Here is a 143,745-nt window from a genome sequence, read left to right on the forward strand (position 1 = left end):
TTGTCGAGGAGTGGTTAAGGGAGAATGGACATGGATCCCAGGGTATAATGTTAGGCCTGATGGGGCAAGACAATCTGAGTTCCAGTTATATGAATTTAATGCACAATCAAGACCAGAGTCAGAGCCATGGTTAAAGCAGTTTCTGTCATGTAGACAGCAGGCCGCTTTCTCTTCCTTCAAGGTCGGGCTGTTTTCAGCTAACGAGTTAACAGCCGAAGGTGGAAAACAACTACGGGGGAAATACAAGATGGGAAAATGTGAGGGAGCTTGCTTATCGCAGAAACCGCAAGTAGGATGAGCATAAGAATGTAATCTATTAGCTGCTGTTGCTGAGCTAGCTTTGAAGCTGCTGTGTATATAAGTTAGAGCCTGCTCTCAATGAAGAAGAAGATTTCTGCTATCACTCACATTGAGTAGGACTGATTTCTTCCCACCCAGCTGAGAATCGGACCCCGGGTTGATCGCCGCATGAAGTAGGCGTCATGCCTGGGTTTTTCAGGCTTTTGTGCCTGGGTTTCAGGCCTTCGTGCCTGGGTTTTTCAGGCCTTTGTGCCTGGGGTTTTTCAGGCTTTTGTGCCTGGGTTTCCGGCCTTCATGCCTGGGTTTCAGGGCTTCGTGCCTGGGTTTCAGGCTTCGTGCCTGGGTTTCAGGGCTTTGTGCCTCCGTTTCAGGCCTTCGTGCCTGGGTTTCAGGCTTCGTGCCTGGGTTTCAGGCCTTCGTGCCTGGGTTTCAGGCTTCAAGCCTGGGTTTTTCAGGCCAAGAGCCGAAATCTTCGCGGCAGGGTCTGCCTTCCTGCTTTCTTGTAGCTCCCATATTCAGTGCTATACCTTAACAGACAAAATGTATTTCATTCAATGGGAGCTGAACAGAAAAAGTGTGGTATTGAAGATAGCTCCCACAGGAAAGCAGCTGCAAATGTGACACCGTGCTGGCTGATAGACTGCATGGGGACCTACTTACTACTGTAGCTGGGGTCTGCCTTCCTGCTTTCTTGTAGCTCCCATACTCAGTAGCATAACTTAACATACACATGTATTTTTTCAAAGGGAGCTGAGGATAAAAACTGTGGTATTGAAGATAGCTCCCACAGGAAAGCAGCTGCAAATGTGACACCGTGCTGGCTGATAGACTGCATGGGGACCTACTTACTACTGTAGCTGGGGTCTGCCTTCCTGCTTTCTTGTAGCTCCCATATTCACTGGTATACCTTAACAGACACATGTATTTTTTCAATGGGAGCTGAACAGAAAAAGTGTGGTATTGAAGATAGCTCCCACAGGAAAGCAGCTGCAAATGTGACACCGTGCTGCCTGATAGACTTCATGGGGACCTACTTACTACTGTAGCTGGGGTCTGCCTTCCTGCTTTCTTGTAGCTCCCATATTCAGTGGCATAACTTAACAGACACATGTATTATTTCACTGGGAGCTGAGGACAAAAAGTGTGGTATTGAAGATAGCTCCCAGAGGAAAGGAGCTGCAAATGTGACACCGTGTTGGCTGATAGACTTCATGGGGACCTACTTACTACTGTAGCCGGCATCTGCCTTCCTGCTTTCTTGTAGCTCCCATATTCAGTGGTATACCTCAACAGACAAAATCTATTTCATTCAATGGGCGCTGAACAGAAAAAGTGTGGTATTGAAGATAGCTCCCACAGGAAAGCAGCTGCAAATGTGACACCGTGCTGGCTGATAGACTGCATGGGGACCTACTTACTACTGTAGCTGGGGTCTGCCTTCCTGCTTTCTTGTAGCTCCCATACTCAGTGGCATAACTTCACAGACAAAATGTATTTTTTCAAAGGGAGCTGAGGATAAAAAGTGTGGTATTGAAGATAGCTCCCACAGGAAAGCAGCTGCAAATGTGACACCGTGCTGGCCGATAGACTGCATGGAGACCTACTTACTACTGTAGCTGGGGTCTGCCTTCCTGCTTTCTTGTAGCTCCCATACTCAGTGGCATAACTTAACAGACAAAATGTATTTTTTTCAATGGGAGCTGAGGAGAAAAAGTGTGGTATTGAAGATAGCTCCCACAGGAAAGCAGCTGCAAATGTGACACCGTGCTGGCTGATAGACTGCATGGGGACCTACTTACTACTGTATCTGGGGTCTGCCTTCCTGCTTTCTTGTAGCTCCCATACTCAGTGGCATAACTTAACATACACATGTATTTTTTCAAAGGGAGCTGAGGAGAAAAACTGTGGTATTGAAGATAGCTCCCACAGGAAAGCAGCTGCAAATGTGACACCGTGCTGGCTGATAGACTGCATGGGGACCTACTTACTACTGTAGCTGGGGTCTTCCTTCCTGCTTTCTTGTAGCTCCCATACTCAGTGGTATACCTTAACAGACACACGTATTCTTTCAATGGGAGCTGAACAGAAAAAGTGTGGTATTGAAGATAGCTCCCACAGGAAAGCAGCTGCAAATGTGACACCGTGCTGGCTGATAGACTGTATGGAGACCTACTTACTACTGTATCTGGGGTCTGCCTTCCTGCTTTCTTGTAGCTCCCATACTCAGTGGCATAACTTAACAGACAAAATGTATTATTTTCAATGGGAGCTGAGGAGAAAAAGTGTGGTATTGAAGATAGCTCCCACAGGAAAGCAGCTGCAAATGTGACACCGTGCTGGCTGATAGACTGCATGGGGACCTACTTACTACTGTAGCTGGGGTCTGCCTTCCTGCTTTCTTGTAGCTCCCATACTCAGTGTTATACCTTAACAGACAAAATGTATTTCATTCAATGGGAGCTGAGGAGAAAAAGTGTGGTATTGAAGATAGCTCCCACAGGAAAGCAGCTGCAAATGTGACACTGTGCTGGCTGATATAATGCATGGGGACCTACTTACTACTGTAGCTGGGCTCTGCCTTCCTGCTTTCTTGTAGCTCCCATACTCAGTGGCATAACTTAACAGACAAAATGTATTTTATTCAATGGGAGCTGAGGATAAAAAGTGTGGTATTGAAGATAGCTCCCACAGGAAAGCAGCTGCAAATGTGACACCGTGCTGGCTGATAGACTGCATGGGGACCTACTTTCTACAGTAGCTGGGGTCTGCCTTCCTGCTTTCTTGTAGCTCCCATATTCAGCGGTATACCTGAACAGACAAAATCTATTTCATTCAATGGGAGCTGAACAGAAAAAGTGTGGTATTGAAGATAGCTCCCACAGGAAAGCAGCTGCAAATGTGACACCGTGCTGGCTGATAGAATGCATGGGGACCTACTTACTACTGTAGCTGGGGTCTGCCTTCCTGCTTTCTTGTAGCTCCCATACTCAGTGGTATACCTTAACAGACAAAATGTATTTCATTCAATGGGAGCTGAGGAGAAAAAGTGTGGTATTGAAGATAGCTCCCACAGGAAAGCAGCTGCAAATGTGACACTGTGCTGGTTGATAGAATGCATGGGGACCTACTTACTACTGTAGCTGGGGTCTGCCTTCCTGCTTTCTTGTAGCTCCCATACTCAGTGGCATAACTTAACATACACATGTATTTTTTCAAAGGGAGCTGAGGATAAAAACTGTGGTATTGAAGATAGCTGCCACAGGAAAGCAGCTGCAAATGTGACACCGTGCTGGCTGATAGACTGCATGGAGACCTACTGACTACTGTAGCTGGGGTCTGCCTTCCTGCTTTCTTGTAGCTCCCATACTCAGTGGTATACCTTAACAAACACACGTATTTTTTCAATGGGAGCTGAACAGAAAAAGTGTGGTATTGAAGATAGCTCCCACAGGAAAGCAGCTGCAAATGTGACACCGTGCTGGCTGATAGACTGCATGGGGACCTACTTACTACTGTAGCTGGGGTCTGCCTTCCTGCTTTCTTGTAGCTCCCATGCTCAGTGGCATAACTTAACAGACAAAATGTATTTTTTCAATGGGAGCTGAGGAGAAAAAGTGTGGTATTGAAGATAGCTCCCACAGGAAAGCAGCTGCAAATGTGACACCGTGCTGGCTGATAGACTGCATGGGGACCTACTTACTACTGTAGCTGGGGTCTGCCGTCCTGCTTTCTTGTAGGTCCCATTCTCAGTGGTATACCTTAATAGACACATGTATTTTTTCAATGGGAGCTGAGGAGAACAAGTGTGGTATTGAAGATAGCTCCCACAGGAAAGCAGCTGCAAATGTGACACCGTGCTGGCTGATAGACTGCATGGAGACCTACTTACTAATGTAGCTGGGGTCTGCCTTCCTGCTTTCTTGTAGCTCCCATACTCAGTGGCATAACTTAACATACACATGTATTTTTTTAAAGGGAGCTGAGGATAAAAACTGTGGTATTGAAGATAGCTCCCACAGGAAAGCAGCTGCAAATGTGACACCGTGCTGGCTGATAGACTGCATGGGGACCTACTTACTACTGTAGCTGGGGTCTGCCTTCCTGCTTTCTTGTAGCTCCCATACTCAGTGGTATACCTTAACAGACACATGTATTCTTTCAATGGGAGCTGAACAGAAAAAGTGTGGTATTGAAGATAGCTCCCACAGGAAAGCAGCTGCAAATGTGACACCGTGCTGGCTGATAGACTGCATGGGGACCTACTTACTACTGTAGCTGGGGTCTGCCTTCCTACTTTCTTGTACCTCCCATACTTAGTGGTATACCTTAACAAACAAAATGTATTTCATTCAATGGGAGCTGAACAGAAAAAGTGTGGTATTGAAGATAGCTCCCACAGGAAAGCAGCTGCAAATGTGACACCGTGCTGGCTGATGGACTGCATGGGGACCTACTTACTACTGTAGTGTAGGTTATGTAAAGATAGGAGTTATTTGAGTTTATGGAATGTTAGTAATTATATAGATATATATTGTAAGTAATAAAGTTAGTTTTGGCCTTTAGGTTTGTTGTGTCAGTATGGAAAAGCACTGAGGACAGTGGAAAATTACAACATGCAGAAGTAAGCACAAAAGTACAGGAATTTGTGGTTACAGATAAGAACATTCTGTTTAGTAACAGGATCTTAGGACCCTGTTAGGTAAACTTTGAAACTTATCTAGTCTTGAGACACAACAATCTCTTGGCAGAATCATATGTTTTTTATTAGCCTATTAGGAGCTCAGCTTTTGCAATTGTACCAATTAGCAAGTGACATGTTGGCCTTAAGAATATATAAATATGTTGCCTGTATTCAATAAAGTGGACACTTTGCTTGTATCAAGTTGCGTCTCCGTCTCTCCATCGCGGCACTGTAGCTGGGGTCTGCCTTCCTGCTTTCTTGTAGCTCCCATACTCAGTAGCATAACTTAACATACACATGTATTTTTTCAAAGGGAATTGAGGATAAAAACTGTGGTATTGAAGATAGCTCCCACAGGAAAGCAGCTGCAAATGTGACACCGTGCTGGCTGATAGACTTCATGGGGACCTACTTGCTACTGTAGCTGGGGTCTGCCTTCCTCCTTTCTTGTAGCTCCCATACTGAGTGGCATAACTTAACATACACATGTATTTTGTCAAAGGGAGCTGAGGATAAAAACTGTGCTATTGAAGATAGCTCCCACAGGAAAGCAGCTGCAAATGTGACACCGTGCTGGCTGATAGAATGCATGGGGACCTACTTACTACTGTAGCTGGGATCTGCCTTCCTGCTTTCTTGTAGCTCCCATATTCAGTGGTATACCTGAACAGACAAAATGTATTTCATTCAATGGGAGCTGAGGAGAAAAAGTGTGGTATTGAAGATAGCTCCCACAGGAAAGCAGCTGCAAATGTGACACCGTGCTGGCTGATAGACTGCATGGAGACCTACTTACTACTGTAGCTGGGGTCTGCCTTCCTGCTTTCTTGTAGCTCCCATATTCAGTGGCATAACTTAACAGACAAAATGTATTTTTTTCAATGCGAGCTGAACAGAAAAAGTGTGGTATTGAAGATAGCTCCCACAGGAAAGCAGCTGCAAATGTGACACCGTGCTGGCTAATAGACTGCATGGGGACCTACTTACTACTGTAGCTGGGGTCTTGTCGAGGAGTGGTTAAGGGAGAATGGACATGGATCCCAGGGTATAATATTAGGTCTGATGGGGCAAGGCAATCTGAGTTCCAGTTATATGAATTTAATGCACAATCAAGACCAGAGCCAGAGCCATGGTTAAAGCAGTTTCTGTCATGTAGACAGCAGACCGCTTTCTCTTCCTTCAAGGTCGGGCTGTTTTCAGCTAACGAGGTAACAGCCCAAGGTGGAAAACAACTACGGGGGAAAAACAAGATAGGAAAATGTGAGGGAGCTTGCTTATCGCAGAAACCGCAAGTAGGATGAGCATAAGAATGTAATCTATTAACTGCTGTTGCTAAGCTAGCTTTGAAGCTGCTGTGTATATATATGTTAGAGCCTGCTCTCAATGAAGAAGAAGATTTCTGCTATCACTCACATTGAGTAGGACTGATTTCTTCCCACCCAGCTGAGAATCGGACCCTGGGTTGATCGCCGCATGAAGTAGGCTTCGTGCCTGGGTTTTTCAGGCTTCTGTGCCTGGGTTTCAGGCCTTCGTGCCTGGGTTTTTCAGGCCTTTGTGCCTGGGTTTTCAGGCTTCGTGCCTGGGTTTCAGGCTTCGTGCCTGGGTTTCAGGCCTTCGGGCCTGGGTTTCAGACTTCGTGCCTGGGTTTCAGGCCTTTGTGCCTGGGTTTCAGGGCTTCGTGCCTGGGTTTCAGGCTTCGTGCCTGGGTTTCAGGCCTTTGTGCCTGGGTTTCAGGCTTCGTGCCTGGGTTTCAGGCCTTCGTGCCTGGGTTTCAGGCTTCGTGCCTGGGTTTCAGGCTTTGTGCCTGGGTTTCAGGCCTTCGTGCCTGGGTTTCAGGCTTCAAGCCTGGGTTTTTCAGGCCAAGAGCCGAAAACTTCGCGGCAGGGTCTGCCTTCCTGCTTTCTTGTAGCTCCCATACTCAGTGGCATAACTTAACAGACACATGTATTTTTCCAATGGGAGCTGAGGATAAAAAATGTGGTATCGAAGGTAGCTCTCACAGGAAAGCAGCTGCAAATGTGACACTGTGCTGGCTGATAGACTACATGGAGACCTACTTACTACTGTAGCTGGGGTCTGCCTACCTGCTTTCTTGTAGCTCCCATATTCAGTGGTATACCTTAACAGACACATGTATTTTTTCAATGGGAGCTGAGGAGAAAAAGTGTGGTATTGAAGATAGCTCCCACAGGAAAGGAGCTGCAAATGTGACACCGTGCTGGCTGATAGACTGCATGGGGAACTACTTACTACTGTAGCTGGGGTCTGCCGTCCTGCTTTCTTGTAGCTCCCATACTCAATGGTATACCTTAACAGACACATGTATTTTTTCAAAGGGAGCTGAGGATAAAAACTGTGGTATTAAAGATAGCTCCCACAGGAAAGCACCTGCAAATGTGACACCGTGCTGGCTGATAGACTGCATGGGGACCTACTTACTACTGTAGCTGGGGTCTGCCTTCCTGCTTTCTTGTAGCTCCCATACTCAGTGGTATAATTTAACAGACAAAATGTGTTTTATTCATTGGGAGCTGAGAAGAAAAAGTCTGGTATTGAAGATAGCTCCCACAGGAAAGGAGCTGCAAATGTGACACCGTGCTGGCTGATAGAATGCATGGGGACCTACTTACTACTGTAGCTGGGGTCTGCCTTCCTGCTTTCTTGTACCTCCCATACTCAGTGGTATACCTTAACAGACACATGTATTTTTTCAATGGGAGCTGAGCAGAAAAAGTGTGGTATTGAAGATAGCTCCCACAGGAAAGCAGCTGCAAATGTGACACCGTGCTGACTGATAGACTGCATGGGGACCTACTTACTACTGTAGCTGGGGTCTTGTCGAGGAGTGGTTAAGGGAAAATGGACATGGATCCCAGGGTATAATGTTAGGCCCGATGGGGCAAGGCATTCTGAGTTCCAGTTATATGAATTTAATGCACAATCAAGACCAGAGTCAGAGCCATGGTTAAAGCAGTTTCTGTCATGTAGACAGCAGGCCGCTTTCTCTTCCTTCAAGGTCGGGCTGTTTTCAGCTAACGAGGTAACAGCCCAAGGTGGAAAACAACTACGGGGGAAAAACAAGATGGGAAAATGTGAGGGAGCTTGCTTATCGCAGAAACCGCAAGTAGGATGAGCATAAGAATGTAATCTATTAGCTGCTGTTGCTGAGCTAGCTTTGAAGCTGCTGTGTATATAAGTTAGAGCCTGCTCTCAATGAAGAAGAAGATTTCTGCTATCACTCACATTGAGTAGGACTGATTTCTTCCCACCCAGCTGAGAATCGGACCCTGGGTTGATCGCCGCATGAAGTAGGCGTCGTGCCTGGGTTTTTCAGGCTTTTGTGCCTGGGTTTCAGGCCTTCATGCCTGGGTTTTTCAGGCCTTTGTGCCTGGGTTTTTCAGGCCTTTGTGCCTGGGTTTTTCAGGCCTTTGTGCCTGGGTTTCAGGCTTCGTGCCTGGGTTTTCAGGATTCGTGCCTGGGTTTTCAGGCTTCGTGCCTGGGTTTCAGGGCTTCGTGCCTGAGTTTCAGGTCTTCGGGCCTGGGTTTTAGACTTCGTGCCTGGGTTTCAGGCTTCGTGCCTGGGTTTCAGGGGTTTGTGCCTGGGTTTCAGGCTTCGTGCCTGGGTTTCAGGCTTCGTGCCTGGGTTTCAGACCTTCGTGCCTGGGTTTCAGGCTTTGTGCCTGGGTTTCAGGCCTTCGTGCCTGGGTTTCAGGCTTTAAGCCTGGGTTTTTCAGGCCAAGAGCCGAAAACTTCGTGGCAGGGTCTGCCTTCCTGCTTTCTTGTAGCTCCCATACTCAGTGGCATAACTTAACAGACACATGTATTTTTTCAAAGGGAGCTGAGGATAAAAACTGTGGTATTGAAGATAGCTCCCACAGGAAAGCAGCTGCAAATGTGACACTGTGCTGGCTGATAGACTGCATGGGGACCTCGTTAATACTGTAGCTGGGGTCTACCTTCCTGCATTCTTGTAGCTCCCATATTCAGTGGTATACCTTAACAGACACATGTATTTTTTCAATGGGAGCTGAACAGAAAAAGTGTGGTATTGAAGATAGCTCCCACAGGAAAGCAGCTGCAAATGTGACACCGTGCTGACTGACAGACTGCATGGGGACCTACTTAGTACTGTAGCTGGGGTCTGCCTTCCTGCTTTCTTGTAGCTGCCATACTCAGCGGTATAATTTAACAGACAAAATGTATTTTATTCAATGGAAGCTAGGGAGAAAAAGTGTGGTATTGAAGATAGCTCCCACAGGAAAGCAGCTGCAAATGTGACACCGTGCTGGCTGATAGACTGCATGGGGACCTACTTACTACTGTAGCTGGGGTCTGCCTTCCTGCTTTCTTGTAGCTCCCATACTCAGTGGTATACTTTAACAGACACATGTATTTTTTCAATGGGAGCTGAGGAGAAAAAGTGTGGTATTGAAGATAGCTCCCACAGGAAAGCAGCTGCAAATGTGACACCGTGCTGGCTGATAGACTGCATGGGGACCTACTTACTACTATAGCTGGGGTCTGCCTTCCTGCTTTCTTGTAGCTCCCATGCTCAGTGGCATAACTTAACAGACAAAATGTATTTTTTCAATGGGAGCTGAGGAGAAAAAGTGTGGTATTGAAGATAGCTCCCACAGGAAAGGAGCTGCAAATGTGACACCGTGCTGGCTGATAGACTGCATGGGGACCTACTTACTACTGTAGCTGGGGTCTGCCTTCCTGCTTTCTTGTAGCTCCCATACTCAGTGGTATACCTTAACAGACCCATGTATTTTTTCAATGGGAGCTGAGGAGAAAAGGTGTGGTATTGAAGATAGCTCCCACAGGAAAGCAGCTACAAATGTGACACCTTGCTGGCTGATAGACTGCATGGGGACCTACTGACTACTGTAGCTCGGGTCTGCCTTCCTGCTTTCTTGTACCTCCCATACTCAGTGGTATACCTTAACAGACACATGTATTTTTTCAATGGGAGCTGAGCAGAAAAAGTGTGGTATTGAAGATAGCTCCCACAGGAAAGCAGCTGCAAATGTGACACCGTGCTGACTGATAGACTGCATGGGGACCTACTTACTACTGTAGCTGGGGTCTTGTCGAGGAGTGGTTAAGGGAAAATGGACATGGATCCCAGGGTATAATGTTAGGCCCGATGGGGCAAGGCATTCTGAGTTCCAGTTATATGAATTTAATGCACAATCAAGACCAGAGTCAGAGCCATGGTTAAAGCAGTTTCTGTCATGTAGACAGCAGGCCGCTTTCTCTTCCTTCAAGGTCGGGCTGTTTTCAGCTAACGAGGTAACAGCCCAAGGTGGAAAACAACTACGGGGGAAAAACAAGATGGGAAAATGTGAGGGAGCTTGCTTATCGCAGAAACCGCAAGTAGGATGAGCATAAGAATGTAATCTATTAGCTGCTGTTGCTGAGCTAGCTTTGAAGCTGCTGTGTATATAAGTTAGAGCCTGCTCTCAATGAAGAAGAAGATTTCTGCTATCACTCACATTGAGTAGGACTGATTTCTTCCCACCCAGCTGAGAATCGGACCCTGGGTTGATCGCCGCATGAAGTAGGCGTCGTGCCTGGGTTTTTCAGGCTTTTGTGCCTGGGTTTCAGGCCTTCATGCCTGGGTTTTTCAGGCCTTTGTGCCTGGGTTTTTCAGGCCTTTGTGCCTGGGTTTCAGGCTTCGTGCCTGGGTTTTCAGGATTCGTGCCTGGGTTTTCAGGCTTCGTGCCTGGGTTTCAGGGCTTCGTGCCTGAGTTTCAGGTCTTCGGGCCTGGGTTTCAGACTTCGTGCCTGGGTTTCAGGCTTCGTGCCTGGGTTTCAGGGGTTTGTGCCTGGGTTTCAGGCTTCGTGCCTGGGTTTCAGGCTTCGTGCCTGGGTTTCAGACCTTCGTGCCTGGGTTTCAGGCTTTGTGCCTGGGTTTCAGGCCTTCGTGCCTGGGTTTCAGGCTTTAAGCCTGGGTTTTTCAGGCCAAGAGCCGAAAACTTCGTGGCAGGGTCTGCCTTCCTGCTTTCTTGTAGCTCCCATACTCAGTGGCATAACTTAACAGACACATGTATTTTTTCAAAGGGAGCTGAGGATAAAAACTGTGGTATTGAAGATAGCTCCCACAGGAAAGCAGCTGCAAATGTGACACTGTGCTGGCTGATAGACTGCATGGGGACCTCGTTAATACTGTAGCTGGGGTCTACCTTCCTGCATTCTTGTAGCTCCCATATTCAGTGGTATACCTTAACAGACACATGTATTTTTTCAATGGGAGCTGAACAGAAAAAGTGTGGTATTGAAGATAGCTCCCACAGGAAAGCAGCTGCAAATGTGACACCGTGCTGACTGACAGACTGCATGGGGACCTACTTAGTACTGTAGCTGGGGTCTGCCTTCCTGCTTTCTTGTAGCTGCCATACTCAGCGGTATAATTTAACAGACAAAATGTATTTTATTCAATGGAAGCTAGGGAGAAAAAGTGTGGTATTGAAGATAGCTCCCACAGGAAAGCAGCTGCAAATGTGACACCGTGCTGGCTGATAGACTGCATGGGGACCTACTTACTACTGTAGCTGGGGTCTGCCTTCCTGCTTTCTTGTAGCTCCCATACTCAGTGGTATACTTTAACAGACACATGTATTTTTTCAATGGGAGCTGAGGAGAAAAAGTGTGGTATTGAAGATAGCTCCCACAGGAAAGCAGCTGCAAATGTGACACCGTGCTGGCTGATAGACTGCATGGGGACCTACTTACTACTATAGCTGGGGTCTGCCTTCCTGCTTTCTTGTAGCTCCCATGCTCAGTGGCATAACTTAACAGACAAAATGTATTTTTTCAATGGGAGCTGAGGAGAAAAAGTGTGGTATTGAAGATAGCTCCCACAGGAAAGGAGCTGCAAATGTGACACCGTGCTGGCTGATAGACTGCATGGGGACCTACTTACTACTGTAGCTGGGGTCTGCCTTCCTGCTTTCTTGTAGCTCCCATACTCAGTGGCATAACTTAACATACACATGTATTTTTTCAATGGGAGCTGAGGAGAAAATGTGTGGTATTGAAGATAGCTCCCACAGGAAAGCAGCTACAAATGTGACACCTTGCTGGCTGATAGACTGCATGGGGACCTACTGACTACTGTAGCTCGGGTCTGCCTTCCTGCTTTCTTGTAGCCTCCATACTCAGTGCTATAACTGAACCCACAACATATATTTTTTCAATGGGAGCTGAGGAGAAAAAGTGTGGTATTGTTAGCATTACTGTATATGGTAAGTTAGAAGTAGTTAGGCTAAGGTCTGTATGGAGGTCTAGTCAGCAGTGTGGGGTGTTGATGTAAGCTAGCAGTCTAGGGAACTAGTGGGGCATGCTGAGCTTGTGCATTCTTGCTTAAACAAAGCAAAGAGATTAGTGAAGAATACTGAATGCTGAATCTTGTTTTTCTCAAGGAAATCGTTATCTCGAATGTTTACCTGTTTGTTATCTATGGAAATTCCTGGCTGTGGATTCAGATAAGCATAGTCTCAAGTAACTGCATGAAAGAGCACGACATAATCCTAAAGTCTAAGAAAACTGGTAAACATCACGGGGACCTGATGAAGTTATCATTTGTGGAAAGTATATAAACTCTGTGAAATTTTCTGTTAGTGGGGGCTCTGACTTTGGACACTAGTCCTCAGGTCCCTAGGGCCCTCAATAAAGCACCGCATGAAACGACCTCGGTTGTTTTGTGTTTTCCGTCGGGAACGGGCAGCAGTTTTCTGGCGACCGCGGCAGGACTCCGAGGGTGGCTGGGGCGGTTCGCGTGCTGATTTACTCCACGCCGGCACCGAGAGTTTCTCGGGGAGTCATCGGTTCGTGCCCGACCCCCGCACCTGGCGGACGACTGCTATAAGGTAAGCCCATAGGTGCTTTATTTTCTGGTATGGGTGCCTGCTCATAAGACGAGGCGGCGATCCTCGCTGAGTTGGGCTAAGACGTCTTGGTGGATGCCCAGGCGCCGGCTGTAAGACGCGGCGAAAGCTGCGCAGGTCCGGCACTTGCCCCTCGCGTCGTCGAGAAGTGGCAAGTTGGTTTGGTACTGGGTATTGGTTTTGTGGTTTTTGTTTGTATCGTTACAGTGTCTGTGTTTGCTGTTATTTTGTCTGCTGTTATTTTGTTTCGTGAATACTTGAAATGATGCCGCTTAAAACTTTTAAGGCGTTAGTTCAGTCTAATAGTAAAATCCCAGGAAACACCCCATTAGGATGTTTGCTGGGAAGATGGAGGAGTGCTGGATTTTTATCAGGATTTGAATAAGGGCAAAATGATAAACTATTGTAATCATTGGTGGCCTTTATATGAGTCAGAAAGGGGACCTGCGTGGCCCCTAAACGGTACTGTCGATCCGGGTATTATATCGCCTTTGATGCAGTATTTACGGGACAATGAGAAATGGGATGAGATCCCGTATTTGGATTTGTTTTATTATTTAGGGCGAAAACTGGATTGGCAGAAGGAATGTGGTATTTTAGTTTTGGAAACAAAGGAATTAGGGTGTAGTGAATGTAAGAAGAGATCTATGTGTGTTAAGTGTTTAGCTGCCTCCTCTGGTCCAGAGGAAGATTTATCGTTATTAGTTGCTCATAGTGGACAGGGTCCCTCTGCTCCACCCTATGTTCCACCTCAGATGGAACAGGATAGTGAGGACGATGGTAATGAGGAGGAAGAAGAGGAGAACGAGGACAACGGAATAGTAAAATTTCCCAGCCCTCCTAGAACTCCTCAGGTTTCAGTTACTCTTTGCCCTCAGACTCCCTCTCCGGCGAGTCACTGAAATATACAGAGAACCCCCCTTGCAGAACGTACCAGACAAGGTAGAAGGAATCAGGGAGAGCCTCAGCTAATAGCTCCCTTACGGGAAGCAATGGGACCCCAAGGAGGGAAGGTATTAATAAAGGTTCCATTCTCTCCTAGCGACCTGGTGATTTGGAAACAGTCAGCTGGTAGTTATCGGGAGGACCCTGAGCGAGTAGCACGAGTGGTTAAGATGGTAATGAAAACTCAGAATCCTGATTGGAATGACTTGCAAGTTTTATTGGATACGATTATGGATACTACAGAAAAGGAAATGGTTATGGTCAGGGAAGAGGGGGGGTTTCGAATGGGAAACCCTAACCAAGGAAAGCTAGGTTCTAATCAGTGTGCTTTTTGTCGGCAGATAGGACATTGGAAGAATGAATGTCCTGTGAAAAATGGAATGGGGGGTGGCGCCGGGACAATGGGTAGTTATCCTATGCCTCTGGCAGATGTCGCCCAGGCCCTGGTTTTGGGGAACTACCAAAATCAGAGCTGACTAGAGCAAGGGTTAAAGGTAAGGTTAGAAATAAATGGTAAAGAACAGGAATTCACAGTTGATACAGGAGCTACTTATTCAGTTCTCAACAAAAGACTGGGACCAATAAGTGATACCACCGTACAGGTGGTAGGGGCTATGGGTCAGCTGGAAGAAAGACCATTTTTGCAGCCTCTAAATTTGAAATTTGAGGGAAAGGAATTGGATCATCAATTTTTTTATATGCCCAATTGTCCCAAGTCCCTGTTTGGAAGGGATTTATTGTCTTTGTTAAACGTGAAAATAATATTTGAAAATGGGAGAGTAAAATTGGAGATTCCAAATGAAGAAATTGGGAAAATTTTTGTAATAAAGGAAATAGAACCTACTCCCATTCCAGAAGAAATAGATCAGGCAGTTGTACTCTGGGTATGAGAAACAGGGACCCCAGGAAAGTCAAAAGCTGCCCAACCTGTTGTTGTAGAACTGAAAGAAGGAGCCCAGCCGGTTAGGGTTAGACAATATCCAATTAAGTTGGAGGCTAGGAAAGGAGTGGCTCCACTGATAACCCAATTTGTGATTCAAGGAATTTTACAGGAGTGTGAATCCGAGTATAACACTCCTATTTTTCCTTTAAGAAAGCCTAATGGTAAATATAGGCTAGTGCAAGATTTAAGGGCCATAAATAAAATAGTAAAGGACATTCACCCTGTGGTTGCTAACCCTTATACTCTGTTAACATCTGTGTCGGAAAGGTTTAAATGGTTTACAGTAATTGATTTGAAAGATGCCGCCTTCTGCATCCCGCTGGCATTACCAAGTAGGAAGTATTTTGCATTTGAATGGGAAGATCCAAATTCGGGAAGGAAGAAACAACTGACATGGACACGGCTTCCGCAGGGTTTCAAAAACAGCCCCACTATTTTCGGAAATCAATTAGCCAAAGAGTTGGAGGAATGGAAGACTGAACAGGTAAGAGAATCTCCATTCTCTTATGTGATTTTGCAGTATGTGGATGATATTCTGTTGGCAACTGAGGAAAAGGAAGTTTGCCTGAAGCTTACAATTGCCTTACTGAATATGCTGGGACAAGCAGGATATCGAGTATCTAAGGAAAAGGCCCAGCTCCTCAAAGAGAGTGTTCTTTATTTGGGATGTGAATTAATGCAAGGTCAGAGACGATTGGGCACAAACAGAATTGAGGCAATATGTGCCATACCCATTCCAAGGAATCATCAGGAACTGAGATCATTTTTAGGAATGATTGGTTGGTGTAGACTGTGGATTCTAAATTTTGGATTGTTAGCCAAACCCTTGTATGAGGCTTTGAAGGAGCCCCAATTGGAATGGAGTCCACAAAGGAAAAGAGCCTTTCAGGAGCTAAAACAAGCTCTGAAAGAAGCACCTGCCTTAAGGTTGCCGGACTTAAATAAGGATTTTCAGCTTTATGTAAATGAAAGGCAGAATCTGGCTCTGGGAGTGTTGACCCAGAAAATAGGGTCATGGAAACGCCCAGTGGGATATTTTTCAAAACAACTGGACAATGTTAGTGCTGGTTGGCCGTCATGCTTGAGGGCAGTTACGGCCACAGTGATCCTCATACAGGAAGCCCGAAAACTGACTTTGGGAAGGAAAATGGAGGTCTTTGTGCCCCATATGGTCTTGGCTGTCCTGGAACAAAAGGGGGGTCACTGGTTATCATCCAGCAGAATGTTACAATATCAAGCTATATTAAGAGAACAAGATGATGTGGAACTTAAGATAACTAACCATATCAACCCAGCAGAATTTCTTCACAGCAAACAGGAAGAAGGGGAGCTGGTTCATGATTGTGTAGAAACAATTGAACAGGTGTATGCGAGCCGAGCAGACCTAAAGGACACACCGTTAGAAGATTCAGATTGGGATCTCTTTACCGATGGATCCAGCTTTGTGGAAAATGGAACCAGGTATGCGGGATATGCGGTGGTCACAGCTGCACAAGTGATTGAAGCAAAGGCTTTAGCCCCTGGGACATCTGCTCAAAAGGCAGAGATAATTGGACTTACCAGGGCATTAATTTTGAGTACTGGAAAAAAGGTAAATGTATGGACTGACTCGAAATATGCCTTTGGAGTTGTACATGTTCATGGTGCCTTATGGAAAGAACGGGGACTGTTAAACTCACAAGGGACTATGATAAAACATAGATTGGAAGTTCTCGCCCTGTTGGATGCGGTACATAAACCAGAAACGGTAGCAGTAATGCACATCAGGGGACATCGTAAAGAAGAAGGAAAGATATATCGAGGGAATGAACTAGCAGACATCACTGCTAAAGAAGCTGCTCGACAGGTTTGGACTCAGATGGCTTTAATACCAACCAAGGTGAGCCCTGTTTCTCGTCATATGATTCGGAAACCGAGCTATTCTGCCGATGATGAGAAATTGGTGACATATCTGAAGGCCCAAAAGAATGCAATTGGATGGTATGTAACGACAACGGGACAAGTGGTGGTGCCCAAAAATGTTATGAAGTCCATATTAGAGACTGAACACAATAAATGCCATTGGGGAGCAGAGGTGTTGGTAAAATTTTTGAAAAAGGAAATAATTTCCAACCAAATGTTAACGCTGGCGAAAAGGGTGAATGCCATGTGCCCAGTTTGTTTAAAGAATAATCCTATTGTAAGGAAACAGGTGCAGTTGGGAAAATTACAAATAGGACCAGAGCCTGAAGATTATTGGCAGGTCGACTTTTCAGAACTTCCAAGGGCTCAGGGACTTAAATACCTGTTGGTGTATGTGTGCACCTTTTTGGGGTGGCCAGAAGCCTTCCCTTGTAGAACAAACCAAGCAAAGGAAGTGGTGAAAACTTTGTTGAAAGAAATAATACCTAGATTTGGAGTACCACTGGGATTATTATCAGATAGAGGCCCACATTTTGTGGCAGGGATAGTTCAGGAGGTGGCTAGGACGTTAGACATTACCTGGAATTTACACACTCCATGGAGACCCCAGTCTAGTGGTCAAGTAGAAAGGATGAACCAAACATTGAAAAATCAGATCAAAAGGATATGTCAGGAGGCCAAACTTCAGTGGCCCCAAGCTTTGCCGTTAGCGTTACTTAGGATTAGGATAAAACCTAGGGAAAGGATAGGAGTAAGTTCGTATGAGATACCGTACGGCAAGCCTTATCATGCCACCGTGTTAAAAGGAGACCCACATGTATTGGGAGACCAGGTGATTTTTAACTATGTTATGTCGCTCAATAGAGTTCTCAACGCCTTACGGGGTGCCCTTCAATGGAATCGGCCGCTCCCGCTGGAAAATCCAGTGCATGATATTCAACCGGGAGATCAGGTCTATGTGACGAATTGGTTCACAGACTCACTGAGAGAGACATGGGACGGTCCCCACCAAGTGATCTTGACAACTTTCACAGCCATAAAGGTAGCGGGAATCGACGCTTGGATCCACTACACTCGAGTCAAGAAGGTTCCAACCGAATGGGAAACCCAAGTGGTATCCCCCACTCGAATGATATTTCGAGCCAAACAGCATTCTTAACTGTTGTACTGTTGATATTATTGAAAATGGTATTGTTCAATGGATTTGTATTTGTCACTGTTACAGAGCCCGTGGTTACTGTCATGGAAGGGATGGATGTCAATTTAACCTGTGACAATTTAACCTGTGACATTGCTGATGACCAAGGAGCTGGAGCCAAGGAAATAATTGCGATTTGGAAACAAGGACAAACCAGATTGACTGCAAGTATTGTTACTGTTTGGAATAAGGATACCCAAAAAAGGAAGTGTTACCTTGCAATTGACTAATTTAACGTTAGGAGAAGCAGGAGTATACATGTGTTTGGTGTTAATTCGGGAAAATTTTGATTATAAGCGAATAGATTTGAGAGTAGTACCTTGGTCCCCGATTCAGGAGGGAGTAGAAGTAATACCAAAAATAGCTTTAGTGGATATGTGGGATGGCCCACCCTTGAGGATAAACTGCGCATTTACTTCACAAAGAGAATGTGAAGCCCCGGTTCAAGTTAAATGGTGGAAAATGGGACCTCAAGGATTGTGGGACAGGATCGAGGAAGGAATCAGTTGGTGGAATGTGGGGAACAGAGGGATAGGATGGCTGAATTATACTCAACCTCTGTTGGGTAAGGTGGATGGACAATATCTATGTGTAGTTGTATGTGGACCCTACTCTAATTATGGAAAAAGAAATGTGCAAGGCCGACCTCATTTGAATCAAGGAATTAGGGCCACACAAGGGGTGTATCAGGCCAACGAAGGGAAAATAGTTATTTTAACATGTAAAGTGAATCCCAGAATGAGTTTTTCAGATTTTGGGTGGTGGTTTGGAGATAGCAGTATATAGCCTGGAAGGAAATATCGGATAGAGAAGAGGTTAGGCGGCACCATAGTATTAATAATAAATGACGTGCAGTCAGATGATGAAGGGATGTATTGGTGTTGGATAGCCAAAGATGCGTGGTGGGCCCACTCTAGGATGTTAGTATCATTAATTAGAGGCAAATATAGCCGAAGGAGAATACGGGATGTAGGAAATGGGACAATAAACTTCCATCGAGATGAAGGACGGGAAAACTTAGTGGTTGGGTTGATTAGAGATTTTGGAATGATTCAGAATGTATCTAAGATTACAGCATGTTTGCCACTACCTCAGGCTGCAGGTGAACCTATACCCTGGGGAATTATTCCAATAACAACCATGCCAGAAACCTCTGTTAATTTTACTTGGAACTGCAGGCAAGTATCAATAAAGTATGAAGAGTGGACAAATGGGTGTTTAATAAAGGGGGATTTAACGGAAAAGGAGTGTAGATCATTGCCGGGGTATTATAGATGGGTTAGAACAGGTCCTTATGGGAGAGGTGGCAATATTAAAGGTCGCTGTACAGTAGATAGTACTATTCCAATAATTGGATATTGGTGTAGTAGCACAAGAATAAAAGTTGAAAAGATTAGGAATGAAGAGATCTGCCTGAATGTTACACAACAACAAACTTTGGAAGATGAATGGGACACAGTATGGGGACCTGGTTTGTTGGAATCATATAGTTACCTAGGTCCAGTACAATGGTGTATACAATGGACAGGGGAGAAAGATCAGACTCACGATAGTGTGATGGCTACATACACTTCCTTGAGACCATCCAGAGATCAGAAAGAAATATGGAACTGTACGAAAGTTTTTATTTATGACTCCCCAGAGAGTCAGATAGGTTTAGTCCCTGTTAGAGTTCTGCTGAAATGGGGGTGTGAATGTCGGGGATACAATCATACGATTAAAGACAAAATAAAGGGAGATGTACATGAGAAAGGGATGTATGGAAAAAGGGTCATTAACTGTAAATCCACCACAATCAGAAGTCCAGGAAACTTAGTTTGGGTTATGGGTCATGGGCAATGGACCACCCATTTACCATTTGATGGTCCAGTAACTCAAATAACCTTGGGAGTTCCCACATGATGCCCATTTTGGAGACAATCTAAATTAGAAACAAGGATAGCTCGGAAGAAAAGGGAAATAGGTGATGATATCAAGGTAGAAGATGAGTGGCATGAACCAAGTGATGGAGTAAACTTTGGCTGGGCTTTAGAGTCTTTGTTTGCACAGGTTGCATCCTACCGTAATAGGGAAATGTTGTATAAGCTACTGGGCCAAACTAAAAGATTAGCAGCAGCCACCAAGAAAGGGTTTAGGGATATGAATTTGCAGCTACAGGCAACTAGCAGAATGACTTTGCAGAATAGAATGGCCTTAGATATGTTGCTGCTGCGGGAACATGGGGTCTGTGGTTACCTGAGCAAAAGAATTGATCACTGCTGTATCCATATTCCAAACATGACAATCGAAGTAGAAAAAGATATTTTACAATTGGAGAAGGTTGAAACCAAAGCCAAAGAAATTGAAGAAGAAGCTCAACATAATTGGATAGGAGCAATATTTGATTCATTGGGGCTCCAGGTCTCTGGGTGGATTTCCTCAGTCATCCAATATGTAACTATGTTTGTTATACTATTGATGATAATTTATATAGTTTACAAGTGTATTTTAGGAACCATTACCAGAGAAAAGCTCAACACCCGCAGATTAATGAATGCGATGACCAGAAATGGAACTGGAAATGGGTCTCCTCCTCCATCATATAAGGAAACCACTACTTGGGACACGGACAATAGAGACAGATGATGTTGAGCATCCTTGCAAGATAGAAGAATGCTCAAAAGGGGGGACTTGTTAGCATTACTGTATATGGCAAGTTAGAAGTAGTTAGGCTAAGGTCTGTATCGAGGCCTAGTGACCAGTGTGGGATATTGATGTAACCTAGCAGTCTAGGGAACTAGTGGGGCATGCTGAGCTTGTGCATTCTTGCTTAAACAAAGCAAAGAGATTAGTGAAGAATGCTGAACCTGAATCTTGTTTTTCTCAAAGAAATCATTATCTCGAATGTTTACTTGTTTGTTATCTATGGAAATTTCTGGTTGTGGATTCAGATAAGCGTTGTCTCAAGTAACTACATGAAAGAGCACGACATAATTCTAAAGTCTAAGAAAACTGGTAAACATCACGGGGACCTGATGAAGTAATCATTTGTGGAAAGTATACAAACTCTGTGAAATTTTCTGTTAGTGGGGGCTCTGACTTTGGACACTAGTCCTCAGGTCCCTAGGGCCCTCAATAAAGCACCGCATGAAACGACCTCGGTTGTTTTGTGTTTTCCTTTGGGAACGGGCAGCACAGTTCTGGGCTCCTTAGTTCCAGAAGGACAGGGAGCTCCTGGAGACAGTTCAGCACAGGGCCACAGAGATGATGGAGTGGAGCATCTCCCTTGTGATGAAAGGCTGAGGGAGCTGGGGCTCTTGAGCTTGGAGGAGACTGAGCAGTGACCTCATTCATGTTGACAAAGCCATAAAGGCTGTGTGTGAGGAGGATAGAGCCAGGCTGTGCTCTAGGACAAGGGGCAATGGGTACAAGCTGGAACGTAAGAGCTTCCAAAGAAACACACCTCTTCAGTGTTCAGGTGAGGCCGCACTGGCAGGGGCTGCCCAGATGGGCTGTGGACTCTCCTCTGGAAACATTCCAAACCCATCTGGATCAGTTCCTGTGTGACCTACTCTAGGTGGTCCTGCTCTGGCAGGGGGGTTGCACTGGATGAGCTTTCCAGGTCCCTTCCAACCCTTAAAATGACGTGACTTACCTAGATCTTGTGAAATGTATTAATAGCCTTGTAAAAACTTGAAGCAAGGTACGTACAAAGAGTGTGATGGGGTAGCCAATGAACTGAGAGTGCTTCTTCACAATCTCCTTGATTCGCCGCTCTTCCAGGTATTCAGTCTGATCTTCCTTCAGATGCAGGATGACTTTTGTTCCAGGGCCCAAAGGTTCACCTAGAACGGTGTTGACGGCTTTAATTTGTGCAGCAGAAGCCTACACTTTGACTTTGGAATGAATATTAAAGCAGATTTTCTTTGACTACGTCCTGCAGTATCTTTACTGGGAGAAGGGAAACTTCTGGGCACAGGAACAGCCTCACAGACACTTCCTCGGGCTGACCGTACCTAGAAGGTACTTCAGGCAAGTCTAAGAGATTTGAAACTCATTCATCTACTCACATGGTCTCTTTCAAGTTTCTGTAGATAAACTGTAGGAACCTACAGAAATATTGATATCTACAAGCTTTGAAAGCTTACTGTTCATTATGAAGCATTCCCTTTGGTACCAACAGCTACTCAAACAGGAATGGTATGAGAACAACTGGGCCTGGGCTTCACCTGACACATGACTAGTCCCAATTCCTTTCATTTTCAATGAATACATTAGGTATCCGAGTACCAAAAACCTTCTAGAAAGCATACTTGAGCAGAGACATTTCATACTCACCATTATCAAGTCTGACAGTGAAAGATCCTCCAGCTGACCACTCCCAAGCATCCTGCTCATCATCATTGTGCTTGGTGATCACTGGCACTTTTTCTGCAACCAAGTAGGCCGAGTAGAAAGCAACACCAAACCGCCCAATCATGGACATATCAGCTCCTGCCTGCAGTGCTTCCATGAAAGCCTTAGTACCACATTTGGCAATAGTACCAAGGTTGTTGACCAGGTCAGCTTTGGTCATCCCTATGCCTGTATCCACAGTGGGCGATCGTGCTTGTTTGGAACCAAGTCAATTTTCAGGTCTTTTCCAGAATCCCGCTTGCTTGGGTCTGTCAAGCTCTCGTACCTTATCTTGTCCAGAGCCTTTAAAAGAAGATGCAGGCTTTAGCATTGCCTGGTTTTTAACATTATAGCAGCTTTATTGACATGAATGAGGGCAGACCTTAAAGGACTTACCTCTGATCAGTTGGAAATCAGCTCCCTCAGAAAGATTTCCTTATTGGAATAGAAAGTGTTGATCATCAGAGACATCAACTGAGCAATCTCTGCCTGGAAGGCAAAGGTCTCCACCTCCTCCTCCATTGGTTGATCTTGAGTCTGCACAGCTTCCGCCATCTGCAACAAGAGAAGGAGTTCAAATCCCACCTCCAGCAGCTCTGGGCACATTATCTTCTTGCAGGCAGCAACAATGGCCTTACCAGATAAAGGTATTTAATATGTGCTTGACTACACACAGGATCCTCTTTCTCCAGATGAGAGGACACAAGGATATCTTTGCTTTAGAATTAAAGCAAAACGAGGATTGATTTTTAGATACCAACCCACTCCTCTCCACCCTTCAGATGCTTCATGCAGAGCAACGTTGGAGACGTGAAGCGAGATCAGGAAGCAACAGGTTTTGCTGCCTTCCAAAGACACCTTGCAACTGTTTGCGCATGACGGGCACCTTATGCCTTGGCAATAAACGTGAAAGCCTTTGCTGGACAGAAAGACGTAGCCTTCCTTGGCAGCAGCAGCTTGCCTGTTCTTCCCAGTCACTCTCTGCGGGGGACTCTTTTCAGTCTTGCTACAGCACAAACACTGATGCTTTCTGATAGTGCCAGAGGATCAGAACTACCTTGCTCCTGCCTGAAAAATGCCAGCCTGCTCCCAGTCTGCAGAGCCAACAGGATGCAGCCAATGGAAGGCAGGAGCCTTGAACTCACAACATCCTGATGCTGACAGACAAGCAGCCAAAGCTCCCTGCACTAAGTGCCAAAGGAGAGAAGGCAACGAACGGCACGGCTTCACATCCATGAGATCCAGTGCAGCTTAGAAGGCACTTCTGGGGCTTGACAAGCCCACTCGGAAGGGCTCTGGCCCAAAGTCAGGAAAGTAGGGCTGCAAAGCACCACTTGGACAAGAAGCATCAGCCCACTGGCACTTCTCAGCAGCCAAGAAAGGCATATTTTGGAGCACCGTGGAGGCCACCCACTCGGCAATCCCATCCAAGCCCTCTCTACAAGATCAAGGTGCCTAAGTCACAAATCGAGTTCAAGGGTAGCTTTGAAAGCCGCAGCAGCCTTGCCTTGTGACGTGCTGTGCTTCTCCTACTTAACACCCAGAAACCACAGGTCAGACCCAATCCCTGCTACGGCCCTCCTTTAGCAATGGACACAGAGGGGACACTCCCAGGAAGGGGCCCTCTGCCCCTCCACAGCCCTCCTCTTCCTCCCACACCACGCTACCTTTCATCAAATCATAGCATTAGTTTGCTTGGAAAAGGCCTTGACCATCATCTAGTCCTAAGCTCACGCTGCCAAGCCAACACACACAGGAGCCAATCACAGTTGTCCGTGTGGACATTTGCATTCACCCCAGCGTGTGCTGCTGACATCACGCTGTCTCCTGCCATGTCCGTTAACCCCATTAGCATACCAACCGACACACGGCACTTGACTCTCAGCTGCAGAGCTCCTGGCGTCGTGACCTCCACACACTTGGACGGGGATCCTTAGCACCAAAGACAGCAGTTGCTCATCTCTGCCTGGCCAAGAAGGGAAGAAGTTCAGGAGGGCGAAGATGTGGCTTCAGAGACTTCTCAAGATCAACAAAGCAGCAGCAACACCTGCCTTTCCTCCTCCAGCAGCACCTGCCTTTCCGCCAGCTTTTCCCCCTGCACCAATGGCTTTTCCTGTACCACCAACCTTCACCTTTCCTCCTCCAGCACCTCCTGCCTTTCCTCCAGCAATGCCTGCAACAACGACTTGCCCCCCTGCACCGATGGCTGCCTTTCCCCTCCCCTTTCCTCCTACTGCACCATTTTTTCCTCCTCCCGCACCATTTTTTCCTCCTCCCGCAACTCTTCTTGCTCCTGCTGCAATGGCTTTTCCTCCAGCAGCTGACAGGGTGGAGCCAATGGAAGTGGATCCACCAAAGGATCAGGAGGAGCCCATGGAGGTGGATCCACCTCAGGATCGGGAAGAGCCCATGGAGGTCGATCCACCACAGTATGGGTCCCGGCACTACAAACGAATGCCAAGGCTCCTCTTTGCAACACCACGGAAATATTGATGTCAGAGTGCCACTCTAGTGTCAGAATCCATTGCAGCACAAGACCTTGGACCCTCCGCTTCGTGACCCTCTCTGCTTTACGACCCTCCCCACTTCCCGACTCCCCACTTCATGACTCTAAGGTAAACGACCCTCCCCACTTCCCCACTCCCCACTTTGGGACTCTAAGGTACGTGACTCTCTCCACCACTCTCCGCTTCGCGACCCTCTTCACTATCTCAGCTTCATGACTGTCTCCACGACTCTCTCCACCACTCTCCGCTTCGCGTCCCTCTCCACTTCACCACTCTGTGCTTCCCACCACCTGCACTTCACGACTCTCCAAGACTCTCTACACTTCACAAACTTCTCAACTTCACAACTCTCCACTTCACGACCCTCTCCACTTCCAAGACTCGATGCTTCCGACCCTCTCCACGACCCTCCACCACTCACCACTTCAGGACCTTCTCCACGATCCTTTCAGTTTCACGACCCTCTCTACTTCACGACTCTCTGCTTCTCGACACTCTATAGTTCACAAACATCTCAAGGTCACGACTCTCTGCTTCATGACCCTTTCCACTTCAAGACTCTGCACTTCGGGCACCCTCCACAACTCTGCGCTTCATGACTCACCACTTCAAGACCCTCTCCAAGAGCCTTGCAGCTTTACAACTTTCTCCACTTCAAGACTGTCTCCACGACTCACGCTTAACGACCCTCTCCACTTCAAGACCCTCCAGTTCACGACCCCCTCCACGACCCTCTACACTTCACGACTCTCTCTACTATGTGACCCTCTCCACTTCAAGACTCCCCGCTTCAGGACTCCAGCTTCAGGACTCACCGCTTCAGGACTCCAGCTTCAGGACTCCCCGCTTCAGGACTCACCGCTTCAGGACTCACCGCTTCAGGACTCCAGCTTCAGGACTCCCCGCTTCACAAGGCTCTCTATGTTCATGACACTCTCCACGTCCCTCTCCACTTCAAGACTCTCTCCGCATCGCGACCCTCTCCCCTCTCCGCTTTGCCACTCTCTGGTACACGACCCTCTCCCCTTCGTGACCCTCCCTCCCGTGTTCCAATAAATTATACCTTTGTAGCTCTAATAAATGTGGTCATGAATGAACATGGTCTGGGTGGGGAAATCTCAACAACCAATACACCACCAACTGTGCCCCTGGCAACAGGCCCTGTAAAAAGCAAGGGCTGCTCCTTGGGGGTGACTCACTGTGAAAAGGCATCGAGACACCCATCCGTAGATGGGACAAGGAGTGGGGAAAGGTGTGGCCTGCCAGGGGCCAGGGAAACCCATCTGCTGGAGGGAGCCCCTGTGTTGCCTGTACACCAACGCACACAGCCTGGGGAGTGTGCCCATTTCCTTCGGGAATGGGCAGCAACAGGGACCCCTCAACATCCCCCACTCACCCCGTGGCGATGGGAGGGATCCAGCTGACCCCTCCATGCACCCCCATGATGGGACCCCAAGTGCCTCACTAAGAAGGTCACGCATAGCCCCCCACCCCCCCATCTCAGGACCCCTTTGGGGGGCGTTTTTATCCCCCCAGCACCAATCCCCCTCCCAGCACCCAGAGCCCACCCCCAGCACTCAAACCCCCTCCCCAGCACCCAAACCCCCTCCCCAACCCCCTCCATAGCACCCTGAACCCACCCCCAGCACCCAAACCCCCTCCCCAACCCCCTCCATAGCACCCAGAGCCCTCCCCCAGCACCCAAACCCCCTCCCCAGCACCCTGTCCCCCCCAACCCCCTCCCAGCACCCAGACCCCCTGAGTCCACCCCCAGCACCCAAACCCCCAACACATAACCCTCTTCCCCGGCATCCCAAGCCCTCCCAACCCCCTCCCCAGCACCCTGAGCCCACCTCCAACACCTAAACCCCCTCCCCAGCACCCAAACTCCCTCCCCAATCCCCTCCACAGCACCCAGAGTCCTCCCCCAGCACCCAAACCCCCTCCCCAGCACCCTGAGCCCACCTCCAGCACCCAAACTCCCTCCCCAGCATCCAAACCCCCACCCCAACCCCCTCCCCAGCCCCCCAACCCCCTCCCATTCCCATTTACTGTGTGTGGGGGTCCCCCATAACCCCCCTCTCTCCTCTCTCTCTCCTCCCTCCTCCCCAGACGACTTCGAGTTCCTGTGCAACGTTCTGCGCCCCCCGGGCTACGCCGCGCCCCCCTTCGAGCACCCCCCCCTTACGCCCCCCCCACCCCCACCTTACAGTCCCGACTATTTCGGGGGGTCCCACCTCGCCCCCCCCACTCTGCCCCCCCGTTCCGAATACGACCCTTACTACTTCAGGGCGGGGCTTGGCGGCATCGGTGCTCACGATCCTCTTTACACCCCCCCCCCGGTACGAGGGGGATGATTTTGAGGCCCCCCCTTTACCTTTCATCCCTCACCGACCTCGGGGACCCCGTTATGAACCCCTCGACCCCCACCCTGACCCCCACCCCGACCCCCACGCCTGGTCCTACCAAGCCCACGGAGCCTTGGTGGAGGACGAAGAGGAGAAGGAAGAGGAGGAGGGTGAGTTTGGGGAGGGGGTGGGGTGGAGGGGAGGTGGATTTTGGGGTGCTGACCCCCAGCCTGACCCCCCCAGTCCCAGGGGAGGAGTGTGGGGTGCTCACTGGGTGCCACCACGGGCGCTGCGTCCGGCTCCCCGACGGCTTCACCTGCAGCTGCGACCCTGGCTACTGGCTGGACCCAGAGCAGCTCGACTGTGTCAGTGAGACACCCCCACACCAGCCTGAGCGCCCCAAAACACAGACACCCCCACACCAGCCTGAGCCCCCCAAAACACACTGTCCCCCAAAACCAGCCTGAGCCCCCCAAAACACAGACACTCCCACACCAGCCTGAGCGCCCCAAAACACAGACACCCCCACACCAGCCTGAGCCCCTCAAAACACAGACACCCCCACACCACTCTGAGCCCCCCAAAACACACTGTCCCCCAAACCAGCCTGAGCCCTCCAAAACACAGACACCCCCAAACCAGCCTGAGGGGGTGGATTTTGGGGTGCTGACCCCCAGCCTGACCCCCTCAGCCCCAGGGGAGGAGTGTGGGGTGCTCACTGGGTGCCGCCACGGGCGCTGCGTCCGGCTCCCCGACGGCTTCACCTGCAGCTGCGACCCCGGCTACTGGCTGGACCCGGTGCAGTTCGACTGTGTCGGTGAGACACCCCCACACCAGCCTGAGCCCCCCAAAACACAGACACCCCCACACCAGCCCGAGCCCCCCAAAACACAGACACTCCCACACCAGCCTGAGCCCCCCAAAACACACTATCCCCCAAAACCAGCCTGAGCCCCCCAAAACACAGACACCCCCACACCAGCCTGAGCCCCCCAAACAAGCCTGAGCCCCCCAAAACACAGACACCCCCACACCAGCCTGAGGCCCCCAAAACCAGCCTGAGCCCCCCAAACCACAAACACCCCCACACCAGCCTGAGTCCCCCAAAACACTCTGAGCCCCCCAGACCAGACTGAGCCCCCCAAAACCAACCTGAGCCCCCAAACCAGACTGAGCCCCCCAAAACACACTGACACCCCCAAATCAGACTGAGTCCTCAAACCAGCCTGAGCCCCCAAACTAGCCTGAGCCCCCCAAAACACACTGAGCCCCCAAACCAGACTGAGCCCCTCAAAACACACTGAGCCCCCAAACCAGCCTGAGCCCCCCAAAACAGACACCCCCACACCAGATTGAGCCCCCAAAACATAGACACCCCCACACCAGCCTGAGCCCCCCAAAACTAGCCTGAGCCCTCCAAAACACAGACACCCCCAAACCAGCCTGAACCCCGCAAACCAGCCTGAGCCCCCCAAAACACAGACACCCCCACACCAGATTGAGCCCCCCAAAACAGACAGCTCCACACCAGCCTGAGCCCCCAAACCAGCCTGACTCCCTCAAATCAGCCTGAGCCCCCTTTCAGTCTGACCCCCCCCACCCAGACTGACCCCTCCCCCAGCACCCTGACCACCCCCCAACACCAGGAGCCCCCTTTCAAGACTGAGCCCGCCCCAGCACCCAACCCCCTCCCAAATTTCCTCCTCGGCACCCAAATTCCCTCCCTATCCCCCTCCCCAGCACCCTGAGCCCTCCCCCAGCACCCAAACCCCTTCCCCAAGCACCCAAACCCCCTCCCTCAGCACCCAGAGCCCTCCCCAGCACCCAGCCCCTCTCCAAAACTCCTTCCCCAGCACCCAAACCCCCTCCCGAACTCCTTCCCCAGCACCCAAACCCCCTCCCTATCCCCCTCCCCAGCACCCTGAGCCCAACCCAGCACCCAAACCCCCTCATTCAGCACCCAAACCCCCTCCCCAGCACCCTGATCCCCTCCCCAGCACCCGGGTCCCCTTCCCCAGCACCCAGAGTCCTCACCAGCACCCAAACCCCCTCCCTCAGCACCCAGGCCCCCTCCCAAACCCCCTCCCTCAGCATCCAAACCCCCTCCCTATCCCCCTCCCCAGCACCCAAATCCCCTCCCCAGCACCCAAATCCCCTCCCTAGCTCCCAGGGCCCTCCTCAGCACCCAAAACCCCTCCCTCAGCACCCAAACCCCCTCCAAAACTCCTTCCCCAGCACCCAAACCCCCTCATTCAGCACCCAAACCCCCTCCCCAGCACCCTGATCCCCTCCCCAGCACCCGGGTCCCCTTCCCCAGCACCCAGAGTCCTCACCAGCACCCAAACCCCCTCCCTCAGCACCCAGGCCCCCTCCCAAACCCCCTCCCTCAGCATCCAAACCCCCTCCCAAACCCCCTCCCTCAGCATCCAAACCCCCTCCCTATCCCCCTCCCCAGCACCCAAATCCCCTCCCCAGCACCCAAATCCCCTCCCTAGCACCCAAATCCCCTCCCTAGCTCCCAGGGCCCTCCTCAGCACCCAAAACCCCTCCCTCAGCACCCAAACCCCCTCCAAAACTCCTTCCCCAGCACCCAAACCCCCTCCCCCAGCACCTAAACCCCCTCCCCAGCACCTAAACCCCCTCCCCAGCACCCGGGTCCCCTCCAAAACTCCTTCCTCAGCACCCAAACCCCCTCCCCAGCACCCTGAGCCCCCCCCATCCCCACCCCCCATCCCATCCCCCCCCCAATACCCCATTAACCCCTTCTGTGCCGCCGCCCTCCCCAGACGTGGACGAGTGTTCGGGCCCCCCCCGCTGCCAGCCCGGCCGCTGCCTCAACACCGCGGGCTCGTTCCGCTGCCTGTGTCCCCCCCGGCCTGGCCCCGCCGCTGCCTCCCCCGCGCCTGAGCCGCCCCCCGCCGTATTTATTGTGTAGATCAAGAGATTTAAGGCGGGGGGGGGGGGCGGCATTGTGGCCCTCGGGATGATGGCGGGGGGGGGGCACCTATGTGTTCCCCCCCCTTGGCACCCGCTGTGCTCCCCCCTCTCAGTGTTGGGGGGTCGCGGGGGGGAGGTTTGGGGGACCCCCCCACCCCAACACACAGTGTTACAGAATAAAGGTTTTGTATAAAATGAGGGGGGTTTGTTTCGCACTCCCCCCCCGTGAGAAATGGACGGGCCGAGGGGAGGGGCGGGGCCTGGCGCTGAGGGGAAAAGGGGCGGCTTTGGGTCTAAAGGCGGGAAAAAGGGGGTTTTGAGGGGAAAAAGGGGTTTTGGGGTCTTAAGGGATAAAAGAGGGGTTTTGAGAGGAAAAGGGGGGGGTTGAGGGGAAAAATGGAGGCTTTATGGGGAAAATGGGAGGTTTTGGGGTCTAAAGGGATAAAAGAGGGGTTTTGAGGGGAAAAAGGGGGGTTTTGGGGTCTTAAGGGATAAAAGGGGGGGTTGAGTCGAAAAGGGGGGTTTTGAGGTGATAAAGGGGGTTTTGAGGAGAAAATGGAGAGGTTTTGGGGTCTTAAGGGATAAGAGAGGTTTTGAGGGGGGAAAAGGGAGGTTTTGGGGGAGTTTTGAGGAGATAAATGGGGTGTTTGAGGGTCTTGAGGGGCAAAAGTGGGGTATTGAGGGGAAAAAGGGGGGTTTGGGGGGAGTTTTGAGCCAAAACGTGAGGTTTGGTGAAGTTTTGAGGCAAAAGTGGGAGTTTAGAGGAGTTTTGAGGGGAAAAGGGGAGTTTTGGTGGAGTTTTGAGGGAAAAAGTTGAGTTTGAGGGAAAAAGGGCTGGGGTGAGGGGAAAAATGAAGGATTTGAGGGGAAAAAGGGTTTTGAGGGGAAAAAGGGGAGATTTTGTGGTCTTAAGGGATAAAAGGAGACTTTTTGGGGAAAAAGGGAGAGTTGTGGAGTCTTAAAGGATAAAAGGGGGGTTTTGAGGGGAAAGGGGGGGAGATTGGGGATCTTAAGGGATAAAAGGTGGTTTTGAGGGGAAAAAGGAAGGTTTGGGGTCTTAGGGGATAAAAGGCAAGATTTGAGGGCAAAAAAGGGGGAGTTTTAGATCTTAAGGGATAAAAAGTGGTTTTGAGGTGAAAAAAGGGAGGTTTGGGGGTCTTAAGGGATAAAAGAGAGGTTTTGAGGGGAAAAAGGGGGCATTGAGGGGAAAAACGGAGATTTTGAGGGGATAAAGGGGGGTTTGGGGGTCTTAAGGAATAAAAGGGGGGTTTAGAGGGGAAAAGGGGGAAGTTTTGGGGTCTTAAGGGTTAAAAGAGGAGTTTTTGAGAGGAAAAAGGGGGTTTTAGGAGGAAAAAGGGAGGTTTTGAGGAGAAAAAGGAGAGATTTGGGGATCTTAAGGGATGAAAGGGGTCCTTCGAGGGCAAAAAGGGGGTTTTGAGGAGAAAATGGGGAGTTTTTGTGGTCTTAAGGGATAAAAGAGGGGTTTTGAGGGGAAAATGGGGGTTTGAGGGGAAAAAATGCGGTTTTGAGGGGAAAATGGGAGGTTTTGGGGTCTTAAGGGTTAAAAGAGGGGTTTTTGAGGGGAAAGGGGGGGTTGAGGGGAAAAACGGAGGTTTTGAGGGGAAAGAGGGGAGGTTTTGGGGTCTTAAGGGATAAAAGGGGGGTTTTGAGGGGAGAAGGTGGAGTTCAGTGGACCTTTGAGGGGAAAAGGTGTGTTTTGGTGGGAAAAAATTGGGTTTTGAAGGGGCTTTGAGGGAAAAAGTGGTAGTAGAGATTTGAGGGGAAAAGGGGGTTTTTGATGGAGTTGTGGTGCAATTTTGAAGGCAAATTGAGATTCTGTCAGAGTTTGGAGGGAAAAACTGGGGGTTTGGGGGGCTTTCAGAGTAAAAAAGTGGGATTTTGATGGAGTTTTTAGGAAAAAAGGGGTTTCAGTGGAGTTTTGAGGAAAAAGTGGGGTTTTTGTGGTGTTTTGGAGGGAAAAAGTCATATCTTGAAGGAGTTTTGAGGGAAAAAGTAGGATTTTGGTGGAGTATTGTGGGGAATTTAGAGGAAAAAGTGTTTGTTAGAGTTTTGAGGGGAAAAGTGGGGCTTTGGGGGTTTTGTGGGGAAAAAGCAGGGTTTTTAAGAAGTTTTGAGGAGAAAGTGGGAGTTTAGTGGAGATTTGAGGGGAAAAGTGGGGTTTTCAAGGAGTTTTGAGGAGAAAGTGGGAGTTTAGTGGAGAATTGAGGGGAAAAGGGGGTTTTGAAGGAGTTTTGAGGAGAAAGTGGGAGTTTAGTGGAGAATTGAGGGGAAAAAGTGGGTTTTTGGTGGAGTTTTGAGGGAGAAAGTGGGAGTTTAGTGGAGATTTGAGGGGGAAAGTGGGGTTTTTAAGGAGTTTTGAGGGAGAAAGTGGGAGTTTAGTAGAGATTTGAGGGCAAAGTGGAGTTATTGGTGGAGTTTTGAGGGGAATAAGTGCAGTTTGGGTGGGAGTTGAGGCTGGAGCTGAGGCAGAACCGTTTCCCTGAGAGGGGTGTGAGCCCCTGTGCCAGGCTGCCCAGGGAGCTGGGGTAGTGCCCAGCCCTGGAGGGACCCCAAAGCCGTGGGGCTGAGGTGCTGAGGCTGTGGGTCAGTGCTGGGCTGGGCAGGGTGTGGGGAGCACTGGGACTGCAGCAGCTTCAGGGGCTTTAACCACCAAACAATTCCTGATTCTGAGGGGAAAAGTGGCGTTTGGGTGAGGTTTTGAGGGGAAAAGTGGGGTTCAGGTGGGTTTTTGAGGGGAAAGGTGTCTTTTGCTGGAGTGTTGTGGGACAAGATGTGGAGTCTGGCTGGCTGTGAGGGACTTTGCTCGTCCCTTTGGCTGCGGGAGGGGTGTCAGTCGCATGCAGGACGGCTGCTCTGCCAGAAGGAGGGGCTCGGAGACAAGAAATCAGCGGCAGAGCCGGAGCGGCAGAGGAGCGCCGGCAGTCGCAGCTTTCCTTCCCCTCCAGAGAGATGCCGGGGGACCCTTTCAGCCAGCCAAGCTCTGCCTCACTTCCCTCTTTTGCGGTGTGAGGTGTCCCTCATGGTGCACAGCGAGTCTGCTCAGCCCACCCTGCAAACGCCAGGACGCTGAGGGATAGAAGGAAGCCCTCAGCCCCGGGTGTCCTACCCTTGTAGAGAGGTCCTAGGATCCATGTCAGCCAGCCAAGTTCCACCCTCCCAGCCCTTGCTGCCTGACAGGCTGCTCTGAGACCTTCCTGAAGGGCTGGGGGCTTTCTCTTGTCCCTCCGTGTCCATTGCGTCTTTGTTACAGCCTGGCTCGGGCAGCGCCGAGCCCAGAGGCAGAGCTGGTGTCCTGGCAGCGGCTGCCCACAGGGGAGCCAGAGCCCCGCACAGCCAATGGCAGCCCAGGACGCGGGCACAGCCGTGATTGACGTGTGCGCCGCGGCCAATCGGAGGCGGCGACGCCTCAGGGAGGGCGGGCCCAGCCACAGCTGTGGCAGCCCCGCAGCCAATCAGAGACATCATCGCCTCAGGGAGGGCGGGCCGAGCCCAGGAGAGAGTGACAGCTCCTCAGCCAATCAGAGAAAACGCTGCCTCAGGGAGGGCGGGCCCAGCCAGGGCAGTGACAGCCCCGCAGCCAATCAGAGGCGGGCTCGCCTCAGGGCACAGAGGGAAGGTGAGGCCAGGGAGCCCAACATGGCAACAGGGGAAGGAAGGAGAGGAAGGAGGAGAGGTCACTGGTGAGGGATCAAACTGAGGCCTCCTGCAGAGCCGGCCTCTGCAGCACCCTCCCCGCTGCTCTCCCCACTGTTCTGTAACAGCCAGTGTGTGTCTGTGGGAAATGATTTGTGCCCAGTGTGTGAACATAAAAGGTTTGAAGCCCCTCTGGTGTGATGTGTGTGAGGGAATCAGTGTCCAGGGTATTTGAAGCCCCTCTGGTGTGATGTGTGTGAGGAAATCAGTGTTCAGGGTCAGGAAAAATGTAGATAATGTGTGTCAGTATTCTCCAATATTTGTTCAAGGTCAAAGCTTGAGTTGATGGTGACATGCCATTGAGAGCTGTTCAGTCCAGAGAGAAGAAGAGATTTGGCAGGAACGTGCCATAAACCCTATAGCCTGAAAAAATCAGCCTGGCCTCAAGTTAGCTTGAATTGGGGTGATCCTAAAGAGACAGACAGAATTGGTCAAAGGATGGTTAGAAACTGATAGAAGAGATGGAAGTTGTCAAAGAGATAAGAGCCAATGGAACTAGAGTACAGAAATGTAGGCAGGGGCAGGAGGAACAGCCCAGCAGCTGCAGGGGAAGATTGCAACAGGCCTTGTGAATGCGTGGGGAACAAATCTCCAGGGTTTTCATCATGAACTGGCAGCAAGTGTGTATGTGGGGGCCTCAGACTCTCTCATCTCCATTGAGTGAGGTTGTTGCAAATGTGCTGGGGCAGAAAAACTTCTCTACACCAAGTCAGATCAGCAGAGACATCCTTTATATGACGATGCGCCGGGGACACGGGATGGTTCCCAAAGAGGCTGGAAGCTCCTCGCTTCTGCTGCCATCGGTGCAGGGAGGGACGGCCCGTGCAGGAAAAAGCCCCCGTGATCCCTTGTGCCCTGCAGCGCTGCTCCCGAGGGCCACCCCCAGCGACTCCTGGAGGGCCGCCGGCCCGGCGCTGTGGTAGTTTGAGCCTGGCTGGATGCCAGGTGCCCACCACACCGCTTTATCCCCCACCTCCTCAGCAAGCCAGGGAAGGGGAGGAAATAAGATGGGAGTCTCGTGGGTTGAGATAAAAGCAGTTTAATAAAGAAGCAGCAAAGCCGCGCGCGGGAAGCAAAGCAGAAGCAGATAAAGCTGTTCCTCTCCACTTCCCATCAGCAGCGATGTCCGGCCACCTCCCGAGAAGCAAGGCTGCGGTACGCGTAGCGGTTGCTTTGGGAAGGCCAGAAATGAATCTCACCTCCCCTTCCTGCTCCTCTCCCCCAGTTTATATTACTGAGCTGACGTCATATGGTATGGAATATCTCCTTGGTCAGCCTGGGTCAACTGTCCTGGCCATAGTCCCTCCCAAAATCATGCCCCCCCACAGCTATTGGTGAAGGTGGGGGAAGGAGTGCTGGAGGGACAGCCCTGATGCTGTGCGAGCGTTAGTCATAACATTGATATCAACAGTAAGCACAGCACTGCAGGAGCTGCTGTGGAAAGTCACTACCATCCCAGACCCACTACACATGGCAATTGCAACAACTTTCTCTTTACCCACCTCAGCTTTAGGGTTGGCACAGGCCAAGGAGCAACAGCAGTGTATAGGATCGTTTAAGCACTGTGCCTCGATCCCTGCAGGCAGGGGATGGGAGCGGGGCCAGGGCGGGCTGGGGGTGCGGGGCACGGGGAGACACCCGCGAGTTGCCGCTGCCTGCTGACAGCCCGTCCCTTGCGCAGGGCTGTTGGTGGCGCGCAGGCGGGGAGGAGAGGGAGGAGTAGAGAGAGGAGAAGCCCATGATGCCGCTGGCTGCCCTTGCCGCCAGGGCACGTTGCTGGCTCACGGAAACTTTGGTGTCCACCACAACCCCGAGGTGTTTCTCTGCAGAGCTATTTCCAGCTGGGTGAGCATGGACTGTCCTGGTGCTTAGGGCTGTTCTGCTCCCGGTGCAGCAATGTGTCCTAAGTGCTTGTTGAGCTCTGTGAGGCTGCTGGCAGCCCGCTGCTGCAGCCGGCTGAGGTGCCTCAGGCTATCAGCAGCACAACCCTGCGCTGGATCAGCCGCTCGTTGCAGAGCGCTGTCACCCGCACATGTGCTGAAGGCAAATGCTGTCCGTTCCCGCACGTCTCCCCCCGCCACATCTCTGCCGCGGCTCTTAGCGCCGATCGAACGGAGCAGCCTTTTGATGCCGTCGGGTCATCTGCGGCACCGTCCCCTCGTTTCCTGCAGCTCTGAAGCTCGCCAGCACCGTTCGGCAGGGGCTGAGCGTGTGCGCAGGAGCGCTGGGGCCGAGCAGGGGGCCAGCCCGCGCCGGTGCTGTGGCGCCGCCCCTTCTCCTGCGCGGAGGGGCCCTGTCGCCGGGGGGCCGGGCCGGGGCGGCCGTGCGGGCTTCGGGCAGAGGCGCGGGCGCTGTGGCGGCGAGGGGCCGAGGCGACGGGGCGGGCAGCGGCGGGCCCGAGCTCGGCTCCGCTCGGCTCGTGTGCGGCCCCGCCGGGCCCTTGTTCCGCCGATGGCGGCCGGGCTGGGGCCGTGGCTGCTGGGCTCGGGCTTGGCCTTGGGGCCGGCAGGTGAGAGGCGGCGGGCGGGGAGGGCGGCGAGCCCGGGGCGGGGGCAGCGGCAGCGGGAGGGAGGGGGACAGGGAGGGGGAGAACAGGGAGAAGGACTGGTGGAGAGAGAAGGAGAAGCCGGGAGAGGGCGAGGGAAAGTGAGAAGGAGAGAGGGAAGAGCAGGGTTCGGGAGGGTTCGGGTGCGGGGCTTGCCCCGCTGTTGCGGCTGTGTCCGGGCCGGGCGGGGGGCGCTGGGGCGGCGGGTGCCCGTCCTCGGGCCGTGGGCGCGCCGTGCCCGGTGCCCGCGCTCTCCGTCCGTCCGTCCGTCCGCAGGCGTGTGGGCGCAGCTGAGGCTGGTGGAGGCCGGCGGAGGGCAGCGAGCGCCCGGGGACTCCGTGCTCCTCTTCTGCCGCGGACACGGCTTCGACTTCGGGACATACGCAATAAGATGGTACCGTCAGGCACCCGGAGGCAGGCTGGAGTGGGTGTCCTTTATCTCCCCTAGTTCATCACAGATTCAACGTGCACCGGCAGTGAATGGTCGAACCTCTGTGTCCCGGGACAATTCCCGGTTTAGGACAGCTCTAAGTGCCCTGAGCCCACAGGACTCTGCCCGCTACTTCTGTGCTGTTCGCACACACAGGGACGGGAAATGTAAATGAGTTTCATCAGAAACCTCCTGGCACTGCCCCAACTCTGGGCCTCAAAACTGGGGACTATTCCCACACTTTTTCAGTGCTGCTCCCCGGAGAGTTGTGTAGTTACAGCATCAGTTTTCCAGTGTTGATTCTGAAAGGGTCATTTCAGTTGGTTTTGTCCCTTTCTGTCCTGACCCTTCTGATTGCCATCTCCCCATGTCTCAGGCTGATCCTTACCCCTGTCACACTCCATAACCTTTTTGCCTTTGTAAACAGTTTTTGCTGTTAGCTTTGGTTCCCACCCAGCCATGGCCCAGCTAGTGGGGTCTGTAAATAGCCTTGCTGTGGTTTTGGGCATGGCTCAGGCTCACTCAGTCTAGCCCACAACTTAGCTGCTTGAGGACTGGGTAGAGAAAATGAGGGAAATACAGTGTCATTTGGAAGCTTTGGAGCAGAATAGGGAATTTGTGCTTTTTTTTCCCAGATCTGAGACTGTAACAGGAGCAAGGGACAACTTGAGAGCTGTGGGGCCATCTTCAGAATCCCAGCAGCAACGGCGTGCAGTGCTGCTCCAGAGGAAACTTGGGGTGGCCCTACAGCACATCTCTTTTTGCCCAGAGAGGTTTTGCTGCCAGGTGAGTTGTGGTAGTTTAGACCAGTGTCCACCAAGTCATTAAATCACTCCCCCTCCTAAATGGGACAGGAAAGAGAGAGAAATATAACAAACCATTTGTGAGTTAAGGACAGAGAGCTCACTCAGCAATGAGCGTCACGGGCAAAACAGACTCAACTTGGGGAGAAAAGGTTTGATTATTACAAAAGAGGAGCAAGGAGATGAGAAATAAAACCGTCTGAAAAACACCTTCCCCCACCCCTCCTCTGCCCAGGACTCCCCTTCCTTCCCCCCAGCAGCGCAGACCATGGGGGTTGTGCTCAGTTCATCACAGATGGACTTTGCCGCTGCTGCTGCTCAGGGGGACGCCTCCTCACGCTTCCCACTGCTGCACTGTGGGGTCCCTCCCACGGGAGACAGTCCCTCCCCAACTGCTCCAGCGTGGCTCCTTCCCACGGGCTGCAGCTCCTCGCCAACTGCTCCAGCCTGGGGCCTGCCATGGGGGCAGCTCCTCACACCCTGCCCCAGCGGGGGTCACCCACCGCCACAACAGTCCCACGGGGACACACTGCTCCAGCCCGGGGCCCTCCCAGGCTCACAAGCCCTGACACAAACCTGCTCTGCACGGGCACCTCCCCACAGGCTCCCAGCTGCTGCCAGGAGCTCGCTCCACGATGAGCTTCCAGCACAGCCACAGCCTCCTGCAGGCATCCACCCGCTGCGGCCTGGGCTCCTCCATGGGCTGCCAGTGGGTCTCTGCTCCCTGAGGACCTCATGGACTGCAGGGGCACAGCTGCCTCACCATGGTCCTCACCACATATCACAGAGGAGTCTTTCTTCCAGTGCCTAAGCACCCTCCTCCCCCTCCTTCTCCACTGACCTTGGGGTCTGCCCAGATGTTTTCACATTCTCCCTCCCTGTGGCTGCTGCAGTTTTGCAACTGACCAACAACATCCCTTCTCAAATCTGTTCTTCACAGAGGCGTTACCTCCATCACTGGTTCTGCTGGCCACACTATTTCTGACCCAAGCCTGGAATCTATTGGCGTTTTTGGGCACCTGGGCACACTGCTGGCTCATGTTCAGCTGCTGCCAATTAACACTCATGTCTTTTCCCTCTGAGCAGCTTTCCAGCCTCTCTGTCCCAGCCTGTAGCACTGCCTGGGGTGAGTACAGTGACCAAAGCTGAGGCAGGGAAGATGTGGGCAGAGCTGATCTGCGGGCAGAGAGGCAAGAGCGAGCGGCTCTGGCCACGTGTGCTGCCGTGTGTGTGGTGATGTTCCCCATCACAGGTAAGTGAAAGGGTTGATGTTTCCTGGGAACTGAGCTTGCCCCTGTGCTCTGCAGGGCTCTGTGGAGCTGTGCTGGCTGCTGCAGCCTGACCTGCCCCTGGCTCCCTTCCTGCCATCCCTGCAGGGCACAGCAGTGTTGGACATCTGACCAGCCTCTGCAGAGGTGGGATGGGGATGCACCAACCTGCTGCTCACTCATCCTGTGGGCTGGTGGTGTAACTGGGGCTGGAAACTGCTCATGGGGCACTGCAGCCCATCTTAAAAAAAAACAGGTTTCAGGAGGGCAGTGTAGTTGTTCCCTACTTGCCTGTGAGAGGTCCTTGTCCCTGCTGTGCTCATTCAGAGCCATTCCAGGGGCAGGAGAGTGGATTCCTCACCATCCCAGTTTGGGAAAGAAAGGGCTTTGTCCTTCAGATGCACTTAGTGTTTTGAATGGGAAAATCAGAAAAAGCTCCTGTCTGACACAGAAGAGGGGAAGGTGTTGCCTCCTTCCTGGTGCCAGCTCTATTTCTCTGCTAAACTTTTTCTGCTGAGTTCACAGAGAACCATTTAGTTCTCCTACCAGTCCAGTGTCTGATGCTACACCAGCATCACTCCAGTCTTTGCTCCTTGGAGTGATCACAGTTTGTTGCTCCTCACTGAAGCAGACAGACACTGGCCAGGTGGCCTCTGAGCAAGATGAAGGAACTGATTGTGTGGGAGGCTGATGGAGTCATCAGCAAACAGCATCTTGGGGAAAGAGACACCATGGTTTCTGGTGCCCCTTGGAAACAGGGTGTCACTTCACTACCCTGTTTCTGCAGCAGCAGAGGGCTGAAAAGGGCACAGTGCTTGCAACACAGGCAGGGCCAGAGCAGACCTGGAAAGAGGGGGGTTAAATCCATCATGGATGGTTGTTGCTGGCCTCAAGGCAAGGCACTTGCTACACCTCTCTGAGCTGACTTTCCTGGCAAGGGGCATAGAGGTACTGCAACAACTTGTGGGAGGCTGTGATGGCAAGTGTGTTTCTGTGGCCACCCAAAGGGAAAAGGCTGTTCATTTACATCTGAGAGCCCAGTGACAAACTGTGTGTGTTCTCACTGCTCTGGGAAGACTTGGCAGCAGGCAAAGGCTGTGAGAGAGGCACCTGGATGTACCCAGGTCTGTTACAGGAGGCATTTAGAGCTTGTTCTCTTTCTTCTGCCAACATTTCAAGAGACTGAAAGTATCACATCAGACATCTCAACATTTTCCTGGGAGGAATGAGGGAATAAGGAGGAGAAAACACTTAAACACAATAAAGAGTAATTACAAGAGTAATGCAAATAAACACGGAGTAATACAGTGGGGAACCACTGTATCAGTGGGGAGTCACTGATTTGTGAATAGGATGAAGTAATGCTGTTTCGTTTTGTGTCTTAGAACTGGGTGTGAAGATGCAGAGACTGCTCCATGATCCAATTAAAAAGCCAGCTTTGATCAGTCATAACTAGATATTTCCCCCTTCAAGCTCAGCCAAGGGCTTAGGTAAATAAATAATAGCGCACAGAATAGCCAACACTGTGGTCAAATAATCTAGCTCACAAGAGCAAAGAAACTGAGAAACAAAAAAAGGTGCTGGAGTAATTGGGAAAATCCTTCCAAAACCCTTATAAAAATAACTCAAGAGATAGTAAAAATCAGATACCTGAGTGCATAAGCAGCTTTAGCACATCAAGGCAGATTCCATCAAACCACTGTCAGCTAATCCAAAGGAATGTTTTAACAATTCATAAATGTGATGTTTGTTATTTCCCATGAAAACAGGTTTTGAGACCATAAATACTGGAAAGTCCAGAAAGAGTTAGGAAATTTAGAATGAAAGTAGTTAGAAATTGGTAAGATTGGGGCAACTGGTCCACAGATGTTCTTGAAAGTTTCTTCATTTGCTGCATCGTCAAGATGAAACATTCTTGAACTTGGAGGAGTTAATCTCTGAGAATCAAGCAGTTCCAGGGCCCTCTTCTTTCCAAGGCCATAACCTATGGGATTTTTCTAAGCAGGAGAGCCCAGATTCTGCTCTCCTGAAGTCCAGGGCTCCAGTCCTGCTTTTCTGCATTGTCTTCTCCTCTCTGGATCCTGAGCTCAAACAGTGCACAATAAGTCTGCGTTTATGAACAATCATTTTGCCTGCTTCCTTGTCTTAAACCAGCATAAAGACTTTCTAAGGCACTAAATGACCCTCAGACACCAACTTTTAGAGCCCAGATAAGAGCTCAGATAAACTCCTGAGAACTGAAACCAGGTTCAAGGTGAAGCAGATTGTCATAAATGCTTTGAGATAGCACTAAAAGTGCTGGATTTTCATGTTTCTTCACTATTTACTGATATCACATTTCTTTATGTGGTGTATTGCATCAGAAACCACTCAAGAAGTCACATGACTAGAATCCAAATTCTGAGTAGTAAAGAAGCAGGAAGTGACAGTTTTTTGCAATGAAATCTATCACTGTGGTGGCTGGGTTACCACAATGATATAAACAGCATAGGGTCCTGTACAAAAACCTAGAGGAGGAAAAAAGGCAACATATTTTGGGGAAAAAAGCAGCTGAGTGACTGAAATGATTAAGGAGGCAAATGCAACATTCTTTTAATATTTCTATTTATCCTGGGAATAGAGCTCAAAGGGTTTCTAAAAGGTGGACGAAAGGTAGAAGCTGGAAATTCTGTCCTCACTTTGAAATCATTGAACTATTTCATTATTGTTTTTCCCTTTCCAGTTTTGGAAGAAAATGTGGATCTGGAAATCCTCATGGGATTGCACATGTGGATGATTAGGACAAATATCTGGCTTTTCAACCCCTGTTCTTACAACATTTTTGAATACCACAAGGAAAGAGTGATTGACTGCAGTAAGGATCAGCAGTGTGAGGACAGATAAGCTTATTTTTGGAAGTGGGACGACTCTCACAGTTGAGCCAAGTAAGTGTCATTATGTTATTTGTAAAATGTTGTTAATGTGGAGGAGGATGAAGGAATCTAACAGTTTGGGTTCATTGTAAGAACTTTCTGCTGCAATAATCACTCTGTCCAGGGTTTCCAGGTGAATCCTCAGCTTGAGCCTGCTAAGGAAGGCTGCCTCTATATATTGCTATTGCTCCATCATCCCCAAGCACTGGGTGTGCATTACTTCATAGAATCACAGAATCACAGAATGGTGGGGTTGGAAGGGACCTTTAGAGATCATCCAGTCCAAAACCCCTGCAGAAGCAGGTCCCACCTAGATCAGGTCACACAGGAACATGTCCAGTCTCCAAGGAAGGAGCCTCCACACCCTCCCTGGGCAGCCTGGGCCAGGGCTCCCTCCCCTCACAGGAAAAGAGATTTTTCTTATATTTAAGTGGAACTGTTTGTGTTCCAGCTTCATCCTCTCACCCCTTGTCCTGTTGCTACTTACTATAGAAAAAAGGGATGTCCTAACCTCCTGATACCCACCATTGAGATGTTTGTAACTATTGAGATCCACCCTCAGTCTCCTCTGCTCCAGACTAAACAGCCCCAGGTCCCACAGCCTTTTCTCGTATGAAAGATGCTGCAGTCCCCTGATCATCTTGGTGGCCCTGCACTGGCCTCTCTCCAGCACTTCCCTGTCCCTCGTGAACTGAGGAGCCCAGAACTGGACACAGGACTCCAGATGAGGCCTCACCAGGGCAGAGTAGACAGGGAGAAGAACCTCCCTTGACCTGCTGCCCACACTCTTCTTGATGCATCCCAAGATGCCATTGCCTTCTTGGCCACGAGGGCACATTGCTGGCTCACATTACTTAACGTGTTAACTGGATAGCAATTTGGCCCAAATTTCCTGTGAAGTGTCTTACCCTCCAGTGGATTTTCACTGAATCATTTTGAGCAGGAATGAACAACTTAGTCATGAGTTGACAGTGGAGAGATGTTTTCAGATGGATCTTTAGCTCTCTGGTATAAGAAGTTAGTTTTTGACACTACAGATTCTTAAGGGTTGGAAAGGACCTCGAGAGATCATCCAGTCCAACTGCCCTGCCAGAGCAGGACTACCTAGAGTAGAAACACAGGAACTCATCCAGGTGGGTTTTGAATGTCCCCAGACTCTACAACCCACCTAGGCAGCCTGTTCCAGTGCTCCCTCACCCTCACAGTGAAGAAATTATTCCTTCTGTTTCTTTGGAACCTCTTATGTTCAAGCTTATACCCATTGTCCTATCATTGGACATTACTGAGAAGAGCCTGACTCCATCTTCCTGACACCCAGCCTTTATGGATTTGTAAAGATTAATGAGGTCACCCCTCAGGCTCCTCTGAAGAGGAGATGAATGGAGCATGGCAGTTATTTTTTTATTTCTCTTCATGTTTAGCTTTAACATAAGTGACACTAACACCACATTCATAGTTTCACCAGGTAAATAATTCCACTGGCATGGAAACAGAGGAGAAAGGAGCTTCAATATCCTTGGGCTTAAATTTTCACAGCTGCCTCATGTCTAAGACTGCTTAGAATGAAAGAAAATTGGCTATGAAGTTGCCTAGGCTCTGAAAATGCAAATGTGATGAGCAGGGATTATAACAAGCCTTAGTTCTTCCCAGCTCTATTTGGAATTTTATGATGTAAAGAATAGGTGGATGTCACCCCAAGGTTTTTTGTGGAAGTATGAATAATGGGGCAGGAGGTGAATTTGTTAAGTAGATCTTCGTTATCCTGAACGTCCAGGTGCATACCTTAAGACTTGTTACGATGCTTTTAGAGGTCTGCGTGTCCTTCAAGTGCTGCAAAAATGTCCCATGTAATTTTACGTATCTAAAACATCCTGCTCTCCTTCCAGAAAGCCATGGGACTCCCTTAGGTGCTGCCTAATATCTGTCCAGGTCTGTTGGGTGTCTTGCATGGGAATAAATGTCTGCTTTGGAACAATTTAAGTCCATTTCAAATTCCAAAGGGCTAAAGGAATACAAAGTTATCATTCTGGAGAAAGATTTGTTCCTCCCAACCAGCAAATCCTCAGTTGCAAGTGTAGGGCCAGACAAAACTGCCAGATTCCATTATTTTAACATCACTCTACGTTGATTGGAAGATGATATTTGCTTGTTTGTTTGTTGAAAGAAGCAAAATATGCCATAGAGAATAGTAGAATGTGGCAAGAAGAAAACAAAAGACAGGGAGAGGGAAGACTGAGCAGTGGTATTGCCATTTCAGACATTCACAGAAATGCTGGAATGATGCTCTTGTTTCTCACATCAAGAGTCCTGTATGTACATAAATCCCTCCCAAAAGCAAGCAGTTGTAGGGATTTGTGTATGTGTTTTCAGATAATGCAAAATAGTGGGGCTCAGTTGATGCTTTTGGAAATAATTCTCTTTATCAACCACAGTTGCACTGTGTACATTTGCTCCTGCTGAAAGTCTTACCCAGTGCATCATGCCAGAGAAGCAGCTTGCTAGTATATTGACTGTTTAGAAATGCTGGAGATGAGAAAAAATGAAAAGCCTCTTCTCAGATAACAAAGAAACCACAGGACTGGCAGACTCTGGCAGAACCATGTTACAGCACCTGGAAAGGAAATGCATGTGGGAGGAATAGCAAAATGAGCCTTTTTTGATTGACATGTTTAAACTGTTACAGCTGCGCTTGTTTTTGGGAACAGCACTCAACTGACTGTGGAGCCAAGTAGATGTGCTTTATGTACTAACCTTGTCTGAGTTGTAACTCAGACTCCCTAATGCCTTAAAGTAGCTACTTAGACTGTAGGCTTTCTATCTATTACATTCTCATATGCAGTTAGATGATTTAAGTATTAAAGTCATGCTTTGACAGTTTAAAGGGAAATAAAGTTTCTGTGCAGGCTGACATTTAAGTCCTTAAGAATTTCTATTATGTCAGAATTAGAAACACAGCACTGAGACGAGAGAAGGATGATATACAAAAGCATTGAATGGAACCTTATGAACATTTCTGTACTAGTTTAATCATAGAATCACAGAAGGTGGGGGTTAGAAGGGACCTTTAGAGATCATCCAGTCCAACCCTCCTGTTGAAGCAGGTTCACCTAGATCAGGTCACATAGGAACATGTCCAGGTGGGTCTTGAAGAGCTCTAAGGAAGGAGCCTCCACACCCTCCCTGGGCAGCCTGGGCCAGGGCTCCCTCCCCTCACAGGAAAATAGATTTTTCTTATACTCAAGTGGAAGTTTTTGTGTTCCAGCTTCATCCCATCACCCCTTGTCCTGTTGCTACTTACTATAGAAAAAAGGGACGTCCCAACCTCCTGACACTAAATTATTCAGAGTTGGGGTTAAACTGAATAGGTCAACTGAATTCAGTGAATGTTTGATTCCTGTTTGGTATCTGTTTGCTGTAGGTGAAGCTATGTCAGAGTACTACTTGGCTTTCACCTCAGTTGTTCAGTATTGGGGTACCGGTGGCAAAGAGAGTAAAATCAGAGCCCCTTGATCCAACCTTAAAAAAGTGTCCTGTATTGAGAAAAATGTTACACCTGAAAGATCTTTTGACCACCCAGGTTACAGGAGGTGATAACCGTCCTAGGAATTTGCCTAAATTCATCCACATACCCTGCCACCCAGGGACTGGCCGCTTCAGGGGGCATTTTAACATGTTTCCATCACAAATTTGTACTCTCTGATACCCAGATGACTCCAGATTCCACAAGATATATAATATACCAACCATGTTAATTAGTAATATTAAAACTCTCGTATAAGGGTGACTAAGGACCTGGGAAGTCTGTGTAACAGAATTGTCTAGATCAGTCCGAGCTGAGGAGAAAGAGGTGCTTTGCCCCATGGCCTCCACAAGATAGCTCCCACAGCACACTAAATTCATCAGTAACAGAATGAGACTTGCTATTATTATTTGGGCCATCATGTTCCCAGGCCCTTTCATCCTTTTCACAAAATTATATAGCCAGCTTAGCAAAGCTATTAAGGTTAAAGCACAGCCGAGAGTCAATGTTAGGAGCATCATGTTCCCAAACATTAGAAAGTGTAAGATAAGCTGCATAACAGCAAGGCTCCGTGACCAGCACAGGAACTTTGCTCTCATTGGTTTACTGTAATTGCAATGCAGTTAATGTAAATCTGCTATTATCTCGCCCCACGTTGGGCGCCAAAAGGGCTGTGGTAGTTTGAGCCTGGCTGGATGCCAGGTGCCCACCACACCACTCTGTCCCCCACCTCCTCAGCAAGCCAGGGAAGGGGAGAAAATAAGATGGGAATCTCGTGGGTTGAGATAAAAGCAGTTTAATAAATAAGCAGCAAAGCCGCGCGCGCGGGAAGCAAAGCAGAAGCAGATAAAGCTGTTACTCTCTACTTCCCATCAGCAGCGATGTCCGGCCACCTCCCGAGAAGCAGGGCTGCGGTACGCGTAGCGGTTGCTTTGGGAAGGCCAGAAATGAATCTCGCCTCCCCTTCCTGCTCCTTTCCCCCAGTTTATATTACTGAGCTGACGTCATATGGTATGGAATATCTCCTTGGTCAGCCTGGGTCAGCTGTCCTGGCCATAGTCCCTCCCAAGATCATGCCCACTCACAGCTATTGGTGAAGGTGGGGGAAGGAATGCTGGAGGGACAGCCCCGATGTTGTGCAAGCGGTAGTCATAATATTGATATCAACAGTAAGCACAGCACTGCAGGAGCGGCTGTGGAAAATCACTACCGTCCCAGACCCACTACAATCCTAAAACGGGGAGTTTAGACACCAAAAACATAGATTTAGACCCTAATACTCGGGAATTAGATCCTTATAACAAGGATTTAGACGCAAAATCAGGTGGCATAGACCTCAAAAGAAGCATATAGACCCTAAAACTGGGGGTTTAAACCCTGAACTGAGGATTTAGACCCTAAAATTGGGGGATTGGACCCCCAAAACAAGGATTTAGATCCTAAATCCACGGGTTTAATCCTAAAACCAAGGACCCTAAAACTGGGAGTTTAGGCACCAAAAAAAGGGGATTTAGATCCTAAAACTGGTTGTTTAGACCCCCAAAACATGGATTTAGACCAAAAAACAGGGGTTTAGTCCTTAAAAGCGAGGATCTAGACCCTAAAACGGGGAGTTTAGACACCAAAAAAAGGGGATTTAGACCGTAAAACTGAGGGTTTAGACCACAAACCCGAGGATTTAGACCAATAAAACAGGTGTTATAGACCTAAAACAAGGATTTAGACCCTAAAAACTAGACTTTAGGCCCAAAACATGAGGATTAAGACCCTAAAACTTTGGGGTTAGACCCAAAAATGGACATTTAGATCCTAAAACAGGGAGTTAAGACCTAAAGTGAGGATTTAGGCCCTAAAAATGAGTGTTTAGATCCCCAAAACAAGGATTTAGGCCCTAAAACGAGGGGTTTAGTACTAAAATCAAAGATTTAGACCCTAAAACAGGGGGTTTAGACATCAAAAAGGGGGATTTAGACCCTAAAACTGAGGCTTTAGACCCAAAAATGGGGATTTGGACCCTAATAGAGGGGATATAGACTGACAACTACGATTAAGACCCTAAAACTGGTTGTTTAGACCCCCAAAACAAGGATTTAGACCCTAAACCCAGGGGGTTAGTCCTAAAAACAAGGGTCCAGACGCTAAAACTGGGAGTTGAAACACCAAAAAATGGGGATTTAGGCCCTAAAACTGATGGGTTAGACTCAAAAAGACGAGGATTTAGACCCAACACCTGACGGTATACACCTCAAAACAAGGTTTTAGACGCTAAAAAGTAGATTTTAGGCCAAAAAAATGAGGATTTAGACCCTAAAACTGTGGGGTTAGACCAAAACACAAGGATTTAGACCCTTAAACTGGGTGTTCAGACCCGAAATACAAGGATTTAGACCCTAAAACCATGAGTTTAGTATTAAAATCAAGGATCTAGACCCTAAAAATGGGGGTTTAGACACCAAAACCGAGGATTTAGAGCCTAAGACTGGGTGTTTAGACCCCAAACCCAAGGATTTAGAGCCTAAAAGCAGGGGTTGAATCTTAAAAACTAGGCTGCAGCCCCTAAAAGCGGGAGGTGCGGAGGCTCGTTGGCGCCCCGCAGCCTCCATTTCCCATGACCCCCAGCGCGTCGCTACCGCCCAAAGCCGCGGGCGGCAGCCGCGGTGCGTGCCGGGAGCTGTAGTTGTGCGGCGGCGCACGGCAGGAGGCGGCGTGCGGCTGAGGGGGCGGGGCCTCGGCTTCCCAGCGTGCCCCGCGCGGAGCCCTTGCTCGTGCCCCGCTGGCGTGGGCTGCAGGAGGCTGTGACTGTGCTGGAAGCTCATCGTGGAGCGAGCTCCTGGCAGCAGCTGGGAGCCTGTGGGGAGGTGGCCGTGCAGAGCAGGTTTGTGTCAGCGCTTGTGAGCCTGGGAGGGCCCCGGGCTGGAGCAGTGTGTCCCCGTGGGACTGTTGTGGCGGTGGGTGACCCCCGCTGGGGCAGGGTGTGAGGAGCTGCCCCCGTGGCAGGCCCCAGGCTGGAGCAGTCGGTGAGGAGCTGCAGCCCGTGGGAAGGAGCCACGCTGGAGCAGTTGGTGAGGAGCTGTTTGCGACTTCTGAGGGGTGAACTGTGTGGCTACTGGGAGGCACTGGGAAGTACTGGGAGTTACTGGGTGTGAACTGGGAGCTACTGGGTATTACTGGGCGGCTCATTGAGGCACAAGGGGCTGCAGTGAGGAGAACTGGGAGTCACTGGGAGCTACTGGGGGCCTCTAGGGGTAAACTGGGGGTTCCTGGGATTTGGGACTTCTGGGAGCTACTGAGAAGAGGCTACTGAGGGATAAACTGGGAGGATGTGGGAGCCTTTGGAGAGGGGAGTTGGGGCATTTTTAGGCCTTTTGGGTTGTTTTGAGTCCTTGAAGAGTCTTGGGGGGTGTCGAAGATTTTTGGGGTGTTTTGGGGTTCCCTCCTCATCCTGAGCCCCCTCCCCAGCGTGGTGTGCCAGAGCAAATGCTGCGTTCCTTGAACTGGCCCAGTGACCCGAGTGGCATTTCTGTGAGCCATGGTTACAGCATTGATCTCAGGCAGATGGGGTTTCATTTCTTGAGGACGGTTCCCTTTCTCTCTGTGTATGAGCAGGTGGATCAGCACAGATCAGCAGGTCACCACCAAGGCTGCCATTCCTGTAGCCTGCCGTGTGTCCTGGCATCTCTGTGTCACATTTCTGGGGAGGATCTTGCCATAAGCTAATGCAGCTGTTTCTTGCTGCCAAACTGGAGTCCTGTCTCTGGTGCCCAGATGTAATAGCAGGGGTGCACCGACTGGCTGAAGCTGTCTTCCTCTGCTGATGGCTGATGGTTCAAGGAAGGAGTGTAGTCCAGGCTTTGTCTTTGTGGTACTTGTGCAGCAGAGACCAAACAGCTGAGGAGTTGCTCCTGCCCTGCTCTGTTCTCTCGCTGCATCTCTGAGAGGAAGCGGCGACAGAGCAGAAACGGGACGTTGAGGGGGGTTCAGTTGCACTGAGTGTAGCAGGAGAGAGCAGTGTCTGTGCAGGGATGGATTTGCACAGGAACCCTCAGCGTTTCTGCTGCCCTCAGGGAGAACTGAGCGAGGGCTGCGAGGCCAGAGGACGGGCTGTGGGTGAGAGCAGAGCCAGGGCAGCCGGGCTGTGCCCCTGCCTGGTGCCCAGCGCCCTGTTGCTGCCCCTTTGTGCCCGTCCCCTGTGAGCCTGCACAGCCCCAGCCCCTGCTGAGAGCAGAGAGATCCCCCTCACACCACTCCGTGTCTTGCCCTTGCTCAAGCTCTCAGCCCCCCACGGCCAGCCAAGGGCACTGAGGGCTCATTTCCCCCGCCCAGCAGCACTGTCTGTGCCTCAGTGTGTCTGTGCTCTCTGTGGGGCACTGACACAGCACAGAGATCCCAGCCAGAGCTGCTGTGGCCCTGCAGAGGAGAAGGCTGAGCTCAGGGCCCCTTCTCAGCGCTGAGGGCTCCCTGCAGGGCGGGGGGTGAGAGGCTGGGGCCGGTGTGTGCTGTGTGGTGGGCAGGGACGGGACACGGGGTGCCGGGCACACGCTGACACAGGGACGGCCACCCAAGGCCCTCCCTGGGTACCCCCAGGCACTGCCCATGTGCAGCCTGGGGTGTGAGGGGACGCAGCACGCAGCGGCCGCACGGGCACAGAGACACACAAGGGCAGCATCTGCCCAGCTCCTGCTTGTGCCCTCCAAGGGGAGGCCTTGGCAGCTCAAAAGGAGGGGGTTTGACCCAATGGGATGCTTTGGAAAGCTAAAAACGAGGCCTTCAATGCTAAAACCAGAAGTTTGGAGCTAGATACAAGGCTTTGGAAGACAAAAAAAGAAACCTGGGCCCTAGCATGAGGGTTTGGAAGCTAAAAAGGAGCAGGTCTTTTTGAACCTAAAAACCACCCAGTTGTATACCCATTTTTGGGTCTAACCCCAAACATTTAGGATCTAAATCCTCATTTTTTGGGTCTAAACCCACAGTTTTAGGGTCTAAATCCTCATTTTTTGGGCCTAAAGTCTTGTTTTTAAGGTCTAAATCCTTATTTTCAGCCTAAACCCCCTCTTTTAGGGTCTCAATCCCCATTTTTTAGTCTAAACCCACAGTTTTAGCGTCTAAATCCCTTTTTTTGGTGTGTAAAGTCCCAGATTTAGGGTCTAGATCCTTGGTTTTAGGACTAAACCCTGTTGTTAGGGTGTAAATCCTTGTTTTCCGGGTCTAAACTCCCAGTTTTAGGGTCTGTATCCTTATTTTTAGGACTAAATCCCTGGTTTCAGGATCTAAATATGCATTTTTGGTATCTAAACTCCTAGTTTTAGGGTCTAGACCCTCTTTTTTATTGCTAAAACCCTAGTTTTGGGGTCTAAACCCTCATTTTTTTGATCTAAAGTCTAGCTTTTAGAGTCTAAAGCCTTGTTTTTGAGATCTAAACCCCCAGTTGTAGACTCATTTTTGGGTCTAACCCCAAGCTTTTAGGGTCTAAATCATCTTTTTTGGGTCTAAGCTCCTGGTTTAAGGGTCTTAATCCTGACTTTTTGGGCCTAAAGCCTAGTTTTTAGGGTCTAAATCCTTCTTTTAGGTGTATAACACCTGGGTTTGGGTCTAAATCTACCCAATAGGATGCTTTGGAAAAACGAGGCCTTGGATGCTAAAAACTGAGATTGAGACCCGAGAATGAGGGATTGAAAGCTGAAAAGGAACAGTTTAAACCCAAAATAAGAACTTGGGCCACAAAGTGAGACTTTGGAATCAAAACCTTGAGGGCTGGGATCCAAGCAATAAGGTTGAAAAAGGCAAAAAAGAGGCTTTGGAAGCTAAAAATGAGCATCTGGGCCACAAAACGAGCATTTGGAAGCTAAAATTGAGTGTTTGGAAGCTAAGACATGAGGGTTAGGAAGCATAAAATGGGGGGTTTAACACAAAAATGAGACTTTGGAAAGTAAAGATGATGGTTTGGATGTAGAAAAGGACGATTTGAAATCTAAACCCAAGGTCTGGAAGCTGAAAATCGGGCTTTGGGAGCAAAAAGTAGGGTTTGGGTCACCAAGTGAGGTTTGAAAGCTTAAGATGGAGGCTTAGGCCTCCAAAGAAGGCAATGGAAGCTAAAAAGGAGGGTATGGGCCCCCAAATGAGGGTTTGGAAGAGAAAACTCTCACTTTGGATGGTGAAAATGAGGCTTTCTTCCAAAAGGTACCACTTTGCAAGCTAAAAATGAGAAGAGCTCGACCCCCAGGTCACTACAACCCCCTTCAGGCAGCTGTAGAGAGTGATCCTGTGTCCTCTCAGCCTCCTCTCCTCTAGGCTCAGCATCCCCAGCTCCTTGAGCCTCTCCTCATCACACCGGTTCTCGTGACCCTTCCCCAGCTGCGTTGAGACTCTGACACCCAGCTGAAGCCACGGTGCAGTTGCTGGCAGCAACAGGTTCCCCAGGTGCTGGTGGGCTGCTGGGGGTGGACACAGCGTGTGCCAAAGCACAGGCAGAAGCTGAGACTGCGAATGGTGCAGCAGGAGATGAGAGAAGCGACTGTGCAGAGGGATTTCTGAGCTTCCCCAGCCAGCCCTCGGCACAACCAGCTCTGAGCCAGAGGCGTCCCTGTGGGGGGAGGGAGCTGCAGCCGTCGGCTGCTCCCAGGAGTCAGAGGCAGCCTGAGATGGAACCTTCCCTGACGGATTCACGATGGTGCCTTCCCCAACAGCCCCTTTCTTAAGCCATTTTATAGTCTTTTCTTCCCTTTGAGGTGGGGCTGGAGTGACTCTGGGCACACAGACCTTCATCGGGATTGCTGGGAAATGCTCTCGCTTTGCTTTTAAAGGTGTGGGGTGAGGAGAATGCAGAGCACATGCTCAGTGAGGGCTGGTGGCAGCTTGGAGCTGGGTGGGCTTTGGGATGGAGCTGTGTTTGGGTATTAGAATCATAGAATCACAGAATGGTGGGGTTTGGAAGGGACCTTTAGAGATCATCCAGTGCGACGCCCCTTCCAGAGCAGGTCAACCTAGGGCAGGTCACACAGGAACATGCCCAGGCGGGTCTTGACCTGCAAGGAAGGAGCCTCCACAGCCTCCCTGGGCAACCTGGGCCAGGGCTCCCTCCCCTCACACTGAAAGAGTCTTTGCTTCTATTTAAGTGGAACTTGTTGTGTTCCAGCTTCATCCCATCACCCCTTGTCCTGTTGCTAGACACAACAAAGTGTTGCCCCAGCCTCCTGACACCCAGCATTGAGATATTTGTCACTATTCATCAGATCCCCCCTCAGTCTCCTCTTTTGCAGACTAAACAGCCCCATGATAATGAGAGTCTGATGAGCAAGGTGCACCCAAAGCCCAGCGCTTGCTAGAAAAGTGACAGACTCTTGGCCCAGGGTGTCCAATGAATTGCAGATGTTACAGAAGCAGCATTTGGCCAGAAAACTGCAAGCACACATCTGTAACCGTTTGAAATATTGCCATTAGGAACTTGTTACCCTTGTGGCAGTGCAAGCTTCAGGGCATGGCTGATCTCTTAGAGTCACAAGAAGCTGTCACTGCAGCACATCTCACTCCTGTTGTGATCTGGCAAGAGCAGAACTTATCTTGGACCCATCAGAGTGAAACAAATGAATCAGCACCCGCTCAAGCCTGTTCTGTGGTTTGGACAAACACCAGGAAGCCAAAGGTGAGAAATACACTGTGAGGAAGACTCAGATCTTCATCCTCAGAGGCCCCTGTGGCTCAGCGAAGGAGGTGTGAGGGAGCTGTGACCTGGGCGGGCTGAGGCAGGGCCATGGGGGGAACTCATGAAAAGGTGCAATGAACATGCAGATCTAGTCTGGGACATGTGGAAAGTTTTGCTCTAAGCAGGGCACACACTTGGTGGAGCCATCCCCTGTGTGCCCAGCGCTGCCAGAAAGGCCTGCCTGACAGTAACATTGGCTACTGAGTCCTGATTGGCACTTTCCTGGCATCACAAACGTGCAGCTTGTGAGTTCCACAGTACCCTGCAGCTCCCTTCTTCTGCAAGAGCTCACAGGGCTGCCCACGCAGTCTCCACTCTGTCCCAGCCTGCGTGCTGCTGTCCCAGGGAGCCACTGTGGAGTGGGTTTCTTGCACCCCAGCTGCCTCCTCCCTGCAGCCCTGCTCAGTGTTAGACTTTTGCTGACAGTGTGAACAGTGCTGTGCCTTTAGTAGAAGCTGAAGTTCTAAATGATTGCCAGGAATGATTGCAGAGGCCATCCCAGGGGAGGGGGAGCACTGTGGGTCACTCTCCTGGTTTAGGCGCATCAGGGAACAAAAGGCCACCATTAGCCTCAAGTACTGAAGAGGCTGAGAACTGCCAAAGGGCAGGGAGAGCTTAATTGCAACTTAAGGTTCAGGACAAAACAGAGCAGGCTACTGGGCTTGGGGAAGGAAACAGAAAATAATGTAATGCAACATCAACTGAAACATAACCTCAAAACCCAAAACATAGCCAAAATAAAACAACTCAGATTAATACAACAATGAAGAGTCCAACCAGCCCTTTTAAGAACACCTTCTTGCCACACCTCCCCTCCTCCCTGGTTCAGAGCCCTGATCCCAGTGTCTTTACCCCCTCCACACCCCGAATGGCTTGGGGGGGTTGGGGGCCAGTGAGTGGGGGTTTCAGCCAGTCTGTTCACCATAGCTTCTGCCCTTTGTCCCTCCTCAGGGCAGGTGGGCTCTGCACCCGTCCTCCCTGCAAGCCCCTGGGGTCCCTCACACACAGGGCAGCCCTGCACTGGCTGCTCCGACGCTCGTTTGCTCCAAATGCTGCAGCTCCTCTCTGCCTCTCGTGTGGGGCTGCTCTGCTTACAGGGACAGCGCTGCAGTTCCCTTCCCCTGTTGCCAAGCAAAAAGCAGCTCCACACAAGGCCATGGCAGTGCCTCCTCCTGCAGCTGGAGCAGAGCCCCAGGCACACGGCGCCTGTGCTCCAGGCCAGAGGAGCAGCGGCGCTGGCCCCAGCACTCGCTTCTGTCTCAGTGCTGTCCTGTGCTGCTTTGCAGACGGATGTCTCCCGGGCCAGGCGCTGGTGTTTCCCAGGGCATTCTGGCCAGGTTGTCATCAGGCTGCCAGCACGAGTCCAGCTGACTGCCGTGGCTCTGCAGCACGTCCCTGAGGAAGGCTCCTTGTCCGTGGCTGTCAGCAGTGCTCCCAGAGACGTGGCTGTCTATGTAAGTGTGTGCTGGGTGCTTCTGGCTGCATCTGGCCCTGGGGGGACGTGGCAGGGACTCGCTTGCTTTTGTGCCCCTCTGAGGCTGCTGCCCTGCTCTCTGCTGAGCACTGCAGTGCCCTAGCCAGGTGCTTCAGGGGCTCGAGAGCTTTCACCCTCTCAAGACTTATTCTGGCCAAAGCCCCTCAGGGTTCTTGACCAAAGCTCAAGGCAGAGACTGAGCTCCTCCCCAGGCAGCAGTAGGCTGTGGCTATTGGACAGGAGAGGGCGGGTGGGTACCAGGGCTGGTGCAGCACATCCTACTACCCAGATACCAGGCTGGGGAACGAACTCAGAGAGAAGTGTAGGGGAAAGGGATGTGGGGATGCTGTTGGGCAGCAGGATGAGCATGAGCCAGCAATGGGCCATTGTGGCCAAGAAGGCCAAAGGCATCCTGGTGTGGATTAGAAGGGCTGTGGGCAGTAGGTGGAGAGAGGTTCTCCTCCCCCTCTCCTCTGCCCTCGTGAGACCACATCTGGAATACTGTGTCCAGTTCTGGGCTCTTCAGTTGCAGGAGGACAGGGAGCTGCTGGAGAGAGCTGAGTGTAGGGCCAGACAGATGATGGAGTGGAGCATCTCCCTTGTGATGAAAGGCTGAGGGAGCTGGGGCTTGGAGGAGATTGAGGAGTGACTTCATTCATGTTTACAAATCCATCAAGGGTGGGTGTCAGGAGGCTGGAGCCAGGCTGTGCTCAGGGATGGCCAATGACAGGACAAGGGGCAACGGGCACAAGCTGGAACAGAAGAGGTTCCAAAGGAACACCAGGCAAAACTTCTTCCCTGTTGAGGTGAGGGAGCCCTGGAAGGGGCTGCCCAGATGGACTGTGGAGACATTCAAACCCACCCGGAGGAGTTCCTGTGTGACCTCCTCTTGCTGGTCCTGGTCTGGCGGCGTTGTGAGAGCTGAGCAGCGTGTGGTGGTGGCAGCAAAAGGAGAACACGGGTTGAGACAAGGACAGTTTAATAGAACACCACAAAGGGAGACTGAACTCGATCCTGGCTGAACCCAGGCAAAGATACCAGACACACTGCAACTACAGCTTCTACTTCCTCCAACCTAATGGCTACTGCTAAAGACCTGCAGCAGAGGGGCAGAGCCCAGGCCTGCACCTCCAGCGGCGTCCTGCTGCTCAAGCCGCTTGTCCCTTCATGGCCTGCAGGAGCTCCTGGACCCGCCTAAAGAAATCCCTGAGCTTCTGGAGGGGAAATGGGCAGGACCCAACCTGGCCCGCTGGTGCTGGGGTTTGTGTCAGGGCCGGTGCCTGTGTTGGTGCCGAGGTTGGGGCAAATGTTTCCCAGGTAAAGGGTCCTGAGCTGGTTGGATTCCAGTTCCACGCTGGGTTTGGTGCCACGGTTGGTGCTGCAGTTGGGGCAAATGTTTCCCAGGTAAAGGGTCCTGAGCTGGTCGGATTCCAGTTCCACGCCGGGTTTGGTGCCGCGGCTGGTGCCTGTGTTGGCCGGTGAAAGGGCCATGAGGCGCTGGGAAAACGTCTCCACGCCCGGGTGAGAGCAGCAGCCCTTCCTGCTGAGCGCATCTGTTCCAGCATCCAGTAGTAGAAGTGCTGGGTGGAGGTGTAGACCCCGGGCCTGTGCGCTCTGCCACAGCCTTTCCCCCAGCTGGTCACGCCCACGAGCCAGAAGAAGTTGGCCTGCGCAGCTCTGCAGACCAGCGGGCCCCCGCTGTCACCCTGCAGCACAGGACAGAGGCTCAGGGGGGTGTTGGGGAGCCCCAGCAGCCCCAGGTGGGACAGGGCTGCGGCTGCTGCCGCGCCTGACTCGCGGCTGCTCCTACCTGGCAGGCGTCGATGCCGCCCTGCGCGTAGCCGGCACACAGGTTGTAGCTGTGGATGGACCCATTGTTATACTGGCTGCTGTTACACAGCCTGGCATCGATGAGGCGCACCTTGGCCTCCTGCAGCACGTCGGATCCGTGGGCTGTGAGCACAGCAAGGAATTAGCCCCCAGCAGCTGCGGGACACTTCCCCTCCCCTGGCTGCCAGAGCCCTTCCCTGGGCCTTGGCTTTGCACCTTGCCAAAGAGACACCGGACCCATTGTTCCCGTGGGGCTGCCTTGGGGCCGTGGCTGAGAATCACAGCGTCCCAGAAGGCTGGGGGTGGGAAGGGCCCTCGAGAGCTCATCCAGCCCAAGCCCCTGCTCAAGCTGGTTCTCCTCAAGCAGGAGGCAGGGGAACGTGTCCAGGTGGGTTTGGAAACCACCAGGGAAGGAGCCTCCACAGCCTCCCTGGGCAGCCTGTGCAGGCCTCCAGCATCCTCACTGCAGAGACATTTTTCTACCTCTTCCAGGGGAACTTGCCGTCTTCCAGCGTGTGCCCCCTACCCCTCGTCCTGTCACTGGCCCCCAGCCAAAACAACCTGGCCCCAGCCTCTAAACCCCAGCCCTTGAGCTATCTCTCAGCATTGAGAAGGTTTCCTCTCAAAGGTCAGAGAGCTCCAGGTGCTCTCCTCACGAGAAAGGTGTCCCAGAGCCCTGAGCACCGTGGCAGCCTGAGGGAGCTCAGGCCCGTCTGCAGCCGCCCGTCCCCGCAGCCCGACTCTGGCTCCCGCCTGGGCTCCGCGCGAGCCCGAGCCGTCTCCCCAGCGTGCCAGGCTTGCCCTGGGCACAGCAGCGCTTTCCCCAGGGGAGCTCACTTCGTGCGGTGGTGTGGCCCCAGCCAGCGATGTAGCAGTCTCTCAGCTGGGACACCACCACGTCAGCGGGGTGAGGCACACAGGCCACCTGCACGTACTGGTTGCACTCCACGGGCCAGTCCAGCTCCAGCAGGGCAATGTCGTAGTCGGTGACGTTGAAGTAGCTCTGGTGGAGCAGCGCCCGCGTGGTGTATCGCACCTGCACCTCGGGGCCCGTCAGAGTCAGCTGGTTGGCCCCGACCACCACCCGAAACCACGGCAGTCTCCTGGAAGGCAGATGGGGAGCAGAGGGCTCAGAGGGAGCGGAGCCGTGCGCTGCAGCCCGGCCCAGCCCAGCAGTGCCCTGCCTGCTGCTGGCCGAGGGAGAGAGGCGAGCCGCGCTGCGGAGGGCACAGCTGCCCCGGCGTGCCCTGGGCTCCAGGCAGCGCCGGCCCCAGGCTGCCGGGAAGCGGCGGCACCAGCCCGGCCCGTGCCCGGCACACGCCATCCCTGGCACGCCAGCGGCAGGCCGGGCCGCAGACAGGGCCCCTGCCAGTGCCGGGGGGACGGCCCTGCCCTGCTCCTACTCACCAGTAGAAGTCGACGCAGTGTCCTGCGGTCAGGACCCACTGGGAATGGATGAGGCTCCCTCCACAGAAATGCCCGGTGCCCTCTCCCCAGGGATTCTGGATGCTGACGGTCCAGGGCCAGGCCCCCACGGGGGCATTCACGCCACCCACCACGCGCCACGGCTGCTCAGCCAGGGGCCGGGTGCCGCAGCTCCCCCTGCAAAGAGCAAGTCAGGAGTGTCCTGCTCCAGGGCTGGCTGCTGCTGGGGCTGCAGGGCAGCCGTCTGCCCTCCCCAGCGGGCGCCGCACGGGCAGCGGGGCCGCTGGGGAACCCTTGGCTCACAGCTCGTGGCACCGGCGCACCCTGCAGGGAAGGGCTGCCCCAGCTCCCTTCCACAGACACTTACCAACAGCTGTCCCCTGCCACGCTCGCAGGCCAGCAGCACAGGGCCAGCAGCACAAAGACCAGCACAAGCTTCATTGCTGCGGCAACACGCGGCAGCTGCCAGAGCCGAGGGAGGGCTCGTGCCCAGCAGCGCTGCGGCCGATGCAATGCCCGCAGTGCTGGCGCTGCCCGCGGCACCTCGGCCCCGGGGCTGATGTCACAGAGCCGCTGCCTGCGGGCGCTGGGGCCGGGGCCATTCTGCGTGGGGCACCACGCAGGGGGCCAGCAGGGGAGGGAGGCACAAGCAGGGATGGGACACCCCTCCCGCAACAAACTGCAGCACAGACTGTGCTCCGGGGGCCTGGCGACAACGTGCCCGTGCTGCCTCTGGCAGCTGGCGGCAGCAGCAGCTCACACAAGTCAAAGACTGTCTCTCTGACTCAACCACAATCCAGTTCTTGCCTCTTCCCAAGGAGGACTCTGTTGCCAGCTCCCATCAGCAGCCAGCCGCCTGGAGCCCTTTTTCCGCTCCTGCACGGCTTTGCAGCTCATCTGTGCACCTGCTTCCACTCCAAGTGCCTACATGAGAAGGCAAATCTCTTTGGCGTGCGTGAAAAAACAAAGGAGCTTTCATGCTTGGTGTTTCTCCTCAGTACTTTGCATCTCTCTGTGCTTCACCTCAGGCAGCTGTGTCCCTGCAGCCCAGACAGCTCTGTGCTGCAAGAGAAGCACAAGCACAATCGGAATCGTTTCTTGGACAAGCATCCCCTCTACTTACACCCCCCTGTGCTGCTTTAGCCTGATGGCCACCCGGTCATTAAATCACTCCCCCTCCTCAACTGCACAGCAGAGACAGACAAATAGAACAAACCGCTTGTGAGTTAAGGACAGAGAGCTCACTCAGCAATGAGCGTCACGGGCAAAACAGACTCAACTTGGGCAGAAAAAGCTTTGATTATTACAAAATTAGAGCAGGGAGATGAGAAATAAAAGCGCCTGGAAAACCCCTCCCCTCACCCCTCCTCTGCCCACGACTCCCCTTCCTTCCCCCCAGCAGCGCAGACCATGGCGGTTGTGCTCAGTTCATCGCAGATGGACTTTGCCGCTGCTGCTGCTCAGGGGGAGGCCTCCTCACGCTTCCCACTGCTGCACTGTGGGCTCCCTCCCACGGGAGACAGTCCCTCACCAACTGCTGCAGCGTGGCTCCTTCCCACGGGCTGCAGCTCCTCACCGACTGCTCCAGCCTGGGGCCTGCCATGGGGGCAGCTCCTCACACCCTGCCCCAGCGGGGGTCACCCACCGCCACAACAGTCCCACGGGGACACACTGCTCCAGCCCGGGGCCCTCCCAGGCTCACAAGTGCTGACACAAACCTGCTCTGCACGGCCACCTCCCCACAGGCTCCCAGCTGCTGCCAGGAGCTCGCTCCACGATGAGCTTCCAGCACAACCACAGCCTCCTGCAGCCCACGCCAGCGGGGCACGAGCAAGGGCTCCGCGCGGGGCACGCTGGGAAGCCGAGGCCCCGCCCCCTCAGCCGCACGCCGCCTCCTGCCGTGCGCCGCCGCACAACTACAGCTCCCGGCACGCACCGCGGCTGCCGCCCGCGGCTTTGGGTGACAGCGACCCGCTGGGGGTCATGGGAAATGGAGGCTGCGGGGCGCCAACGAGCCTCCGCACCTCCCGCTTTTAGGGGCTGCAGCCTAGTTTTTAAGATTCAACCCCTGCTTTTAGGCTCTAAATCCTTGGGTTTGGGGTCTAAACACCCAGTCTTAGGCTCTAAATCCTCGGTTTTGGTGTCTAAACCCCCATTTTTAGGGTCTAGATCCTTGATTTTAATACGAAACTCATGGTTTTAGGGTCTAAATCCTTGTATTTCGGGTCTGAACACCCAGTTTTAGGGTCTAAATCCTCATTTTTTTGGCCTAAAATCTACTTTTTAACATCTAAAACCTTGTTTTGAGGTGTATACCGTCAGGTGTTGGGTCTAAATCCTCGTCTTTTTGAGTCTAACCCATCAGTTTTAGGACCTAAATCCCCATTGTGAGAAACTAAGAATCAGGGTATTGTTTATTGAAAATTTATGTTGGGCTCGATGTAAAGGTTAAACAACAGAAGACAGGAAGTCGCCTATGCAAACAACTACCAGACATCCTTGTGTGAGATAAGATAACCGCAATGGCATATACAAAACGGATATCGACTGTGCAAGCAGGGGATATACTGGTCAAAAATAACCATAGGATGTTCTGAGAAACTGGCAGATGTGGGATGAACGACTCCATATAGACATACAAGTGAGAAATCAACTATGGAACAATGGAGGAAGACTCCTTGCTCAACAACCACCGGAAGGCGGAAAACGACCCCCTCACAGGAAAACGACCATCTCACAGCACCTGGAGCACGCACAGAATACCTACATTACTTCACGGCCACGAATTTAAAATGTATAAAAAGGGACTGTTCGAACTGATCAGCGCGGCAGTTGGTGGAGCGCAGACTCCCCTGTCGTCCAGCGCTGTCTTTGCTCATATTCTACTTGCTACAATTAATAAAATTATAATTGGATTATGATCCACTGTGGTCTCAATTTATGACAATCTTGGTGCCGTGACTCGGATAAGGAACGGTGAGCTTCAGTCCTCCGGGGAGGCGCCCCGCGGCAATCCGCGGCCCCGCGACTGACGGCCTACCTCAACCTTACCGATGAACCTAAATTCTAGAATAATGAGCAAAGGAGAAACCGGTAAAATCCCATAAAAATTCTGTGCACGGGAGTCCGGACGAAGACGCAGGACGCGTAAGTATATTGCGAAATTGGTTCGCGGGTTATCCGTTCGGGCGGGATTGGGTATCCTGGATTATAACAAATGAGAGGTTCGATATACTGAACCAAGCGAGTGTGGACCCTTAAGTACTGCGTTTCCCATCTCCCGCGAGGGACTGGGCCAGGAACAAGGGGAGTGAGTGAGTGTGTGTTTGTGGATAATCCAGAAGATGGGGGCGAAGGGCAGCAAGCCTTCGACACCCATGGGGAGGGTACCTACTGTACCTAAGGATACCCCTCTGGCATATATCTTAGACGGTTGGAGATATTTCCCTGGAATACTAGGGAAAGATAAGCAAAAAATGATAGAAGACTGTACTAAGACATGGGGAGGGAAGAAGATTTCAAAAAAAATGATAGAATCTGAAAATGTCTTTTGGCTAGTCTGCGGGCCAGAAGAAGATTGGATAAGACAACAATTAAATCTCTGGGTTAATAATAATAAAAAAAACAAAAATAAAAACAAAAAAACAAAAAAAACACCTCTTAACCCGGAAGAAAGTCAGTATGCGGAAGTATGGCTAAAAGACCGGGAACTAGACTTTACCTGTTGAATAAAATAAAAACCAAACAAAAGAAAAAGAAAGATCAGAGCCCTACTGAGTGGCTGGAACAACTGAGGAAAGCCCTTCAGCTGTATTCTGGGGTAAATCCAGACGACCCTCTAGGGCAAGCACTCCTCAAAACTCAGTTTGTAGCAAAATCATGGGAGGATATCAGAAAGAAGATTGAAAAGTTAGAAGACTGGCAAGTGAGAGGATTGGATGAATTATTGAGGGAAGCCCGGAAAGTCTATGTAAGGCGAGAGGAGGAGAGCAGCAAGCGGCAAGTGAAAATGATGGTAGCAGCGGTCAGAGAGGATCGTAAAAGACAAACTGCTGCTGGAACGAAACAAGGGAATGTAGTAGTAAAGAAGGAACAGAGGTGTTGTTTTTACTGTGGGAAAAAAGGGACATATAAAGAAGAATTGTAGAGAAAGGATCAGGGATGAGGAAATATTGAAAACGGAATAGGGGAGTCAGGGGCTCTGTATCTTAGGGGACCGGAGTCATCATGAGCCCTTGATAAAAATAAAATTAGGTCCCCATAAACAAGAGTTCACCTTTTTAGTAGACACTGGGGCTGAAAAATCGACTATTAAACAAATACCTGAGGGATGTAAAATTTCCCCCAAAAAAGTACAAGTAATTGGGGCAAAAGGAGAACCATTTAAAGTAAACAAAATCAAAAATTTATTATTTGAAACTGAAAATAAATTTGGAATGGGTGAACTCTTGCTCGTCCCTGAAGCAGAATTTAATCTGCTAGGACGAGATTTAATTGTTGAATTGCAATCAAAAATTAAAGAATCAAGAGCTAACAGTGTCTGCTTACCCTTTGACCGTGGAGGATAAAAAACCAAATCAGCCCTGATGTCTGGTACTCTCCGGACACAATTAGTAGACTGGAAATCCCACCGATTAAAGTCCAAATTTCTGAACCCCACATACCTGTGAGGGTAAAGCAATATCCCATATCCCTAGAAGGACGGAGAGGATTAAAACCAGAAATTGATCGGTTATTAGCACAAGGAATCTTAGAGCCTTGTATGTCACCCTTTAACACCCCCATTCTGCCTGTAAAGAAACCAAATGGGAAATATCGGCTCGTGCATGATTTAAGAGGAAAAAGAGAAATATTTGGGACATTATCTGTTTAACGGAAAAAAAATATTGGATCCAGAGCGCATTAAAGGAATTCTGGAATTACCCATGCCTGTTACTAAGAGGCAAATTCGGCAGGCATTAGGACTATTTGGATATTGTAGGCAATGGATAGAGAATTATAGCTTTAAAGTTAAATTCTTATATGAACAGCTGTCCAAAGACAAAACGCCCAAGTGGACCCCTCAGGATCAAGAGCAGTTTGCCAGCCTAAAAAGAGAGCTAAGTCAAGCACTGGTTTTAAGCTTACCAGACTTAAAGCGGCCGTTCCATTTATTTGTTAACATACATGAAGGAACGGCATTTGGAGTATTAACTCGGGAATGGGCCGGACAAAAGAAACCGGTGGCATACCTATCAAAGCTGTTAGACCCTGTGAGCAGGGGTTGGCCGAGCTGCTTACAAATCATTGTTGCTGCTGCCTTATTACTTGAAGAAACAAATAGCATTACCTTTAATGGAGAAGTATTATTTATAGATGGGTCATCACGAGTAGTGGAAGGTAAACGATTGTCCGGATATGCCATCGTTAAGTTGGAAAAAGGAGAGTTTAAGATAATAGAATCAGGCCCCCTGAGTGCCAGCTGGTCGGCTCAAGCCTGTGAGCTATATGCATTGTGGAAAGCGTTAGTGTCACTGGAGGGTGAACCCTGGCAGCACTCCACCCGCCCTCCACTAGTCCCCCCAAGCCTCGGCTGTGGTGGGGTGCTGGGAGAGCATGGAGGAGGTCAGGCCCCGCTTGTGCCCCCACCCTGCTCCTCTTCCCCCTGGAAGAAGTGTTTTTGGAGGGGGCAGCTGGATCATAGCTGTTGGCAGCAGTGGCGGTATCTGGAGCTGTACGGCCGGGTCACGGTGCAGAGCCCCTGGGTGCTGCCCTGAGGATTGTTTTGGCTGCCGTGGGGATGCCCAGGGGCAGCCCTGCCTGCCTCCCCTGGCTGCCAGCCTGGGGCTGTGCAAGGCTTCCCCCGAGCTGGTCCTGCTCGCCCTGGCATGAGGATAGGACTTGCTGTTGCTGCTGCCCACTCTCCCCCCCCACCCCCCAGCAATGCCGTCCCGACCGCACTGCAGCGGGGAAGACAGAGCACTGGGAAATGTGAAAAGGAGGAAAAAGACGGAACTATATATACAGACTCACGCTATGCGTTCGGAGTAGTACACACTTTTGGAAAAATATGGGAGGAAAGAGGATTTGTTAACTCGCAGGGAAAAGAATTGATACACCCGGAATTGATTCGGCGAGTTCTGGGGGCATTAAAAATGCCGAATAAAATAGCAGTTGTACATATAAAGGGACACCAGCGAGGTACAAGTTATCAAGTCAGGGGAAATAATGCAGCTGATACAGAAGCAAAACGAGTGGCAGGCAATTATAATACGATTTTGACTATGCACACAGCAGCCTGCGAGACCTGTCAAAAGGTTAATCGAAATAACATGAGACAAAAACCCCTTGGAGGACGTTCCCCAGCATACAGACCCTTCTCACACATACAAGTGGATTTTACTGAACTACCTAGGGTTGGACATTACAAATATTTATTAGTAATGGTGGATCATTTAACATATTAATGTTTTAATTCGAGATCGTGTGATTAATGACTATGTTTCGCAATTAGCAGAACACCGTAACAAGCTTTGGGAGCAGGGACTGATTGTGCAACGACCCCCGTTGGACTTAAAAATTCATAATGTCAAACCTGGATATTGATTAAAGTGTGGAAGGAAGAAACTCTAAGACCCAGCTGGGAGGGACCTTATCTTGTTTTGCTCACAACAGAAACAGCTGTCTGGACTGCTGAGCGTGGATGGACTCATGCCAATTGCATTAAAGGCCCAATAACGAGACCCCACTGGAAAGTAACCAGTACTCCAGGTGACACCAAGATAACCCTGAAAAGATAACGTAATGATAGAGACTTTATTTGATTATTTTGCTGTGTTACCTTTTGGTATAAAGTGTATTGTCATTTATATTTGCAATAATTATTTCTTTGTTTATCTATTATATGGAAGTGTACAAAGTGTGCTGAAGGGAATTGCTAAACTTACACAACCACACCATATTGAATATAGAAAATATACTGATGTAAATAATATATATATACACTCTAGAGATAAGAATTAGGTGTAATGATTTAAATTGCAATTGGTATCCATTTGCTTGTTTTAGGTGCAAGGTATGCCAGGATAAATTGGTGAATGTGGATACCCTCCAATAGGAGTTTGCACACAGTGTTGGGAAACCATCCCAATGAGCCAGTCCCCTTTGTAGCTGAAATCTTGGCTATAAAGAGCAGAAAGAAAGTGCTAACTGTGTCTTGCTTTGTCCCATTAAAGCCTGTGTAAATAGGTAAAAGGCCCTGAAACAGCTGTCTCCTGAAGGATTCCCTTGCTGCCGAGAAGATGGTACACCCCGTGGCTCGAAGCAACCGAGTCGACAGGCGAGGCAGAGGAGGAACAAACGGTGGAGAAAAGAACCAAAACAATGGGACGCAAAAGCAACCATGGTCGAACTTCCCTAGGACTGGTAAAATTATACTTAAATTGGTAAAATTGACAAATACCGTTTTTCCTGGTATACTGGTGGTTTTGCTATTGATACTAACTCAAGCAAATGGGAACCCCCATGAGCCAATGCTCTGGAAATTATATAACTTACAGGAAAGTAAGCTTATACAAAATCGAAGCAGTTCGGAAGGAAATTGGAATTTTACTGTATCTTAATTTTCGCTAATACCTTTTGAAGCAATGGGATGTCATCCAACAAACTGTTTAAATTTGGGTTACACCCAAGCTCAATGCAAGGCATGGTACATATGTCCAGCCTCAAACCCTGGAAAAAGTTATTGTAATTACCCGGGACATTATTATTGTGGTTATTGGGGTTGTGAGACAATAGCTTCAGATTGGAAAACAACAGGAGATAGATATATAGACATCACTTGGGGACCTCCTGGATGTAAGAAACCACAACACAGATATGACAAATGGGCTATCCCGACATCAGGAACTAAATGGGTTTGTTCAGACATCGGAATAACACCATGTCTGAACTTCGGAAAAGGTTAGATCAACGTAAAAAAGATCGTGAGACGGGCAGATCATGGTATGAAAATTGGTTTTAACGTTTCACCCTGGCTAACCACTTTGTTGTCTGCTTTAGCAGGACCGCTTATTATGTTGATTCTGGGGCTTATATTTGGACCATGCATATTACGCTATATTTTACATTTTATTAAGGAGCGGTTTGACATAGCTAAACTACTCATTCTAACTACGGACAGCTGAGACAGATTATAAAAGTATACCTACTAATGAAGATGAAGATGATGAAGACTGTTGTGAATGCGATATGCCACGTGAAAACTATGATTGTAATTGTAAGGTATTGTGAGTGTTATGATACATGTCGGGATTGTGGAAAAAGTTTGCCTGCAGTGTCGAAAATGAAAATAGCGTCTAATAAACAATAATAGGATAAAAGAAAAAGGGGGGATTGTAAGAAACTATGAATTAGGGTATTGTTTATTAAAATTTATGTTAAAGCTCAATATAAAGGTGAAACAACAAAAGACAGGAGAATTGCTTATGCGAACAGCTGCAGGACATCACTCATGTGAGATAAGATAACCGCAATTGCCTTCACATACCAGACACCATTTGTGTAAACAGGAGAGATACTGCTCAAGGATGACTACAAGATGTTCTAAGGGACTAACGAAGATAAAATAAACAACTCTATCTAAGTGAGGGATCAATTATAGAACAAAGAAGGAAAACTTCTTACTCAGAAACCACCGAAAAACAGAAAAAAACGACCCCTCACAGTAACTGAAGCATGCGCAGAGCAGTTCTCCTACTTTACAGCCACGGATGTAAAATGTATAAAAAAGGGACTGTTTGAACTGATCAGTACGGCAGTTGGCGGAGCGCAGACTCCCCTGCCGTCCAGCGCTGTCTTTGCTCTTATTCTACTTGCTACAATTAATAAAATTATAATTGGCTTATGATCCATTGTGGTCTCAATTTATGACACATTGTTTCATGTTTTGCAACTTTAAGACACCTTTTTCCTGCAGTCCCATCTGATTTTCTTCTGAAGTTGAGGAACCCACCAATTGTCTTGGTTAAAAAAACCTTTGGGTTATTTTCAGATACCTAAAACCTAATAGTAAATTTTACATCCAAAATGGTCCTTTTTGATTTCTTCTTTCATATTTGAGGGTTTTTGTTGGCACAGGTAATACATCAGAGATATTTTGTAGGTGAACTGTTTCGTGCCATTTTAGAAATATTGGTGATATTTATCGATTACACTTTCCTTTTGCATTTCCATTGAATTTAATATTTGTATATTTCTCAGGCTTCAGCAGTGCTTAAATTCTGATCCTTTGAAGACACATAGAACTGAAAATGAGCAACGGGTAATTCCAGGATATAACTTCCATTTAAACCTCTGCAAACGTGTGTCATATATGTGGAAGGTGTGGGTAGTGTTGAGGCTACAAGAGTGGTCTTTGTGGAGGGACTCTGTGGAGGGACATCAGGGACTGAATCCAGCCACATCAGCAACAAGACCAGACCAAAGCTCAGCAAGCCAGCAAAGTTGGTTGTGCCTCTGAAAACACGAAGGGCAAAAAAAAATGCAGGGTAAGAGACAAAAAGAAAAAAAGCAAGAAACAGAGGCAATGGCCAAGTCAGGGGACAGTAGGAGTCTCAGCACTGTTCTGTGTGACGTGTGTGTGAGTTGTACTTCATTTGTGTTTACATTTCTTTGGCTAATTCTTCTCAAAAAAAATAGTTTTTAAGTTGGATGTAAGCTCAGACCCATTTACTAAGTATTGCCTTTGTCATCTATTTCATATGGTTTCAGAGTTTTCAAAATCTTGAAGAAAGAAACTTTGTCTTTCTTGGCAAGAAAATGAAGCCAACATCAATTCTGGATACACTACCACTTCTTGAAGATCTGGAAAGGGTAATGCTAATGTAATACATTACATTTAGTATTTTTAAGACTAGTATCATACCTTAACTTTCAGATACTAAATACTATAGTAGCTAATTTTGATTGAGGAATGTGTAGGAGGTTGTTCATACAGTTGAGTAAATTATGCTTCAGAGAGACTGTAGAATTGTACAGTTTCATCTGATCTATCAACCACTGCTACAAATGATGGCATTTGAATTAGATGTAAGAATTTAACTCCTCATCCCAGAAGAACTCTTATCATATTGTGTGTTAAGGAAATGTATTATGCAGTGGGTCAAAGGCTTTTAAATTGCTCAGTGCTTTGTGTTGCCTTGTTGGTGTTTCAAGCACACGATTTTCAGGTAGAACTCTTTATTTCTCTTTCTGTAGGAACTTACTTGGAAAAAAGTTGTAGGCCCTAACTCCACTGAATCTTACTGTTGGCCACCAATAGCTCAAGGATGTGATGTAGTTGCCATCTCATGTCAGGGAAATAATCCTTTCTTGTATATTCCACCAATTCTTACACTTTTGCAGTTGAGCAGTTGCTACAAAGCCTTGAGAAACGGGAGTGGAGGATGTATATATTAGAGTACTGCAGGTTTTGTGTTCTAAGGTGCAAATGTCAATGAATGATCCAAAAGGTAGTGCATGTTGAGAATGGGTGCATCTGATGTAATCTTAGAGTATCTTCATGATGCTTCCCAGGTTATTTAGGCCATCTGCTTAGACATTGACAGAGATGGACTGCATGAGTGTGGGAGTCTGTAACTTACTTATCAAGTAGTATCTAACAAGTGGTTAATGTCATATCACTTTGATACTCGATGAAGCTTGATTTTTAAGGGGCTGTTACATAGTGAAATGGAAATGTCTGGTTTGATTTTTAAAACATTGTCATTCATTTTCTAATGCATTAGATCACAGAAACATAGACTCACTGAGGCTGTAAGGGACCACTGAAAATGGCTCACACAGCTCCAAGTAAGACAAGATGTTTCTGCTTCTATGAAACTTTTGGACCTTTCACCGTGTGTTGCTGCACATCCATTTGTCTCCAGCTTGGTGCACGGTTCCTCGGGCCTGTACCATCTGCATTGAAGAGGTGATATGGTGTTAAAAGCTTCTATTTGAAGCATTTAAAGGCCTGTTTTGCGGATTTTAGTTTTGCCCTAAATTCTGAAATAGTACAATGACTAAGATTCTAAACAGTTGTCTCATGCTATACTGTAACTCTTTTGTCCATACACACCTAGCCACTAGCACTTATCTTGTGTCCTGGGTGGAAGAAGGCACAACTTGTTTTTGAGCTACTGAAAACATACCAGAGATGCTCCAGACAGCTTCATCCAATGTTGTTAATACTTGGGCAGAACAAAGAAGCAGCTAAAAGTGTGAAAATCTGAGGAAGTAAGAATACTTCTGTCGTCTTAATGACACTTGAATGCAATGTAGGCTGTCTTAGTTGCACAAAACTGTAAGAAATGAAGTCTTACTTTTTCCTATCAAGTGATCATTTTGTTTCTTAGATGCTGTAACTCTAGTGATGCATGAAAGGTCATTAATGCTATTGAACAGTAAATAGTTTTAAAGCTGTTAAAATGATCTGTGTTTTTGCAAGTCTCATAACCACTTTTTTGAGTCAAACAAGTGGGAGGGGTTTGCAGAGGTTCATGCTGAATTAAGATTCATCATAGATGTTCCTGATTTAGAAGCAGGTTTTACAATAGTGGTTTTATTTTTACATGTGTGTATTTTTACATACATGTGTAGATATGGAAGATACAATATTGGCTTTATTTTGTTGTTAAAACCAAACTTCTAAAGGCTATGCTTGAATGTGTTTAAATGTTTACCTTCTGTCGATCTGGTTCTACCATGGTCCTGTTGGGAAATGAAATGACATCCTGCTGTTTAAACCTGTTAACAAAGACAGAAACACAGTTTTGCCTACTCAGATCTTAAAGACACACAGGGGTAAAGAAATAGAAGCGAACTAAAATGACTGTTGACTAGAAGTCAGAACATGGAGTTATATGGTCCCTATTTAAAACAAAACAAAACAAAAAACCCCAACCAAAAATCAAACACACACAAATATCCAAACAAAAATACCTTACCACCAAAACCAACCAAAAAAACCCTTCCCATAACTTCAAGATGATGCATCTGAAATGCAATTGAGACCTTCTTAATAAAACTAGTGTGTCATGTGGAATGTAAATTAATGTTAACAGTTTTCCTTTACCGACTTGTAGGTGAGGTAATAGTGCCTACACCATATTGCCTCCTGAGACTGTCTGAACGTCACACGCTGTTTCGTAATCTTTGCCATCTTGTTCTTGATGAGGTTGAGGTGCTGTTCTCTGGTGCTCCTGAAAGGTAAATAGCTTACATGTTCAGATGGTAAAATACTATTCAATTGTGCAAGTGTCTTGAAAGCAAGTGTCACCCAGTGAAAACAAACACCTTCCTGAACCCCAGTGGTAGAGTTGAAAAGAAAATGAAGTTTGAAAACCCCACATTTTTATACTTCTGGCAGAATGAAGTATTGGAGAAGTGGAGTTGTAATCAGTCAAAGCAGACTTTGCCTTGTTTTTTTCTTTAATCAGTGAGCCCTGTCTTGTTCTGTTTATTCCTTTCCTCTATCTATTTAGAACATAAACCAAAATAGGCAAAGATTAAAGGTCCTGTAAATGGAATTACTTTTGTAGTAGAGCAAACACAATCCTCTGGAGTGAAGAAACGTTGCAGTGGAAGATCATGCCTGTTTAACAAGAGTTGAAGGGAGGATTTTTCCTTCTCTGTCATGTTGATGCAGACTTCCTGAAAAATGAGTATATTCTGGCCTTGTCAATTGAACCAAATATTTTCTCTATTTGCACTGTCCATAGACATGGGATATAAATTCTCTCTTCTAGATGGAGCAGTTGCTTCCTACTAAGGTGTCATTGTGGTTTTGAAAACAGTTTTGATAGAATCCTGTTACATTCAGACTGCCATTTTTAGTAGTTAAATAGTCATGAAACCTTCCTGGTTACCGGTTTGACTTTGCTATAGTGGCTCTTCACATCTCAGTAACAATTTGTATGTCAAAACTCCCTTCACTTGGCTTTTCAGTCCCTACTTTACTGGAGAGTCTTCCTGTACAGCAGTACTGTAGAGTCTGTCTCATCTCCACCTTGGATAATGATTGCTGAGGGCAGGTGTGTAGACACTGGTGCTTCCTTTCAAGGTTAGTACTTGGATCTGAGAACTGCTGGGTGCTTTCCTTTTTGGATGAGCTGCTTACACTTTCTTCCTGTCCTGTCTTTTGCTAGAATTCAGGTGCGCTCAAGTCATGCAATCAATGGGTGTTCCCCATTCCCAAAAATCATAGGTTGTGAGAATAGACAATAAAAACTGGGTGGATTCCTTGGTGTCACTCCATTTCTGCCTAATAAATAAGCTTTTGTTGGCAGCTGGTAGTTGAAACTCGTTGATAACCTATAGATACAGTTTGAGTGCTTGAAACATGGACAGATTTCGTAATACTCCTGTTACAAACTTGTACTTCCCTTTTGTGCACTCAAGACAGCAGTTGTTGCCTTTCCTCATCTAGTTCTGCTTCTGCTGACTGAAGAGCCTGGATAAATGTCTTACAAATCAGTTGTCAATTGGATAAGTGTTCACTGTCTCTTTTGTTTAGAACTCGGTATAATGTTGCTTTCCTTTAAGAATCTCTAGTTGCACTGTGAGAGTTTTAGGGTTTTAGTAAGTGGAAATTACCTTTCTGGTCTTCTTTTCTGTCTGGCCTCATACACTCAGCTGTATCTCAGTACTTGTGCCTAGCATGAGCCTTTGGATGAAATGCACCCAGCATTTTGTGAATTGGTGTTCTTGATAACTTATGTCAAGCATTTTCCGTGCAAAAAGAGGGAAGGCGTCACACTTCCCCAGTCAGTTCTTCTAAATCTCATTGTAAGGTTGGAGACCACTTACAATTAAGCTTGGATGATGTGAAATGCCTTAGTGGTTAGTAGCTTGACAGGTAATACTGTAGTTCACTAGTGTTCGTTTAAGTGGAATACCACCAAGACCTAATAGATCTTGCTCTATAAACTTGTGTCCAGTCTGGACTGGGCGATGGACAGTTACTATTCATAAGGATTCATTCATTCAGGATTATACCTAATCTTTGGAGTAAGAAGAGGTCATCATCTTCTGAAATGCATGTGTACAGCAGTATTTGTCATCTCTTTAGGCTGGAAAGAGGTAGGTCACCTTCAATATGAAAACGTCTCATTAACTTAAGAAACCATCGGTTGTCTTTTTTATAACGTATTTTATGCTTTCAGCTTCTGCCTCTCCACGTTGTAAATGCAACAAACTACTTTGGTCGAAGAGTAGATCAGCAGAAGGACCAATATACAATTCTTGCTGAAGGAATTAATGGGAACTACGAGTTCCTTACGACACTATTATGATGAAAAAGATGGCAATATCTGGAGAAGAATTAAACATGGGAACGTGCCTGTTGGGACATTGGGAGAAAACCAATTACTTACAGGTATCAATAAACGGGTACATGTTTAAAGCTTCACTTAGAGTAGCTTAGAGTTAGACTACGGATGAGTTATGTTTTCAACTTGGTGTGTTTTGTCATCCAAGGTCCGGGTTACCAGGCTTCCAGACTTGAAGATGTCAGTTAACGAATACGACGTTCAATCTGAGGTTTTGCCTACAGGTCTGGGAACTGACAATGCAGAACATAGAACACAACTTCAGAAGCTGTGCAGCCACATGAACATATTGGACATGCAGCAAACTTGGAGCCCTTGTAAGAGTTTACAAGGTCTTTTGAGCATACACTTTATGAAAAAAGAATGCTACAATTAAGGAGATGTTTTCATGATTGATATTACTGACTGTGTGTTTTGTTTGAACACAGAAACAATAGTGTTTGTAATATGTCTGCATTCCTGTGACTGTCTGTAGTGGGTCTGGGATGGTAGTGACTTTCCACAGCAGCTCCTGCAGTGCTGTGCTTACTGTTGATATCAATATTATGACTACCGCTCGCACAGCATCAGGGCTGTCCCTCCAGCATTCCTTCCCCCACCTTCACCAATAGCTGTGGGTGGGCATGATCTTGGGAGGGACTATGGCCAGGACAGCTGACCCAGGCTGACCAAGGAGATATTCCATACCATATGATGTCAGCTCAGTAATGCAAACTGGGGGAGAGGAGCAGGAAGGGGAGGTGAGATTCATTTCTGGCCTTCCCAAAGCAACCGCTACGCGTACCGCAGCCCTGCTTCTCGGGAGGTGGCCGGACATCGCTGCTGATGGGAAGTAGAGAGGAACAGCTTTATCTGTGTCATAAATTAAGACCACAGTGGATCATAATCCAATTATAGTTTTATTAATTGTAGCAAGTAGAATATGAGCAAAGACAGCGCTGGACGACAGGGGAGTCTGCGCTCCGCCAACTGCCGCCCTGATCAGTTCGAACAGTCCCTTTTTATACATTTTAAATTCGTGGCCGTGAAGTAATGTAGGTATTCTGTGCGTGCTCCAGGTGCTGTGAGATGGTCGTTTTCCTGTGAGGGGGTCGTTTTCCGCCTTCCGGTGGTTGTTGAGCAAGGAGTCTTCCTCCATTGTTCCATAGTTGATTTCTCACTTGTATGTCTATATGGAGTCGTTCATCCCACATCTGCCAGTTTCTCAGAACATCCTATGGTTATTTTTGACCAGTATATCCCCTGCTTGCACAGTCGATATCCGTTTTGTATATGCCATTGCAGTTATCTTATCTCACACAAGGATGTCTGGTAGCTGTTTGCATAAGCGACTTCCTGTCTTCTGTTGTTTAACCTTTACATCGAGCCCAACATAAATTTTCAATAAACAATACCCTGATTCTTAGTTTCTCACATCTGCTTCTGCTTTGCTTCCCGCGCGCAGCTTTGCTGCTTCTTTATTAAATTGCTTTTATCTCAACCCACGAGACTCCCATCTTATTTTTCTCTCCTTTCCTGGCTTGCTGAGGAGGTGGGGGATAGAGTGGTGTGGTGGGCACCTGGCATCCAGCCAGGCTCAAACTGCCACACCTATTTACCACTGTAGTTGGGGTCTGTGTACCTGCTTTCTTGTAGTGTCCACACGCAGTGGCATAACTTCTACTGGCAGCCTGTGTGTTTTCAATGGGAACTGAGCAGCCCAAGTGCATGGGATTGGAGATAAGTCCCACAGGAAAGCAGCTGCAAATGTGACACAGTGCAAGATGACAGACTACAATGGGACCTACTTACCACTATAGGTGGAGTCTGCCTTCCTGCTTTCTTGTAGCTCCCATACGCAGTGGTAGAGCTTAACCGATACCATGTATTTTTTCAATGGGAGCTGAGGAGTCCCAGTGATTGGGAATGGAGATAGCTCCCTCAGGAAAGCAGCTGCAAATGTGACACAGTGCTGGCTGATATACTGCATGGGGACATCACAGCACACGTGGGCACTGCAATGGGGTTCAGTGACATTGCCACACATGTGGCAATTGCAGAGAGACTCTGTGACATCACAGCAGACGTGGGCACGGCAAAAGTGCTCTATAACATCACATCACCTCTGGACACTCTAACAGTGCTCTGTGACATCACAGCACATGTGGGTACTGCATCCAGGCTGTGTGACATCATAGAATCCTAGAATGGTAGGGGTTGGAACGGACCATTAGAGATCATCTAGACCAACCCTCTGCCCCACAATCAAGTTCACCTAGATCAGGTCGCACAGGAACGTGTCCAGGCTTGTTCTGAAGTCCTCCAAGGAAGGACACTCCACAAGCCCTGTGGGCAGCCTGTTCCAGTGCTCTGTCTTCCTCTTCCGTGAACGTTTGACATCACAGCACAACTGAACACTGCAACAGTGCCCTGTGACATCACAGGACGTGTGGGCCCTGTAACAGTGCTCTGTGACATCACAGCACTCCAGGGCACTGCAAGAGTGTTCTGTGACATCACAGCACAAATGGACATTGTTACAGTGCTCTGTGACCTTACAGCACATCTGGGCACTGCAAGAGTGCTCTGTGACATCACAGCACATCTGGGAACTGCAGTGGGACTCTGTTACATCCAGCACATCTGGGCACTTCAAGAGTTCTCTGTGACATCACATCTGGGAACTGCAACATGGCTGTGTGATATTGCAGCACATGTTGGTACTGCAACGGGGCTCTGTCATTGCAGCACATGTGGGAATTGCAGAGAGGCTGTGTGACATCACAGCTCATCTGGGCACTCCAATAGTGCTCTGTGACATCACAGGACGTCTGGGCACTGGACACACACTGCTCTGAGACTTCACATAGTATCTGGGCACTGAAACGAGACTTTGTCATCACAGCAGACGTGGGCACTGCAACAGTGCTCTGAAACATCCTATCACAAGAGGACATTGCTACAGTGCCTGTGAGATCACAGCACAAGTGGGAACTGCAGTGGTACTCTGTGACATCACAGCACATCTGGGCACTGCAACAGTGCTCTGTGACATCATAGCACATCTGGGCCCTGCAACAGGGCCGTGTGACATCACAGCACATCTGGGCATGACAAGGGGGTGTGTGAAAACAGAGAACATCTAGGCACTACAACAGGACTGTGTGGCACAGCAGTACATGTGGGCATTGCAGAGGATGTGCGGTGTGCGTCACATCACAGCACATCTGGGCAGTGCTACACTGCTCCGTGACATCATAGCATATCTAGGCACTGGAACGGGGCTGTAGGACATCACAGAAAATCTGGGCACTGCAACAAGAGTGTTTGACATCACATCACATCCAGACACTGCCGTGGGGTTCTGCGGCGTCCTAGTACTAGGCAGTGCAACAGTGCTCTGTGACATCACAGCACATCTGGGAAAGGCAACAGTACTCTGTGACATCATAAGACATGTGCACTGCAATAGGACTATGTAACGCAACAGCACATCTGGGCTTTGCAGCAGGGCTGTGTGATATGACAGCACATCTGGGCACTCCAATAGTGCTCTGTGACATCACAGGACGTCTGGGCACTGGACACACAGTGCTCTGAGATTTCACACAATACCTGGGCACTGAAACGAGACTCTGTGACATCACAGCAGACGTGGGCATGGCAACAGTTCTCTATAACATCACATCACCTCTGGATGCTGCAACAGTGCTCTGTGACATCACAGCACATGTGGGTACTGCATCTAGACTATGTGACATCATAGAATCCTAGAGTGGTAGGGGTTGGAAGGGACCATTAGAGATCATCTAGAGCAACCCCCTCCCCCAGAATTCAGTTCACCTAGATCAGGTCGCACAAGAACGTGTCCAGGCTTGTGCTGAAATCCTCCAAGGAAGGAGACTCCACAAGCCCTCTGGGCAGCCTGTTCTGCAGGGTTTCTTTTTCTTTGTGCAGGGGTTCTTCTTTGTTGTGCGAAATGGGAGTGACCAGACACCAATCTGATGTGCATCAGCTCCAATTTATTGTCACATCATCATCACTTCTATACCTTTTCCAAATGCTTTGTACGTGCTACAATTCATGGCAAATAGTTAATACTAAGCATCACACACTATGCATAAGGCCTCAAAGTTTCATTTTGGTAAGAACTTAAACACCAACCTCACTGTGTTTAAACACCATCCTTATTGTGCTTAAAACATCAGCCTTATTGTGTCTAAAATATCACCCCATCTGTTCAACCTTCAGTTAGTTTTCTCTCACACTATGGTTATGCTTACCTTACGTTTAGTTACCTTTATATTATTGTTAGTTACATATGTTACCATTTATTAGTCAAGTACAGTCAATCATACAATGCTAAATTGAGTGCTATATTCAGTCCTCTAACAACGCTTGGTTTAATGTCCTGTCCTATCTTCTTGCTTTGACCTTGTTTCTGTTACAATCTGCTGTTTCGGTTTTCCCCTTGCTCAAGCTTGCTATGGATGTGGACGAGGAGGTGCAAGCCGGTCCATCACAACTTTATCCGTCCATAATTAACCTCAACTCCCATTGAAAAAATACAAACTGTCGGTAGAAGTTATACCACTGCGTATGAGAGCTACTAGAAAGCAGGAAGGCAGACTCCAGCTACAGTCGTATGTAGGTCCCATTGTAGACTATCAGCCAGCACTGTGTCCCATTTGCAGCTGCTTTCCTGTGGGAGCTATCTTCAGTCCCACTCCTTTGGACTGCTCAGCTCCCATTGAAAAAATACATGTTGTCGGTTAAGTTATACCACTGAGTATGGGAGCTACAAGAAAGCAGGAAAGCAGACCCCAGCTACAGTAGTAAGAAGGTCCCCATGCAGTCTATCAGCCAGCACGGTGTCACATTTGCAGCTGCTTTCCTGTGGGAGCTATCTTCAGTACCACACTCTTTGTCTCCTCATCTCCCATTGAAAAAATACATGTGTCTGTTAAGTTACAGCACTGCGTATGGGAGCTACAAGAAAGCAGGAAGGCAGATCCCACCTATGTGGGGAGTTTTGTGGAGACTTGGCTAGAGAAAAGAGGACATGATAGAATACAGTTGGTTAGGCAGTAAGCATTAAGCGATAAGATATTGGACTCCTGCTCAAGGCTGTGAGAGCAAGAGAGCTGTATGATAACAGGATGAGAAAGCAGGAGCTTAGTTTGGGTTAAGCAGCCACACGTATCTGGAGTATGTTGAAACAAGGGCGAGGTTTGCACCTAACTGGGAACCAATGATGAGCTTAGCTTTTGCAATATGTATGAGCCTGATTATTGTATCTATAAAAGAGTTGTATCTTTGCAAATAAAGTTGAGACTTGTTGCACTGCAGGGTGGGCTTGTCTCCCGTCGTCTTCAGCAAATGGTGACCCTGACGTGATACGCGAAGGACGTGATATACCGACTGGGCGCCACGCAGAGCGACGAAGGGGTTCGGGTCCTATGCAGCAAGGACGGCAATAAGCGTGAAAATTGGGAACACACCGTGCCCTGGGTGACCGTATAGCCGAGCCCGGCCGATACGTGCCGCTGGACCTTGAAGGGCTGCAACAGCGCGCTGACAAATAGGTGTGGAAAGGCAAGCGGCATATGATTTATTTACTGCATTCTTGCAGAAGCGGCAGATAAAGGGTATAGATCTGCAAAAAGACCTACCAGGGTTGTTAGCTTATGGGTATGCTAAGGGAGTGTTTCAGAATCCACAGACAGTGCATGAATTGAGCGAATGGCGTAGATTTGGGGATTTGCTGTGGGAAGCTACCCTGGAGGACGATGAGATAGCTGAAAAGTTAGGGAAGTTTTGGCGGATAGTGCACAATGAGTTGTTGCAACATCAGGCAGAAAAGAAGGCTGCTGAGCACACATCAGCAGCACAGAGTAAGAACAAAAACGATGAGCGTGACTGGTTCCAATCCACCCCGCTGGCTCCTACCGTCTCAAAAGTAGTGCTCCCCACCCCGCGTGTAGAAAATGACCCTGGAGGCACGGACGGGGTACGAGAACCATATGAGCCATCAGCCCCTCCCGAGGAACAAGAGTGTCGGCCTAAAGAGCCCCCGCCTCCCCCCCCCCCCCCCCCCTCCACTTAGTGAGCCTGTCCCTGGGGCAGAGAGTGAACTGGCAGAGGCACCGACAGTAGTGCCGGGAGAAGCGCCGGGAGAGGCGCCGGGAGTAGCGCCGGGAGAGGCGCCGGGAGAGGTGCCGAGAGCGGCGCCGAGAGCAGCGCCGAGAGTAGTGCCGGGAGCGGCGCTGAGGCGGATGATACCGAGAAAAAAGAAAAAGGTTCTTCTCTACACAAGAGTATTTACAAAGTCAGAGAGGCGAAGGGGCTTCAGAGCAGAGCCCCCGCGGGAGAGCTGCTTCCCATTCGAGCCCAGCCCGCCGAGTTACCCCTGGGGCGACTCGCAGGGGAATGCCGAGCGGGCGGAGTCGGGCGGGGATGCAGCGCAGGATGATCAGAGGAGAGTGGGGGAGCGCGACCCCGTGTTACACTCGACACCATCGGGCATGTGAGGGGAGACAAAGAAAACACGGGAGAGAGTAACAGCGGCTGCGCCGCCGGCGCCGGGGACGGCACGGAGTGAGCCAGACCCCCCCGCCCCTTCCATCCGCAGCCGCCGCCGCGCAGCCGCTTCCCGCGCCCGGTCGGTGTCTCCGGAGCCCCCCCACACACACCGCGCCGACACCGCCGGCCCCGGCCCTCACGGACCGCTGGGCTCGTCCTTTCCATCCTCAGTCCCTTGCCTCAACGAGTGTAAAAACTGTTGGTCGTGATGTTGAAAGCTGCAGGCTTTCGCTCCAAGCCCGGACGGCGAACACCCCAAGGAAGACGAGAGACCGGCTTGTTGCAAAAGCAAGAGGTGAGCTTTATTGCGGAGCTCCGGGCCGTCTCGTATCTCACGCAGGAGACAGAGGAGGCGGCCCCGAGGCTTTGCAGGTAGGGGTTTATATATGCTGGGGATGAGGGACGGAAAATTCCAACACACGCACACAGCTTCCCCTTAACCCAGGTGCCCTGCTGGCACGGTGGGGACAATGGATCCAATTTTCTGAGAAATGTTTCTCAGACCCTGCGGTTTCTGATGCAACGGCCAGGGTTGGTTTCATCATCCTTTCTCGTGGCCTAGTCGGCCTTTCTGTGACTGAGCCTCACCGGCTCCATTTTGTTTCATTTTATTCTTTCAGAACAAGTTGTTTTCTGTTGGGATTTAGAGGGGAAAAGTGCGGGTTTGTGGGAGTTGTGAGGGATGAATGAGGTGTGGGGGCAAATCTGAGAGGAAAAGTGAGGTTTGGGTGGCATTTCTGAGGGAAAAGGTGGGATTTGGGTGGAGTTTTGAGGGAAAAGATGAGAGTTTTGGGTATTTCTGTGGGAAAAGGTGGGATTTTGGTGGAGTTTTGAGGGAAAAGATGAGACTTTTGGGTATTTCTGTGGGAAATACCCAAACAAAAGTGGCATTTGGGTGGAGCTTCGAGGGAAAAGTGAGGTTTTGGGGCATTTCTGAGGAAAAAGGTGGGATTTGGGTGGAGTTTTGAGGGAAAAGATGAGAGTTTTGGGTATTTCTGAGGGAGAAGGTGGGATTTTGGTGGAGTTTTGAGGGAAAAAGTGAGGTTTTGGTAAATTTTTAAAGGGAAAAAGTGGGGTTTGGGTGGATTTTTGAAAAAACCAAATGTTTTGCTGGGGTTTTGAGGGGAAAAGTGGGTTCTTGTGGAAATTCTGAGGCTAAAAGTGGAGTTTGGGTGGAGTTTTGAGGGGGAAAATGGGGTTTTGGTGGAGTTTTGAGGGGAAAAAGTGGGGTTTGGTAGAGTTTTGAGGGGAAAGGTGCAGTTTTGGGGAACTTCTGGGGGAACAAGCGGGGTTTTGGTGCAGTTTTGAGAGAAACGGTGGTGTTTTGGTGGAGTTCTGAGTGAAAAAGCGAGGTTTTGGAGGTCTTTTCAGAGAAAAAGTGGGTTTTGGGTGCTATTCTGAGGGAAAAAGTGGGATTTTTGGGAACTGCTGGGTAAAAAAGTGCCATCTGAGGGAAAAAGTGGAGTTTTGGAAGCGGTTTGAGGGGCAAAAGTGGGGTTTGGGTGGATTTTGAATGCAAAAAAGGGGGGAGATGGTTGGGTTTTGACGGGAAAAGTGGGGTTTGGGGGAGTTCTGAGGGATAAAATGAGGTGTTGGTGCAGTTCTGAGAGGAAAAAAAAGGATTTTGGAGGAGTTTTGAGGCTGTAAAGTGGGGTTTGAGTACATTTCTGAGAAAGAAAAGTGGCATTTGGGTGGAGTTTTGAGGGAAAAGATGAGGTTTTGGGGCATTTCTGAGGGAAAAGGTGGGGTTTGTGTGGAGTTCACCCGTCCTGAGGAGGGACAAACGGCAGAAGCTATCGGGAACAGACTAACTGAAACCCCCACTGCCTGCCCCCCCGAACCGTTCGGGGGGGGGGGACAGGGTAAAAACCCCGGGATCAGGGCTCTGAGCCTGGGAAGAGGGGAGGGGTGGCAAGAAGGTGTTCTTCAAAAGGCTGGTTGGACTCTTCATTGATGTATTGCTCTGTGTTGTTTCATTTTGGTGATGTTTTGGGTTTTTGGGGGTATGTTTTAGTTGATGTTGCATTAAATTGGTTTTTTTTCTGTTTCCTTCCCCAAACCGAGTGGCCTGGTCTGCTTTGTCCTGAACCTTCAGCGGCAATTAAGCTCTCCCTGCCCTTGAGCAATTCTCAGCCACTTGGGTACTCGGGGCTAATCGTCGTCTTTGTTCCCTGATGGGCCTAAACCAGGACAATTTCTGAGAGCAAAAGGGAGGTTTTGTTGGAGTTTTAGGAGAAAAAGTGGGTTTTGATGCAGCTTTGCAGGGAAAAGTGTAGTTTGGAAGAGTTTTGAGAGGCAAAGTGGGGATAGAGTAGATTTCTGAGGGCCAAAAGCAGTGGAGTTGTGGGATAAAATGAGGTTTTGGTGCAATTCTGAGGGGAAAAGGTGGGATTTGGGTGGAGTTTTGAGGGAAAAAGTGGGGTTTTGGTAAATTTTTAAGGGGAAAAAGTGGGGTTTGTGTGGATTTTTGAAAAAACAAGTGTTTTGGTGGGGTTTTGGGGAAATTCTGAGGGTAAAAGTGGAGTGTGGGTGGTGTTTTGAGGGGGAAAATGGGGTTTTGGTGGAGTTTTGAGGGGAAAGGTGCAGTTTTGGGGAACTTCTAGGGGAAGAAGCGTGGTTTTGGTGCAGTTTTGAGGTAAACAGTGGTGTTTTGGTGGAGTTCTGAGTGAAAAAGTGAGGTTTTGGAGGTATTTTCCGAGGAAAAGTTGGTTTTGGGTGCTATTCTGAGGGAAAAAGTGGGATTTTTGGGAACTGCTGGGTAAAAAAGTGCCATCTTGAGGGAAAAAGTGGAGTTTTGGAAGCGTTTTGAGGGGAAAAAGTGGGGTTTGGGGGAGTTGTGAGGGATAAAATGAGGTTTTGGTGCAATTCTGAGAGTAAAACAAGGATTTTGGAGGAGTTTTGAGGCTGTAAAGTGGGGTTTGAGTACATTTCTGAGAAAGAAAAGTGGCATTTGGGTGGAGTTTTGAGGGAAAAGATGAGGTTTTGGGGCATTTCTGAGGGAAAAGGTGGGGTTTGGGTGGTGTTTTGAGGGAAAAAGCAGGATTTTGGTAAATTTCTGAGAGCAAAAGTGGGGTTTAGGTGGAGTTTGGATGGAAAAAGTGAGGTTTTAGAGTAATTCTGAGGGGAAAAGAGGGCCTTTGGGGAAGATGTGAGGAGAAAAGGGGTTTTGTGTGATTTTTTGAAGGACCAAGTGGGGTTTTGGGGGAGTTCTGAGGGATCAAAAGAGGTTTTGGGGTAATTGTGAGGGAAAGCAATTGGGATTTGGGTGTAGTTTTGAGAGGAAAAGTGGGGTTTTGGAGCAATTCTGAGGGGCAAAGTGGTGTTTTGGTTTATTTCTGAAAGGAGAAGTGGGGTTTTGTTGGAGTTTTGGGAGAAAAAGTGGGGCTTTGGTGCAGTTTTGCAGGGGAAAGCTGGGATTGAGTATATTTGCGAGGGCAAAGAGCGGTGGAGTTCTGGGATAAAATGGGGTTTTGTTTCAATTCTGAGAGCAAAAGTGTGGGTTTGTGTGGAGTTTGCAAGGAAAAAGTGGGTTTTTGTTGGGGTTTTGAGGGGAAAAGTGAGGGTTTAGGGGAGTTCTGAGAGATAAAATGTGGTTGGGGGAATTTTGAAGTCAAGTGAGGTTTGGGTGGCGTTTTGAGTGGAAAAATGGGTTTTTGGGGAACTTACGTGGCAAAAAGTGGAGTTTTGGTAGAGTTTTGAGAAGAAAAGTAGGGTTTGGGGGGTGTTTGGAGGGATAAAATAAGGTTTTGGCGCAATTGTGAGAGAAAAAGTGTGATTTCAGTGGAGTTGTGAGGGATGAAAGGAGGTTTTTGGGCATGTCTGAGGGGAAAAGTGGGGGCTTTGGTGGTTTTCTGAGGTGGCAAAAGTGGGGTTTTGAGGGTATTTCTGTGGGGAAAAGTGTTTGATTTGGTAGAGTTTTGAGAGGAAAAGTGAGCTTTTGGGGAAGTCCTCAGGGGAAAGTGTGAGGTCTGGGTGTAGTTGTGAGAACAAAAGGAAGGTTTTGGTAACTATCTGAGGTCCAAAGTGGGTTTTGGGTGGAGGTTTGAAGGAACAAGTTGTTTTCTGTTGGGATTTAGAGGGGAAAAGTGAGGGTTTGTAGGAGTTGTGAGCAATAACATGAGGTGTGGGGGAAAATCTGAGGGGAAAAGTGAGGTTTGGGTGGCATTTTACAGGAAAACAATTGGAATTTGGGTGGAATTTGATAGAGGAAAAGCGGTGTGTTTGAGCAATTCTGAGGGAAAAGTAGAGTTTTTGTTTATTTCTGAGAGCAAAAGTGAGGTTTTGTTGGAGTTTTAGGAGAAAAAGTGGGTTTTGGTGCAGCTTTGCAGGGAAAAGTGTAGTTTGGAAGAGTTTTGAGAGGCAAAGTGGGGATGGGGTAGATTTCTGAGGGCCAAAAGCAGTGGAGTTGTGGGATAAAATGAGGCTTTGGTGCAATTCTGAGGGGAAAAGGTGGGATTTGGGTGGAATTTTGAGGGGAAAAGTTGGGTTTGGGTGGATTTGTGGAAAAACAAGTGTTTTGGTGGTGTTTTGAGGGGAAGAAGTGGTGTTTTGGTGGAGTTCTGAATGAAAAAGTGAGGTTTTCGAGGTATTTTCAGAGGAAAAGTGGGTTTTGGGTGGTATTCTGAGGGAAAAAGTGGGATTTTTGGGAACTGCTGGGTAAAAAAGTGCCATCTTGAGGGAAAAAGTGGAGTTTTGGAAGCATTTTGAGGGGAAAAAGTGGGGTTTGGGGGAGTTCTGAGGGATAAAATGAGGTTTTGGTGCAATTCTGAGAGAAAAACAAGGATTTTGGAGGAGTTTTGATGCAAATTGCCTTTGCATCAGGCCAGTGCAGAGAGCCTCAGGTTCCATCAGAAATCATCTGCTGGTTGTTTCAAGTGCAGAGCACAGAGTCTGGATAAATGTCCAGCAAGAACTGTAAAGGGAGAATCCCAGGCAACAAATGTGAAAAGGGAGGTGGAAAAGGGAGGGAGAATTCTCAAGTCCAGGTGGCCAAAATGTCAAAGCAAACCCAAAGTCAAGTCCCCAGGAGGTCAACAGAAACTTGTCACCACTGCAGTGAGAGGGAGAGTTTTAAAACACCCATTGTTTGCTCTTCCAGATGCTGGGTTAGTGAGGAAACACTGGGCTGGAGAAGAGCAGGAAAGAACAGGCAGCTGCGTCATTGAAACACCATCATTCAGTTTTGCTACTACCCAGACGACAGCCAAAGTATGTGCTGTAGAAGATACCACATCTGATGTTTTCCTTTATGTGACAATAAAAGGTGAAAAGGTAAGATATTTTTCTCTCTATAAAGCTCTTTGTGCACTGTGCTGTAGAAGTTATAACTTTGTGACAAATTTAAGACCGAAAAGTGTTATTTGCAAGTGAATTTTGTAATTTGCCATATACAGTAGAAGTGCAATCATTAACTTATTAGAAGATTTATTTTCTAAATCTGTTGTTTGTGAACTTTGGAATGAATTCTGTGAGGTGGAAACTTGTGAACCGCTTTGGAAGGTATTGACAAGCAAATGAAGTCCCCCAAGTACTTCAGATGAACAACTATGTGAATTTACTGTACTCTTGTCCTTCTTTGTGATACACTTAAAGATATTTCAAGAAGGCAGTGTCATGGTGTTATGAAAATAAATACAAGTTCATATGTGCATAAGGCTGAATTCCCAAACAGCTGGGAGAAAGGAAGAAAGCTCGTTGCACTTACCAAAGTGCGTAACTCCTGCTAAATCTCTGCTGCAGCTACTGTCAGACTTAAGCAGCTGCGTAGTAGACAAAAATAAATGTGTTTGAAAACTGCTGCCATTTGGAGTATTTTACCAAGACTTTTAACATTAGAGCTGTGGTCTTCACTGTAGACAATAACTTGGATTACATCTTAATTTGAATACCTTCTCTGTTCAGAATCACAGTTGGCAAGTGTCACTTCTCTCTGAGCCAGTAAGAACTTTTAAGTTGAATATTGTTTTTTCCTGCCAGGTTTGGATGCACTCTGAATCAAAGGGACACAAAACTAAGATAGTTTTTCTAAAAATGTTTAAAGCTGATAGAAAACTGAGCACAGAATTTTAGGCAAAAGCATGAAACTGGTAAGTAACACCTGTTTGGAGAACATAGAGGAAGATATGACCAACTTTCCTGCCCTGGAATGAGTACTCTTCAGAAAGCATTTGTACATACTGCATATGTCTTCCTGTTGTCTCCAGCTTCAAGTAAATTCTAAAGCAGTATGTGATGGTGACTTGCTTGTTGATTCTGGTCGGTCAAATACTTGGGTTTTTTAGGTATGCATTAATGATGATCTCGTCTTAAGCAGCTTTGCTCATTTTGAGCAAGCTGAAGGGAATGCAGTGAGTTCAGCAGATTATCAGGAGACCCAAACATCATTAAATCTTGACTCTCTTCCAATGAAAGTTGTTAATCCTGCACTTGATTTGAGGACAGTGCTGCTCCAGCAGAAGGTATCAACAGATCCTGAAACAAGTGGGAACCGTGTGTGTTGGCAGCAATCATTCATGCAGTGCATCATTTGTCTTTACCTGGATATATTGAACTACTGTATCAGTTGGAATCCAACAAGTGGAACAAAAGGTATCCTAACAAACACTGCCTATGTATCAGAGTTTACAAAGAGCAATCAAATCAGCAGATGCAGGAATATTCTAAAGCATTTTGTACTTGATAAGACAAAGGGTGAGTTGCAGGGTCATTTGTTGATATGCTGAAAAGCATTAGATACTGTTGAAATAACTTGTAGCGTTGATCAGTGATACCTTACTGTTTGATTTGAGTTTAGAGGGATTTCTCTACACAGAGGTAACTTGAATGTTTTCTGTGAGTTGTCTTGTTTAAAACAGACTTGAATCACTATAAATATCCTCTGTCCTTGTTCATGCGGTTCATTTGCATATCTTTATGTAAATACAACTGTCTTTTGGTTGTTCTTTTTGCCATTAGAAAATGAGACAAGCAAAGAAAGAAGTCAGTTGCAACCAACTGTAAAAACACTGGCCTTTCATAGATTCAGATAATCACAAACGTGTTTCTGCATCTTTTAAAATTGTCTTTCTAGATCTTGCTGTATCTGGTTCTGTTCTTGAAAAGACACGACAAAGCTCCAACACAGATGACAGTGAATCTACCACATCTGTAAGTGTTAGATTTTCTATTCAAATGTCAAAATGAATTAAGTTAAGCATCTGTAAGGCAGATTAGGAATGCTGTAGTCAGCTATCACGTCCTTTTCTGTAACAAATCTGGGACTAACTCTTGATCTAGTTAAAAGAGAACATTGTCCTTCAAGTTTGTGGTTCTGGTGGTTTTGGTTTTTTAGATTGCAACTATGGACTTTGAACAGGTTGTATCTCCTTTTGTACTCACTTGCTCTAGTGCTGTGAAGATGTGTAGTGGTTTTGTGTGGCCAGCTTTTGGTAGTTGTTGGGGGAATACCTCGGCAGATTCTTCAAAGAAAGAGCTGCCAGAAGCTATAGCTTGAGCTGTGAGCATGAACTAATTCTCCCGTGTGGTTGATGTTCTTGTTGCATGCTTGATTCGTAATGAAGAAAATTCGATTAGGTAAGAAAACCACCTTGAGCTCAGTAATCTTTTTTTTCTAAAATGTTGCTCTTAAGCAGTATTTTACTGCCAGAAAAGGGTTTGTCTTTTCTTGATAGATTGTCAAAACAATCCCAGGATTGCCTTTCAAGGAAAATCCAGCAGTTCACACAGACAGGTATGGTACAGTATGTTACATATTTGAACCAATTGTGTAGCCAGATAATTAGGAGCTGTAGTATGTTTCCAGTTACTCTTCTTAGACAGCTAAAAGGACAGAGAGTAAGACAAGATGTGTGCACATGGTATTGGGGAAGGAGGCCATTAGAAGCTGCTGATACCTATCCAGACCACAGTAAAAATAGCAATTCTTTCTAAACAGTAGCTTGAAAACAAGGCTGTGATGAGGCAGTACGTTTCTGCACACTCAGCATATTCAGTTGCCTTCTTTTATTCTTAGTGTGATTTATAAAGTTTTCCAGCTGAATGAAATCTGACTGAGTTGACTTGTGCAAGGCTTTTGTTATGCTGCAAATCACTTGCTGCATATGTAAACAACCTGAGGGATGTTTTTAATTCAAGTTTTAACTGTTGCAAAGATACATTGTTTCATGGTTTTGCAACTTTAAGACACCTTTTTCCTGCAGTCCCATCTGATTTTCATCTGAAGTTGAGGAACCCACCAATTCTCTTGGTTAAAAAAACCTTTGGGTTATTTTCAGATACCTAAAACCTAATAGTAAATTTTACATCCAAAATGGTACTTTTTGATTTCTTCTTTCATATTTGAGGGGTTTTGTTGGCACAGGTAATACATCAGAGATATTTTGTAGGTGAACTGTTTCGTGCCATTTTAGAAATATTGGTGATATTTATCGATTACACTTTCCTTTTGCATTTACATTGAATTTAATATTTGTATATTTCTCAGGCTTCAGCAGTGCTTAAATTCTGATCCTTTGAAGACACATAGAACTGAAAATGAGCAACAGGTAATTCCAGGATATAACTTCCATTTAAACCTCTGCAAACGTGTGTCATATATGTGGAAGGTGTGGGTAGTGTTGAGGCTACAAGAGTGGTCTTTGTGGAGGGACTCTGTGGAGGGACATCAGGGACTGAATCCAGCCACATCAGCAACAAGACCAGACCAAAGCTCAGCAAGCCAGCAAAGTTGGTGGTGCCTCTGTGAAAATATGAAGGGCAAAAAAAAAATGCAGGGGAAGAGACAAAAAGAAAAAAAGCAAGAAACAGAGGCAATGGCCAAGTCAGGGGACAGTAGGAGTCTCAGCACTGTTCTGTGTGAAGTGTGTGTGAGTTGTACTTCATTTGTGTTTACATTTCTTTGGCTAATTCTTCTCAAAAAAAATAGTTTTTAAGTTGGATGTAAGCTCAAACCCATTTACTAAGTATTGCCTTTGTCATCTATTTCATATGGTTTCAGAGTTTTCAAACTCTTGAAGAAGGAAACTTTGTCTTTCTTGGCAAGAAAATGAAGCCACCATCAATTCTGGAAACAGCACCACTTCTTGAAGATCTGGAAAGGGTAATGCTAATGTAATACATTACATTTAGTGTTTTTAAGGCTAGTATCATACCTTAACTTTCAGATACTAAATATGACAGTAGCTAATTTTGATTGAGGAATGTGTAGGAGGTTGTTCATACGGTTGAGTAAATTATGCTTCAGAGAGACTGTAGAATTGTACAGTTTCATCTGATTTATCAACCACTGCTACAAATGATGGTATTTGAATTAGATGTAAGAATTTAACTCCTCATCCCAGAAGAACTCTTATCATATTGTGTGTTAAGGAAATGTATTATGCAGTGGGTCAAAGGCTTTTAAATTGCTCAGTGCTTTGTGTTGCCTTGTTGGTGTTTCAAGCACACGATTTTCAGGTAGAACTCTTTATTTCTCTTTCTGTAGGAACTTACTTGGAAAAAAGTTGTAGGCCCTAACTCCACTGAATCTTACTGTTGGCCACCAATAGCTCAAGGATGTGATGTAGTTGCCGTCTCATGTCAGGGAAATAATCCTTTCTTGTATATTCCACCAATTCTTACACTTTTGCAGTTGAGCAGTTGCTACAAACCTTGAGAAACGGGAGTGGAGGATGTATATATTAGAGTACTGCAGGTTTTGTGTTCTAAGGTGCAAATGTCAATGAATGATCCAAAAGGTAGTGCATGTTGGGAATGGGTGCATCTGATGTCATCTTAGAGTATCTTCATGATGCTTCCCAGGTTATTTAGGCCATCTGCTTAGACATTGACAGAGATGGACTGCATGAGTGTGGGAGTCTGTAACTTATTTATCAAGTAATATCTAACAAGTGGTTAATGTCATATCACTTTGATACTCGATGAAGCTTGATTTTTAAGGGGCTGTTACATAGTGAAATGGAAATGTCTGGTTTGATTTTTAAAACATTGTCATTCATTTTCTAATGCATTAGATCACAGAAACATAGACTCACTGAGGCTGTAAGGGACCACTGAAAATGGCTCACACAGCTCCAAGTAAGACAAGATGTTTCTGCTTCTATGAAACTTTTGGACCTTTCACCTTGTGTTGCTGCACATCCATTTGTCTCCAGCTTGGTGCACGGTTGCTCGGGCCTGTACCATCTGCATTTAAGAGGTGATATGGTGTTAAAAGCTTCTGTTTGAAGCACTGAAAGGCCTGTTTTGCGGATTTTAATTTTGCCCTAAATTCTGAAATAGTACAATTACTAAGATTCTAAACAGTTGTCTCATGCTATACTGTAACTCTTTTGTACATACACGTCTAGCCACTAGCACTTATCTTGTGTCCTGGGTGGAAGAAGGCACAACTTGTTTTTGAGCTACTGAAAACATACCAGAGATGCTCCAGACAGCTTCATCCAATGTTGTTAATACTTGGGCAGAACAAAGAAGCAGCTAAAAGTGTGAAAATCTGAGGAAGTAAGAATACTTCTGTTGTCTTACTGACACTTGAATGCAATGTAGGCTGTCTTAGTTGTTTGTGACCAGAATGTTCAGAATGTTTTTGTGGTTGTTGATTGAGTGGCAGAACTACAAGTGAGTTTTCCAAAGACAGAGCTAGTAAAATGCTTGTTTGACTGCTCTGTGCCACACAGTGCAGAAATTAATTTGACCTAATATTTTGAGAAAGCTACTGTATATCCTGAGGTGTCTTCTCATGGAACTTCCAGTCAGTGTGGTATAGAGCTGAACAATTGTATAAAATGTTACAAGGATGATCTGAATTCTTCAATGACTCAAAACATAATCATTTGGGGATTGAAAATGTTGGGAAGTCTCTAAGACCAGACATTCTGAGCATGACATGAAACTGGAAAAACATCACTTTTTGTGAAAAGTCTAGTGATTTGGCAGCACTGCAAATGTCCATGTTTTGGGGTTTTTTTAAGACTATCTGAGGTAGTGCACTGTGCTTATGGAGTGTGAAACTTCTTCAGTGGTACTTCAGTGAGAAACTTCAACACTGACAAATCATCAAAAATTACACGTATAAGAAAATACCGATGTGGGATTTTGATTGTGATGGGTTTTAATTTTGCTTCTGGAAGCTGTCAGAAATTCACACCCTTTGTGAGAGTTGTATATTGTACATTATAAGTTTAACAGAAGATTTAGGATTTACCAATGTTCTTTGGCATATAACAATGCTTCGTGCTTCTTAAAAGAAGAAATACACAGTAAAGCATGTCTAGGTTACATGAATTACCAGCCCTCTGGTTTGTATCCACCTTTAGGTTGTACAGCCTTGTATGGACAGTGAAAGAACCGCTGTGTTACTCAAAATACTGGCTTTTACCCAGAGTAATCTTCAGAAGGTGCTGGCATTCACTAATTCAGGAGATGAGGCAGAAATGGTTCATCGGGTGAGCATCATTTTACACGGGTAAGTGGGGTTTTTAATTATTAAGATATAACAAACTAAAATATCTTGACTTCTAAGAATAAAGGAGATTTGTGAATTTGTAATTTAACTACTTCTGCTAAAAATAGCCCAAACCCTGCCCTTCTGCCAGCTAGAAGAAAGGCTGACAGGAATGTCTGACACAGAATGCATTCATGATGACATTTTTAACTATGTTCTGTCTCATTTTGATAAATCCCAATATGGTTCCTCCCCACAGTTACAGCTGTGGATATTGGGTCCCTCCTTCGGGACACAGCCTGCTCTGGCCATAGTGATAAAGAAGGAAATCACTGCCCCTGGCTCAAGGCCAATAATGAAGTGAATTGCTGCCCCTGGACTGGGGCCAGCTTTAGCAAAATGAGTCTCTACCGCTGCTGTAGGGTCTTTAAAGAAATGCAAACAAATCTCAGCTTCACCAATTCTCTCCATAGAATGCAGGGAGGTCTCTGTTCCAGCACACCTCCTCCTCTCTTTCCTCACTGACCTTGGAGTCGGCATGGTTGTTTCTCTCATTGTTCCTACTCCTTGCACCACTGTGGAGAGTGTTGCTCAAGTATGGCTGAAAGAAAGAGGTCATAGCAATGTTAACCTAATAGAAATGTCTTAAATAGAAAAAAGGTTAGCCCAAGGGCGCATTGTCCTTGAGATAAGGGACTGCTTGCAGCTGCATGTAGACAGGATATAAAAAGAGGATGTATTAACCACAAAAATGTAGAGCAAGATGTTTCTTAAGAGGAGTTGACATTTAGACAAATAGCCAATGATGAGCTTAGCTTTGGCAATATGTATGAGGCTGATTATTGATGCTATAAAAGAGTGGTGTCTTTGCAAATAAAGTGACATTTGCTGATCATCCTTGTTGGTCGTGTTGCATTTCTCCCGCCGTCTCCGACAAATGGTGACCTCGACGTGATACACGGGGGACGTGATATACCGACGTGATACACGAACGACGTGATACAAGATTGGCAACCATGGCGGAGCGGCGAAGGAGCTCGGGTCCTAGCAGCGAGGACGGCAACTAAGCACCAGAAAACAGAAGGAAGGGGTGGTGCCGTGCCCTGGGTGATCGCACAGATGAGCCCAGCCGATACGTGCTGCCGAGACCTTGTGGGGCTGCAACAGTGCTGACAACTTCTGAAAATGGAAAGGCAAGCAGCATATGATTTATTTACTTGCTTTTTAAAGAAGCGACAGGTTAAGGGAATAGATTTGGAAAAGGATCTCCCTGGGCTTTTAGCTTATGGGTATGCTAAGGGTTGTTTTCAGAACCCACATACTGTTCATGAGTTAAGTGAATGGCGAAAGTTTGGGGATAAACTATGGGAAGCTACCCTGGAGGACGATGAGATAGCTGAAAAGTTAGGGAAGCTTTGGAGGATAGTGCGCAATGAGTTGTTGCAACATCAGGCAGAAAAGAAGGCTGCTGAGCACACATCAGCAGCACAGAGTAAGAACAAAAACTATGACCATGACTGGTTCCAATCCACCTCGCTGGCTCCTACTGTCTCAAAAGTAATGCTCAACCCCCCGCGTGTAGAAAATGGGGTGCGGGAGCCATGTGAGTCATCGGCCCCTCCCGGGGCACGAGAGTGCTGGCCTAAAGAGCCCCCACCTCTGCCCCCCCCACTTAGTGAGCCTGTCCCTGGGGCAGAGAGTGAACCGGCAGAGGCACCGACAGTAGTGCCGGGAGAGGTGCCGAGAGCAGCGCCAGGAGCAGCACTGAGAGTAGTGTCGGGAGCGGCGCTGAGGCGGATGATACCGAGAGAAAAGAAAAAGGTTCTTGTCTACACAAGAGTATTTACAAAGTCAGAGAGGCGAAGGGGCTTCAGAGCAGAGCCCCCGCGGGAGAGCTGCTTCCCATTCGAGCCCAACCCGCCGAGTTACCCCTGGGGCGACTCGCAGGGGAATGCCGAGCGGGCGGAGTCTGGCCGGGGTGCGGGAGCGCGACCCCATGTTAGACTGGGCACCATCGGGCATGTGAGGGGAGACAAAGAAAACACGGGAGAGAGTAACAGCGGCTGCGCCGCCGGCGCCGGGGACGGCACGGAGTGAGCCAGACCCCCCCCGCCCCTTCCATCCGCAGCCGCCGCCGCGCAGCCGCTTCCCGCGCCCGGTCGGTGTCTCCGGATCCACCCACACACACCGCACCAACACCGCCGGCCCCGGCCCTCACGGACCGCTGGGCTCGCCCTTTCCATCCTCAATCCCTTGCCTCAACGAGTGTAAAAACTGTTGGTCGTGATGTTATGCATTTTGCTGTAAATGTGATGATGAATACTGGTTTTCTTACAGTGGAAACTCTCTAAGTTGTTTTAGGTGTCAGGAATGGAACTTGGAAGAACAGAACATTTTGGCATTGAGAAGCTAAAAGGTGGTTTATGTTGATGCTTCAAATGATTGTAGTAAATAGTTTTAGGCAATTTCAACAACCCAAGCAAAACATGTGGGTTACACTGGCCAAAGCAATCAATCAATCTACAATATGTTTATCAATGGCCACTCCAGATAATCCTTTTTCTACCTGTTTGGTGGGAGTTCCATCAGATGTGGCACAATGGCCTGTACCAAATGCATTAAAAACAAATGCCTTAGTTAAGGGTAATGGCAAAGTTGACAGCTGGGATTTGATCATTTCATGGTTGCCAATAATGACAACAGAGCCACAGGAGTTAGAATTATTGGGATCTATAAAGATGGATTTTTGTGTTATGTTTAATTTTACCGGCAATACCAAAACATTTGGGACAGAATGTGGATCCCATCCTGGGCGTGTATAAGAACACAACATCTCAGTGCAATTATACTTCACCAAAAAGATCCAGGTCTTGTGCCTGTACAGTTACCAAAGGGAATTTTTCTGATCTGTGGGGACCAGGCATGGCCTGGAATACCCTCGAGATTACAAAGGGGACCACGCAGTTTGGGACCACTGACGATCTTGATGCCTAATCACACAATGATTTAGAAACATCATTGTCCAAAACAATTTGTGCATGCATTGACTGGCAAATGTGATGACCATGTTACCTTTGGTCTCCCTCAACAATAATAGCAACTAGTATATTTGCTCCAGGTGTAGGAGTATCTGCTTTATTGACTGAGCTATGCAAATTAGGATACTGGCCTAGCAAATGAAGTAACCAAACCTCAATGACATTAGAAGACTTGATTAGTAATGTAAGTAGTATTAGCCATACAACTTTGCAACATAGACCTGCTAGAGATTTTACCTTTAACACAAGTATAATAACTTTGTTTGTCAGCTGTGCTTTTTTTTCAGTGTATAAGAAGCAGCTTACCAGGCATGAGTTGCTATAACTAATGTGCAGATTGTCCTTGAGCTGCTCTCTACTGTGAGAAACGAAGAAGCAAAAATACCTACACAAGGAGCAAGGAGGAAGCTGAGGCAGCGTGTGAAACTGCAAGGCTTCTTGCAGAAAACTACAGCTGGCTTTTAGAGAAAGGACCAATTAGAAGTACTATAAACACGCTGGCTTTGCTGCTGATTGTAAGGGTCTGATGCTTGTTAGTAAAATTTGAGTTATAGGCTGCCCGCAGGGGTCATGGACATACCAGCTATCCCCATGCACTGAGCCACGGTATCCCTCACACTAGTCTTAGGGAGGGGGAGAGCATGGGGTGTAGAAGATATAACGGTCTACTGAGTCTCTCTTGCAGATTGACGTGTTTCTCGGAGTGCTCGCCGTGATGCAGATCAAGATGGAGTCACTCAGCTATTGGCAAGATTGAATAATGAAGTGGAACACGACCACCACCTGATCATATCTTCCTGCAATTGACTCAGCTAGCATGTGTGCTGGGCAGACACGTTATGTATCAGCCCGTGCCACAGGACACTGGAGTCATGGAGCATAGGGAACGGGAGATGTGGTAGGCATCCGGAAGATCTCGGGTTGTAACGTGAGAGGTGAAAGGTACAGAAGAGGTGGGCACGGGGTGGAGTGAGAGGAGGTGCTGGTGGTAGCAGATATAAGCACATGGTGTAAACAAAGGGCCAGCCTATATAAGTAGAAGCATAGAACAGTTTATGAAGCAATGGGGAGTTAAACATGTAGCAGGGATTCCCCATTCCCCCACAGGACAGGCCATAATAGAAAGAGCTAATGGGACTTTAAAAAGATATCTTGGCAAATATGGGGATGTTAAAGACCCACATATGAAATTGTTAAAGGCCTTATTTGTTATGAACCACCTGTGTGTGTTTGGGGAACAGAAGCTACCACCTGTAATAATACATCATAATCCAAAGGCACAAAAGGAAAGAAAGAAAGAAATATGGGTTAAATATCGTGACCCTAAAACAGGGATATGGCAGCCTCCGGCCAAAGTATTATACTGGGGACGTGGGTATTTGTGTGTTGATTCTCCCACAGGATCCATTTGGGTGCCAGCCAGGTGGACAAGAGCTGTCCTTGAAGCTGCGGAGATCCAACCATCTGACGAAAAAGGACAGGAAGAGATTGAAGAATACATACACCCTCGTCTTGTGGTCATTGGAGGACTGGCTAACAATCAAAAGACTGAAGGTTATATAACAAAAAGACAGTGAATTTAATGAATAATGAGGTGTTTTGTTATAACCATAGCTTTTAGTATAACTATAATTGCTAACAGCTTGACGCATTTTAATCAGCCTAGAGATAATATTTGGATAACCTTTGCTAATCGAACTGGTCAATCATCTCTTTGTCTTAGTTTCGGAGGGGTTACTAATCCTTTTTAAAACATGTTTGGTAGGATTGCCCGTGTGGAATCTGGAGGAACTTTGTGGACTAGTAGATGATAACACCTTGTGTAATAGAATGAGGCTGAATGCAATTAGGATGGGAAACGTCAATGTGAGATGATTAAGTCCCTTAATACCACATTAGCCTCATCCCCTGAGGAAATAGACCTGTTTGGAAGTGCCAATGCAAGCTTCAGTACTAAGGTCACTGAAGGAAAAATTGGATAAGTTCTAGGCCACAGGATATCCATAACTTTAATAGGAATCAAAAATACTGGGCCACCTTAGACTCTTCTTTGAAGTCAGAAACACTATTTAAGCAATTGCATTCCAGCTGTAATGTTTCTAGTATTACATCACCGAAGAAATTGCCCACGGGTATATTTTTAATCTGTGGAGAAAGGGTCTAGAACGGAATACCAGTAAATCCCCAGGGTGGACCCTGTTCTTTGGGGAAACTCTCTTTATTCCACCCTTACTTAACCACGCTAATGCAGCTTACTGACCATAATAATACCTGTCGCAAAAAATGTAGTTATTATCAGTTTGATTGTACTGATATTGGTCCCCCACGATTTTAGAGTGAGTGGGATTGAAGATAGCTCCCACAGGAAAGCAGCTGCAAATGTGATACCGTGCTAGCTGATAGACTGCATGGGGACCTACTAACGACTGTAGCTGGGGTCTGCCTTCCTGCTTTCTTGTAGCTCCCATATTCAGTGGTATACCTTAACAGACACATGTATTTTTTCAATGGGAGCTGAACAGAAAAAGTGTGGTATTGAAGATAGCTCCCACAGGAAAGCAGCTGCAAATGTGACACCGTGCTGGCTGATAGACTGAATGGGGACCTACTTACTACTGTAGCTGGGGTCTGCCTTCCTGCTTTCTTGTAGCTCCCATACTCAGTGGCATAACTTAACAGACACATATATTTTTTCAATGGGAGCTGAGGAGAAAAAGTGTGGTATTGAAGATAGCTCCCACAGGAAAGCAGCTGCAAATGTGACACCGTGCTGGCTGATAGACTGCATGGGGACCTACTTACTACTGTAGCTGGGATCTGCCTTCTTGCTTTCTTGTAGCTCCCATACTCAGTGGTATAATAACCGCAGAAACCGTAGGATGAGCGTAAGAATGTAATCTATTAGCTGCTGTTGTTGAGCTAGCTTTGAAGCTGCTGTGTATATAAGTTAGAGCCTGCTCTCAATGAAGAAGAAGATTTCTGCTATCACTCACATTGAGTAGGACTGATTTCTTCCCACCCAGCTGAGAATCGGACCCTGGGTTGATCGCCGCATGAAGTAGGCTTCGTGCCTGGGTTTTTCAGGCTTTTGTGCCTGGGTTTCAGGCCTTTGTGCCTGGGTTTTTCAGGCCTTTGTGCCTGGGTTTTTCAGGCTTTTGTGCCTGGGTTTCAGGCCTTCGTGCCTGGGTTTCAGCCCTTCGTGCCTGGGTTTCAGGCTTCGTGCCTGGGTTTTCAGGCTTCGTGCCTGGTTTTCCGGCCTTCGTGCCTGGGTTTCAGACCTTCATGCCTGGGTTTCAGACTTCGTGCCTGGGTTTCAGGCTTCGTGCCTGGGTTTCAGGCCTTTGTGCCTATGTTTCAGGCTTCGTACCTGGGTTTCAAGGCCTTCGTGCCTGGGTTTCAGACTTCGTGCCTGGGTTTCAGGCTTCGTGCCTGGGTTTCAGGCCTTTGTGCCTATGTTTCAGGCTTCGTACCTGGGTTTCAAGGGCTTCGTGCCTGGGTTTCAGGCCTTCGTGCCTGGGTTTCAGGCTTCAAGCCTGGGTTTTTCAGGCCAAGAGCCGAAAACTTCGCGGCAGGGTCTGCCTTCCTGCTTTCTTGTAGCTCCCATACTCAGTGGCATAACTTAACAGACACATGTATTTTTTCAATGGGAGCTGAGGAGAAAAAGTGTGGTATTGAAGATAGCTCCCACAGGAAAGCAGCTGCAAATGTGACACCGTGCTGGCTGATAGACTGCATGGGGACCTACTTACTACTGTAGCTGGGGTGTGCCTTCCTGCTTTCTTGTAGCTCCCATACTCAGTGGTATACCTTAACAGACACATGTATTTTTTCAATGGGAGCTGAACAGAAAAAGTGTGGTATTGAAGATAGCTCCCACAGGAAAGCAGCTGCAAATGTGACACCGTGCTGGCTGATAGACTGCATGGGGACCTACTTACTACTGTAGCTGGGATCTGCCTTCTTGCTTTCTTGTAGCTCCCATACTCAGTGGTATAATAACCGCAGAAACCGTAGGATGAGCGTAAGAATGTAATCTATTAGCTGCTGTTGTTGAGCTAGCTTTGAAGCTGCTGTGTATATAAGTTAGAGCCTGCTCTCAATGAAGAAGAAGATTTCTGCTATCACTCACATTGAGTAGGACTGATTTCTTCCCACCCAGCTGAGAATCGGACCCTGGGTTGATCGCCGCATGAAGTAGGCTTCGTGCCTGGGTTTTTCAGGCTTTTGTGCCTGGATTTCAGGCCTTTGTGCCTGGGTTTTTCAGGCCTTTGTGCCTGGGTTTTTCAGGCTTTTGTGCCTGGGTTTTTCAGGCTTTTGTGCCTGGGTTTCAGGCCTTCGTGCCTGGGTTTCAGCCCTTCGTGCTTGGGTTTCAGGCTTCGTGCCTGGGTTTTCAGGCTTCGTGCCTGGTTTTCCGGCCTTCGTGCCTGGGTTTCAGGCCTTCATGCCTGGGTTTCAGACTTCGTGCCTGGGTTTCAGGCTTCGTGCCTGGGTTTCAGGCCTTTGTGCCTATGTTTCAGGCTTCGTACCTGGGTTTCAGGCCTTCGTGCCTGGGTTTCAGGCCTTCGTGCCTGGGTTTCAGGCTTCAAGCCTGGGTTTTTCAGGCCAAGAGCCGAAAACTTCGCGGCAGGGTCTGCCTTCCTGCTTTCTTGTAGCTCCCATACTCAGTGGCATAACTTAACAGTCACATGTATTTTTTCAATGGGAGCTGAGGAGAAAAACTGTGGTATTAAAGATAGCTCCCACAGGAAAGGAGCTGCAAATGTGACACCGTGCTGGCTGATAGACTGCATGGGGACCTACTTACTACTGTAGCTGGGGTCTGCCTTCCTGCTTTCTTCTAGCTCCCATACTCAGCGTTATAACTTAACAGACAAAATATATTTTATTCAATGGAAGCTTAGGATAAAAAGTGTGGTATTGAAGATAGCTCCCACACGAAATCAGCTGCAAATGTGACACTGTGCTGGCAGATAGACTGTATGGGGACCTACTTACTACTGTAGCTGGGGTCTGCCTTCCTGCTTTCTTGTAGCTCCCATACTCAGTGGTATACTTTAACAGACACATTTATTTTTTCAATGGGAGCTGAACAGAAAAAGAGTGGTATTGAAGATAGCTCCCACAGGAAAGCAGCTGCAAATATGACACCGTGCTGGCTGATAGACTGCATGGGGACCTACTTACTACTGTAGCTGGGGTCTGCCTTCCTGCCTTCTTGTAGCTCCCATACTCAGTGTAACAGACACATGTATTTTTTCAATGGGAGCTCAACAGAAAAAGTGTGGTATTGAAGATAGCTCCCACAGGAAAGCAGCTGCAAATGTGACACCGTGCTGGCTGATAGACTGCATGGGGACCTACTTACTACTGTAGCTGGGGTCTGCCTTCCTGCTTTCTTGTAGATCCGATACTCAGCGGTATAATTTAACAGACAAAATGTATTTTATTCAATGAGAGCTGAACAGAAAAATTGTGGTATTGAAGATAGCTCCCACAGGAAAGCAGCTGCAAATGTGACACCGTGCTGGCTGATAGACTGCATGGGGACCTACTTACTACTGTAGCTGGGGTCTGCCTTCCTGCTTTCTTGTAGCTCCCATACTCAGTGGCATAACTTAACAGACACATGTATTTTTTCAATGGGAGCTGAACACAAAAAGTGTGGTATTGAAGATAGCTCCCACAGGAAAGCAGCTGCAAATGTGACACTGTTGTGACTGATAGACTGCATGCGGACCTACTTACTACTGTAGCTGGGGTCTGCCTTCCTGCTTTCTTGTAACTCCCATACTCAGCGGTATAACTGAATAGGCAAAATGTATTTTTTTCAATGGGAGCTGAACAGAAAAAGTGTGGTATTGAAGATAGCTCCCACAGGAAAGCAGCTGCAAATGTGACACCGTGCTGGCTGATAGACTGCATGGGGACCTACTTACTACTGTAGCTGGGGTCTTGTCGAGGAGTGGTTAAGGGAGAATGGACATGGATCCCAGGGTATAATGTTAGGCCCGATGGGGCAAGGCAATCTGAGTTCCAGTTATATGAATTTAATGCACAATCAAGACCAGAGCCAGAGCCATGGTTAAAGCAGTTTCTGTCATGTAGACAGCAGGCCGCTTTCTCTTCCTTCAAGGTCGGGCTGTTTTCAGCTAACGAGGTAACAGCCCAAGGTGGAAAACAACTACGGGGGAAAAACAAGATGGGAAAATGTGAGGGAGCTTGCTTATCGCAGAAACCGCAAGTAGGATGAGCGTAAGAATGTAATCTATTAGCTGCTGTTGCTGAGCTAGCTTTGAAGCTGCTGTGTATATAAGTTAGAGCCTGCTCTCAATGAAGAAGAAGATTTCTGCTGTCACTCACATTGAGTAGGACTGATTTCTTCCCACCCAGCTGAGAATCGGACCCTGGGTTGATCGCCGCATGAAGTAGGCTTCGTGCCTGGGTTTTTCAGGCCTTTGTGCCTGGGTTGTTCAGGCTTTTGTGCCTGGGTTTCAGGCCTTCGTGCCTGGGTTTCAGCCCTTCGTGCCTGGGTTTCAGGCTTCGTGCCTGGGTTTTCAGGCTTCGTGCCTGGGTTTTTCAGGCTTTGTGCCTGGGTTTCAGGCTTCGTGCCTGGGTTTCAGGCCTTCGTGCCTGGGTTTCAGGCCTTCGTGCCTGGATTTCAGGCTTCGTGCCTGGGTTTCAGGCCTTTGTGCCTATGTTTCAGGCCTTTGTGCCTATGTTTCAGGCTTCGTACCTGGGTTTCAAGGGCTTCGTGCCTGGGTTTTCAGGCTTCGTGCCTGGGTTTCAGGCCTTCGTGCCTGGGTTTCAGGCTTCGTGCCTGGGTTTCAGGCCTTCGTGCCTGGGTTTCAGGCTTAAAGCCTGGGTTTTTCAGGCCAAGAGCCGAAAACTTCGCGGCAGGGTCTGCCTTCCTGCTTTCTTGTAGCTCCCATACTCAGTGGCATAACTTAACAGACAAAATGTATTTTTTCAATGGGAGCTGAGGAGAAAAAGTGTGGTATTGAAGATAGCTCCCACAGGAAAGCAGCTGCAAATGTGACACCGTGCTGGCTGATAGACTGCATGGGGACCTACTTACTACTGTAGCTGGGGTCTGCCTTCCTGCTTTCTTGTAGCTCCCATACTCAGTGGTACTCCTTAACAGACACATGTATTTTTTCAATGGGAGCTGAGGAGAAAAAGTGTGGTATTGAAGATAGCTCCCACAGGAAAGCAGCTGCAAATGTGACACCGTGCTGGCTGATAGACTGCATGGGGACCTACTTACTACTGTAGCTGGGGTCTGCCGTCCTGCTTTCTTGTAATTCCCATACTCAGTGGTATAATTTAACAGAAAATGTTTTTTTTCAATGGGAGCTGAGGAGAAAAATGTGGTATTGAAGACAGCTCCCACAGGAAAGTAGCTGCCAATGTGACACTATGCTGGCTGATAGACTGCATGGGGACCTACTTTCTACTGTAGCTGGGGTCTGCCTTCCTGCTTTGTTGTAGGTGCCATTCTCACTGGTATACCTTAATAGACACATGTATTTTTTCAATGGGAGCTGAACAGAAAAAGTGTGGTATTGAACATAGCTCCCACAGGAAAGCAGCTGCAAATGTGACACCGTGCTGGCTGATAGACTGCATGGGGACCTACTTACTACTGTAGCTGGGGTCTGCCTTCCTGCTTTCTTGTAGCTCCCATATTCAGTTGTATACCTTAACAGACACATGTATTTTTTCAATGGGAGCTGAACAGAAAAAGTGTGGTATTGAAGATAGCTCCCACAGGAAAGCAGCTGCAAATGTGACACCGTGCTGGCTGATAGACTGCATGGGGACCTATTTACTACGGTAGCTGGGGTCTGCCTTCCTGCTTTCTTGTAGCTCCCATACTCAGTGGCATAACTTAACAGACACATGTATTTTTTCAATGGGAGCTGAGGGGAAAAAATGTGGTATTGAAGATAGCTCCCACAGGAAAGCAGCTGCAAATGTGACACTGTTGTGAATGATAGACTGCATGCGGACCTACTTACTACTGTAGCTGGGGTCTGCCTTCCTGTTTTCTTGTAACTCCCATACTCAGCGGTATAACTGAATAGGCAAAATATATTTTTTTCAATGGCAGCTGAACATAAAAAGTGTGGTATTGAAGATAGCTCCCACAGGAAAGCAGCTGCAAATGTGACACCGTGCTGGCTGATAGACTGCATGGGGACCTACTTACTACTGTAGCTGGGGTCTTGTCGAGGAGTGGTTAAGGGAGAATGGACATGGATCCCAGGGTATAATGTTAGGCCCGATGGGGCAAGGCAATCTGAGCTCCAGTTATATGAATTTAATGCACAATCAAGACCAGAGCCAGAGCCATGGTTAAAGCAGTTTCTGTCATGTAGACAGCAGGCCGCTTTCTCTTCCTTCAAGGTCGGGCTGTTTTCAGCTAACGAGGTAACAGCCCAAGGTGGAAAACAACTACGGGGGAAAAACAAGATGGGAAAATGTGAGGGAGCTTGCTTATCGCAGAAACCGCAAGTAGGATGAGCGTAAGAATGTAATCTATTAGCTGCTGTTGCTGAGCTAGCTTTGAAGCTGCTGTGTATATAAGTTAGAGCCTGCTCTCAATGAAGAAGAAGATTTCTGCTATCACTCACATTGAGTAGGACTGATTTCTTCCCACCCAGCTGAGAATCGGACCCTGGGTTGATCGCCGCATGAAGTAGGCTTCGTGCATGGGATTTTTAGGCTTTTGTGCCTGGGTTTCAGGCCTTCGTGCCTGGGTTTTTCAGGCCTTTGTGCCTGGGTTTTTCAGGCTTTTGTGCCTGGGTTTCAGGCCTTCGTGCCTGGGTTTTCAGGCTCCGTGCCTGGGTTTCTGGCCTTCGTGCCTGGGTTTCAGGCTTCGTGCCTGGGTTTCAGGCCTTCGTGCCTGGGTTTCAGACTTCGTGCCTGGATTTCAGGCTTCGTGCCTGGGTTTCAGGTGTTTGTGCCTATGTTTCAGGCTTCGTGCCTGGGTTTCAGGCCTTCGTGCCTGGGTTTAAGGCTTCGTGCCTGGGTTTCAGGCCTTTGTGCCTGGGTTTAAGGATTCGTGCCTGGGTTTCAGGCCTTCGTGCCTGGGTTTCAGGCTTCGTGCCTGGGTTTCAGGCCTTCGTGCCTGGGTTTCAGGTTTCAAGCCTGGATTTTTTAGGCCAAGAGCCGAAAACTTCGCGGCAGGGTCTGCGTTCCTGCTTTCTTGTAGCTCCCATACTCAGTGGCATAACTTAACATACACATGCATTTTTTCAATGGGAGCTGAGGATAAAAACTGTGGTATTGAAGATAGCTCCCACAGGAAAGCAGCTGCAAATGTGACACCGTGCTGGCTGATAGAATGCATGGGGACCTACTTACTACTGTAGCTGGGGTCTGCCTTCCTGCTTTCTTGTAGCTCCCATACTTAGTGGCATAACTTAACAGACAAAATGTATTTTTTCAATGGGAGCTGAGGAGAAAAAGTGTGGTATTGAAGATAGCTCCCACAGGAAAGGAGCTGCAAATGTGACAGCGTGCTGTCTGATAGACTGCATGGGGACCTACTTACTACTGTAGCTGGGGTCTGCCTTCCTGCTTTCTTGTAGCTCCCATACTCAGTGGCATAACTTAACAGACACATGTATTTTTTCAATGGGAGCTGAGGATAAAAAGTGTGGTATTGAAGATAGCTCCCACAGGAAAGGAGCTACAAATGTCACACCGTGCTGGCTGATAGACTGCATGGAGACCTACTTACTACTGTAGCTGGGGTCTGCGTTCCTGCTTTCTGGTAGCTCCCATACTCAGCGGTATAACTTAACAGACAAAATGTATTGTTTTCAATGGGAGCTGAACAGAAAAAGTGTGGTATTGAAGACCGCTCCCACAGGAAAGCAGCTGCAAATGTGACACCGTGCTGGCTGATAGACTGCATGGGGACCTACTTACTGCTGTAGCTGGGGTCTTGTCGAGGAGTGGTTAAGGAAGAATGGACATGGATCCCAGGGTATAATGTTAGGCCCGATGGGGCAAGGCAATCTGAGTTCCTGTTATATGAATTTAATGCACAATCAAGACCAGAGCCAGAGCCATGGTTAAAGCAGTTTCTGTCATGTAGACAGCAGGCCGCTTTCTCTTCCTTCAAGGTCGGGCTGTTTTCAGCTAACGAGGTAACAGCCCAAGGTGGAAAACAACTACGAGGGAAAAACAAGATGGGAAAATGTGAGGGAGCTTGCTTATCGCAGAAACCGCAAGTAGGATGAGCATAAGAATGTAATCTATTAGCTGCTGTTGCTGAGCTAGCTTTGAAGCTGCTGTGTATATAAGTTAGAGCCTGCTCTCAATGAAGAAGAAGATTTCTGCTATCACTCACATTGAGTAGGACTCATTTCTTCCCACCCAGCTGAGAATCGGACCCTGGGTTGATCGCCGCATGAAGTAGGCTTCGTGCATGGGATTTTCAGGCTTTTGTGCCTGGGTTTCAGGCCTTCGTGCCTGGGTTTTTCAGGCCTTTGTGCCTGGGTTTTTCAGGCTTTTGTGCCTGGGTTTCAGGCCTTCGTGCCTGGGTTTTCAGGCTCCGTGCCTGGGTTTCCGGCCTTCGTGCCTGGGTTTCAGGCTTCGTGCCTGGGTTTCAGGCCTTCGTGCCTGGGTTTCAGACTTCGTGCCTGGATTTCAGGCTTCGTGCCTGGGTTTCAGGCCTTTGTGCCTATGTTTCAGGCTTCGTGCCTGGGTTTCAGGCCTTCGTGCCTGGGTTTAAGGCTTCGTGCCTGGGTTTCAGGCCTTTGTGCCTGGGTTTAAGGATTCGTGCCTGGGTTTCAGGCTTCGTGCCTGGGTTTCAGGCTTCAAGCCTGGATTTTTTAGGCCAAGAGCCGAAAACTTCGCGGCAGGGTCTGCGTTTCTGCTTTCTTGTAGCTCCCATACTCAGTGGCATAACTTAACATACACATGCATTTTCTCAATGGGAGCTGAGGATAAAAACTGTGGTATTGAAGATAGCTCCCACAGGAAAGCAGCTGCAAATGTGACACCGTGCTGGCTGATAGAATGCATGGGGACCTACTTACTACTGTAGCTGGGGTCTGCCTTCCTGCTTTCTTGTAGCTCCCATACTTAGTGGCATAACTTAACAGACAAAATCTATTTTTTCAATGGGAGCTGAGGAGAAAAAGTGTGGTATTGAAGATAGCTCCCACAGGAAAGCAGCTGCAAATGTGACACCGTGCTGGCTGCTAGACTGCATGGGGACCTACTTACTACTGTAGCTGGGGTCTGCCTTCCTGCTTTCTTGTAGCTCCCATACTTAGTGGCATAACTTAACAGACAAAATGTATTTTTTCAATGGGAGCTGAGGAGAAAAAGTGTGGTATTGAAGATAGCTCCCACAGGAAAGGAGCTGCAAATGTGACAGCGTGCTGTCTGATAGACTGCATGGGGACCTACTTACTACTGTAGCTGGGGTCTGCCTTCCTGCTTTCTTGTAGCTCCCATACTCAGTGGCATAACTTAACAGACACATGTATTTTTTCAATGGGAGCTGAGGATAAAAAGTGTGGTATTGAAGATAGCTCCCACAGGAAAGGAGCTGCAAATGTGACACCGTGCTGGCTGATAGACTGCATGGAGACCTACTTACTACTGTAGCTGGGGTCTGCCTTCCTGCTTTCTTGTAGCTCCCATATTCAGTGGCATAACTTAACAGACAAAATGTATTTTATTCAATGGGAGCTGAACAGAAAAAGTGTGGTATTGAAGATAGCTCCCACAGGAAAGCAGCTGCAAATGTGACACTGTGCTGGCTGATAGACTGCAGGGAGACCTACTTACTACTGTAGCTGGGGTCTGCCTTCCTACTTTCTCGTAGCTCCCATATTCAGTGGTATACCTTAACAGACACATGTATTTTTTCAATGGGAGCTGAGGAGAAAAAGTGTGGTATTGAAGATAGCTCCCACAGGAAAGCAGCTGCAAATGTGACAGCGTGCTGTCTGATAGACTGCATGGGGACCTACTTACTACTGTAGCTGGGGTCTGCCTTCCTGCTTTCTTGTAGCTCCCATACTCAGTGGCATAACTTAACAGACACATGTATTTTTTCAATGGGAGCTGAGGATAAAAAGTGTGGTATTGAAGATAGCTCCCACAGGAAAGGAGCTGCAAATGTGACACCGTGCTGGCTGATAGACTGCATGGAGACCTACTTACTACTGTAGCTGGGGTCTGCCTTCCTGCTTTCTTGTAGCTCCCATATTCAGTGGCATAACTTAACAGACAAAATGTATTTTATTCAATGGGAGCTGAACAGAAAAAGTGTGGTATTGAAGATAGCTCCCACAGGAAAGCAGCTGCAAATGTGACACTGTGCTGGCTGATAGACTGCAGGGAGACCTACTTACTACTGTAGCTGGGGTCTGCCTTCCTACTTTCTCGTAGCTCCCATATTCAGTGGTATACCTTAACAGACACATGTATTTTTTCAATGGGAGCTGAGGAGAAAAAGTGTGGTATTGAAGATAGCTCCCACAGGAAAGCAGCTGCAAATGTGACAGCGTGCTGTCTGATAGACTGCATGGGGACCTACTTACTACTGTAGCTGGGGTCTGCCTTCCTGCTTTCTTGTAGCTCCCATACTCAGTGGCATAACTTAACAGACACATGTATTTTTTCAATGGGAGCTGAGGATAAAAAGTGTGGTATTGAAGATAGCTCCCACAGGAAAGGAGCTGCAAATGTCACACCGTGCTGGCTGCTAGACTGCATGGAGACCTACTTACTACTGTAGCTGGGGTCTGCGTTCCTGCTTTCTGGTAGCTCCCATACTCAGCGGTATAACTTAACAGACAAAATGTATTGTTTTCAATGGGAGCTGAACAGAAAAAGTGTGGTATTGAAGACCGCTCCCACAGGAAAGCAGCTGCAAATGTGACACCGTGCTGGCTGATAGACTGCATGGGGACCTACTTACTACTGTAGCTGGGGTCTTGTCGAGGAGTGGTTAAGGAAGAATGGACATGGATCCCAGGGTATAATGTTAGGCCCGATGGGGCAAGGCAATCTGAGTTCCTGTTATATGAATTTAATGCACAATCAAGACCAGAGCCAGAGCCATGGTTAAAGCAGTTTCTGTCATGTAGACAGCAGGCCGCTTTCTCTTCCTTCAAGGTCGGGCTGTTTTCAGCTAACGAGGTAACAGCCCAAGGTGGAAAACAACTACGAGGGAAAAACAAGATGGGAAAATGTGAGGGAGCTTGCTTATCGCAGAAACCGCAAGTAGGATGAGCATAAGAATGTAATCTATTAGCTGCTGTTGCTGAGCTAGCTTTGAAGCTGCTGTGTATATAAGTTAGAGCCTGCTCTCAATGAAGAAGAAGATTTCTGCTATCACTCACATTGAGTAGGACTCATTTCTTCCCACCCAGCTGAGAATCGGACCCTGGGTTGATCGCCGCATGAAGTAGGCTTCGTGCATGGGATTTTCAGGCTTTTGTGCCTGGGTTTCAGGCCTTCGTGCCTGGGTTTTTCAGGCCTTTGTGCCTGGGTTTTTCAGGCTTTTGTGCCTGGGTTTCAGGCCTTCGTGCCTGGGTTTTCAGGCTCCGTGCCTGGGTTTCCGGCCTTCGTGCCTGGGTTTCAGGCTTCGTGCCTGGGTTTCAGGCCTTCGTGCCTGGGTTTCAGACTTCGTGCCTGGATTTCAGGCTTCGTGCCTGGGTTTCAGGCCTTTGTGCCTATGTTTCAGGCTTCGTGCCTGGGTTTCAGGCCTTCGTGCCTGGGTTTAAGGCTTCGTGCCTGGGTTTCAGGCCTTTGTGCCTGGGTTTAAGGATTCGTGCCTGGGTTTCAGGCCTTCGTGCCTGGGTTTCAGGCTTCGTGCCTGGGTTTCAGGCCTTCGTGCCTGGGTTTCAGGCTTCAAGCCTGGATTTTTTAGGCCAAGAGCCGAAAACTTCGCGGCAGGGTCTGCGTTTCTGCTTTCTTGTAGCTCCCATACTCAGTGGCATAACTTAACATACACATGCATTTTCTCAATGGGAGCTGAGGATAAAAACTGTGGTATTGAAGATAGCTCCCACAGGAAAGCAGCTGCAAATGTGACACCGTGCTGGCTGATAGAATGCATGGGGACCTACTTACTACTGTAGCTGGGGTCTGCCTTCCTGCTTTCTTGTAGCTCCCATACTTAGTGGCATAACTTAACAGACAAAATGTATTTTTTCAATGGGAGCTGAGGAGAAAAAGTGTGGTATTGAAGATAGCTCCCACAGGAAAGGAGCTGCAAATGTGACACCGTGCTGTCTGATAGACTGCATGGGGACCTACTTACTACTGTAGCTGGGGTCTGCCTTCCTGCTTTCTTGTAGCTCCCATACTCAGTGGCATAACTTAACAGACACATGTATTTTTTCAATGGGAGCTGAGGATAAAAAGTGTGGTATTGAAGATAGCTCCCACAGGAAAGGAGCTACAAATGTCACACCGTGCTGGCTGATAGACTGCATGGAGACCTACTTACTACTGTAGCTGGGGTCTGCGTTCCTGCTTTCTGGTAGCTCCCATACTCAGCGGTATAACTTAACAGACAAAATGTATTGTTTTCAATGGGAGCTGAACAGAAAAAGTGTGGTATTGAAGACCGCTCCCACAGGAAAGCAGCTGCAAATGTGACACCGTGCTGGCTGATAGACTGCATGGGGACCTACTTACTACTGTAGCTGGGATCTGCCTTCTTGCTTTCTTGTAGCTCCCATACTCAGTGGTATAATAACCGCAGAAACCGTAGGATGAGCGTAAGAATGTAATCTATTAGCTGCTGTTGTTGAGCTAGCTTTGAAGCTGCTGTGTATATAAGTTAGAGCCTGCTCTCAATGAAGAAGAAGATTTCTGCTATCACTCACATTGAGTAGGACTGATTTCTTCCCACCCAGCTGAGAATCGGACCCTGGGTTGATCGCCGCATGAAGTAGGCTTCGTGCCTGGGTTTTTCAGGCTTTTGTGCCTGGATTTCAGGCCTTTGTGCCTGGGTTTTTCAGGCCTTTGTGCCTGGGTTTTTCAGGCTTTTGTGCCTGGGTTTTTCAGGCTTTTGTGCCTGGGTTTCAGGCCTTCGTGCCTGGGTTTCAGCCCTTCGTGCTTGGGTTTCAGGCTTCGTGCCTGGGTTTTCAGGCTTCGTGCCTGGTTTTCCGGCCTTCGTGCCTGGGTTTCAGGCCTTCATGCCTGGGTTTCAGACTTCGTGCCTGGGTTTCAGGCTTCGTGCCTGGGTTTCAGGCCTTTGTGCCTATGTTTCAGGCTTCGTACCTGGGTTTCAGGCCTTCGTGCCTGGGTTTCAGGCCTTCGTGCCTGGGTTTCAGGCTTCAAGCCTGGGTTTTTCAGGCCAAGAGCCGAAAACTTCGCGGCAGGGTCTGCCTTCCTGCTTTCTTGTAGCTCCCATACTCAGTGGCATAACTTAACAGTCACATGTATTTTTTCAATGGGAGCTGAGGAGAAAAACTGTGGTATTAAAGATAGCTCCCACAGGAAAGGAGCTGCAAATGTGACACCGTGCTGGCTGATAGACTGCATGGGGACCTACTTACTACTGTAGCTGGGGTCTGCCTTCCTGCTTTCTTCTAGCTCCCATACTCAGCGTTATAACTTAACAGACAAAATATATTTTATTCAATGGAAGCTTAGGATAAAAAGTGTGGTATTGAAGATAGCTCCCACACGAAATCAGCTGCAAATGTGACACTGTGCTGGCAGATAGACTGTATGGGGACCTACTTACTACTGTAGCTGGGGTCTGCCTTCCTGCTTTCTTGTAGCTCCCATACTCAGTGGTATACTTTAACAGACACATTTATTTTTTCAATGGGAGCTGAACAGAAAAAGAGTGGTATTGAAGATAGCTCCCACAGGAAAGCAGCTGCAAATATGACACCGTGCTGGCTGATAGACTGCATGGGGACCTACTTACTACTGTAGCTGGGGTCTGCCTTCCTGCCTTCTTGTAGCTCCCATACTCAGTGTAACAGACACATGTATTTTTTCAATGGGAGCTCAACAGAAAAAGTGTGGTATTGAAGATAGCTCCCACAGGAAAGCAGCTGCAAATGTGACACCGTGCTGGCTGATAGACTGCATGGGGACCTACTTACTACTGTAGCTGGGGTCTGCCTTCCTGCTTTCTTGTAGATCCGATACTCAGCGGTATAATTTAACAGACAAAATGTATTTTATTCAATGAGAGCTGAACAGAAAAATTGTGGTATTGAAGATAGCTCCCACAGGAAAGCAGCTGCAAATGTGACACCGTGCTGGCTGATAGACTGCATGGGGACCTACTTACTACTGTAGCTGGGGTCTGCCTTCCTGCTTTCTTGTAGCTCCCATACTCAGTGGCATAACTTAACAGACACATGTATTTTTTCAATGGGAGCTGAACACAAAAAGTGTGGTATTGAAGATAGCTCCCACAGGAAAGCAGCTGCAAATGTGACACTGTTGTGACTGATAGACTGCATGCGGACCTACTTACTACTGTAGCTGGGGTCTGCCTTCCTGCTTTCTTGTAACTCCCATACTCAGCGGTATAACTGAATAGGCAAAATGTATTTTTTTCAATGGGAGCTGAACAGAAAAAGTGTGGTATTGAAGATAGCTCCCACAGGAAAGCAGCTGCAAATGTGACACCGTGCTGGCTGATAGACTGCATGGGGACCTACTTACTACTGTAGCTGGGGTCTTGTCGAGGAGTGGTTAAGGGAGAATGGACATGGATCCCAGGGTATAATGTTAGGCCCGATGGGGCAAGGCAATCTGAGTTCCAGTTATATGAATTTAATGCACAATCAAGACCAGAGCCAGAGCCATGGTTAAAGCAGTTTCTGTCATGTAGACAGCAGGCCGCTTTCTCTTCCTTCAAGGTCGGGCTGTTTTCAGCTAACGAGGTAACAGCCCAAGGTGGAAAACAACTACGGGGGAAAAACAAGATGGGAAAATGTGAGGGAGCTTGCTTATCGCAGAAACCGCAAGTAGGATGAGCGTAAGAATGTAATCTATTAGCTGCTGTTGCTGAGCTAGCTTTGAAGCTGCTGTGTATATAAGTTAGAGCCTGCTCTCAATGAAGAAGAAGATTTCTGCTGTCACTCACATTGAGTAGGACTGATTTCTTCCCACCCAGCTGAGAATCGGACCCTGGGTTGATCGCCGCATGAAGTAGGCTTCGTGCCTGGGTTTTTCAGGCCTTTGTGCCTGGGTTGTTCAGGCTTTTGTGCCTGGGTTTCAGGCCTTCGTGCCTGGGTTTCAGCCCTTCGTGCCTGGGTTTCAGGCTTCGTGCCTGGGTTTTCAGGCTTCGTGCCTGGGTTTTTCAGGCTTTGTGCCTGGGTTTCAGGCTTCGTGCCTGGGTTTCAGGCCTTCGTGCCTGGGTTTCAGGCCTTCGTGCCTGGATTTCAGGCTTCGTGCCTGGGTTTCAGGCCTTTGTGCCTATGTTTCAGGCCTTTGTGCCTATGTTTCAGGCTTCGTACCTGGGTTTCAAGGGCTTCGTGCCTGGGTTTTCAGGCTTCGTGCCTGGGTTTCAGGCCTTCGTGCCTGGGTTTCAGGCTTCGTGCCTGGGTTTCAGGCCTTCGTGCCTGGGTTTCAGGCTTAAAGCCTGGGTTTTTCAGGCCAAGAGCCGAAAACTTCGCGGCAGGGTCTGCCTTCCTGCTTTCTTGTAGCTCCCATACTCAGTGGCATAACTTAACAGACAAAATGTATTTTTTCAATGGGAGCTGAGGAGAAAAAGTGTGGTATTGAAGATAGCTCCCACAGGAAAGCAGCTGCAAATGTGACACCGTGCTGGCTGATAGACTGCATGGGGACCTACTTACTACTGTAGCTGGGGTCTGCCTTCCTGCTTTCTTGTAGCTCCCATACTCAGTGGTACTCCTTAACAGACACATGTATTTTTTCAATGGGAGCTGAGGAGAAAAAGTGTGGTATTGAAGATAGCTCCCACAGGAAAGCAGCTGCAAATGTGACACCGTGCTGGCTGATAGACTGCATGGGGACCTACTTACTACTGTAGCTGGGGTCTGCCGTCCTGCTTTCTTGTAATTCCCATACTCAGTGGTATAATTTAACAGAAAATGTTTTTTTTCAATGGGAGCTGAGGAGAAAAATGTGGTATTGAAGACAGCTCCCACAGGAAAGTAGCTGCCAATGTGACACTATGCTGGCTGATAGACTGCATGGGGACCTACTTTCTACTGTAGCTGGGGTCTGCCTTCCTGCTTTGTTGTAGGTGCCATTCTCACTGGTATACCTTAATAGACACATGTATTTTTTCAATGGGAGCTGAACAGAAAAAGTGTGGTATTGAACATAGCTCCCACAGGAAAGCAGCTGCAAATGTGACACCGTGCTGGCTGATAGACTGCATGGGGACCTACTTACTACTGTAGCTGGGGTCTGCCTTCCTGCTTTCTTGTAGCTCCCATATTCAGTTGTATACCTTAACAGACACATGTATTTTTTCAATGGGAGCTGAACAGAAAAAGTGTGGTATTGAAGATAGCTCCCACAGGAAAGCAGCTGCAAATGTGACACCGTGCTGGCTGATAGACTGCATGGGGACCTATTTACTACGGTAGCTGGGGTCTGCCTTCCTGCTTTCTTGTAGCTCCCATACTCAGTGGCATAACTTAACAGACACATGTATTTTTTCAATGGGAGCTGAGGGGAAAAAATGTGGTATTGAAGATAGCTCCCACAGGAAAGCAGCTGCAAATGTGACACTGTTGTGAATGATAGACTGCATGCGGACCTACTTACTACTGTAGCTGGGGTCTGCCTTCCTGTTTTCTTGTAACTCCCATACTCAGCGGTATAACTGAATAGGCAAAATATATTTTTTTCAATGGCAGCTGAACATAAAAAGTGTGGTATTGAAGATAGCTCCCACAGGAAAGCAGCTGCAAATGTGACACCGTGCTGGCTGATAGACTGCATGGGGACCTACTTACTACTGTAGCTGGGGTCTTGTCGAGGAGTGGTTAAGGGAGAATGGACATGGATCCCAGGGTATAATGTTAGGCCCGATGGGGCAAGGCAATCTGAGCTCCAGTTATATGAATTTAATGCACAATCAAGACCAGAGCCAGAGCCATGGTTAAAGCAGTTTCTGTCATGTAGACAGCAGGCCGCTTTCTCTTCCTTCAAGGTCGGGCTGTTTTCAGCTAACGAGGTAACAGCCCAAGGTGGAAAACAACTACGGGGGAAAAACAAGATGGGAAAATGTGAGGGAGCTTGCTTATCGCAGAAACCGCAAGTAGGATGAGCGTAAGAATGTAATCTATTAGCTGCTGTTGCTGAGCTAGCTTTGAAGCTGCTGTGTATATAAGTTAGAGCCTGCTCTCAATGAAGAAGAAGATTTCTGCTATCACTCACATTGAGTAGGACTGATTTCTTCCCACCCAGCTGAGAATCGGACCCTGGGTTGATCGCCGCATGAAGTAGGCTTCGTGCATGGGATTTTTAGGCTTTTGTGCCTGGGTTTCAGGCCTTCGTGCCTGGGTTTTTCAGGCCTTTGTGCCTGGGTTTTTCAGGCTTTTGTGCCTGGGTTTCAGGCCTTCGTGCCTGGGTTTTCAGGCTCCGTGCCTGGGTTTCTGGCCTTCGTGCCTGGGTTTCAGGCTTCGTGCCTGGGTTTCAGGCCTTCGTGCCTGGGTTTCAGACTTCGTGCCTGGATTTCAGGCTTCGTGCCTGGGTTTCAGGTGTTTGTGCCTATGTTTCAGGCTTCGTGCCTGGGTTTCAGGCCTTCGTGCCTGGGTTTAAGGCTTCGTGCCTGGGTTTCAGGCCTTTGTGCCTGGGTTTAAGGATTCGTGCCTGGGTTTCAGGCCTTCGTGCCTGGGTTTCAGGCTTCGTGCCTGGGTTTCAGGCCTTCGTGCCTGGGTTTCAGGTTTCAAGCCTGGATTTTTTAGGCCAAGAGCCGAAAACTTCGCGGCAGGGTCTGCGTTCCTGCTTTCTTGTAGCTCCCATACTCAGTGGCATAACTTAACATACACATGCATTTTTTCAATGGGAGCTGAGGATAAAAACTGTGGTATTGAAGATAGCTCCCACAGGAAAGCAGCTGCAAATGTGACACCGTGCTGGCTGATAGAATGCATGGGGACCTACTTACTACTGTAGCTGGGGTCTGCCTTCCTGCTTTCTTGTAGCTCCCATACTTAGTGGCATAACTTAACAGACAAAATGTATTTTTTCAATGGGAGCTGAGGAGAAAAAGTGTGGTATTGAAGATAGCTCCCACAGGAAAGGAGCTGCAAATGTGACAGCGTGCTGTCTGATAGACTGCATGGGGACCTACTTACTACTGTAGCTGGGGTCTGCCTTCCTGCTTTCTTGTAGCTCCCATACTCAGTGGCATAACTTAACAGACACATGTATTTTTTCAATGGGAGCTGAGGATAAAAAGTGTGGTATTGAAGATAGCTCCCACAGGAAAGGAGCTACAAATGTCACACCGTGCTGGCTGATAGACTGCATGGAGACCTACTTACTACTGTAGCTGGGGTCTGCGTTCCTGCTTTCTGGTAGCTCCCATACTCAGCGGTATAACTTAACAGACAAAATGTATTGTTTTCAATGGGAGCTGAACAGAAAAAGTGTGGTATTGAAGACCGCTCCCACAGGAAAGCAGCTGCAAATGTGACACCGTGCTGGCTGATAGACTGCATGGGGACCTACTTACTGCTGTAGCTGGGGTCTTGTCGAGGAGTGGTTAAGGAAGAATGGACATGGATCCCAGGGTATAATGTTAGGCCCGATGGGGCAAGGCAATCTGAGTTCCTGTTATATGAATTTAATGCACAATCAAGACCAGAGCCAGAGCCATGGTTAAAGCAGTTTCTGTCATGTAGACAGCAGGCCGCTTTCTCTTCCTTCAAGGTCGGGCTGTTTTCAGCTAACGAGGTAACAGCCCAAGGTGGAAAACAACTACGAGGGAAAAACAAGATGGGAAAATGTGAGGGAGCTTGCTTATCGCAGAAACCGCAAGTAGGATGAGCATAAGAATGTAATCTATTAGCTGCTGTTGCTGAGCTAGCTTTGAAGCTGCTGTGTATATAAGTTAGAGCCTGCTCTCAATGAAGAAGAAGATTTCTGCTATCACTCACATTGAGTAGGACTCATTTCTTCCCACCCAGCTGAGAATCGGACCCTGGGTTGATCGCCGCATGAAGTAGGCTTCGTGCATGGGATTTTCAGGCTTTTGTGCCTGGGTTTCAGGCCTTCGTGCCTGGGTTTTTCAGGCCTTTGTGCCTGGGTTTTTCAGGCTTTTGTGCCTGGGTTTCAGGCCTTCGTGCCTGGGTTTTCAGGCTCCGTGCCTGGGTTTCCGGCCTTCGTGCCTGGGTTTCAGGCTTCGTGCCTGGGTTTCAGGCCTTCGTGCCTGGGTTTCAGACTTCGTGCCTGGATTTCAGGCTTCGTGCCTGGGTTTCAGGCCTTTGTGCCTATGTTTCAGGCTTCGTGCCTGGGTTTCAGGCCTTCGTGCCTGGGTTTAAGGCTTCGTGCCTGGGTTTCAGGCCTTTGTGCCTGGGTTTAAGGATTCGTGCCTGGGTTTCAGGCTTCGTGCCTGGGTTTCAGGCTTCAAGCCTGGATTTTTTAGGCCAAGAGCCGAAAACTTCGCGGCAGGGTCTGCGTTTCTGCTTTCTTGTAGCTCCCATACTCAGTGGCATAACTTAACATACACATGCATTTTCTCAATGGGAGCTGAGGATAAAAACTGTGGTATTGAAGATAGCTCCCACAGGAAAGCAGCTGCAAATGTGACACCGTGCTGGCTGATAGAATGCATGGGGACCTACTTACTACTGTAGCTGGGGTCTGCCTTCCTGCTTTCTTGTAGCTCCCATACTTAGTGGCATAACTTAACAGACAAAATCTATTTTTTCAATGGGAGCTGAGGAGAAAAAGTGTGGTATTGAAGATAGCTCCCACAGGAAAGCAGCTGCAAATGTGACACCGTGCTGGCTGCTAGACTGCATGGGGACCTACTTACTACTGTAGCTGGGGTCTGCCTTCCTGCTTTCTTGTAGCTCCCATACTTAGTGGCATAACTTAACAGACAAAATGTATTTTTTCAATGGGAGCTGAGGAGAAAAAGTGTGGTATTGAAGATAGCTCCCACAGGAAAGGAGCTGCAAATGTGACAGCGTGCTGTCTGATAGACTGCATGGGGACCTACTTACTACTGTAGCTGGGGTCTGCCTTCCTGCTTTCTTGTAGCTCCCATACTCAGTGGCATAACTTAACAGACACATGTATTTTTTCAATGGGAGCTGAGGATAAAAAGTGTGGTATTGAAGATAGCTCCCACAGGAAAGGAGCTGCAAATGTGACACCGTGCTGGCTGATAGACTGCATGGAGACCTACTTACTACTGTAGCTGGGGTCTGCCTTCCTGCTTTCTTGTAGCTCCCATATTCAGTGGCATAACTTAACAGACAAAATGTATTTTATTCAATGGGAGCTGAACAGAAAAAGTGTGGTATTGAAGATAGCTCCCACAGGAAAGCAGCTGCAAATGTGACACTGTGCTGGCTGATAGACTGCAGGGAGACCTACTTACTACTGTAGCTGGGGTCTGCCTTCCTACTTTCTCGTAGCTCCCATATTCAGTGGTATACCTTAACAGACACATGTATTTTTTCAATGGGAGCTGAGGAGAAAAAGTGTGGTATTGAAGATAGCTCCCACAGGAAAGCAGCTGCAAATGTGACAGCGTGCTGTCTGATAGACTGCATGGGGACCTACTTACTACTGTAGCTGGGGTCTGCCTTCCTGCTTTCTTGTAGCTCCCATACTCAGTGGCATAACTTAACAGACACATGTATTTTTTCAATGGGAGCTGAGGATAAAAAGTGTGGTATTGAAGATAGCTCCCACAGGAAAGGAGCTGCAAATGTGACACCGTGCTGGCTGATAGACTGCATGGAGACCTACTTACTACTGTAGCTGGGGTCTGCCTTCCTGCTTTCTTGTAGCTCCCATATTCAGTGGCATAACTTAACAGACAAAATGTATTTTATTCAATGGGAGCTGAACAGAAAAAGTGTGGTATTGAAGATAGCTCCCACAGGAAAGCAGCTGCAAATGTGACACTGTGCTGGCTGATAGACTGCAGGGAGACCTACTTACTACTGTAGCTGGGGTCTGCCTTCCTACTTTCTCGTAGCTCCCATATTCAGTGGTATACCTTAACAGACACATGTATTTTTTCAATGGGAGCTGAGGAGAAAAAGTGTGGTATTGAAGATAGCTCCCACAGGAAAGCAGCTGCAAATGTGACAGCGTGCTGTCTGATAGACTGCATGGGGACCTACTTACTACTGTAGCTGGGGTCTGCCTTCCTGCTTTCTTGTAGCTCCCATACTCAGTGGCATAACTTAACAGACACATGTATTTTTTCAATGGGAGCTGAGGATAAAAAGTGTGGTATTGAAGATAGCTCCCACAGGAAAGGAGCTGCAAATGTCACACCGTGCTGGCTGCTAGACTGCATGGAGACCTACTTACTACTGTAGCTGGGGTCTGCGTTCCTGCTTTCTGGTAGCTCCCATACTCAGCGGTATAACTTAACAGACAAAATGTATTGTTTTCAATGGGAGCTGAACAGAAAAAGTGTGGTATTGAAGACCGCTCCCACAGGAAAGCAGCTGCAAATGTGACACCGTGCTGGCTGATAGACTGCATGGGGACCTACTTACTACTGTAGCTGGGGTCTTGTCGAGGAGTGGTTAAGGAAGAATGGACATGGATCCCAGGGTATAATGTTAGGCCCGATGGGGCAAGGCAATCTGAGTTCCTGTTATATGAATTTAATGCACAATCAAGACCAGAGCCAGAGCCATGGTTAAAGCAGTTTCTGTCATGTAGACAGCAGGCCGCTTTCTCTTCCTTCAAGGTCGGGCTGTTTTCAGCTAACGAGGTAACAGCCCAAGGTGGAAAACAACTACGAGGGAAAAACAAGATGGGAAAATGTGAGGGAGCTTGCTTATCGCAGAAACCGCAAGTAGGATGAGCATAAGAATGTAATCTATTAGCTGCTGTTGCTGAGCTAGCTTTGAAGCTGCTGTGTATATAAGTTAGAGCCTGCTCTCAATGAAGAAGAAGATTTCTGCTATCACTCACATTGAGTAGGACTGATTTCTTCCCACCCAGCTGAGAATCGGACCCTGGGTTGATCGCCGCATGAAGTAGGCTTCGTGCATGGGATTTTCAGGCTTTTGTGCCTGGGTTTCAGGCCTTCGTGCCTGGGTTTTTCAGGCCTTTGTGCCTGGGTTTTTCAGGCTTTTGTGCCTGGGTTTCAGGCCTTCGTGCCTGGGTTTTCAGGCTCCGTGCCTGGGTTTCCGGCCTTCGTGCCTGGGTTTCAGGCTTCGTGCCTGGGTTTCAGGCCTTCGTGCCTGGGTTTCAGACTTCGTGCCTGGATTTCAGGCTTCGTGCCTGGGTTTCAGGCCTTTGTGCCTATGTTTCAGGCTTCGTGCCTGGGTTTCAGGCCTTCGTGCCTGGGTTTAAGGCTTCGTGCCTGGGTTTCAGGCCTTTGTGCCTGGGTTTAAGGATTCGTGCCTGGGTTTCAGGCCTTCGTGCCTGGGTTTCAGGCTTCGTGCCTGGGTTTCAGGCCTTCGTGCCTGGGTTTCAGGCTTCAAGCCTGGATTTTTTAGGCCAAGAGCCGAAAACTTCGCGGCAGGGTCTGCGTTTCTGCTTTCTTGTAGCTCCCATACTCAGTGGCATAACTTAACATACACATGCATTTTCTCAATGGGAGCTGAGGATAAAAACTGTGGTATTGAAGATAGCTCCCACAGGAAAGCAGCTGCAAATGTGACACCGTGCTGGCTGATAGAATGCATGGGGACCTACTTACTACTGTAGCTGGGGTCTGCCTTCCTGCTTTCTTGTAGCTCCCATACTTAGTGGCATAACTTAACAGACAAAATCTATTTTTTCAATGGGAGCTGAGGAGAAAAAGTGTGGTATTGAAGATAGCTCCCACAGGAAAGCAGCTGCAAATGTGACACCGTGCTGGCTGATAGACTGCATGGGGACCTACTTACTACTGTAGCTGGGGTCTGCCTTCCTGCTTTCTTGTAGCTCCCATACTTAGTGGCATAACTTAACAGACAAAATGTATTTTTTCAATGGGAGCTGAGGAGAAAAAGTGTGGTATTGAAGATAGCTCCCACAGGAAAGGAGCTGCAAATGTGACAGCGTGCTGTCTGATAGACTGCATGGGGACCTACTTACTACTGTAGCTGGGGTCTGCCTTCCTGCTTTCTTGTAGCTCCCATACTCAGTGGCATAACTTAACAGACACATGTATTTTTTCAATGGGAGCTGAGGATAAAAAGTGTGGTATTGAAGATAGCTCCCACAGGAAAGGAGCTGCAAATGTGACACCGTGCTGGCTGATAGACTGCATGGAGACCTACTTACTACTGTAGCTGGGGTCTGCCTTCCTGCTTTCTTGTAGCTCCCATATTCAGTGGCATAACTTAACAGACAAAATGTATTTTATTCAATGGGAGCTGAACAGAAAAAGTGTGGTATTGAAGATAGCTCCCACAGGAAAGCAGCTGCAAATGTGACACTGTGCTGGCTGATAGACTGCAGGGAGACCTACTTACTACTGTAGCTGGGGTCTGCCTTCCTACTTTCTCGTAGCTCCCATATTCAGTGGTATACCTTAACAGACACATGTATTTTTTCAATGGGAGCTGAGGAGAAAAAGTGTGGTATTGAAGATAGCTCCCACAGGAAAGCAGCTGCAAATGTGACAGCGTGCTGTCTGATAGACTGCATGGGGACCTACTTACTACTGTAGCTGGGGTCTGCCTTCCTGCTTTCTTGTAGCTCCCATACTCAGTGGCATAACTTAACAGACACATGTATTTTTTCAATGGGAGCTGAGGATAAAAAGTGTGGTATTGAAGATAGCTCCCACAGGAAAGGAGCTGCAAATGTCACACCGTGCTGGCTGCTAGACTGCATGGAGACCTACTTACTACTGTAGCTGGGGTCTGCGTTCCTGCTTTCTGGTAGCTCCCATACTCAGCGGTATAACTTAACAGACAAAATGTATTGTTTTCAATGGGAGCTGAACAGAAAAAGTGTGGTATTGAAGACCGCTCCCACAGGAAAGCAGCTGCAAATGTGACACCGTGCTGGCTGATAGACTGCATGGGGACCTACTTACTACTGTAGCTGGGGTCTTGTCGAGGAGTGGTTAAGGAAGAATGGACATGGATCCCAGGGTATAATGTTAGGCCCGATGGGGCAAGGCAATCTGAGTTCCTGTTATATGAATTTAATGCACAATCAAGACCAGAGCCAGAGCCATGGTTAAAGCAGTTTCTGTCATGTAGACAGCAGGCCGCTTTCTCTTCCTTCAAGGTCGGGCTGTTTTCAGCTAACGAGGTAACAGCCCAAGGTGGAAAACAACTACGAGGGAAAAACAAGATGGGAAAATGTGAGGGAGCTTGCTTATCGCAGAAACCGCAAGTAGGATGAGCATAAGAATGTAATCTATTAGCTGCTGTTGCTGAGCTAGCTTTGAAGCTGCTGTGTATATAAGTTAGAGCCTGCTCTCAATGAAGAAGAAGATTTCTGCTATCACTCACATTGAGTAGGACTCATTTCTTCCCACCCAGCTGAGAATCGGACCCTGGGTTGATCGCCGCATGAAGTAGGCTTCGTGCATGGGATTTTCAGGCTTTTGTGCCTGGGTTTCAGGCCTTCGTGCCTGGGTTTTTCAGGCCTTTGTGCCTGGGTTTTTCAGGCTTTTGTGCCTGGGTTTCAGGCCTTCGTGCCTGGGTTTTCAGGCTCCGTGCCTGGGTTTCCGGCCTTCGTGCCTGGGTTTCAGGCTTCGTGCCTGGGTTTCAGGCCTTCGTGCCTGGGTTTCAGACTTCGTGCCTGGATTTCAGGCTTCGTGCCTGGGTTTCAGGCCTTTGTGCCTATGTTTCAGGCTTCGTGCCTGGGTTTCAGGCCTTCGTGCCTGGGTTTAAGGCTTCGTGCCTGGGTTTCAGGCCTTTGTGCCTGGGTTTAAGGATTCGTGCCTGGGTTTCAGGCCTTCGTGCCTGGGTTTCAGGCTTCGTGCCTGGGTTTCAGGCCTTCGTGCCTGGGTTTCAGGCTTCAAGCCTGGATTTTTTAGGCCAAGAGCCGAAAACTTCGCGGCAGGGTCTGCGTTTCTGCTTTTTTGTAGCTCCCATACTCAGTGGCATAACTTAACATACACATGCATTTTCTCAATGGGAGCTGAGGATAAAAACTGTGGTATTGAAGATAGCTCCCACAGGAAAGCAGCTGCAAATGTGACACCGTGCTGGCTGATAGAATGCATGGGGACCTACTTACTACTGTAGCTGGGGTCTGCCTTCCTGCTTTCTTGTAGCTCCCATACTTAGTGGCATAACTTAACAGACAAAATCTATTTTTTCAATGGGAGCTGAGGAGAAAAAGTGTGGTATTGAAGATAGCTCCCACAGGAAAGCAGCTGCAAATGTGACACCGTGCTGGCTGCTAGACTGCATGGGGACCTACTTACTACTGTAGCTGGGGTCTGCCTTCCTGCTTTCTTGTAGCTCCCATACTTAGTGGCATAACTTAACAGACAAAATGTATTTTTTCAATGGGAGCTGAGGAGAAAAAGTGTGGTATTGAAGATAGCTCCCACAGGAAAGGAGCTGCAAATGTGACAGCGTGCTGTCTGATAGACTGCATGGGGACCTACTTACTACTGTAGCTGGGGTCTGCCTTCCTGCTTTCTTGTAGCTCCCATACTCAGTGGCATAACTTAACAGACACATGTATTTTTTCAATGGGAGCTGAGGATAAAAAGTGTGGTATTGAAGATAGCTCCCACAGGAAAGGAGCTGCAAATGTGACACCGTGCTGGCTGATAGACTGCATGGAGACCTACTTACTACTGTAGCTGGGGTCTGCCTTCCTGCTTTCTTGTAGCTCCCATATTCAGTGGCATAACTTAACAGACAAAATGTATTTTATTCAATGGGAGCTGAACAGAAAAAGTGTGGTATTGAAGATAGCTCCCACAGGAAAGCAGCTGCAAATGTGACACTGTGCTGGCTGATAGACTGCAGGGAGACCTACTTACTACTGTAGCTGGGGTCTGCCTTCCTACTTTCTCGTAGCTCCCATATTCAGTGGTATACCTTAACAGACACATGTATTTTTTCAATGGGAGCTGAGGAGAAAAAGTGTGGTATTGAAGATAGCTCCCACAGGAAAGCAGCTGCAAATGTGACAGCGTGCTGTCTGATAGACTGCATGGGGACCTACTTACTACTGTAGCTGGGGTCTGCCTTCCTGCTTTCTTGTAGCTCCCATACTCAGTGGCATAACTTAACAGACACATGTATTTTTTCAATGGGAGCTGAGGATAAAAAGTGTGGTATTGAAGATAGCTCCCACAGGAAAGGAGCTACAAATGTCACACCGTGCTGGCTGATAGACTGCATGGAGACCTACTTACTACTGTAGCTGGGGTCTGCGTTCCTGCTTTCTGGTAGCTCCCATACTCAGCGGTATAACTTAACAGACAAAATGTATTGTTTTCAATGGGAGCTGAACAGAAAAAGTGTGGTATTGAAGACCGCTCCCACAGGAAAGCAGCTGCAAATGTGACACCGTGCTGGCTGATAGACTGCATGGGGACCTACTTACTACTGTAGCTGGGGTCTTGTCGAGGAGTGGTTAAGGAAGAATGGACATGGATCCCAGGGTATAATGTTAGGCCCGATGGGGCAAGGCAATCTGAGTTCCTGTTATATGAATTTAATGCACAATCAAGACCAGAGCCAGAGCCATGGTTAAAGCAGTTTCTGTCATGTAGACAGCAGGCCGCTTTCTCTTCCTTCAAGGTCGGGCTGTTTTCAGCTAACGAGGTAACAGCCCAAGGTGGAAAACAACTACGAGGGAAAAACAAGATGGGAAAATGTGAGGGAGCTTGCTTATCGCAGAAACCGCAAGTAGGATGAGCATAAGAATGTAATCTATTAGCTGCTGTTGCTGAGCTAGCTTTGAAGCTGCTGTGTATATAAGTTAGAGCCTGCTCTCAATGAAGAAGAAGATTTCTGCTATCACTCACATTGAGTAGGACTGATTTCTTCCCACCCAGCTGAGAATCGGACCCTGGGTTGATCGCCGCATGAAGTAGGCTTCGTGCATGGGATTTTCAGGCTTTTGTGCCTGGGTTTCAGGCCTTCGTGCCTGGGTTTTTCAGGCCTTTGTGCCTGGGTTTTTCAGGCTTTTGTGCCTGGGTTTCAGGCCTTCGTGCCTGGGTTTTCAGGCTCCGTGCCTGGGTTTCCGGCCTTCGTGCCTGGGTTTCAGGCTTCGTGCCTGGGTTTCAGGCCTTCGTGCCTGGGTTTCAGACTTCGTGCCTGGATTTCAGGCTTCGTGCCTGGGTTTCAGGCCTTTGTGCCTATGTTTCAGGCTTCGTGCCTGGGTTTCAGGCCTTCGTGCCTGGGTTTAAGGCTTCGTGCCTGGGTTTCAGGCCTTTGTGCCTGGGTTTAAGGATTCGTGCCTGGGTTTCAGGCCTTCGTGCCTGGGTTTCAGGCTTCGTGCCTGGGTTTCAGGCTTCAAGCCTGGATTTTTTAGGCCAAGAGCCGAAAACTTCGCGGCAGGGTCTGCGTTTCTGCTTTCTTGTAGCTCCCATACTCAGTGGCATAACTTAACATACACATGCATTTTCTCAATGGGAGCTGAGGATAAAAACTGTGGTATTGAAGATAGCTCCCACAGGAAAGCAGCTGCAAATGTGACACCGTGCTGGCTGATAGAATGCATGGGGACCTACTTACTACTGTAGCTGGGGTCTGCCTTCCTGCTTTCTTGTAGCTCCCATACTTAGTGGCATAACTTAACAGACAAAATCTATTTTTTCAATGGGAGCTGAGGAGAAAAAGTGTGGTATTGAAGATAGCTCCCACAGGAAAGCAGCTGCAAATGTGACACCGTGCTGGCTGCTAGACTGCATGGGGACCTACTTACTACTGTAGCTGGGGTCTGCCTTCCTGCTTTCTTGTAGCTCCCATACTTAGTGGCATAACTTAACAGACAAAATGTATTTTTTCAATGGGAGCTGAGGAGAAAAAGTGTGGTATTGAAGATAGCTCCCACAGGAAAGGAGCTGCAAATGTGACAGCGTGCTGTCTGATAGACTGCATGGGGACCTACTTACTACTGTAGCTGGGGTCTGCCTTCCTGCTTTCTTGTAGCTCCCATACTCAGTGGCATAACTTAACAGACACATGTATTTTTTCAATGGGAGCTGAGGATAAAAAGTGTGGTATTGAAGATAGCTCCCACAGGAAAGGAGCTGCAAATGTGACACCGTGCTGGCTGATAGACTGCATGGAGACCTACTTACTACTGTAGCTGGGGTCTGCCTTCCTGCTTTCTTGTAGCTCCCATATTCAGTGGCATAACTTAACAGACAAAATGTATTTTATTCAATGGGAGCTGAACAGAAAAAGTGTGGTATTGAAGATAGCTCCCACAGGAAAGCAGCTGCAAATGTGACACTGTGCTGGCTGATAGACTGCAGGGAGACCTACTTACTACTGTAGCTGGGGTCTGCCTTCCTACTTTCTCGTAGCTCCCATATTCAGTGGTATACCTTAACAGACACATGTATTTTTTCAATGGGAGCTGAGGAGAAAAAGTGTGGTATTGAAGATAGCTCCCACAGGAAAGCAGCTGCAAATGTGACAGCGTGCTGTCTGATAGACTGCATGGGGACCTACTTACTACTGTAGCTGGGGTCTGCCTTCCTGCTTTCTTGTAGCTCCCATACTCAGTGGCATAACTTAACAGACACATGTATTTTTTCAATGGGAGCTGAGGATAAAAAGTGTGGTATTGAAGATAGCTCCCACAGGAAAGGAGCTGCAAATGTCACACCGTGCTGGCTGCTAGACTGCATGGAGACCTACTTACTACTGTAGCTGGGGTCTGCGTTCCTGCTTTCTGGTAGCTCCCATACTCAGCGGTATAACTTAACAGACAAAATGTATTGTTTTCAATGGGAGCTGAACAGAAAAAGTGTGGTATTGAAGACCGCTCCCACAGGAAAGCAGCTGCAAATGTGACACCGTGCTGGCTGATAGACTGCATGGGGACCTACTTACTACTGTAGCTGGGGTCTTGTCGAGGAGTGGTTAAGGAAGAATGGACATGGATCCCAGGGTATAATGTTAGGCCCGATGGGGCAAGGCAATCTGAGTTCCTGTTATATGAATTTAATGCACAATCAAGACCAGAGCCAGAGCCATGGTTAAAGCAGTTTCTGTCATGTAGACAGCAGGCCGCTTTCTCTTCCTTCAAGGTCGGGCTGTTTTCAGCTAACGAGGTAACAGCCCAAGGTGGAAAACAACTACGGGGGAAAAACAAGATGGGAAAATGTGAGGGAGCTTGCTTATCGCAGAAACCGCAAGTAGGATGAGCATAAGAATGTAATCTATTAGCTGCTGTTGCTGAGCTAGCTTTGAAGCTGCTGTGTATATAAGTTAGAGCCTGCTCTCAATGAAGAAGAAGATTTCTGCTATCACTCACATTGAGTAGGACTGATTTCTTCCCACCCAGCTGAGAATCGGACCCTGGGTTGATCGCCGCATGAAGTAGGCTTCGTGCATGGGATTTTCAGGCTTTTGTGCCTGGGTTTCAGGCCTTCGTGCCTGGGTTTTTCAGGCCTTTGTGCCTGGGTTTTTCAGGCTTTTGTGCCTGGGTTTCAGGCCTTCGTGCCTGGGTTTTCAGGCTCCGTGCCTGGGTTTCCGGCCTTCGTGCCTGGGTTTCAGGCTTCGTGCCTGGGTTTCAGGCCTTCGTGCCTGGGTTTCAGACTTCGTGCCTGGATTTCAGGCTTCGTGCCTGGGTTTCAGGCCTTTGTGCCTATGTTTCAGGCTTCGTGCCTGGGTTTCAGGCCTTCGTGCCTGGGTTTAAGGCTTCGTGCCTGGGTTTCAGGCCTTTGTGCCTGGGTTTAAGGATTCGTGCCTGGGTTTCAGGCCTTCGTGCCTGGGTTTCAGGCTTCGTGCCTGGGTTTCAGGCCTTCGTGCCTGGGTTTCAGGCTTCAAGCCTGGATTTTTTAGGCCAAGAGCCGAAAACTTCGCGGCAGGGTCTGCGTTTCTGCTTTCTTGTAGCTCCCATACTCAGTGGCATAACTTAACATACACATGCATTTTCTCAATGGGAGCTGAGGATAAAAACTGTGGTATTGAAGATAGCTCCCACAGGAAAGCAGCTGCAAATGTGACATCGTGCTGGCTGATAGAATGCATGGGGACCTACTTACTACTGTAGCTGGGGTCTGCCTTCCTGCTTTCTTGTAGCTCCCATACTTAGTGGCATAACTTAACAGACAAAATCTATTTTTTCAATGGGAGCTGAGGAGAAAAAGTGTGGTATTGAAGATAGCTCCCACAGGAAAGCAGCTGCAAATGTGACACCGTGCTGGCTGCTAGACTGCATGGGGACCTACTTACTACTGTAGCTGGGGTCTGCCTTCCTGCTTTCTTGTAGCTCCCATACTTAGTGGCATAACTTAACAGACAAAATGTATTTTTTCAATGGGAGCTGAGGAGAAAAAGTGTGGTATTGAAGATAGCTCCCACAGGAAAGGAGCTGCAAATGTGACAGCGTGCTGTCTGATAGACTGCATGGGGACCTACTTACTACTGTAGCTGGGGTCTGCCTTCCTGCTTTCTTGTAGCTCCCATACTCAGTGGCATAACTTAACAGACACATGTATTTTTTCAATGGGAGCTGAGGATAAAAAGTGTGGTATTGAAGATAGCTCCCACAGGAAAGGAGCTGCAAATGTGACACCGTGCTGGCTGATAGACTGCATGGAGACCTACTTACTACTGTAGCTGGGGTCTGCCTTCCTGCTTTCTTGTAGCTCCCATATTCAGTGGCATAACTTAACAGACAAAATGTATTTTATTCAATGGGAGCTGAACAGAAAAAGTGTGGTATTGAAGATAGCTCCCACAGGAAAGCAGCTGCAAATGTGACACTGTGCTGGCTGATAGACTGCAGGGAGACCTACTTACTACTGTAGCTGGGGTCTGCCTTCCTACTTTCTCGTAGCTCCCATATTCAGTGGTATACCTTAACAGACACATGTATTTTTTCAATGGGAGCTGAGGAGAAAAAGTGTGGTATTGAAGATAGCTCCCACAGGAAAGCAGCTGCAAATGTGACAGCGTGCTGTCTGATAGACTGCATGGGGACCTACTTACTACTGTAGCTGGGGTCTGCCTTCCTGCTTTCTTGTAGCTCCCATACTCAGTGGCATAACTTAACAGACACATGTATTTTTTCAATGGGAGCTGAGGATAAAAAGTGTGGTATTGAAGATAGCTCCCACAGGAAAGGAGCTGCAAATGTCACACCGTGCTGGCTGCTAGACTGCATGGAGACCTACTTACTACTGTAGCTGGGGTCTGCGTTCCTGCTTTCTGGTAGCTCCCATACTCAGCGGTATAACTTAACAGACAAAATGTATTGTTTTCAATGGGAGCTGAACAGAAAAAGTGTGGTATTGAAGACCGCTCCCACAGGAAAGCAGCTGCAAATGTGACACCGTGCTGGCTGATAGACTGCATGGGGACCTACTTACTACTGTAGCTGGGGTCTTGTCGAGGAGTGGTTAAGGAAGAATGGACATGGATCCCAGGGTATAATGTTAGGCCCGATGGGGCAAGGCAATCTGAGTTCCTGTTATATGAATTTAATGCACAATCAAGACCAGAGCCAGAGCCATGGTTAAAGCAGTTTCTGTCATGTAGACAGCAGGCCGCTTTCTCTTCCTTCAAGGTCGGGCTGTTTTCAGCTAACGAGGTAACAGCCCAAGGTGGAAAACAACTACGAGGGAAAAACAAGATGGGAAAATGTGAGGGAGCTTGCTTATCGCAGAAACCGCAAGTAGGATGAGCATAAGAATGTAATCTATTAGCTGCTGTTGCTGAGCTAGCTTTGAAGCTGCTGTGTATATAAGTTAGAGCCTGCTCTCAATGAAGAAGAAGATTTCTGCTATCACTCACATTGAGTAGGACTGATTTCTTCCCACCCAGCTGAGAATCGGACCCTGGGTTGATCGCCGCATGAAGTAGGCTTCGTGCATGGGATTTTCAGGCTTTTGTGCCTGGGTTTCAGGCCTTCGTGCCTGGGTTTTTCAGGCCTTTGTGCCTGGGTTTTTCAGGCTTTTGTGCCTGGGTTTCAGGCCTTCGTGCCTGGGTTTTCAGGCTCCGTGCCTGGGTTTCCGGCCTTCGTGCCTGGGTTTCAGGCTTCGTGCCTGGGTTTCAGACTTCGTGCCTGGGTTTCAGACTTCGTGCCTGGATTTCAGGCTTCGTGCCTGGGTTTCAGGCGTTTGTGCCTATGTTTCAGGCTTCGTGCCTGGGTTTCAGGCCTTCGTGCCTGGGTTTAAGGCTTCGTGCCTGGGTTTCAGGCCTTTGTGCCTGGGTTTAAGGATTCGTGCCTGGGTTTCAGGCCTTCGTGCCTGGGTTTCAGGCTTCGTGCCTGGGTTTCAGGCCTTCGTGCCTGGGTTTCAGGCTTCAAGCCTGGATTTTTTAGGCCAAGAGCCGAAAACTTCGCGGCAGGGTCTGCGTTTCTGCTTTCTTGTAGCTCCCATACTCAGTGGCATAACTTAACATACACATGCATTTTCTCAATGGGAGCTGAGGATAAAAACTGTGGTATTGAAGATAGCTCCCACAGGAAAGCAGCTGCAAATGTGACACCGTGCTGGCTGATAGAATGCATGGGGACCTACTTACTACTGTAGCTGGGGTCTGCCTTCCTGCTTTCTTGTAGCTCCCATACTTAGTGGCATAACTTAACAGACAAAATCTATTTTTTCAATGGGAGCTGAGGAGAAAAAGTGTGGTATTGAAGATAGCTCCCACAGGAAAGCAGCTGCAAATGTGACACCGTGCTGGCTGCTAGACTGCATGGGGACCTACTTACTACTGTAGCTGGGGTCTGCCTTCCTGCTTTCTTGTAGCTCCCATACTTAGTGGCATAACTTAACAGACAAAATGTATTTTTTCAATGGGAGCTGAGGAGAAAAAGTGTGGTATTGAAGATAGCTCCCACAGGAAAGGAGCTACAAATGTCACACCGTGCTGGCTGATAGACTGCATGGAGACCTACTTACTACTGTAGCTGGGGTCTGCGTTCCTGCTTTCTGGTAGCTCCCATACTCAGCGGTATAACTTAACAGACAAAATGTATTGTTTTCAATGGGAGCTGAACAGAAAAAGTGTGGTATTGAAGACCGCTCCCACAGGAAAGCAGCTGCAAATGTGACACCGTGCTGGCTGATAGACTGCATGGGGACCTACTTACTACTGTAGCTGGGGTCTTGTCGAGGAGTGGTTAAGGAAGAATGGACATGGATCCCAGGGTATAATGTTAGGCCCGATGGGGCAAGGCAATCTGAGTTCCTGTTATATGAATTTAATGCACAATCAAGACCAGAGCCAGAGCCATGGTTAAAGCAGTTTCTGTCATGTAGACAGCAGGCCGCTTTCTCTTCCTTCAAGGTCGGGCTGTTTTCAGCTAACGAGGTAACAGCCCAAGGTGGAAAACAACTACGAGGGAAAAACAAGATGGGAAAATGTGAGGGAGCTTGCTTATCGCAGAAACCGCAAGTAGGATGAGCATAAGAATGTAATCTATTAGCTGCTGTTGCTGAGCTAGCTTTGAAGCTGCTGTGTATATAAGTTAGAGCCTGCTCTCAATGAAGAAGAAGATTTCTGCTATCACTCACATTGAGTAGGACTGATTTCTTCCCACCCAGCTGAGAATCGGACCCTGGGTTGATCGCCGCATGAAGTAGGCTTCGTGCATGGGATTTTCAGGCTTTTGTGCCTGGGTTTCAGGCCTTCGTGCCTGGGTTTTTCAGGCCTTTGTGCCTGGGTTTTTCAGGCTTTTGTGCCTGGGTTTCAGGCCTTCGTGCCTGGGTTTTCAGGCTCCGTGCCTGGGTTTCCGGCCTTCGTGCCTGGGTTTCAGGCTTCGTGCCTGGGTTTCAGGCCTTCGTGCCTGGGTTTCAGACTTCGTGCCTGGATTTCAGGCTTCGTGCCTGGGTTTCAGGCCTTTGTGCCTATGTTTCAGGCTTCGTGCCTGGGTTTCAGGCCTTCGTGCCTGGGTTTAAGGCTTCGTGCCTGGGTTTCAGGCCTTTGTGCCTGGGTTTAAGGATTCGTGCCTGGGTTTCAGGCCTTCGTGCCTGGGTTTCAGGCTTCGTGCCTGGGTTTCAGGCTTCAAGCCTGGATTTTTTAGGCCAAGAGCCGAAAACTTCGCGGCAGGGTCTGCGTTTCTGCTTTCTTGTAGCTCCCATACTCAGTGGCATAACTTAACATACACATGCATTTTCTCAATGGGAGCTGAGGATAAAAACTGTGGTATTGAAGATAGCTCCCACAGGAAAGCAGCTGCAAATGTGACACCGTGCTGGCTGATAGAATGCATGGGGACCTACTTACTACTGTAGCTGGGGTCTGCCTTCCTGCTTTCTTGTAGCTCCCATACTTAGTGGCATAACTTAACAGACAAAATCTATTTTTTCAATGGGAGCTGAGGAGAAAAAGTGTGGTATTGAAGATAGCTCCCACAGGAAAGCAGCTGCAAATGTGACACCGTGCTGGCTGCTAGACTGCATGGGGACCTACTTACTACTGTAGCTGGGGTCTGCCTTCCTGCTTTCTTGTAGCTCCCATACTTAGTGGCATAACTTAACAGACAAAATGTATTTTTTCAATGGGAGCTGAGGAGAAAAAGTGTGGTATTGAAGATAGCTCCCACAGGAAAGGAGCTGCAAATGTGACAGCGTGCTGTCTGATAGACTGCATGGGGACCTACTTACTACTGTAGCTGGGGTCTGCCTTCCTGCTTTCTTGTAGCTCCCATACTCAGTGGCATAACTTAACAGACACATGTATTTTTTCAATGGGAGCTGAGGATAAAAAGTGTGGTATTGAAGATAGCTCCCACAGGAAAGGAGCTGCAAATGTGACACCGTGCTGGCTGATAGACTGCATGGAGACCTACTTACTACTGTAGCTGGGGTCTGCCTTCCTGCTTTCTTGTAGCTCCCATATTCAGTGGCATAACTTAACAGACAAAATGTATTTTATTCAATGGGAGCTGAACAGAAAAAGTGTGGTATTGAAGATAGCTCCCACAGGAAAGCAGCTGCAAATGTGACACTGTGCTGGCTGATAGACTGCAGGGAGACCTACTTACTACTGTAGCTGGGGTCTGCCTTCCTACTTTCTCGTAGCTCCCATATTCAGTGGTATACCTTAACAGACACATGTATTTTTTCAATGGGAGCTGAGGAGAAAAAGTGTGGTATTGAAGATAGCTCCCACAGGAAAGCAGCTGCAAATGTGACAGCGTGCTGTCTGATAGACTGCATGGGGACCTACTTACTACTGTAGCTGGGGTCTGCCTTCCTGCTTTCTTGTAGCTCCCATACTCAGTGGCATAACTTAACAGACACATGTATTTTTTCAATGGGAGCTGAGGATAAAAAGTGTGGTATTGAAGATAGCTCCCACAGGAAAGGAGCTGCAAATGTCACACCGTGCTGGCTGCTAGACTGCATGGAGACCTACTTACTACTGTAGCTGGGGTCTGCGTTCCTGCTTTCTGGTAGCTCCCATACTCAGCGGTATAACTTAACAGACAAAATGTATTGTTTTCAATGGGAGCTGAACAGAAAAAGTGTGGTATTGAAGACCGCTCCCACAGGAAAGCAGCTGCAAATGTGACACCGTGCTGGCTGATAGACTGCATGGGGACCTACTTACTACTGTAGCTGGGGTCTTGTCGAGGAGTGGTTAAGGAAGAATGGACATGGATCCCAGGGTATAATGTTAGGCCCGATGGGGCAAGGCAATCTGAGTTCCTGTTATATGAATTTAATGCACAATCAAGACCAGAGCCAGAGCCATGGTTAAAGCAGTTTCTGTCATGTAGACAGCAGGCCGCTTTCTCTTCCTTCAAGGTCGGGCTGTTTTCAGCTAACGAGGTAACAGCCCAAGGTGGAAAACAACTACGGGGGAAAAACAAGATGGGAAAATGTGAGGGAGCTTGCTTATCGCAGAAACCGCAAGTAGGATGAGCATAAGAATGTAATCTATTAGCTGCTGTTGCTGAGCTAGCTTTGAAGCTGCTGTGTATATAAGTTAGAGCCTGCTCTCAATGAAGAAGAAGATTTCTGCTATCACTCACATTGAGTAGGACTGATTTCTTCCCACCCAGCTGAGAATCGGACCCTGGGTTGATCGCCGCATGAAGTAGGCTTCGTGCATGGGATTTTCAGGCTTTTGTGCCTGGGTTTCAGGCCTTCGTGCCTGGGTTTTTCAGGCCTTTGTGCCTGGGTTTTTCAGGCTTTTGTGCCTGGGTTTCAGGCCTTCGTGCCTGGGTTTTCAGGCTCCGTGCCTGGGTTTCCGGCCTTCGTGCCTGGGTTTCAGGCTTCGTGCCTGGGTTTCAGGCCTTCGTGCCTGGGTTTCAGACTTCGTGCCTGGATTTCAGGCTTCGTGCCTGGGTTTCAGGCCTTTGTGCCTATGTTTCAGGCTTCGTGCCTGGGTTTCAGGCCTTCGTGCCTGGGTTTAAGGCTTCGTGCCTGGGTTTCAGGCCTTTGTGCCTGGGTTTAAGGATTCGTGCCTGGGTTTCAGGCCTTCGTGCCTGGGTTTCAGGCTTCGTGCCTGGGTTTCAGGCCTTCGTGCCTGGGTTTCAGGCTTCAAGCCTGGATTTTTTAGGCCAAGAGCCGAAAACTTCGCGGCAGGGTCTGCGTTTCTGCTTTCTTGTAGCTCCCATACTCAGTGGCATAACTTAACATACACATGCATTTTCTCAATGGGAGCTGAGGATAAAAACTGTGGTATTGAAGATAGCTCCCACAGGAAAGCAGCTGCAAATGTGACATCGTGCTGGCTGATAGAATGCATGGGGACCTACTTACTACTGTAGCTGGGGTCTGCCTTCCTGCTTTCTTGTAGCTCCCATACTTAGTGGCATAACTTAACAGACAAAATCTATTTTTTCAATGGGAGCTGAGGAGAAAAAGTGTGGTATTGAAGATAGCTCCCACAGGAAAGCAGCTGCAAATGTGACACCGTGCTGGCTGCTAGACTGCATGGGGACCTACTTACTACTGTAGCTGGGGTCTGCCTTCCTGCTTTCTTGTAGCTCCCATACTTAGTGGCATAACTTAACAGACAAAATGTATTTTTTCAATGGGAGCTGAGGAGAAAAAGTGTGGTATTGAAGATAGCTCCCACAGGAAAGGAGCTGCAAATGTGACAGCGTGCTGTCTGATAGACTGCATGGGGACCTACTTACTACTGTAGCTGGGGTCTGCCTTCCTGCTTTCTTGTAGCTCCCATACTCAGTGGCATAACTTAACAGACACATGTATTTTTTCAATGGGAGCTGAGGATAAAAAGTGTGGTATTGAAGATAGCTCCCACAGGAAAGGAGCTGCAAATGTGACACCGTGCTGGCTGATAGACTGCATGGAGACCTACTTACTACTGTAGCTGGGGTCTGCCTTCCTGCTTTCTTGTAGCTCCCATATTCAGTGGCATAACTTAACAGACAAAATGTATTTTATTCAATGGGAGCTGAACAGAAAAAGTGTGGTATTGAAGATAGCTCCCACAGGAAAGCAGCTGCAAATGTGACACTGTGCTGGCTGATAGACTGCAGGGAGACCTACTTACTACTGTAGCTGGGGTCTGCCTTCCTACTTTCTCGTAGCTCCCATATTCAGTGGTATACCTTAACAGACACATGTATTTTTTCAATGGGAGCTGAGGAGAAAAAGTGTGGTATTGAAGATAGCTCCCACAGGAAAGCAGCTGCAAATGTGACAGCGTGCTGTCTGATAGACTGCATGGGGACCTACTTACTACTGTAGCTGGGGTCTGCCTTCCTGCTTTCTTGTAGCTCCCATACTCAGTGGCATAACTTAACAGACACATGTATTTTTTCAATGGGAGCTGAGGATAAAAAGTGTGGTATTGAAGATAGCTCCCACAGGAAAGGAGCTGCAAATGTGACACCGTGCTGGCTGATAGACTGCATGGAGACCTACTTACTACTGTAGCTGGGGTCTGCCTTCCTGCTTTCTTGTAGCTCCCATATTCAGTGGCATAACTTAACAGACAAAATGTATTTTATTCAATGGGAGCTGAACAGAAAAAGTGTGGTATTGAAGATAGCTCCCACAGGAAAGCAGCTGCAAATGTGACAGCGTGCTGTCTGATAGACTGCATGGGGACCTACTTACTACTGTAGCTGGGGTCTGCCTTCCTGCTTTCTTGTAGCTCCCATACTCAGTGGCATAACTTAACAGACACATGTATTTTTTCAATGGGAGCTGAGGATAAAAAGTGTGGTATTGAAGATAGCTCCCACAGGAAAGGAGCTGCAAATGTCACACCGTGCTGGCTGCTAGACTGCATGGAGACCTACTTACTACTGTAGCTGGGGTCTGCGTTCCTGCTTTCTGGTAGCTCCCATACTCAGCGGTATAACTTAACAGACAAAATGTATTGTTTTCAATGGGAGCTGAACAGAAAAAGTGTGGTATTGAAGACCGCTCCCACAGGAAAGCAGCTGCAAATGTGACACCGTGCTGGCTGATAGACTGCATGGGGACCTACTTACTACTGTAGCTGGGGTCTTGTCGAGGAGTGGTTAAGGAAGAATGGACATGGATCCCAGGGTATAATGTTAGGCCCGATGGGGCAAGGCAATCTGAGTTCCTGTTATATGAATTTAATGCACAATCAAGACCAGAGCCAGAGCCATGGTTAAAGCAGTTTCTGTCATGTAGACAGCAGGCCGCTTTCTCTTCCTTCAAGGTCGGGCTGTTTTCAGCTAACGAGGTAACAGCCCAAGGTGGAAAACAACTACGAGGGAAAAACAAGATGGGAAAATGTGAGGGAGCTTGCTTATCGCAGAAACCGCAAGTAGGATGAGCATAAGAATGTAATCTATTAGCTGCTGTTGCTGAGCTAGCTTTGAAGCTGCTGTGTATATAAGTTAGAGCCTGCTCTCAATGAAGAAGAAGATTTCTGCTATCACTCACATTGAGTAGGACTGATTTCTTCCCACCCAGCTGAGAATCGGACCCTGGGTTGATCGCCGCATGAAGTAGGCTTCGTGCATGGGATTTTCAGGCTTTTGTGCCTGGGTTTCAGGCCTTCGTGCCTGGGTTTTTCAGGCCTTTGTGCCTGGGTTTTTCAGGCTTTTGTGCCTGGGTTTCAGGCCTTCGTGCCTGGGTTTTCAGGCTCCGTGCCTGGGTTTCCGGCCTTCGTGCCTGGGTTTCAGGCTTCGTGCCTGGGTTTCAGACTTCGTGCCTGGGTTTCAGACTTCGTGCCTGGATTTCAGGCTTCGTGCCTGGGTTTCAGGCGTTTGTGCCTATGTTTCAGGCTTCGTGCCTGGGTTTCAGGCCTTCGTGCCTGGGTTTAAGGCTTCGTGCCTGGGTTTCAGGCCTTTGTGCCTGGGTTTAAGGATTCGTGCCTGGGTTTCAGGCCTTCGTGCCTGGGTTTCAGGCTTCGTGCCTGGGTTTCAGGCCTTCGTGCCTGGGTTTTTCAGGCCTTTATGCCTGGGTTTTTCAGACTTTTGTGCCTGGGTTTCAGGCCTTCGTGCCTGGGTTTCAGCCCTTCGTGCCTGGGTTTCAGGCTTCGTGCCTGGGTTTTCAGGCTTCGTGCCTGGGTTTTTCAGGCTTCGTGCCTGGGTTTCAGGCTTCGTGCCTGGGTTTTTCAGGATTTGTGCCTGGGTTTCAGGCCTTCGTGCCTGGGTTTCAGCCCTTCGTACCTGGGTTTCAGGCTTTGTGCCTGGGTTTTCAGGCTTCGTGCCTGGGTTTTTCAGGCTTTGTGCCTGGGTTTCCGGCTTCGTGCCTGGGTTTTTCAGGCTTTGTGCCTGGGTTTCAGGCCTTCGTGCCTGGGTTTCAGCCCTTCGTGCCTGGGTTTCAGGCTTCGTGCCTGGGTATTCAGGCTTCGTGCCTGGGTTTTTCAGGCTTTGTGCCTGGGTTTCAGGCCTTCGTGCCTGGGTTTCAGCCCTTCGTGCCTGGGTTTCAGGCTTCGTGCCTGGGTTTTCAGGCTTCGTGCCTGGGTTTTTCAGGCTTTGTGCCTGGGTTTCAGGCTTCGTGCCTGGGTTTCAGGCCTTCGTGCCTGGGTTTCAAACTCCGTGCCTGGGTTTCAGGCCTTTGTGCCTATGTTTCAGGCCTTTGTGCCTATGTTTCAGGCTTCGTACCTGGGTTTCAAGGGCTTCGTGCCTGGGTTTTCAGGCTTCGTGCCTGGGTTTCAGGCCTTCGTGCCTGGGTTTCAGGCTTCGTGCCTGGGTTTCAGGCCTTCGTGCCTGGGTTTCAGGCTTCAAGCCTGGGTTTTTCAGGCCAAGAGCCGAAAACTTCGCGGCAGGGTCTGCCTTCCTGCTTTCTTGTAGCTCCCATACTCAGTGGCATAACTTAACAGACAAAATGTATTTTTTCAATGGGAGCTGAGGAGAAAAAGTGTGGTATTGAAGATAGCTCCCACAGGAAAGCAGCTGCAAATGTGACACCGTGCTGGCTGATAGACTGCATGGGGTAGCTGGGGTCTGCCTTCCTGCTTTCTTGTAGCTCCCATATTCAGTGGTACTCCTTAACAGACACATGTATTTTTTCAATGGGAGCTGAGGAGAAAAAGTGTGGTATTGAAGATAGCTCCCACAGGAAAGCAGCTGCAAATGTGACACCATGCTGGCTGATAGACTGCATGCGGACCTACTTACTACTGTAGGTGGGGTCTGCCTTCCTGCTTTCTTGTAACTCCCATACTCAGCGTTATAACTGAATAGGCAAAATGTATTTTTTTCAATGGGAGCTGAACAGAAAAAGTGTGGTATTGAAGATAGCTCCCACAGGAAAGCAGCTGCAAATGTGACACCGTGCTGGCTGATATACTGCATGGGGACCTACTTACTACTGTAGCTGGGGTCTTGTCGAGGAGTGGTTAAGGGAGAATGGACATGGATCCCAGGGTATAATGTTAGGCCCGATGGGGCAAGGCAATCTGAGTTCCAGTTATATGAATTTAATGCACAATCAAGACCAGAGCCAGAGGCATGGTTAAAGCAGTTTCTGTCATGTAGACAGCAGGCAGCTTTCTCTTCCTTCAAGGTCGGGCTGTTTTCAGCTAACGAGGTAACAGCCCAAGGTGGAAAACAACTACGGGGGAAAAACAAGATGGGAAAATGTGAGGGAGCTTGCTTATCGCAGAAACCGCAAGTAGGATGAGCGTAAGAATGTAATCTATTAGCTGCTGTTGCTGAGCTAGCTTTGAAGCTGCTGTGTATATTAGAGCCTGCTCTCAATGAAGAAGAAGATTTCTGCTATCACTCACATTGAGTAGGACTGATTTCTTCCCACCCAGCTGAGAATCGGACCCTTGGTTGATCGCCGCATGAAGTAGGCTTCGTGCCTGGATTTCAGGCTTCGTGCCTGGGTTTTCAGGCTTCGTGCCTGGGTTTCCGGCCTTCGTGCCCGGGTTTCAGGCTTCGTGCCTGGGTTTCAGGCCTTCGTACCTGGGTTTCAGACTTCGTGCCTGGGTTTCAGGCTTCGTGCCTGGGTTTCAGGCCTTTGTGCCTATGTTTCAGGCTTCGTGCCTATGTTTCAGGCTTCGTGCCTGGGTTTCAGGCCTTCGTGCCTGGGTTTCAGGCCTTCGTGCCTGGGTTTCAGGCTTCGTGCCTGGGTTTCAGGCTTCAAGTCTGGGTTTTTCAGGCCAAGAGCCGAAAACTTCGCGGCAGGGTCTGCCTTCCTGCTTTCTTGTAGCTCCCATACTCAGTGGCATAACTTAACAGACACATGTATTTTTTCAATGGGAGCTGAGGAGAAAAAGTGTGGTATTGAAGATAGCTCCCACAGGAAAGCAGCTGCAAATGTGACACCGTGCTGGCTGATAGACTGCATGGGGACCTACTTACTACTGTAGCTGGGGTCTGCCTTCCTGCTTTCTTGTAGCTCCCATACTCAGTGGCATAACTTAACAGACACATGTATTTTTTCAATGGGAGCTGAGGATAAAAAGTGTGGTATTGAAGATAGCTCCCACAGGAAAGCAGCTGCAAATGTGACACCGTGCTGGCTGATAGACTGCATGGGGACCTACTTACTACTGTAGCTGGGGTCTGCCTTCCTGCTTTCTTGTAGCTCCCATACTCAGTGGCATAACTTAACAGACACATGTATTTTTTCAATGGGAGCTGAGGAGAAAAAGTGTGGTATTGAAGATAGCTCCCACAGGAAAGCAGCTGCAAATGTGACACCGTGCTGGCTGATAGACTGCATGGGGACCTACTTACTACTGTAGCTGGGGTCTGCCTTCCTGCTTTCTTGTAGCTCCCATACTTAGTGGCATAACTTAACAGACAAAATGTATTTTTTCAATGGGAGCTGAGGAGAAAAAGTGTGGTATTGAAGATAGCTCCCACAGGAAAGGAGCTGCAAATGTGACAGCGTGCTGTCTGATAGACTGCATGGGGACCTACTTACTACTGTAGCTGGGGTCTGCCTTCCTGCTTTCTTGTAGCTCCCATACTCAGTGGCATAACTTAACAGACACATGTATTTTTTCAATGGGAGCTGAGGAGAAAAAGTGTGGTATTGAAGATAGCTCCCACAGGAAAGCAGCTACAAATGTGACACCGTGCTGGCTGATAGACTGCATGGGGTCCTACTTACTACTGTAGCTGGGGTCTGCCTTCCTGCTTTCTTGTAGCTCCCATACTTAGTGGCATAACTTAACAGACAAAATGTATTTTTTCAATGGGAGCTGAGGAGAAAAAGTGTGGTATTGAAGATAGCTCCCACAGGAAAGGAGCTGCAAATGTGACAGCGTGCTGTCCGATAGACTGCATGGGGACCTACTTACTACTGTAGCTGGGGTCTGCCTTCCTGCTTTCTTGTAGCTCCCATACTCAGTGGCATAACTTACCAGACACATGTATTTTTTCAATGGGAGCTGAGGAGAAAAAGTGTGGTATTGAAGATAGCTCCCACAGGAAAGCAGCTGCAAATGTGACACCGTGCTGGCTGATAGACTGCATGGAGACCTACTTACTACTGTAGCTGGGGTCTGCCTTCCTGCTTTCTTGTAGCTCCCATACTCAGTGGCATAACTTAACAGACACATGTATTTTTTCAATGGGAGCTGAACAGAAAAAGTGTGGTATTAAAGATAGCTCCCACAGGAAAGCAGCTGCAAATGTGACACCGTGCTGGCTGATAGACTGCATGGGGACCTATTTACTACGGTAGCTGGGGTCTGCCTTCCTGCTTTCTTGTAGCTCCCATACTCAGTGGCATAACTTAACAGACACATGTATTTTTTCAATGGGAGCTGAGGGGAAAAAATGTGGTATTGAAGATAGCTCCCACAGGAAAGCAGCTGCAAATGTGACACCGTGCTGGCTGATAGACTGCATGCGGACCTACTTACTACTGTAGCTGGGGTCTGCCTTCCTGCTTTCTTGTAACTCCCATACTCAGCGGTATAACTGAATAGGCAAAATGTATTTTTTTCAATGGGAGCTGAACAGAAAAAGTGTGGTATTGAAGATAGCTCCCACAGGAAAGCAGCTGCAAATGTGACACCGTGCTGGCTGATAGACTGCATGGGGACCTACTTACTACTGTAGCTGGGGTCTTGTCGAGGAGTGGTTAAGGGAGAATGGACATGGATCCCAGGGTATAATGTTAGGCCCGATGGGGCAAGGCAATCTGAGTTCCAGTTATATGAATTTAATGCACAATCAAGACCAGAGCCAGAGCCATGGTTAAAGCAGTTTCTGTCATGTAGACAGCAGGCCGCTTTCTCTTCCTTCAAGGTCGGGCTGTTTTCAGCTAACGAGGTAACAGCCCAAGGTGGAAAACAACTACGGGGGAAAAACAAGATGGGAAAATGTGAGGGAGCTTGCTTATCGCAGAAACCGCAAGTAGGATGAGCATAAGAATGTAATCTATTAGCTGCTGTTGCTGAGCTAGCTTTGAAGCTGCTGTGTATATAAGTTAGAGCCTGCTCTCAATGAAGAAGAAGATTTCTGCTATCACTCACATTGAGTAGGACTGATTTCTTCCCACCCAGCTGAGAATCGGACCCTGGGTTGATCGCCGCATGAAGTAGGCTTCGTGCCTGGGTTTTTCAGGCCTTTGTGCCTGGGTTGTTCAGGCTTTTGTGCCTGGGTTTCAGGCCTTCGTGCCTGGGTTTCAGGCCTTCGTGCCTGGATTTCAGGCTTCGTGCCTGGGTTTTCAGGCTTCGTGCCTGGGTTTCCGGCCTTCGTGCCCGGGTTTCAGGCTTCGTGCCTGGGTTTCAGGCCTTCGTGCCTGGGTTTCAGACTTCGTGCCTGGGTTTCAGGCTTCGTGCCTGGGTTTCAGGCCTTTGTGCCTATGTTTCAGGGTTCGTGCCTATGTTTCAGGTTTCGTGCCTATGTTTCAGGCTTCGTGCCTGGGTTTCAGGCCTTCGTGCCTGGGTTTCAGGCCTTCGTGCCTGGGTTTCAGGCTTCGTGCCTGGGTTTCAGGCTTCAAGTCTGGGTTTTTCAGGCCAAGAGCCAAAAACTTCGCGGCAGGGTCTGCCTTCCTGCTTTCTTGTAGCTCCCATACTCAGTGGCATAACTTAACAGACACATGTATTTTTTCAATGGGAGCTGAGGATAAAAAGTGTGATATTGAAGATAGCTCCCACAGGAAAGCAGCTGCAAATGTGACACCGTGCTGGCTGATAGACTGCATGGGGACCTACTTACTACTGTAGCTGGGGTCTGCCTTCCTGCTTTCTTGTAGCTCCCATACTCAGTGGCATAACTTAACAGACACATGTATTTTTTCAATGGGAGCTGAGGAGAAAAAGTGTGGTATTGAAGATAGCTCCCACAGGAAAGCAGCTGCAAATGTGACACCGTGCTGGCTGATAGACTGCATGGGGACCTACTTACTACTGTAGCTGGGGTCTGCCTTCCTGCTTTCTTGTAGCTCCCATACTCAGTGGCATAACTTAACAGACACATGTATTTTTTCAATGGGAGCTGAACAGAAAAAGTGTGGTATTGAAGATAGCTCCCACAGGAAAGCAGCTACAAATGTGACACCGTGCTGGCTGATAGACTGCATGGGGACCTACTTACTACTGTAGCTGGGGTCTGCCTTCCTGCTTTCTTGTAGCTCCCATACTCAGTGGCATAACTTAACAGACACATGTATTTTTTCAATGGGAGCTGAACAGAAAAAGTGTGGTATTGAAGATAGCTCCCACAGGAAAGCAGCTGCAAATGTGACACCGTGCTGGCTGATAGACTGCATGGGGACCTACTTACTACTGTAGCTGGGGTCTGCCTTCCTGCTTTCTTGTAGCTCCCATACTCAGTGGCATAACTTAACAGACACATGTATTTTTTCAATGGGAGCTGAACAGAAAAAGTGTGGTATTGAAGATAGCTCCCACAGGAAAGGAGCTGCAAATGTGACAGCGTGCTGTCTGATAGACTGCATGGGGACCTACTTACTACTGTAGCTGGGGTCTGCCTTCCTGCTTTCTTGTAGCTCCCATACTCAGTGGCATAACTTAACAGACACATGTATTTTTTCAATGGGAGCTGAGGATAAAAAGTGTGGTATTGAAGATAGCTCCCACAGGAAAGGAGCTGCAAATGTGACACCGTGCTGGCTGATAGACTGCATGGAGACCTACTTACTACTGTAGCTGGGGTCTGCCTTCCTGCTTTCTTGTAGCTCCCATATTCAGTGGCATAACTTAACAGACAAAATGTATTTTATTCAATGGGAGCTGAACAGAAAAAGTGTGGTATTGAAGATAGCTCCCACAGGAAAGCAGCTGCAAATGTGACACTGTGCTGGCTGATAGACTGCAGGGAGACCTACTTACTACTGTAGCTGGGGTCTGCCTTCCTACTTTCTCGTAGCTCCCATATTCAGTGGTATACCTTAACAGACACATGTATTTTTTCAATGGGAGCTGAACAGAAAAAGTGTGGTATTGAAGATAGCTCCCACAGGAAAGCAGCTGCAAATGTGACAGCGTGCTGTCTGATAGACTGCATGGGGACCTACTTACTACTGTAGCTGGGGTCTGCCTTCCTGCTTTCTTGTAGCTCCCATACTCAGTGGCATAACTTAACAGACACATGTATTTTTTCAATGGGAGCTGAGGATAAAAAGTGTGGTATTGAAGATAGCTCCCACAGGAAAGGAGCTGCAAATGTCACACCGTGCTGGCTGCTAGACTGCATGGAGACCTACTTACTACTGTAGCTGGGGTCTGCCTTCCTGTTTTCTGGTAGCTCCCATACTCAGCGGTATAACTTAACAGACAAAATGTATTGTTTTCAATGGGAGCTGAACAGAAAAAGTGTGGTATTGAAGACCGCTCCCACAGGAAAGCAGCTGCAAATGTGACACCGTGCTGGCTGATAGACTGCATGGGGACCTACTTACTACTGTAGCTGGGGTCTTGTCGAGGAGTGGTTAAGGAAGAATGGACATGGATCCCAGGGTATAATGTTAGGCCCGATGGGGCAAGGCAATCTGAGTTCCTGTTATATGAATTTAATGCACAATCAAGACCAGAGCCAGAGCCATGGTTAAAGCAGTTTCTGTCATGTAGACAGCAGGCCGCTTTCTCTTCCTTCAAGGTCGGGCTGTTTTCAGCTAACGAGGTAACAGCCCAAGGTGGAAAACAACTACGGGGGAAAAACAAGATGGGAAAATGTGAGGGAGCTTGCTTATCGCAGAAACCGCAAGTAGGATGAGCATAAGAATGTAATCTATTAGCTGCTGTTGCTGAGCTAGCTTTGAAGCTGCTGTGTATATAAGTTAGAGCCTGCTCTCAATGAAGAAGAAGATTTCTGCTATCACTCACATTGAGTAGGACTGATTTCTTCCCACCCAGCTGAGAATCGGACCCTGGGTTGATCGCCGCATGAAGTAGGCTTCGTGCATGGGATTTTCAGGCTTTTGTGCCTGGGTTTCAGGCCTTCGTGCCTGGGTTTTTCAGGCCTTTGTGCCTGGGTTTTTCAGGCTTTTGTGCCTGGGTTTCAGGCCTTCGTGCCTGGGTTTTCAGGCTCCGTGCCTGGGTTTCCGGCCTTCGTGCCTGGGTTTCAGGCTTCGTGCCTGGGTTTCAGGCCTTCGTGCCTGGGTTTCAGACTTCGTGCCTGGATTTCAGGCTTCGTGCCTGGGTTTCAGGCCTTTGTGCCTATGTTTCAGGCTTCGTGCCTGGGTTTCAGGCCTTCGTGCCTGGGTTTAAGGCTTCGTGCCTGGGTTTCAGGCCTTTGTGCGTGGGTTTAAGGATTCGTGCCTGGGTTTCAGGCCTTCGTGCCTGGGTTTCAGGCTTCGTGCCTGGGTTTCAGGCCTTCGTGCCTGGGTTTCAGGCTTCAAGCCTGGATTTTTTAGGCCAAGAGCCGAAAACTTCGCGGCAGGGTCTGCGTTTCTGCTTTCTTGTAGCTCCCATACTCAGTGGCATAACTTAACATACACATGCATTTTCTCAATGGGAGCTGAGGATAAAAACTGTGGTATTGAAGATAGCTCCCACAGGAAAGCAGCTGCAAATGTGACACCGTGCTGGCTGATAGAATGCATGGGGACCTACTTACTACTGTAGCTGGGGTCTGCCTTCCTGCTTTCTTGTAGCTCCCATACTTAGTGGCATAACTTAACAGACAAAATCTATTTTTTCAATGGGAGCTGAGGAGAAAAAGTGTGGTATTGAAGATAGCTCCCACAGGAAAGCAGCTGCAAATGTGACACCGTGCTGGCTGCTAGACTGCATGGGGACCTACTTACTACTGTAGCTGGGGTCTGCCTTCCTGCTTTCTTGTAGCTCCCATACTTAGTGGCATAACTTAACAGACAAAATGTATTTTTTCAATGGGAGCTGAGGAGAAAAAGTGTGGTATTGAAGATAGCTCCCACAGGAAAGGAGCTGCAAATGTGACAGCGTGCTGTCTGATAGACTGCATGGGGACCTACTTACTACTGTAGCTGGGGTCTGCCTTCCTGCTTTCTTGTAGCTCCCATACTCAGTGGCATAACTTAACAGACACATGTATTTTTTCAATGGGAGCTGAGGATAAAAAGTGTGGTATTGAAGATAGCTCCCACAGGAAAGGAGCTGCAAATGTCACACCGTGCTGGCTGCTAGACTGCATGGAGACCTACTTACTACTGTAGCTGGGGTCTGCGTTCCTGCTTTCTTGTAGCTCCCATATTCAGTTGTATACCTTAACAGACAAAATGTATTGTTTTCAATGGGAGCTGAACAGAAAAAGTGTGGTATTGAAGACCGCTCCCACAGGAAAGCAGCTGCAAATGTGACACCGTGCTGGCTGATAGACTGCATGGGGACCTACTTACTACTGTAGCTGGGGTCTTGTCGAGGAGTGGTTAAGGAAGAATGGACATGGATCCCAGGGTATAATGTTAGGCCCGATGGGGCAAGGCAATCTGAGTTCCTGTTATATGAATTTAATGCACAATCAAGACCAGAGCCAGAGCCATGGTTAAAGCAGTTTCTGTCATGTAGACAGCAGGCCGCTTTCTCTTCCTTCAAGGTCGGGCTGTTTTCAGCTAACGAGGTAACAGCCCAAGGTGGAAAACAACTACGAGGGAAAAACAAGATGGGAAAATGTGAGGGAGCTTGCTTATCGCAGAAACC

This window comes from Colius striatus, unplaced genomic scaffold, assembly GCF_028858725.1.
Source record: "Colius striatus isolate bColStr4 unplaced genomic scaffold, bColStr4.1.hap1 scaffold_59, whole genome shotgun sequence".
Taxonomy (NCBI): Eukaryota; Metazoa; Chordata; class Aves; order Coliiformes; family Coliidae; genus Colius; species Colius striatus.